Source organism: Equus przewalskii, chromosome 30 (genome assembly GCF_037783145.1).
Source record: "Equus przewalskii isolate Varuska chromosome 30, EquPr2, whole genome shotgun sequence".
NCBI lineage: Eukaryota > Metazoa > Chordata > Mammalia > Perissodactyla > Equidae > Equus > Equus przewalskii.
Window position 1 is genome coordinate 26,405,082 of NC_091860.1, and position 123,692 is coordinate 26,528,773.

The 123,692-nt window shown below is 43.1% G+C and overlaps 3 long non-coding RNA genes across 3 annotated transcripts; all 3 read right to left on the reverse strand.

Moving 5' to 3' along the window:
- Positions 1-21,064: 21,064 nt before the first annotated feature.
- On the reverse strand, positions 21,065-42,035 carry LOC103548903 (uncharacterized). Its single transcript, XR_011534976.1, has 3 exons — positions 41,183-42,035; positions 40,961-41,062; positions 21,065-21,229 (listed from the first exon to the last, which is right to left on the reverse strand). It is a non-coding gene; the product is annotated as an uncharacterized lncRNA (long non-coding RNA).
- Positions 42,036-42,048: 13 nt separating this feature from the next.
- LOC139080452 (uncharacterized) lies at positions 42,049-48,091 on the reverse strand. The gene is made up of 3 exons (XR_011534977.1): positions 47,951-48,091; positions 47,260-47,372; positions 42,049-42,186 (listed from the first exon to the last, which is right to left on the reverse strand). It is a non-coding gene; the product is annotated as an uncharacterized lncRNA (long non-coding RNA).
- Positions 48,092-59,189: 11,098 nt separating this feature from the next.
- LOC103548902 (uncharacterized) lies at positions 59,190-89,543 on the reverse strand. Its single transcript, XR_544385.2, has 3 exons — positions 89,423-89,543; positions 83,657-83,736; positions 59,190-59,323 (listed from the first exon to the last, which is right to left on the reverse strand). It is a non-coding gene; the product is annotated as an uncharacterized lncRNA (long non-coding RNA).
- Positions 89,544-123,692: the final 34,149 nt, after the last annotated feature.

The window sequence follows — 123,692 nt, forward strand, 5'->3', positions numbered from 1 at the left end:
ATGAAATATGACTACACACCTCTTAGAGTAGCCAAAATCTGGAACACTGACAACACCAAATGCTGACAAGAAATGGAGCAAAAGGAACTCTCAGTCATTGCTAGTGAGAATGCAAAATGGTACAGCCTCTCTGGAAGATAGTTTGGCCATTTCTTACAAAACTAAACATCCTTTTACCATACAGTCTGGCAGTGTGCTCCTTGGTATTTATCCAGATGAGCTGAAAACACACAAAAATCTTCACACAGATATTTATAGCAGCTTTATTCATAATTGCCAAAACTTGGAAGCTACTAAGGTGCCCCTCAGTAGGTGATTGGATAAATAAGCTGTGGTACATCCAGACAATGGAATATTATTCAGCACTAAAAAGAAATGCATTATCAAGCCATGAAAAGACTTGAGGAAGCTTAAATGCATATTACTAAGTGATGGGAGCCAATCTGAAAAGGCTCTATACATATGCATGATTCCAACTATATGACATTCTAGAAAAGGCAAAACTATGGAGAAAATATAAAGATTAGTGGTTGCCAGAGGTTCAGAGGAAGACAAGGATGAATAGGTGGAGCACAGAGGATTTTTAGGGCGGTGAAACTACTCTGCATGACACTATAATAGTGGATACATGTTGTTATACATTTGTCCAAACCCATAGAATATACAACACCAAGAGTGAACTCTAGTGTGAACTATGGACTTTGGGTGACAATGACGTGTCAGTGCAGGTTCATCAATTGTAACAAATGTCCCACTCTGGTCAGGGATGCTGATGAGGGAAGCTGTGTATGTGTGGGGGCAGGGTTATACAGGACATCTCTGGGCCTTCTGCTCAATTTTACTATGAACCTAAAACCTCTCTAAAAAATAAAGTCTATTTAAGAAAACATACATTAAAAAGGCATATAACCCTCTCTACATATGCCAGTAAAGCATCTGAAAATGTTCAAAATCCATTCTGAATGGAGAGAGAAAATTAATAAACTAAGATAGAAGGAAACTTCCTTTATTTAACAAAGTACATCTATTTTAAAAACTTTTTTAAAAATCATATTAATGTAGGAACATAAAGCATTTCTATCAGAATCAGAAATAATATGTTTACTCACTATCATAGCTACAATTCTGTATTATGATACTTATCCAAAAAATAAGAGAAAGAAATAGCATATATAAATATTAGAAAATGAGAGACAAAAATCATTATCTTCGGATGATATAATTATCTAAAACATCCAAGAAATATTGACAAACTACTAGATATAATTTTTTAAAGTCTAATAAGGTCCAGAGACATTTTATTATAAATTCAGTAGCTTTCCTAGAAACAAGAAATAACCAATTCAAAAAATGTAACAGAAAAATATCCCAAATATCACATTCATAATAGCAATGGAAAGTAAAATATAACAAGGAATAAAGTTCTTTGGGGGGGGGGGAAATTATAAAGCTTAACAGAATAACACAAGGAAGATCTGAATGAATAGAGATGTGTCCTGTTTATGGATAGGGGACTCAAGATTTTAAAATTATCAAATACCTCTACATAATCCATAAATTCAGGGCAATCCCAACCATAATCCCAACAGAATTTTTTAATGAAATTAAAACAAGTTGATTTTAAAACTCATCTGGAAGACAAAATGCTTCAGAAGAGCCAAGGAATTTTTCAAAAGAAAAATGATGATGGAAGAATATCTTATCAGCTATCAGACTGTACAGTAAAGATGTAGGGTTTTAAACAGTGCAGAAGTAAACAGGTGGAATGAACTGCACATATGAGACTTTAGGAAATGATAAACCATAAAATTCTGAATCATGATAAAACAGGAGCTATCCAATAAATGACTGTTTAGGGGAGAGATGAATTTATATTCTTACCTCAGATTTTATACAAAAATAGATTTCAGATGAGATGCAAAGTTAAATATAAAATAAAACAATCATGTAAAATATTAGACTACTTGTGATGGTGGAGTAGAAATCCTTGTAGAAAAAAAATAAGGGAAAAATTCAAAATCCAGAAGTGAAGAGGTAAATTTGGCTATATAAAAATGAGTGTCTTTTAACAAAGTACACCAAAATTTCATGAGAGCTAAGAGAAAGAGTGAATGAAAATAGTTATAATTTACATAATAGATGATAGATTATTACACAGTATATATAAAGTGCTACAGAAAGAAAAACAGAAAAGCAAGCAAAGAATATAAATGGGAAGTTTTGTTTTCTTTAGTTTTGTTTCATTTTTTAAATATTTTATTTTCTCCTTTTTCTCCCAAAGCCCCCCAGCACATAGTTGTGTATTTTTAGTTGTGGGTTCCTCTAGTTGTGGCATGTGGGACGTCACCTCAGTGTGGCCTGATGAGCATTGCCATGTCCGCACCCAGGATCCGAACTGGGGAAACCCTGGGCCACCGAAGCAGGAGCGTGAGAACTTAACCACTCAGCCATGGGGCCGGCCTCTAAATGGGAAGTTTTTACTTAAAAAAATACACAGGCCAATTCAATTAAGATGTTCTAATTCAATATTAGCCAGATAATTGCAAATTGAAACAATATATATTTTTCAACTCCATGGAGGGAAATATTTAAAATACTGTTAATACCAAGCATCAGTGAAGGTCTGGGAAAATGGGCGATCTCCATGTATGGTTGAAGGACATATAAATTTGTAAAGCTTTTGGACAGACCAATTTTTCAGTATCCTTTAAATTTTTCAATACAAGTATTCTTCAATCCAAAAATTTCACTTTTAGGTCCTGAAAAAATACATGCATGCAACAAGAGACATGTGAAGAATGTTCACTGCAATATTATTTATTGGACAATTGGAAACAGTATGTATACAGTTATATAAATAATTGGTGTTTTTCAAATTTTTTTTTTTTACTGGAACAAGGGAGAAATACATTTTTCAATGAGTAGTGGTTTTCTAGGAATGCCACAACAACGTACCACAAACTGGATGTCTTAGAACAGAAATTTATTGCCTCTCAGTTCTGGAAGCTGGACGTCTGACATCAAGGTGTTGGCAGGGTCCCACTCTCCCTGACACCTGTTGGGAAGGATCTTTCCTGGCCTCTTCCAGCCTCTGGTGTGCCCCAATGTTCCTTGGCTTGTGGCAGCATCACTCCAATCTCTGTCTCCATTTACACATGGCATTCTCTCTGTGTCTTCATATTGTCTTCTCTCTGTGCACATCTGTCTCTGTGTCCAAACTTCCCTTTCCCATAAGCATACCAGTCATATTGGATTACAGCCTGCCCTAATGGCGTCATTTTCACTGGATGACCTCTGTAAAGACTCTATTTGAAATAAGGTCACATTCTGAAGTACTGGGGTTAGGACTCCAACATATCTTGTGGGGGGCATACAATTTAATTCATAACTCAATGCTAATTAGTGCCCACATACATTTATACAACTGAAACAAAAATTTCATGAAGTGACACCCATATTACCTGCAATATGATACTTTCTATTCTAGTCTATTTATTCTAATCTATTTTTTTTAATGCTGGCAGCAAGCCTTGAAACATTTTATGACCCACAAATGGCTGGTAAGTCAAATTTTGAAACACTGAACTATACAGTGGTTTAAAAAGTAGACACACATTCAAATATTTCTGGAAAAACGGGGTTTTGAGTGACATCAGCATCATAGCAGAGTGAGTTGCTCCCTTTCTCTCTCCCCTCTAAGTTACAATTAAATGGACATTTATTAACCAGCAGAGGATTCCCTGCACAGCATGACAGGATGCCTGAGAGATCCACACAGCCGTGCATCTGAAGGGGGGTGGACTTGATCCCCAGGAGGCAGTGGACCTAGGTGAGTGCACCCTTCCCACTCCCCAGCAGCAGTGAGCAGTGAGCAGTGTGGATCCTCACACAGTAGCCAATGTGACTATAGGAGGAGGTGGGGGCAGCCCAGCCTGTCTGAATGCTTTTGGAGTTGTCGCCCAGCCCACAAGAGCACCCACTGTGCCACGATGACCCCAGCAGTGGGAACACTCTATGTGGAGTGGTGGTGACTCAGCCCCCCTGAAGGTGTCTGCCCACCAAGTACAGTGCAGGTGAAGAAGCACTCCACCCACTCAGAAGGCACCCCACCTGCAGAGCACAGCAGCCCACAGGACCCACTGAATGATGGCTCATCCCCCACATAGGTGCCCCTCCCACCTAGCACAGCAGCTCAGCTGGTCCTTTGCTGAGTGCAGCAGCCACACCCATGTGAAATTCACCCATCCACCAAGCACAGAGCCCCCACCTTGGGTGCACGATCTGCCTGCCCAGTGCAGAGGCCATGCCCAAGTTAGCACAACCTGTAGAGTGGCTACAGCCAGCGCGCACAATCACAGAGCAGCCCTACACCACAACTTCCAGCAGACTGGGTAGGATCACAAAACACAGCTCCTGCTCCTCCTGGTGGTAGCTGGTGGGATCTTTGAAGTCATACTACCACAAATGCACCAGCAAAGGATCAATTCATCAAACACCAAGAAGAACTGCAATAACACTTCAGAGCAGAAGAAAAATTACAAGTCTCCAAAAACCAGTCCCAAAGTCACAGAAATTTACACTCTAAATGACAGAGAATTCAAAATAGTTGTCATAAAGAAACTCATCAGTTACAAGAAATTCAGAAAGACAGTTCAATGAGCTCAGGAATAAAATTAATGAGCAGCAGGAATACTTCGCCAAAGAGACTGGAACTCTAAAAATACCAAACAGAAATTCTGGATAGGAAGAACATGATTAATGAGATAAAAAAATAATCTAGAAAACATAAAAAATAGAGCTGATATTATGGAGGACAGAATTAGTGAATTAGAGGACAGAAATATGGAAATGCTATAGGCAGATGAGCAGAGAGAACTAAGATTTTTTTTCAAATGAAGAAATTCTTTGAGAAATATCTGACTCAATTAGGAAAAGCAATATAAGGATTATAGGTATTCCAGAGGGAGAAGATAGAGAGAAAGGGGCAGAGAGGTTTTTCAAATAAATAATAGCTGAGAACTTCTCAAATCTGGGGAAAGAACTGGACTTATAAGTACATGAAGTCAATAGAACTCCTAATTACATCAATGCAAAAAGCCTTCTCCAAGGCATATAATGTTAAAACTGGCAAAATCGATGACAAAGAAAAATATTTAGGGCAGCAAGGCAGAAGAAAATAACCTACAGGAATCTCTATCAGACTTTCAGCAGACTTCTCAGCAGAAACTCTACAGGCTAGGAGAGAATGGAATTATATATTCAAAATACTGAAAGACAAAAACTTTCAACCAAGAATACTCTATCCAGCAAAACTATCCTTCAGATATGATGGAGAAATAAAACTTTCCCAGATGAACAAAAGCTGAGGGAGTTCATCACTACTAGTCCTCCCTTAAAAGAAATGATGAAGGCAGCCCTCCTACCTGTAACAAAAAGGCAGAAGTTTACAAAGCTTTGAGCAAGATAATAAATAGGCAGACAAAATCAGAAAATTGCAGCTCTCTATCAGAAAGGTTAGCAAACAATTATAACATAAAAGATAAAGGAAAGGAAAGAATAAAAAATAATTATAAACACTTCAATTTAGTCACAAACTCACAATACAGAAAAGAATAATTTGTGACAATAACTCAAAGGGGGAAGAGGAAAGGGATGGAACCTGCTTAAACTAATGGAGATATGGCACTATCAGAAAATGTACTATCTCTTCTATGATCTTTTATACAAACACCATGGTAACTGCTAAACGAAAAATCAGAGCAGAGCTACAAATGATAAATAATGAGAAAACCATCACTGAAAACCACCAAACTAAAATGGCAGTCAGAAATACAAGGGAAAAGAAACAATGGAAATATAGAACAACTGGAAAACAAGAGGTAAAATGGCAATATTAGGCCCTCATATATTAACAATCACTCTAAATATAAATGGATTGAATTTTTCAATCAAAAGACACAGAGTAGCTGGATGGATTAAAAAACAAGACCCAACAATATGCTGCCTCGAGGAAACACATCTCAGCTCTAAAAATGAACATTGGCTCAGAGTGAAGGGATGGAAAATGATACTTCAAGCAAATGGCAAGCAAAAGAAAGCAGGTGTTGCCATACTTATATCAGACAGAGCAGACTTTGAGATAAAAAAGGCAATGAGAGACAAAGACGGGCAGTATATAATGATAAAAGGGACATTCTACCAAGAAGACATAACACTTATGGATATATATGCACCTAACACAGGAGCACCAAAGTATATAAAGCAACTACTAACAGACCTAAAGGGAGAAACTGACAGCAACACAATAATAGAAGGAGACCTCAACACCTAACTTACATCAATGGATAGATCATCCAGATGGAAAGTCAACAAGGAAACAGTGGCCTTAAATGAAATACTAGACCAGATGGACTTAATAGATATATATAAAACATTCCATCCAGGGGCCGGCCCTGTGGTGCAGTGGTTAAGTTCACATGTTCCACTTCTCGGCAGCCCGGGGTTCACTGGTTTGGATCCCAGGTGCAGACATGGCACCCCTGGGCAAGCCACACTGTGGCAGGCTTCCCACATATAAAGTAGAGGAAGATGGGCACAGATGTTAGCTCAGGGCCAGGCTTCCTCAGCACAAAGAGGAGAACTGGCAGTAGTTAGCTCAGGGTTAATCCTCCTCAAAAAAAAGTTAAAAAAAACAAAACATTCCATCCAAAAACAGCAGAATACACATTCTTCTCAAGTGCACATGCAACATTCTCAAAAATAGACCCTACATTGGGAAACAAGGCAAGTGTCAATAAATTTAATAAAACTGGAATCATATCAAGCATCTTTTCTGATCACAATTCTGTGAAACTAGAAATAAACTACAAGAAAAAAGCTGGGAAGGCGACAAGTATTTGGGGTCTAAACAATATACCACTGACCAACAATTGGATCAATGAAGAAATCAAAAAATATCTGAAGACAAATGAAAATCAAAATACAACATACTAACTCTTATAGGATGCAGCAAAAGTGATTCTAAAAGGGAAATTCATTGTAATACATGCCCACATTAACAAATAAAAAAATCTCAAATAAGTAATCTTAAACTACACTTAGCAGAACTAGAAAAAGAAGAACAAAGCCCAAAGTCAGCAGAAGGAGGGAAATAAAATTAGAGCAGAAATAAATGAAATAGAGACTTAAAAAACAATAGAAAACATCAATGAAACTCACAGCTGGTTCTTTGAGAAGACAAAATTGACAGACCTTTAGCCAGACTCACTAAGAAAAGAAGAGAGAATCATAATCCCAATGACATTCTTCACAGGAATAGAACAAAGAATCCTAAAATTTATACGGAACAACAAAAGACCCAGAATAGCCAAAGCAATCCTGAGAAAAAAGAACAAAGCTGGAGGCATCACAATCCCTGACTTCAAAATATACTACAAAGCTACAGTAATCAAAACAGCATGGTACTGGCACAAAAACAGACATAAATCAATGGAAAAGAACTGAAAGCCCAGAAATAAAACCACACATCAGTGGGCAGCTAATCTTCAACAAAGGAGCCAAGAAGATACAATGGAGAAAGGAAAGTCTCTTCAATAAATGGTATTGGGAAAACTGGACAGCCACATGCAGAAGAATGAAAGCAGACCATTATCTTACACCATACGCAAAAATTAACTCAAAATGGATTAAACACTTGAACGTAAGACCTGAAACCATAAAACTCCTAGAAGAAAACATAAGCAGTACACTCTTTAACATTGGTCTTAGCAGCATCTTTTTGAATACCACATCTACTCAGGCAAGGGAAACGAGAAAAAATAAACAAATGGGACTACATCAGACTAAAAAGCTTCTGCAAGGCAAAGGAAATGGTGCACAAAACAAAAAGACAACCCATCAACTGAGAGAAAATATTTGCAAATCTTATATCCGACAAGGGGCTAATTTCCAAAATACATAAAGAACTCATAGAATTCAACAACAACAAAAAAACCCAATCAAAAAATGGGCAGAGGATATGAACAGATATTTTTCCAAAGAAGACATACAGATGGCCGATAGGCACATGAAAAGATGTTCAACATCACTAATTATTAGGGAAATACAAATCAAAACTACAATGAGATACATTACACTTGTCTGAATGACTATAATTAACAAGACAAAAGTAACAAATGTTGAAGAGGATGTGGAGAAAAGGAAACCCTCATACACTGCTGGTGGAAATGCAAACTGGTAGAGACACTATGGAAGACAGTATGGACATTTCTCAAAAAATTAAAAATAGAAATACCATATGCTTCAGCTATCCCAGTACTAGATATTTATCCAAAGAACACAAAATCAGCAATACAAAGAGATCTATGCACTCCTATGTTCATTGCAGCACTATTCACAATAGCCAAGATGTGGAAGCAACTTAGGAGCCCATCAACTGAGGATTGGATAAATAAGATGTGGTGTATACATATATATGGTGGAATACTACTCAGCCACAAAAAAGACAAAACCGTTCCATTTGCAACAACATGGATGGATCTTGAGGGTATTATGTTGAGCAAAATAAGCCAGACAGAGAAAGACAAATACCATATGATTTCACTCATATGTGGAAGATAAACACACACATGGACAAAGAGAACAGATTAGTGATTACCAGGGGAAAGGAGGTTGTGGGGGAGGTAGGCAAAAGGGGTAAAGGGGCACATATGTGTGGTGACGGATAAAAACTAGATTATTGGTGGTGAGTACGATGCTGTCTATACAGATACTGATAAACAATAATGTACACCTGAAATTATACAATGTTATAAACCATTATGATCTGAATAAAATTACTTGAGGGAAAAAAAAAGAATTAAACTCCCTGAGCTATATTGGCTAATCCCTTTAAAAGTTTCCAGAGTCAAAGGGGACACTGAAAAACTTTTCCTTATTATTGACACTGGCTCCAAAATTTCAATAGGGTAGCTGCCACAGTACTTCGGCTCCTGCAATAATTGGAATGAAGAAAATGAAGTTGTACCAATCTAAAACAATTGTCAGGGGACTGTGTTGGCGGTGGATCTTGAAGAAAGAAGTGTACAGGAATAACTTAAAATACTCTCTTTCTAGAAGCTAAATGGCCTGGGGTTGGGTGGCAGGTGGGGCGAGGCTGCTGGAGCATCTCGGTCTGTTCTTTGGTAAACAGGTTTAGTCTCCCGGCCTTCAAGTAGAATCCACAAAGGGACCTCTGAGCACTGGGAGGAGATGCTGCCCTGGGGCCACCTGGCAACCATGGGCCACCCTATGAAATGTGGGGGGCACTTGCTCCTTGGCTCCAAACATCCTCTAGGCTACTTCTCTGAAAATGTTTAAGAACAGGGCACGAGGGAAGCCCCGTCTTCTCTCCCTAAAACAAGAAACTCAGTAAGACAACCATCAATGAGCCGTTGGAGCAAAACTCTCCAGGGCCAGGACTGATCGATAATACTGTTAAAAACCAGGAATACCGTTCTTTTAAAGCCAGTTTTGCTGTTGTTCCCTTTTACCTAATCACATGCCCACAGATGGCTCTGGGCAGCGTCTGAGTCCAATGAGTCACCTTTGTCACGTCTCTTTTGGATTTTTTACACCCAAGCGTGTCTATGACAGAAGGGAGCTCCTCACCCTGTGTGTGGGGATGATTTTCAGTGGATAAATACCAATATATCCGTGTGGGCTCTTTGCAAACTGGCATCTGTTCTGATGGGTCAGTGACCATGCTATCAGGGTATCTAGATATTTTGAACATCAATCATAAATGTGGGTTAATGGGATGGAGAAATGAGACCTGGTTGTCGACAAAGGCCTGTAAGTTCTCTTTCTTCTACCATTAAAATTCAGAATCTAGCAAACCATATAATAGTAGATTGCATAGCTGTTTTTCAAAACAAGCACAGAACCAGCAGCCCTATAACTACCAGCCGTGTTTTCAGTCTACTCCACCACTGCCGCCCAAACGACTGTGCTATGCCGTTCAGAGTACCCCCACACCCCATACGCCACCCAGACACAGGCCGCATCAAAATGGCAACATATGAACCAAGAACCCTTTGGCATATTTATCAACAGAGGGTGAAATCAACGTTATTGTCTTAAGATGTTTTAAAAATATCTCATATTATTCAATCCCACACCTTTAAAAAAAATCTTTGTAGCAAAGCAATAAAAAAAAAATCTATGCTGCAAAATTATCAATTAAAAGTATAGGGTGGAGTCGGGGCTGGACCGGTGGTGTAGTGGTTAAGTTTGTATGCTCTGCTTCAGTGGCCCAGGGTTCATGGGTTCAGATCCCAGGTGCAGACCTACACACCACTCATCAAGCCATGCTGTGGCAGCATCCCACATACAAAATATAGGAAGATTGCCACAGATGTTAGTTCAGTGACTTCAAGAACTTCAATCAGTGACAGTGACTTCAATCTTCTTCAACCAAAAAGAGGAAGATTGGCAACAGATGTTAGCTCAGGGCCAATCTTCCTCACCAAAAAAAAAAAGTTTGGGTGGAGGTCTATGCATTGTTTTCACTCTGACTCAGATTTTACCACTAGAAGCCCCCACTCAATTTCTCTATATCTTATTACACTATTCTTTTTCCTATCAAGTCTCTATTCCCTGTCACCTGTGATGTCTTAGGGTGTGAAGTGTGTCCAGATATGTGCTAGGGTTTTGCGATGCGAGATTCGTAGTGAGTACCCTCACATATCATGCAACTGGACATTCTCCTGACACTATATTAAAATAAGGCCCAGAATGCTGCACTGCTAAATGAGACCAGTCTTGAATATGGTGAAACAAAGAAGGAAATAAACTTCTTAAAGGGAAAATAACTTGCCAAGACGAAGGAAGAGACCCTCAAACTGGAGGACATGAGGAAGTCTGTATGGAGGTGGGTTATTTATCTATGGATTCATTTCTGCATAGCAAAGAGGACACCAACACACACTTGTTTACCCCTGGCTTAGCTGCTGCTGCCCTCTTCTCGGCCAGGAAGAGAGACAGGAAGTTGTGTGCCATACGTCTGAGCTGGGGCTGGGGGAGAAAAGTGAAGAAAGCCGTGTTGACTTTGCTGGGGAGGTCACCACCTGACAAGGTGATTAGAAGAATCAGGCGGAGTTAGTGTCTCAAATCTCACATGAAACACGAGCGTAAAGCTAGACCTGTGGTGGGGCTGCTCTGTCGGCTTGGTTTTTTCTTTTTCATATTTGGTACCACCTGACCTATATGAAGAGCAACATACCAGTGCACGTGAAACTGAACTGTTCCACACCTGCAAAGCCTGAGGAGGAAAATAAAATATGGCAGGACGCCCAAGGGCTGGGGATTCATACTACTTTAAGGCAATAATAAAAGTCTGATGTGCGTGCTGTGAAATGATCCTAGATTGAGACTATTGTGATGTTTTTAAAAAATAAACATCCAGGGGCCAGCACCATGGCGCAGTGGTTAAGTTTGCACGTTCCATTTCTTGGCTGCCCAGGGTTCACCAGTTCAGATCCCGGGTGCAGATGTGGCACCGCTTGGCAAAGGCCATGCTGTGGTAGGCATCCCATGTATAAAGTAGAGGAATATGGGCACGGATGTTAGCTCAGGGCCAGTCTTCCTCAGCAAAAAGAGGAGGATTGGCAGTAGTAGCTCAGGGCTGATCTTCCTTAAAAAATAAAAAATAAAAAAATAAACATCCTGCTGCAATGAACACTGAGAACCTTGTCAAATGCGATGGACATAGGAGCCTATTTTTGAAGGCATCCGTTCAGATGTTTGGGTCCCTTGTTCTGAAAATAACGTCAAGACTACAGACTTCCAGTTATACGGAAGGTAATAGTTCCCCTTCCCTTGCTGCAGATGGCAATGCTCACAGGTGTTTATCAAACGTACCCCCTGAAGGAGGAAGAGAACGGACAAGGGCCGAGAGGGAGCACTGAGTGAGGGAGAAGGCCGCAGACACAGGGTGGGAGACGCTCGGGTCTCTGTTCTGGAACAACTCTGCTGCTCGTTCACAGTGAAACCCTGAACAAGTCATTTCATCTTTTGGGGCCTCAAAATTAAGGGGTCAGTGAAGATAATATCTAAGGTCCCTTCCAGCTCGAACATCTTCTGGTTCTAATCTGAATCAAAATCCTGAGAAGCTGCAAAGGTCGATGAACAATAGTTTCCACACACACAGACACTCATTCATTCCACTCCTTGCAGCCCTGAGGCCAGCCTCAGGCCTTTCCTCCCTCTCCCCCTCCTCTGCCTCATTCTGGGTCCCCACACACCCCCTGCCGGGCACCCAGTGTTCTCATGCTGCCCAGAGACCCACACAGGGAGCCTCAGCAGGAGACATTTTAAGAGTTGCCTCTTAGAAATAATAACATCCAAATTTGTGTCTCCTCCACAATACCCCAAATAATGTTTAATCCATAATTGGGTTTTAATAAGTGTTGCCTATGTAAACTTGTTGGATGACTAATGATATTAATATTTGCTTCATATTTTGGAGTGTACAAAGGACTTGCACCTATCATTCATTCTTACAGGAGCCCTCTGGGAGTGCATATTAATATCCCTATTTGAACCCTATTCAAGAAGACGGTGATTTATCCAAGGTCACACGAGAAAGCTGCCAAGTGGAGACTTGAACCCAGATCTCTTAACATCAGACCCTGCTTCATTCCGGACGACACACCATTCCTGCTGCACCTGTCCCTCAGCGTAATACCCCTGTTACTTACCAGAAAGAGTTTTATATTGACTCCCCTGGTGCAGGTCACACCTGGCCTTACCTGTTCCCTCCCAGCATGGAAGCCTGGCCCTCTCACCACCATCCCCGATTCTCTCCCATGGTGTACTTCTGCCTAGACTCAATCTGGCCAAAAGACGTGAGAACTATTCATGGGGGCCCAGTCAAAGGTATTGGAAAAAAGGAAATCACTGTTTCTTTAAGGAAGATATCGACTGAGAGTTTGGCCGTTCTACTGGACCCATTGCTGCACACGCGGACAACTGAGGAGGCATGAGTACTTCCCGGGTACCAGATCTGCACCACTGAGCGCAGCTACCCAGGGTTTTCTCAGAGCCCGTTAGCAAGACCATCAGGTGCAGCCGCTCTACTGGGGCTCTGCCCACCACTGCGCAAGTGCCCAGGAAGGAGTCGTACACTAGCAGCCGGAGGAGAGACGCCTTTGCGCATGCCCAGAAAGTGCCGCCGGGGATCTCAATGTTCAGAACATCCATCTGGGACAGACCAAGCCAGCTGCTCTCCCACGTGAGAAAGCATCAGCTTTAATCACCCACCAGGACCAGAAAATGCCAGAATCCATTCACAACGGTGCAAATCAAGGAAGACTTCTCCTGCCACCCCTTACTCTTTACCTCTTCTCTCCCAACTTGGGAGACAGGGCAGGGGCATAGAAACCATGGTTATGGAGCTAGGAAAGCAGTGGGGAGTGAGGAAGCGCACGGAAGCTGACCTCCTCTCCTTTCCCACGCATGCAGCCAGCCCGCAGCCCGCCTGAACGGGAGGAGGGGAGAAGAGGTCCTTCAAGCCGATTTTGGATCATTCCATGGCACCGCCCGTGTAAGTCGCTGAAATGGGACTTGAGAGAAGACCGGAAGCGACTGAGGATATTTTCAGTCACCTGACAATAACCAGAAAAGTCATGAGACCTATGAAATTTCAAAGGTCAGAAGAATTAGCCCCACAGAGCAGGTCTGAATGGACAGTAGGCAAAAATAATAAAGACTTTTCTTTGGTTTCATTTTATCCTAAGAGTTCTGCTGGTTTACACACAAACGTGGATTGGAGCCAAGACTATGTCGCTCCTGACGCCACAACATTCCTGAAAGATTTTGGATGTGTACACCCGCCCTTCGTCACCAATCCTCCCACCCAGGCAGGTGCTCCCTAAATACTTGTCCATGAATGGATCGGACTGTGGGGGAGCACTGAACCGGATCATCTATCAATGGATGGGGCTGGTTGGCGAGGAGGCCTAAGGGTAGGCGCTTTGTCCAACAGTGATTACGTGAACTTTGGTACCAGCTTCTCTCTCTTGGGGAATTTTAGGAAGCGGCAGAAACCAGTTGACCAAGAGAAGGCATCAAGGCAGAGATCACAAGGTGGCAAAAGAGATGAACAGCAGAAGCTGGGAGGTAGAGAGCAATCACAAAAGCAGCGACAGAGAGCACAGTCTGTCACCACGATGGGGGAAGGGCTAGAATCGTGAGCAGAGACTAAGCCATTCTGGGGACCCCTAGGTTGCTCTGTGGTCCTGGAGGGACTAAGGGTCCATAAAGTTGCTGGGGATGTGGTGTGTAGGCCACCCTCAAGTCAGACCTGTGTCGGTCCTCCAAGTTACCGAACTCACCCCAACTCACTCAGGGAGCCATCCTGACAGAGGTGGGAGCCTCTCCCAATCAGAAAGCTGGCCAGGGAGCTGACGTTGCTGGATGTATCCATTCCCTCAGGGACACCGTCCAATCTCCATGTGAGGGGAGAGGGCTGACTGCCTTGTTTCTCCATGGATACTTGGAAGCCCTGAGCCCAGAATCCTGAGTGTGTCTCCTGTGTGTGTGTGTGTGTGAGAGAGAGAGAGATTAACTAAACTATGACAAAACATACCACACAGTCATTAGAATCAGACTGGTTGACTCATTGTGTTCCCCTACATACCTGAGGTGTATTCCTATCCCAGAACTTTGACTCATTTTCTCCGACCAGCCTGAAAGGTCCTTCCACATCTTGTAAACAACCCAAAAACCAACCCACTCCCCAAGGCCCAGCTGAAGCTCCCACCTCCTGCATGAGGCCTTGGCTGACACTAGTTGGTGATGCCTTTCCCTCCTCATTTTGTCTTTTAAAAGGACAATAGTTAAGAGCAGGCCCAAAGGCCCAAAGCCCAAAACTATTTGGGGATGGAGCAGGCACCCCCAACGTTGTTTTTGTATAGCTCTCAACTCACTGTCAGGAAAGCACCCTCAGAGGGTGGGAGCAACGCCTCCACAAGGGGCCTGTCAGGAGGGGGAGTGATGTCCCACCAGGGAGACTGGAAAGGAATGCCCCAGGCAGGGAATCTACTTTCTGCCTTTCAGTTCTCTGCCTTCTATGTCAGTTCTACTGCTGATGAAGCTTTGGCAATAAAATACATCATTATATACAAAATGATGTGCACGGGGAAGGGTAAAGGCAGTTAGCTCCAAGAATACTCCCAATGAGGCCAACACTATTATGTGCCTCCCCATAGCCATCACCCCCCCAGGGTTCTGCTAAGAAAACCCTGATTTTGTTCCAGAATCATGTAGGTAGCAACATGTCCAGGGAAAATGGATGCTTCGCTAAGGGATGAAAAGAAAGTCATCTAAACCAGGGTGAGTCAACTTTTTCTGTAAATGGCCAAGAGTAAATATTTTAGGCTTTGGGGGCTATGTTGGTTTCAGTCACAACCACTCAACTCCGCTGTTGTAACAGGAAATAAATGATACACAATATGTAAGTGAGTGAACCTAACTGTGTTCCAATAAAACTTTATTTATGCACACTGAAAAAATACATCATTAGAATGCATTCACTTCATTGACTGAAGTGGTTATTGGACCAGCCTCTAGTGGGCAAGTGGGGAGTAAAAGATTTCCTCATGGAAAAATCTCGCCAAGTACCAGGCACTCTGCGAGGTGCTTTGCGTGTATTATTCCAGTTATTCCTCAGAACAACCCTGTGAGGACAGCATAATTGCCCCCCTCTTACAAATAAGAACACTGAGGTTTGGAAAGGTTAGATATCTTGCCCAGAGTCTTAAAAAAAGAGCTGTTTCATTACAATGCCTGTGTTCTCTATCACTATAAGGGTGTGCCCAAACAGCATCATGACTGAGCAAGTGGGTTCTGGAGTCAGACTGCCGGATTCACATCCCAGCTTCACCACTACACGATGCATAACCCTGGACAAGTCACTTAAACACTCGGTGCCTTGGTCCCCTCATTTCTAGAATGAGGACAATGATAGTGCCGACCTCACAGGAGCGTCATGAGAAGTGAATGAGACAATACACGCGAAGTATTTAGAAGACCATCTAATGTATGAGAGGCACCCACTCATCTATCAGTATTGTTACTATACTGCTGTATCCCACCAGAAATCATGCAGAGACCTCTTTTACAGGAAAAAAAAATTCTATCTCATCCCCAAAGGAGAGGATCAAACTTAAATATGGGCAATATGTACATGAACTCTGCCTTATTGCTCTTATATAGCTAAAAAAAACAAAGAAAAGGTATGGTTTGAAAAAGTTAATGCAAATAAAATAACATTGAAATTAACAATATTAATTTTAAGTGATGATGACATTGGGAGACTGAAGCCAAACCACCACTCCCAATATAAATGCGTCCTGGCTACCATAGAGCAAATTCTTTTGAGTTCAAGCATGGTTGGATGACCACGTATGGTGTGGTGACTCAATTCATTCACTGCTTTTCTCTACTGGAACTATCAAAGAAGAATCAGCTATGTGTCTCCATGCACTTCACCTTCGTTTGTCATTAATGCTTAAGTGCACCTCAGCTCTTTTCTCATAGCACATGACAAAGTAACTCCATTGGTGCCAACACAGTCATGGACAAGATGCACTAAAAGCCCTGGATTTCAACACTATCTAACAGAAATTTCTGCAGTGATGGAAATGTACTATATCTGTGCTGTACAAAATAGTAGCCAATAGCCACGTGTAGCTATTGCCCACTTGAAATGTGGCTGAGACTGAGAAACTGAATTTAAATTTTTTTTCATATTAGTTACTTTATTTTAAATTTAAACAGTCACATGTGTCTAGTAGCTACCATGTTGGATAGCGCAGCTCTGCAATCTCATGGTAGTACTTGGTTATCAGGCTTTCATCTGTAAGATCTATAATGTATGTATGTATATATATCAGAAACCAAATAACAGACACACATATGTGTGTATAGACACACATAACTTTCAAATGTGTAGCAAGAACCTTCAGAACACTGGTATTCTCCCAATTTGAGGAATGCTATATTACAGTAGACTGTATCTTTCTATTGGGATGATTTCTTCAGTTCCAGCCTTGCACGCCAAGGCCTCTACTCCCCCAGAGCAGACCTAATAGTGGATTAAAGGCAGAGTAAGGAATCTAGGAACAACAACAATGCCATATTCTGAAATCATCAGGCCGTGCCAAGAGTTTGGGTGTTACATCTTAAGACGGACCTCAAAAAACTGAAGCTCATTGAGAGGAAGGTTGTCAAAAAGATAAAAGTAAGCCAAACCATGGCACACTGGAAGAGCCAAAAGGACTGGAGTCGTTTGGCTTGGAGAAGAGAAGCTGTGGTCCTGTGGGAAAATATTTGAAGGCCACAGTTATGTGAAAGAAGGACTGCTCTTGCTTCATTTGGCTTGACGTTAGAGAAGACAGAACATTGGCACAAGTAAAAATGATATCAACTGTAAGTCATATAAGAGACATGTGAATTAGATCTCAGCTAAAACAAGAAAGAAGGACTCCGAGCCGCCATGTTGTCTGAGGGATAAAGAAGCACAGTGCACCGCACACAGCATTGCATCCACCTCTTTCCCAACCTCACTTCACGTTTTTAAGAAAGATGTATTATTTAAAAGGACAAAGTGAACAAGGAAAAGGGCCACAGAAATGAGAGATGTTAACCAAATTTTGGAAGCTGGAAAGAAGTTGAAGAAGACTTGGTACAGTAGAGTGAGAAATCCTAAGCCTGAGGCCTGTTTGTTTCATAGAATCTCAGAAAGGAGCAGAAATGTGAATCGTGCAGAAGATCCTGGCGGGCAGTGGTGCAAGATGGAGCTGAAGATGGGGGATAGGTGGAAACCCTTTAAAGGCTGCAGTTGGAGCTTTTGGAGCTACTGTCTCCATTCAGCCAAGATACCACTGAACCAAGCCGCCAGCAGAAGACTAGAGATCTGCTCTCCAGAAAAGGTGACCTTGAGAAGATCCACGCTCAGGGACCCTCAGTGGAGGGTGGAGATAAGTCATCATACTGAAAGGTGGGAGATTAAGTTAAAGTCCACATATTGAATGGGGAGACTTCCACTGGCTCCAGTCCCCTTCCCTCACTTCATTTCCGGAATAATTGTTTCTCCCATGGCTGGGAATTATTGGACTCCTTTCTGAGGAAACTGGTCAGCCCAAGAGAAAAAGCCAACAGACGCAGCCATTTGGGGAACCCCATGGAAATGGCTGGGTTCCTGCCTCCTGGCCCTGAAGTGAGTCCCACTAATCTATGAGCCTATCTCAGGCACTTTTCCCAATCGTCATTTTAGGGTCTCTTTCCAAAATATAAACAGATAACCAAGAATCGCCAAGCACTTGAAGAAAAGTTCTAACCTAAAAGACGGAAAACAAAATAACAAGGAAAAAAAACTGAAAGAAAACAAAGACAACAGAGAACATATGGGGAACAGGAGAAAACTAAATAACAATGATAGCAATAATTATTAACTTCAGAGACACAAAAGGCAGCATCACATCCATATTACCTCCATGAAAAAGACCTGAGTGCTATAAAAATTCAGAGAACATTCAGAGAAGAAAAAAATTGGGAAATTTAAAAATTCATAAGAGAAATAAAAACAACAACAAATAGGTTGGAAATAAAGTTAAAGAAATCCCATAGAAAATAGATCAAAAGGAGAGCTAGAGGGGCCAGCCCAGAGGCATAGTGGTTAAGTTCACATGCTCTGCTTCAGCGGCCCAGGGTTCACAGGTTCAGATCCCAAGTGCAGACCTACACATTGCTCATCAAGCCATGCTGTGGCGGCATCCCACATACAAAGTAGAGAAAGATGGGCACAGATGTTAGCTCAGGGCCAATCTTCCTCAAGGAAAAAGAGGAAGATTGGCAACAGATGTTAGCTCAGGGCCAATCTTCTTCACCAAAAAAAAAGGAGAGTTAGAAAATGTTAAGAAAAAGATGAATAAATTAAAGTTTCAGTCCTGAGGTTCAATGTCCAAATAACAGGAGTTACAGAAAGAGAAACAAAGGGATCACAGGGGAGGAAGTCATGAAAGAAACAGTACAAGAAAACAACTCAGAACTGAAATGCTGTTTTCAGATTGAACAGGCTGTTTTGACGCCCGTAAAATGAATGAAAAGAAGATCCCCACCAAAGCACGTAATAAAGAAATTTCAGAACACGGGTGACTTAGAGAGATGCAGAAACCTTCCAGAGAGAAAAAGGAGGCCACATGCAGTGGATCAGGGCACACAAAGATATGTGACTATTCATCGTAACACTGAAAGATACAAGACAATGAAACAATGTCTTTAAAATGGAGAGAAAACAAATTTGAACATAAAATTCCAAAACGAATCAAACTATCATTCAGACGTGAGGCTATAATAAAGACCTTTTCAGACAAGCAAATACTTAAAAATTTATCTTCCATGCACCCTTTATCAAGAGGTTATATTTTACCCAAAAGAAATTGGGGGGGAGGTCTGGTGGGGGGGTGCTTACTCCAAGGAGGGGAAATTAAGCAAGAAAGACAAAGACAAAGGAGCTTGGGAACAGTGGACTCCATTGAAGTCTGCGTGAAGGAAGGAGAATTCCCAGGGTGAGTACAGAAAGAAGTAGTGATGCTGAAGTGTAGGCCTGGAGAGCAAGCAGTTCAGACCACAGCAGGATGGCAGAGAGCTACAAGAAGGTTGTCCCTGAGGGACAGCAAACATACAGGTGGGAATATCTGGTTGCTAAAGAGTTTGAAAAGAGATTGCAGTTCTCTCAGAGATTTGAGGGCGAATAGATACACAGAAAACCAAGCTTATTAATAAATGAGGCAATTATTAATTCTAGACAATAATAAAAATTTGTTCAAAAATGCAAAGGTAATCACAATACATTCAATAGCTCCAATGTGAGTAATACTCACATGCCAATAATTATGTAAATGCAAAATTAATCAAACTGAGAGTTATAATGTAATTGGGAGAATAGGGGGAGAGCGGAGGGTATGTGTATGGGAGAGGAGGTGAAACAAATTCTCATCTTTATTAGTAGGAAGCCAAAAAATAATCGCAAGATTTAAAAATCAAGAAGAGCAGTACACAAATCTATTTGAGATATATTGAAGAGAAACAGCTAAATTATATGCATTTATTACTTTGAACACACATCTAACATATATATACACACACAGATACATAGGTAGAGGGAGAGAGGTGATGGATAGATAGATAAGGTAGGAGAGAGATAAGAACGATAGGAGATGGTGGTGATAGGAGAGAGAGAAGACAGGAGGTAGACTAGATACATAGATAGATGATGGATAGATGGATAGCTGATAGCTGGATGGGTAGGTAGATGACGGATAAGATAGAGAGAGATAAGACAGGAGATAGATTAGAGAGAGAGAGATGACAGATAGGCAGGCTCTTGGGAGGTAGGAAGTTCCCTGGAGCTGGGAACTTCTTCAAGCACAGAATATATAACCACCTTTCAGAGTTTTCAAGCATTAGATTCTAGTTATAATGGAACCAGTCGCCAAGACTCCCTCTAAGCTCTATGATTCCGTAAGTAGCCATTGGAGTTTAGATGGAGAGGGTCATTAACAGCCCCTGAATCAAGTCCCAAGAGTGGGGTGAGGGTTGGGGTGCATCCCGTCCCATGAGGAGTAGCACACAGGCTTCCTTCCCCCTTACCGTAGTAGCCCTCCAGGGCTGGAGAGAGAAGGGAAGGAAAGGATGGTAACAGAGGAGGACCCAGGCTTAGCTTTGCTTCCTGCCTCTTTGAGGAAGTCAGAGAAGGTCCGACTGACCTCTGATGCGAAGGTGTGCATGGGGATTTACACCAGATGGTGTTCTAACCCTTCCCGTCAGTGCTCACTAGTTCATCGCATCCTCTGGCGAGAGGCAAACATCAAGAAATATTATCAATCTAAGAATTTTTCATACTCAAAGACTGACCCTGCCTCACAGATTTGAGAGATGCATCTTTTCCTTTCTTTCTAATAATCCCAAAGGTTCTCTGAATTCACATGTGGATCTTTAAAATGTAAACAGCAACATGTAATTAATTTAAAAACAAGAGATGTTGTTATTTGGAAAAAGTCAGTTTAAAATCCAAAGGGGAAGAGAATTTCTCCACAAGTCTTTGTAGTAATGACCACACAGTTATTGGTTTTTTCCAGTGCTGCAGGCTTTAAGAAGCTTTGGGTGTCCAACCAAAGATAGACATCTGAAAAACAAGTGGAAAATCTAAGTCCAGCAAAGCCTACTCAAATTTCAGTCAGTATTTCAAAACACCAACAGATGACGTCCACTCAAGAGAAAGTAGAAACTACCCATTTGAACTGCCCCCACCAACACACAGATTACCAGCTCCTCAACCCCACCGCCCAGCCCCTCCTACCCCCCAGGGACAAGACACCCACACCTTGTTGCCGTGGAAATTGTGCTTTTAAGGTTTTCCTCTGAGATGTCTTTGTTGATGGAAAGGTGGAGACCTCTAGTGTCCCAAAATTGTACTTCCTCCGAGAATCAATTATACCGTTGGTGTTTATGAGGGTGAATTTATCAAGAGGAAAACGGAGCCTACTAGCTGGATTTGGTCCTAAAATGGCCGAACCCCAGAGTGGAATAAAAATAAGAATCTTTTGTATTTAGTGCCCATTATAGGTGTGGTCAACCATATCGAGAATCCAAATTGCCTTATCATGGTGAATGTTTGACTCCCCGAGAAAGCATTATTTGCTAAGCAGCCTATAAACAGATCCAGTCCTTTTTCAAAAGAGAAAAACGTTAGGCAATTCTCAACAATGGAGCTCCACTCATACCATGACCCCACGAATCCCAGAATAACACATGGAACAAACGGCCCCTGGATCCTCAGCATGAAGGGAATTTTATGGATGGCAGTAACCAAGCTTGACCCCAGGTTTCCAGTGTGATTTGTTACCTCTCCTTTACCACGAGCTTGTCCTCATGCCTTCACCTTCTTGATCTAAATTAGAGAGTTCTTACCCCGGGGTTCGTGCATGAGCCGAAATTTCCTGCAAATTTTGACTATGTGTGTATATATGTGTTTTCCTGGGTTTAAGATTTTCTCTTTATCACTGGTTTTAAGAAATTTGATGATATGTCTTCGTGTAGCTTTCTTCATGTTTCTTGTGCTTGGGATTCATTGAACTTATTGCATCTGTGGGTCTACAGTTTTCATCGTATTTGGAAAATTGGGGGGCCATTATTTCTTCCAACAATTTTTCTGTCTCCTCCCTTCCTTTGGGAACTCAAATTGCATATATAGTTGGCCATTTAAAGTTATCCCAGGGGCCGGCCCGGTGGCGCAGCTGTTAAGTTCACACGTTCTGCTTCAGTGGCCCAGGGTTGGCCGATTCGGATGCTGGGTGCAGACACGGCACCACTTGACAAGCCATGCTGTGGCAGGCATCCCACATATAAAGTAGAGGAAAATGGGCACAGATGTTAGCTCAGGGCCAGTCTTCCTCAGCAAAAAGAGGAGGATTGGCAGCAGATGTTAGGTCAGGGCTAATCTTCCTCAAAAAAAAACTATCCCATAGTTCACCGATGTCCTCTTGTTATTTATTTATTTACTTATTTATTTTTTTGGTCATTTTTCTCTCAGAGTTTTATCTTAGATGGTTTGTATTGCTACATCTTCAGGTTTACAAGTATTTTCTTCTGCCATTAACCCCAATTGGTGTATTGTCCATCTCAGACATTGTACTTTCCACCTCTAGAAGTTTAATTTGTTTTTTTAAACACCTTCCATGTCTGTACTTAACACATTCAGTATTTCTTCTAGCTTGTCAAACTGCTGAAATGCAGTTATGATCATACATTTAACGTCTTTGCCTATTAATTTTATTATTATCTAAGTCATTTCTGAATCAGCTTTAATTAATTGATTTTTTTCCTCCTCCTTAAAGGATTTATTTTCCTGTTTCTTTGTCTGCCTGGAATTTTTTTTATTGAAGTCAGACATTGCGAAGTTTTCTCTGCTGGGCACTAGATATTTTTTTTAAAGAACTTTATTTTTTTTAGAGCAGTTTTAGGTTCTTAGCAAACCTGAGAGAAAAGTACAGAGCCTTGCCGTATATATGGCCTGCCCCTGCATATGCATCACCTCCCCCACTATCAGCATCCCCGACCAGAGTGGTATGTTTGTTGCAATTAATGAATCCACCCTGACACATCATGATCACCCAAAGTCTATAGTTCACATTAGGGTTCACCTTTGGTGTTGTACATTCTGTGGGTTTGGTCAAATGTATAATTACATGTATCCATCATCATATTGTACAGAGTATTTTCATGCCCTAAGAATCCTCTGTGGACACTAGATATTTTTGTACTCCTAAAAATATTTTTGACCTTTATTCTATGATGTTGTAAAGTTACTTGAAAACTGTTTGATCCTTTCAGATCTTGCTTTAAGCCCTGATAGACAAGACTAGAACAATGTTTAGTCTAAGGCTAGCTTTTCCGCACTGATGAGGCGAGATTCTTGTTCATACTTCAGGCACTTTTAGGTATGAGGTTTCACACTCTGGCTGTTGGAAACAGACAGTCTCTTGGGCTCTTCGGGAGCTCTGGGCATCATTCTCTCTAGTCCTTTTTGGTGGTTTCTCCCCAGCCATGGGCAGTTTCCTCATGTGCTCTCGATGAACAGTACTCAACTGAATACATGAGTGGGATCCTCTGCAGATCTCAGGAGTTCTCTCTCTGTGCTACCCTCTCCTCTCTGATACACCGTCCTGTGAAGTCTACCTGCCTTGGATTCTCTGGACTCCCAGTTCCATCTACTCAACTCAGGGAAACTGCCAGAGTCTGCTTGGGGTCCCCCTCCACTCACCATGACCTTGAAGCTTTCTCCAGGTGGTAAGCTGGTACAATCCTGAGGCTTCCCATCTCTTAGGGATCACTGTCCTTTCTTATCTGATGTCCAATGTCTTGAGAGCTATTATTCCATTTATCTTGTTGGGTTGTAGTTGTTTCAGGCAGGAAGGTAAATCTAGTCCCTGTTCCTCCATTTTAGCCAGAAGTGGAATGCTCAAACATCTTTAATATATTTTCACTCAGATATTTAATTCAGCGCTTCCTAATCTTGTGTGTGTGTGATAATTTTTGATCTTCCCATGTCTGTACCTACCTGAGGATTAAAAATATTAGGTTGAAGAGATAGCTTGTTGCAGAAGGGCCTGAGGAATACAGGGTAGTTCATTTTCTTATTTGTGACACTGATAGGACTTTTTAATATTTATAGTTCATGTTTTTGTTTGTTTTTAAAAGTAAGCCTGGGGCTGGCCCCATGGCTGAGTGGCTAAGTTCGCACACTCCACTTCTGCAGTCCAGGGTTTCGCTGGTTCAGATCCTGGGTGCAGACATGGCACGACTCGTCAGGCCATGCTGAGGTGGTGTCCCACATAGCACAACCAGAAGGACCTACAACTGGAACATATACATATACAACTATGTATTGGGGGCTTTGGGGAGAAGAAGAAGATAAATAAATAAATAAATAAATAAATAAATAAATAAATAAAAGTAAGCCTAACCTTTTTAGAGTTGTTGAAACACATAGAAAATTACAATCTTTTTACAGAAATCTAGGGTACATGAGCAATTATGCTCATGAATGATTGTAGGAGACAGCAAAAACCTAGGCATTCTGACAATACCAGTTGTGCCAGCTGCCCTAACTGCTGAAGGGATCAATAACTCAAGCCACTTGTAACTGACATACTCTACCAGTATGCAGAAGCACATTAGTCAGGAAGCACTGATCTAATCAATTAAGAATTGCTTGGGGCTGGCCCCATTGCCGAGTGGTTAAGTTCACACACTCCACTTCAGCAGCCCAGGGTTTCGCTGGTTTGGATCCTGGGTGCGGACATGGTGCTGCTCATCAGGCCATGTTGAGGCAGCGTCCCACATGCCACAACTAGAAGAACCCACAACTAAAGTATACAACTATGTACTGGGAGGATGGGGGAGAAAAAGCAATAAAAAAAAAAAGAAGATTGGCAACAGTTGTTAGCTCAGGTGCCAATCTTAAAAAAAAAAAAATTTCTTTAATATATGGTGTGAGGTAGGGATCTAACCTTATTGATTTTTCAAATGGATAACCAAGCAACTCAATACTGCTCACTGAATGGATAATTTGTCCTTTCCTCACTGATTTAAAATTCTATCTTTGTCGTGTATAATGTTTACTATATCAATCTTTGAATATTCTCTGTTATGATCTATTGAGCTATTTATTCTTTCACCAAGAATCAACTGTTTTGATTACTATCATTTTATAACATGCTTTGCAAGACAATGGCTCTTTTTCAAAAACTTCTTGTCTGCTCTTGAACAATTACTATTACAAATAAACTTTAAAATTGGCTTAAATTTCACTTTTAAAACTCCCACTTGATATTTTTACTGGGATTGCATTGAATTTATAAACAGATTTGAGGATAATGAATTTCTTTTACACCTTAAAGTGAATTCCAAGATAACTAAACTCTCCTTTGCTTAAATATGGCTTCCTAGATTCTTCTCACCATAAATTTATCACATTTAAAAGCCTCTCCTCAACATCCAGCCATTGCCTTGGTTCATAGGCTGATTTTGCCAGTTACAAACTGAATAAACTTGAGGAAGGTACTGAGACGTCACGCATCATTGTAGGTGTTTATTTAAAGGAGTTAATAGCTTTAAAGTATTTAGAAGCACGTCTTGCCCTACTAAACAAATACATGTTAGCTGTTATCATCAGCATTACCACTATATAAACCTTCTGTTTTTATCTTTTTGAGCGATGTTGAGAAATGGCCACCAGGTGACAGTGACAAGCTGCCATATCATAAGGTAAATTATGTGCTAGACCAGAGGTCAGCACACTTTGTCTGTAAAGGACTGGATAGTAAATGTTTTAGGCTCTGCAGGCCACACAGTCTTGGTTGCAACTGCTCAACTCTGCTGTAGGAAAGCAGTCATAGTCAATATGGAAACAAATGAGTGTTCCAACATAATTTTGTTTACAAAATAGAATCTCGTCTAAGGACTTGAATTTGCCAATCCTTAGACAAAATCGGGAAGTCAGTTATATTTGTTTATGATGTCCCTCTATGGTCTTATAATGATCCCCTTTGTCTTTTCTGCAGTAACTTAGTGCCATAGGAATTTGTCTCATCCTAGGGAAAATAGCATTGGACTCTTTTGGAGATTTCTCACATCAGAGCGATGTTTCTGCAATAACTGCTGGCAATGGCAAGTTTTCCCATTCCAGGAGAATGAGGAAAAGAATAATCATGGCTAACACTTGCTGAGTGTTTGCTGTGTGCTTTACATGCATTCATTCATTTAATCTTCATAACATAACGATCCCCCCTTAACTAATGAGGAATTGAAGTACAGAAAAGCTAAGTAACTAGACCAAGGTTACATCACGATTAGAGAATTGAGTTGGGCTATGAACTCCAGACTCCTCTCTCATTATAAGCAAGAGGCTAAGATAATTACTCACCGCCTAAAAACCTTTGGCTTTTCTGTAAAACCCAAAGACCAAAGCACTCACTCCCTCTAATAAGTCTGCACCGTTTCTCAACAGGAATTACTGGCATTTGGGGAAGAACCATTATTTGCTGGGTGGAACTGCTTAACCCCTGTAAGACATTCTGCCCCCCTGACCGTAAAGCGCTAACTGCCAGTAATGCCCACTACCACCACCCCCGGGGCCATTTAAAAAGCCAAAACTGCCCCTATGCATTTCTGAACACCACTGCTACTGAAAGTCCTGGGTCGTGAAGCTGTTTGGAGTCAACGTTGGCAGCTATTGACCTAGAAATAAGGCTCCACCCTCTGTCCTAGATTTCCTCCAAGACGGCAGCAGGCTTTGAAGGAAAGGTATTTTCTTGTCAGCCTCACTCAGCCAGTATGATGAGGATTCCCAAACAGAAAACCAGCTGTGAAATCTGGCTCTTGAAATTCCAACCTAGGAGCTTTGTTCATTTACTTAAGGATTCACAACACTTTAAAAGCGCCTATCCTGCCAAAGCGGTAACACATCAAACAGTCCCCAAAACATCCCTTAATAAGAACAAATTGCAAATCACCTCAAAATCGACCAATCAATTAATGGAAACGTTTATTGAGGAGTGAGTACCTAAAAAGTGGTGAAGGGGTGGTTTGTGCTCTGTGCCCACAAGCTTTGCCCACATACTTAATGAGCTACCGCCAGACTTCTAATGGAGGGCGTTCCAAAGTTAAACCAGGTCCCTTAAATTTTGTGTTTGTCATGGCTTCAGCCAGCTTTTTAACACATTTCACCAAAGGCATAATGAACTAACCTTTCTACATTATAAGACTTGTAATTTTGCTGTTGGCGTAATTGCATGAACAAAGAAACTTCATCTTGGTTTGCTACCTTAATCCTAGCTATTTTTCCCCTTCCATGAAAATGATAGCTTTTCCATATATCAACAATCTTCCTATAATATATTCTCTGTGCTACAAAACTGGAGATACCCTTCTGTAGGTTTACTCACTTTAACGTAAATGGAGGAAAATATATGACTGTTATCCAAACTGCAGTGCCCGAAAAGTTCTTTCAGGAATAGCTAAAATGGCATTTCAACTAAAAATTACAGAAAGCATATGTAAAATGAAAGAGAAATAAAGGCTCCAACTTTGGGAATGGGGGAAGGCCAGTGTTAAGTCCCGTATTATGAGGTTATGCGAGGAAGCAAACATCTGGATTTAATTCTTTCTTCCATAAATCCTCTTTAAGCCAACTCGGATTGGATGGTGAGAAATGTCCTTGGTCACATAAAACCTTTAAACTAAATTTCCTTCTACCCCTCTCGATTAATGTGACGATGAAAACCACAATGAAATACCATGACACATCCACCAGATGGACAAAACTTGAGTTGGACAAGGAAGTGAACCTGCAAGAACTCACCCACTGCTGCTGAAAGTGTAAATTAGAATAACTGCTTTCGAAAACAGTTTGGCACTGACCAGTAAAGTTAAACCTGAAAACACCCTACAACTCAGCCATTCCCTTTCTGGAGAAATTCTTGTTCAAGTTATTAACTAGAAGGCAGTATAAGAATATGTATAACAACATTATTCATAACAGCAAAAACCTGTAAACAACCCCAATGCCCACCAACATTTGAATGGATAAATAGTAACACCTAAAGAATTAGCAGGTCTAGGTGTTAAGCATCAACAGCTTTAACATCTCCAAAAGATAGACAATCAGATTTTGTTTTGTGAAAGAACAGAACACTGTCGATGAAGTAGTCTTGCCAAAAAAAAAATCAATCAATCCAATCTGAATCTAGTCAAACCTGTATATCCAAGTACTAACACATAGGGAATAGAGAACACAGAATAATATGTCAAAGTACAGTTCGGGTATGTAGTCAGCAAGATCCCAAATGGGCAGTTTTATAAGACAAAGGTTTTCTTCAATAAATAAATTGCGAAGAAAAAGTGGGGAGAAATAAAACTATAGATTTAAGAAGACTTAAAAGACATCAGTTAACCATAGTGCGTGGACCTTATCTGGATTCTGATTCAAAAAAAAGCTGAAAAATACAAACAAAAATGACACGAGCCATTGAAAATTTGAACCCTGAAGAGCTGAAGGTATTAAGAATTATTGTTAATCTTCTTGGTATGATACTGGTATTGTAGTTATGTTTTTTAAGAAATTCTTTGGAGGAATTTAGAAATACATATACAATATTTTATGTATTTAGACATATATATGAGATTTGCTTCAAAACAATGCTGGTGAGAATGGGTCAGGTGGGGACATGGATGAAACAAGATTGGCCATGAGCTGGTAATTGTTGAACCTACAGGATGGGTACGTGGAGATTCCTTATACTATTTTATATATTTGTGCATTGTTGGGATTCTCCATGTAATAAAAAGTTGTTTAAAATAGACAAGTATGTATAATATATTCATTAAATGAAATATAAATACAATAGTTAAAATTAACGATGTACTGTTCATGCATCAAGATGTTTGAATCACAAAGACATAAAGTTGAATGAAAGAACTGAGTCACAGGTGAATATATACACTTCAATTCCATATATGTAAAGGTTATAAACAAAAGAAAAAAGAAGCAAAACATTGATTAAAAAAATAAAGGAAAGGAAAGAAATTAAAACAAAATTCATATAGTGTCACTGCTAGAGAGGGACTCAGAGGATTCCTGAGGTAGAGTTATATTCTACTTATTGGCCTTTTTGGTGACTATATGGATATGTATTTTATTATTTTTCCTTAATCTGCACATGTGCCTTTTCCTATAGTCTTTGTTATGCATACTATATTTTTAAGAATTTTTAAAGAAACCAAAATATGTTACCATCAACACAACACCAATGCTAGGAACCTTATAACATCCTATGTTCGTTAGGAACCAGATGTGTAGTTTGCCAAATTTAAATAAGGCCACCTAAAGATTAGCATGCTTAGTGGTTTTTTTCAATGTTTTACAATTCATATCCTATTCAGAATCCTCAGGGAACAATTCGCTACAGAAAACAGAGTCCTACTGATTCCTGAGAGTTAATTATTCAAGTACCAGGTGGCGTTAGAATTGTTTTTGATAGAAATGCAGTCCCCTGAATGAAAGAAAGTTCAGTTTGTCTTACTGACTCCGGGGAAGCATCAGAGCAAAGGTATTTCCAAGGGAATCATAAGGTATGTCTACACTGAGGATCAAGGACTGTAAGGCTACCACCTCCAACAGTAGTTCTCAAATTTATTTAACAAACAGAAGAAGAAAAAGAAATTCATGTTTATGTGTGAAGTTCTGATTACTAATTCATCCAACAAAAATGTCGTGAGTGTGATGGCACAGATTGGCCATCTCTTCTCCAATATCCTTTTTCCTCTTATTCCTGAACACACAATTAGGCTAGATTTCACAGCTCCCCTTGCAGTCAGATGACGCATGCGCCTAAGTTCTAGCCAACAAAATGTGGGAGAAGATCATGCAAGCTACTTGCAGGCCTGGCCCACAAAAACCTCTATAGCACTTCTCCACTTGCTCTTTTTTCTATCTACCAAAGGGTATTTACATCTAGAGATACTATGGAAGCCACATGTTGAGTATGGCAGTGCCTCTATCAACCTGGTTCCTTGGAGAACGTGGAGCAGAATCCTCCATCCTCCCAACTGTCCATCAAGAACATCCATTTTGAACTTAACAGGAGTAAAAAATGAAGTTCTATTGTATTGGTGTTAGGAGTCCAGAGTTCTCTCGCGTTGACTGACTAATACATGAGCCCATATTGAGGCATTATGCTAGGGACACACCTTAAACAAAACAGACATTGGTTCCTGTCCTCATGGAGCTTACAGTCTGGTAAAGTAAACAGCCGAATGTATAGTCAGTGCTCATGTTCAGTGCTTTGTAAACAAAGAAGGAGGAGGAGGAGGAGGGGAGGAGAAGCAAGAGGGATTATGAGAAAGAACAGCAAGAGGAAAAGATTTTTAGATAGGCGGTCAGGGAAAGTTTCTCCAAGGAAGTGACATTTAAACTGAGACTTGATGAACAAGTAGGCATTCATTAGATCGAAAAAAGAAGGGAAGAGCTTATCCAGCAGAAGAAATAGTGCATTTGAAAGTACTGAAGTAGGAAAGAGGTTGGTACATTGAAGAATCTGGAAGAAGGCCAGTGGGGCTGGAGCTTGAGTTAGAGATGTAGCTAGGGCATATCATGTAGAGGTTGTAGGCGATATTAAGCTAATATTGTTTCTCATTGCAGTGGGAAGCTCCTGAAAGTTTTAAACGTGGGAGTAACATGATCAGATTTGCGTATATAATAAGAGATCACTCCATGTGATAGATGGAGAACAGTTTTGAGGGGAGAGGAAAACCAGACAGGAAGCCGCTACAAGCATCAGACAAGAGGGGAGGCAACTGTAGAGGCAGAGAAAAAGAAAAAAATCCAGATTGTATTTTAGAGATAGAATCCACAGAATTTGCTTACAGATGACATGTGAAGGCAGAAAAGAGAGGTGTCAAGAACAATCCCCAAGTTTCTGGCATGAGCAACTGTTTGGGTGGTCTTAACGAGGGAAGAAAGAAGACTGGGGAGAAAAGGAAGATGACCAGGTGGTGATGGTAACAGATAGTTAGCTTATGCTCCTGGAGATCAAAGGTTTGGGGAGGGAATTTAAAAATTGGGAGTCTTAGCATATGGAAACTGTTTAAAGCCATCAGGAAGGATAACATCACCCACAGAGAAAGCGTTAGAGAGAAGAGGACCCAAGACTGAACGCAGGGTGACTGAATTTGGAGATCAAGAAAATGGAGAAGGACCCCCAGAGAAGAAGGACAAAAGCCAGGAGCATGCGGTATCGCCAAGATTAAAAGAACAGGACACTCCATGGAGCAGGCTGTGGTCAACCTTGCCACATGCTGCTGAGAGATCTAGGAAGATGAGAACTAAAATGTGACAATTAGATTTGGCACCTTTGAGAGGATCCTCCGAATCTGGCAAGAGCAGTTTTCATGGTGTGATGGAACTGGAAACAAAATTGGACCAGGTAGAAGAATAAATAGAGACGCAGGAGAATAAAACTTACAGGGACAGAAGCTTCAGGATGCTTGATGTTTTTTCTCTTTGTTTTATAAAAATGAAATCATTATACACACTTTAATGCGTGTATTTCTCACTCAACAGTTTCTCCCTGAAATCCTTCCAAGTCATGGTAAATTTCTAATTCACTCATTTTAATGGCTGCATCATATTCTATGGTAAGTATTCATAATTTTGCCAACCATTTCTCCATTACATGGCCATTGTTTGTTTCCAGTTGGCGGCTGCTACTGACCATGTAGTAATAAATAGCCTTGTATATTTGCTTTTATTTCCATGAGATATATTTAGCAGAGGTAGTGCCAGGTTTAATGTCTCTTGCCACTTTGCAATTCCAACAATGATGATTGAGAACTTTCTCCCTCACGTTTCCACAAGCAACATAGTTCTTTTTAATTTTGCCAGTCTGATGGGTATAAAGTGACATGTCATTGCTGCTGGTACAATTTGCATTTCCCTAATCGTGTGTAAACTGCAACATCTTCATACATCTCTTGCCCATTTAGATTTGATTGCCTATGACATTTTCTATTCATATCATTTGTCCATTTTTCTACAGGTCACATTATCTGGTCTGTTTTGTTTTAGTCAATTTATGAGAAGCTTTTGTTTATGCTTTCTTTTGCCAAGCAAAAGTTTTAATTTTTTGCATTAAAGATGTCTCTTTTTCTTTTATAAGTTCTAGGTTTCCAGTTTTGGTTGGAAAAACTGTAATAAATGTATATTCATTTATAGGTCTAGTTAGGATGATATGAGTATGGGAAAAATGTGAGATACATATTTAATTGTTAACACAGGGAATGAGGGGTCCTGATATGAAGAGGAAAAGGATAGTCAAGAAAAAAATTAAACTTCTACATTAAGGAACAAACATGTATATGACCACTTGGACACATCCATACATATTTTATTCTTATATGTATATAAGTATATATATAAATATATATGTATAGAAGTACAAGTTCAGGCAATGTGCTTGTCAGGCAGTTTCTATCAAAACTAGAATAGAACTCAGATTTTCAGGACGTGACGTATTTTTGTCCCATCACTGGTGATGTTAACTCTGATCAGTTGGTTAAGTGGGTGATCTGCCAGCTTTCTCTGCTATAAATTTTCTTTCCTTTCTCCTTTATTTATTAGATTTATCTGAGCGTTTTTTGATGCATTCATTTATATCAGTATGTACTTCCTGGATTCTTATTTTATTTTATAGATTATAATCTTTTACTATAACTATTTATACTGATGCTCAAACTGCCCCAGACTTGGTCAGGGGGAGCTCCTTTAAGCTGGCTTCTGTTTTTTTCTGACATGTCCCCATCATTCTTTGAGCACTTCCTTACTTCCTGGTAAACGGGATGTTCCAGGCTCCTCATATACTCTCCCTGCTCTAGACCAGGAACCAGCCATTTCTCCAAAGAGCCCTGGTTCCTATTAGTGGAAAATGGCACTTGGAATCCAAGATCTAGGAACTGTGTACGCCTGTACATTGTTACTGGGGTGTCATTGTTTTTAGAATTTCTCAGAGGACAGACATAGGAAATATGTAATTTAAGTGAAAGTATGTGCAAATATATATTTCACTATCTTCCTATCTGTGTATTTATGTCTACATCTGCATATCAAAAACCATAAGCTTATAATGCCTCCCATTCTAGCCCAACACCGTAGCATTCATTCTGTCCGTCCTCCTTTCCAAATGTGTAATCACCTTCTCCAAAAGTGAAAAACATCATTCCTGTTATCCACAATATATTTACTTATATCTGCCATTCTAGAATACAGAGAAAGTGGTTTTATCTTGCCTCTGTGATATAAAGACTACTATGAGTAATTCATTACTTATTTAGAGTTCTCAATATTTTTAGCCTGAGAGCATATAGATCAAGCAACTGATTTTTTTATTTCATTTTCCAACTGTTTGGTACAAGCACATTTGAAATATAATTGATTTTTTGCATTAACTTTGTATACTGCTACTTTGCTTAATTTACATATTAGATCTGATATCTTTTGGTAGATTTTTAGGGTTTCCTGTCTAAACAACATGTTATGTGCTGATGAAAAAAATTGTACTTCTTTCTTTACGATCTTTGTGCCTTTAATTGTTTTCTCTTGCTTCATTGCACACTGGCTAGAGCCACGCAATACTATGATGTTGACTAGAAATGGTGAGCACAAATGTTCTTTTCTTGTTCCCAATTTTACTGTGAAAAAGATGAATGTTTCACCGTAAAGTATGATGTTAGCAATAGAAGTTTTGTAGCTGCCTTTTGTCAGGATGAAGAATTTTCCTCCTATTCCTGGTTTATGAGATTTTTTCATAAATTGGATTTTAATTATGCCCCACACTTTTACCGCCTCTACTAATGAGATGAGTGTACACTTTTCCTCCCCTTTTTTCTGTTACTGTGGTGACTGACACTGATTGGTTTTCAAATTTTAAACTAACCTTGAACTCCTTGAATCAACCCCACTGGTCATGATGGATTCTCTTGTTATATATGGCGGGATCTATTTTTATAAATTCTGGTGCAAGATGATGATGGCTCCTTATGTTCTTTCTCCCCTCCAGCCCTGTGTTTCAGTTTCCTGTGGCTGCAGTAACAAATTTCCACAAACTGGTTGGCTTAAAACAACAGAGATTTATTCTCTCGTGGTTCTGGAGGCCAAAAGTCTACAAATGGCACCACTGGGCCAAAGTCAAGATGTCAGCAGGTCCGCGCTCCCTCTAGGGGCTCCAGGAAAGAACTCACTCCTTGCCTCTCCCAGTTGCTTAGCTGCCAGCATTCCTTGGCTTGTGGCTGCATCACTCCAATCTCTTCCTCTATGACCGTGTTGCTTTCTCCTCTTCTGTATGTGTCAACCTCCCTCTGCCTCCCTCTTATAAGGATACACGTGATTGCTTCAGGACCCACCTGGACAATCCATCTCAAGATCCTTAAGTTAGTCTCATCTGCAAAGACCCGTTTTCTGCCATGTAAGGTCACAGTTCCAGGGATGAGGATCTGGTTATCTTTTGGGGGCCACCTTTCAGCCTGCCACACCTACTTTAATGTTGTGGGGTTTTTAGTGTTCTAAAGACATCGTTCTATTGTCTTCTAGCTTACAATGTTTCAGATGAGAAGTCAGCTGTAATCATTATTGTTTTCCCCCTGTACATAATCTGCTTTCGTTTTTGTTTTTTTCTGGCTGCATTTAAGACTTTATCTTTGGCTTTCAGCAATTTTACCTGTGCCTTCGTATGATTTTATTTGTATTTATCCTTCTTGGGATTTGTGGAATTTCTTCAATCTGTAATTCGATATTTTTCACCATGTTGGGAAACTGTTGTGGTCAGTATTTCTTCAATTACTGTGTGCCTCATTTGGATGTGGTTTCCTCATTTTAATGCTATTACCATGAAAGTTTGATTGCATGGGCAGTAGAATGGGCAAGGACTCCTTATATGTTCTTGTTTACTTTCATTTTTGTGGCTTGAAGTAAATACGTCATTCCATCCTCCTGTCTATTTTCTGTCATTGTTTTAAACAGTTCCACAGTTTCTAGTGTCAGCATATGGGTGCCTTTCCTTATTCCCATGCAATAGATTCTCCCATCTGAATCCCCCCTCTGTTCAATATCTCTGATGCAATGCCCATGTCAAATACATGCTACAAACATTATCCACTACCTTATAACTCACCTTTTAAATTTGTCTTGTCTCTTTTGTTTAGGAAAATCTTTAATTTTAATGTAGTCAAATTTACCAGTCTTTTTCCTTTATGGCTGAGGATACAAGGATATGCTCCTGTATTTTCTTTTGACTTCAAAATGTTTATCCAACTGAAATTTACTTTGTGTGACATAAGTAGTAATATAATTTTATTCATTTTCTTCTATTTGGACAACCAGTTGAACTGGCACCATTTATCGAATGGAAGATCCTTTCCCTACAGCTTTATAATGCCATTCCATCCTTCACCAGCTTTCCATACATGCACAGGTCTGTCCTAGCTCTTAACTTTGTTCTTTTCTCTCTCTCTCTCTTTGAACCAATAGCACACTTTTATAAATGTGGCTTGATGTCTAATCTCACAAATATTATCCCTTGTCCAATCTTGGTTTTTTTCCTTTTTTTTTTTTTTGAGGAAGATTAGCCTTGAGCTAACTACTGCCAGTCCTCCTCTTTTTTGCTGAGGAAGCCTGGCCCTGAGCTAACATCCGAGCCCATCTTCCTCTACGTTATATGTGGGACACCTACCACAGCATGGCGTGCCAAGCGGTGCCATGTCTGCACCCGGGATCCGAACCGGCGAACCCCGGGCCGCCGAGACACAGAATGTGCAAACTTAACCACTGCGCCACTGGGCCGGCCCCTGTCTTGTTTTTTTATTAAAAATATTTCTTGATATTCTTGACCTCATATATGCATATGCATTTTGGGATAAATTTGTCAAATATTATTTTTAAAAACATCCTACAGTGTTACTGTAATGGAATTTATGGATTATGTGGAAAGAAATACCATCTTTATGAGTCTCTCCATCCACAATCATGGCATCGTTGTTTTATTTGTTGAGGTCTTATTTTTTGTCCATCAATAACATTTTATACTTTTTCCATAAAGATACCCTACAGCTTTGGTTAAATTTATTACTAGGTACCGTTCATTTACTATAAATGGTGTCTTTTCTTCCTCATACATTTTATAAATGGTAATTGCTAACCTATAGAAAAGCTATTGATATTTATACATTGAGCTTGGGTCCAGAAATATTACTAAAATTTCCTATTAGTTCAAACAGCTTTTCTGTAGTTTTCTTGGATTTTCTATGTAGGTAATCAAAGTATCTCAAAATAATGACGTTTGTCTCCTTTGCTTTTTCTAATTCTTATAAGTTTTTCTTCTTTTCCTTGATTTTTAGCATAGGCCAGCACCTCTGGAACAATATTGAGTAATGGTAATGATAAAGCCTTTTTATTTCTAAATTTAAAGGAAATTCTTTTAAAGTTTCATCATCAAATATGATGTTTGCTGTAGGTTTTTATTGGATTAAGGAAATTCCCTTCTACTCTGGTTTGCTAAAAACTTTTTGTTTTGGTTTGGTTTATCATGAATGCTGAATTTCAACAAAAACTTTCTTTGCATTCATTATGTTGATCAAATGGGTTTTCCCCTTTAATCTGTAAGTGAGGAACACAACATTGACGAATTTTTCTGAAGTGGAGCCATCCTCACATTTCTGGATAAATGTGGACTGTACATTTTAATACAATGCAAAACTTGATTTGCTGATTTTTTCGTTTCTAACTTCATCAATAAGATTATTGTGTAAATTTCTCTTCTCATATTTTGTACATCTTGTTTTAAGACAATGTTATACTAGTCTCAGAAAATGAGTTGGGTATCATTTGCTGTCTTTCTAGTCTCTGAAAAAAACTTGATAAGATAAGGATTGCATGTTCCTTGAAGGCCAAGAAACCATCTAGACATTTGTCTAATAGTTAAATTCATTAATGATTATTGATGAATACAGAATTATTATTCATTAATTTTATTAATTTTTATTTTTCTCAGAAATGTTTTATTTAAGCTTTGTTTTTAAAGCCACAGGTATGAAATTTTTCAAAGCATATGAAACTCTGCTCCTTCAGGATATTTGGGACTGAAAGTACTCCATGCAAGAGAGAGGGCTGGAGCCTGGTACCCTGTTTGGAACTAAAGTTTGACTGAGGTTTCTCAGCTCAAGAAAATAACCTATAACTATGGAACCAGCTATCCTCTAGGGAACATTATTTTCCCGTGATGCAGGATGCTCTGACGGATGACTGAAGGATGGACACACGCATGGGAAAGTTCTTTGCCACTGGGGAAAGTGTTTTGTGCCACCTACCCATCCCACCATCACTTCTTTCTGCTTTCACTGCTGCCTCTGCTAATGTCCACTCTTATTTTTCTATTTTGTTACCCCATTTTCTTTTATTTTTTCCTCTTTCACTCTCAAGCTTATGATCTTTCTAGTGCAAAGACTGACCTTCCAGAGTACAGGCCATCAGGAGCACACTACATTCCTCCTGAACAGTGAGCCAGCTCATCCCAGTATATTGGGTATAAATTCAGATATTGACTATTTTCCCAATCTATCACTTTTTTCTAGATTCTTAGACACTTCCTCCATATTGAAAAAAAAAAAAAAAAAACGGAGGAGGGTCTTTGGGGTTTTGTTTCTTTATTTCTCTCTTTTTTATCTTTCTTTGTCTCGAGGGAAAAGATGTAGAATGCTTGGAAATGAAAGGAACATGGAGAGGTGAGGATAACGGTATTAGATTAGTTCAGTTAAAAATCTGAAATATCCAGAAGGCTTTTGGAGAGCCAAAATTTAAAAGCTTATTGTTTGGTTTTGTAATGTTGAAGGTTTGTACATTTTATTGATCAGCTTAGACAAAGTAATCTTATTTATTAAAGAAAGACTAATTTGTTACAAAGAAGTGGATACTATTTGGGGCCTGGCCCCGTGGCCTAGTGGTTAAGTTCAGCACGCTCCACTTTGGTGACCCAGGTTTGGATCCCAGGCGCGGACCTACACTACTTGTCAGCAGCCATGCTATGGCAGCAACTCATACACAAAACAGAGGAAGATTGGCAACAGAGTTAGCTCAGGGCAAATCTTCCTGAGCAAAAAAAAAAATAGAAGTGGATACTATTTGGTTTTCCAAATTTATTGTCCTTCATAAATCTATCCAGAGAGACTAGACAACTTCTTTGCCATTGAGTGAGTTACTTGGTGGCTCCAACTTATTTTAGAACTGGAATCACGGGAACGCCAGAAGGTGCTCTTGGGCATGTGTGCAGAAAACAATTTCTTGTAGCACATTGAAACTAAGTCCCAGATCAAAATTTCAAAGGGGATGTAAATTGGCCCTGATTTATCATCCTAATCTAGCCATGCTTGTGAGCTTCCCCAAACTCCTTTCCTTAGTTCTTTTCTTGCCTATCTACATCACACACATTTATACACTGGCACAGGGACACACATAGAGGCACAAAGTCCTACCCATTAACCTAGCCTCTGAATCATTTCTAGGGCTAGGAAACCTAGATGCCTGGGCAGGGCTGGGTCTGACCTAGAGACAGCTGAACTGGCTTTACTCAGCAGTCCTCACACCCACAAATCCCTGAGTCTACGGATAATCTGGAAGCTGCCATGATGGCCATCAGGTGAGTAGTCAAAGAAAAGCGTACTAGATGCAAAACGTAGGGAACAAAGAGGAAAGGATGAGGGGTAGCTGGTACTGTAGTTAGAAAGAGACCACCTAGAAAGGTCATTCACCGAGGCATCCAGGAACTCACGTTACACCCCACAAGGGACCAGCCAACTCCCAGGGTCTAGCCTTCAGTAGATTTCAGAGCAAAGAAGATTACCAGGGACAAAGAGGGGCATTTCATAGTGATAAAGGAATCAATTCATTAAAAGGACTCAATCATTCTAAACATTGAAGTAGTGGATTATAATTATATATATGAGCTTCAAAATGTATAAAGCAAAATCTATGGGGCTTCAAGGAGAAAGACAAATCCTCAATTTTCATCGGAAACTTCAACACATTGCTGGAAGGTTGTGAAATTGGAGTTTCTAGTGATCAGGAGCCCTAGACTCCATATGCAGTAGGAAACAGTGAGCCCAAAACACAAAGCAGAGTTGAGAAAATGAGCCTTAAAAACAGTGCTTGGGTCCTGGATGGAGTTACATCTGAATATCCTCTCCTGACCTTCCCAGTTAGGAAAACTAATAAATTTCTCTTTCATTCAAGTTAGTTTGAGTTGGATTTTGGTCAATGACAAATGGATGATTCATCAGTAGTGTAACATGCAAAGTTCATTATCTTCCGCTGTGCCTGTCCACCTCATCCTGCAGCACAATTCTTCTGTGTTCCTGCCCCCTCCACTTCATATTTCACACACACACACACACACAAACACTCAAAAAAACTTCATTCACGTAGCTCTCCAAACATCCCAGATGCTTTGTGCTTTCTTACTTCCAGGCCCTGTGCCATGGTCTGAATGTTTGTTCCCTCCCAAAATTCATATGTTGAATCCTAACCCCCAGTGTGATGGTGTTAGGAGGTGGGGGCTTTGGGAGGTGAATTAAGTCATGAGGGTAGAGACCTCATGAATGGGATGAGTCTCCTTATAAAAGCAGCCCAGAAAAGAGCCCACATGCCATCTGCCACGTGAGGTTTCAGCAAAAAGACCATGATCTTGGACTTCTCAGCCTCCAGAATGGTGACAAATAAATGCCTGTTGTTTATGAGCCATCCAGTCTGTAGTATTCCTGTTACAGCAGCCCAAACGGATGAAGGCACCACAACACAAGCTGCTGCCTGGAAACTTCGCTACACACTTGAACTTCTACTCCTCCTTCCGATTTCTGCTGAGGTATCACCTCATCCACATGCCTTTTATGCCCCCACTTAGTCCCTTCATGCATATCCACCTCCCCTTGCGCTGTGTGCACACCCTCACCACTGCATTCAAAGTTACTTTCTTACTTGTCTGTAAGCTCAGCCAGCAATGGAATTTTCTCTCACTTCTCTTGTATCTCCAGTCCATTACAGAATGCCTGATACAATGTAGGCACTAAGGGAATATTTATGGAATGAATGGTTGGATGGATGCATTATTATATCCTTTAGAGTGATCTATTTGAACTTACAACTCTTTTTGGACTTGTGAAATCAAGAAAATGGTGCCTATGGTTTTTCAACTTAGCTCATTTATCTTCTCAAAGGGCTTTTACCAAGGAAATAAAAGTTACGCTATTTTTTTTTAAAGATTTTATTTTTTTTCTTTTTCTCCCCAAAGCCCCCTGGTACATAGTCGTAAATTCTTCGTTGTGGGTCCTTCTGGTTGTGGCATGTGGGACGCTGCCTCAGCGTGGTTTGATGAGCAGTGCTGTGTCCGCGCCCAGGATTTGAACCAATGAAACACTGGGCAGCCTGCAGCGGAGCGTGCGAACTTAACCACTTGACCACAGGGCCAGCCCCAAAAGTTACACTATTTTGCGTGTTCAATGTGTATTAGTTCACTTCAACTTTATGATTGTCATCTCATCAAAACAATTATTCCAGTTTCTTGTTCATTCCGCTTTTTAATTGCATCAGGATTTTACATGTTAATTATGTAATTAACTGTGATTAAATCATCAAGCCTAAAATGAATGTCTCCCCACTCACATGAGACTTCTTAATTAATCTTGTACGAAGTCAACCAACCATTTGCATGTTGTAGTTGAAAAGTGCCGTTAAAAAGTGGCTAGAACTCTAGTTTCTCACCTGCCTTAGCAGCGATGCAGGAATAGCCATTCTAATAATGATGCATGAATTCCTTAGTGCCTCACAGAGTTGGCCTTCAGGATGAACATATCACCATTAGACCTGCACAGAGATATATATTAGTGTCACAGTATCTGCATTAGCCAGGTTTCTCCAGAGAAACAGACCCAATCGGACATATACAGATATATAGAAAGAGATTATTATGAAGGATTGACTCACGAGATTGTGGAAGCTGAGAAGTTCCAGGATCCGCCATGTGCAAGAGACCCAGTGGTGTAGTTTCAGTCCAAGCTTGAAGCCCTGAGGACCAGAGGAGCTGATGGCATAAGCACTAGTCCAAGTCCAAAGGTCCAAGAACAAGGAGTGCGGATGTCCCAGGGCAGGAGAAGATGGACAGCCCAGCTCAAGCAGAGAGAGTGCAAACTCGCCCTTCCTCTGCCTGTGGAGTGGATGATGCCGCCTACAATGCTGAGGGAGATCTTCTTCACTCAGTTTACCAATTCAAACGCTCAGCAGACCAATAGTTTATTGGATATATAAGAGAAATGGAAAAATTATCTTTCAATGCTTGACCAATCATTTTAAACATGTAGGGGGAAATAGCAATATGGACGGAGAAAACATAAGCAAATGAAACACGAAACAATTATTAACTGGAGGAAAATCCCAAACAAGAAGTTGTTTGAATAACTGGGCTAAACTGTAAATGATATTTGCATAGTCAGAGGAACGTAAACACTGATGGTTGATTTTGAAAAACTGGGATATGACTTTACTGAGGGGACAAGGGAGGAGGGGGCGTGGTGACACAAAAGAGCTAAATTTCTAACTATCAATAAGAGAAAGTCCATAAAGATTGTCAAATATTGGTAAATTAAGAAACGGCAATGTTAGCACATAGTTTACAATGGAAGTTAGAAATAGTTAACATTTATTGAGTGTTCATTACATGCTAGACTCTGTACTAAGAGCTTTACTCATTTGATCCTCACAAAAATCCTATGAAATTATTGAAATTATGAAATCCTGTAAAGTTATTCTCACCTTAGAGACAAGAAAACTGAAGCACGGCCGGAGAAAATGAACTCAGTACACAGCAGTAAGTCACAGAGCCAGGATATTAATCCAAACAGTCTTCCCCAGAAGCTGTGCTCTACACAATACTGTCTATTGTGCTGGAAAAACTCCTCCGAGAGTTTCAACAGTTGCCTCTGAGCAGCGACCTGGAGGTTGGGGAAGGTGGGAGGAAGTAAGGAAGGTTGAGGCAGGAAATTACTCTCGTTGAAGAACTTTTTTGAGGACTATGACATTTTTAACTTTATCCATGTTTGCACCAGTTATCAATCTATTGTCTCTCAGCTCCAAATTCACCCTTCTTCACCAAGCTTGGTGATCCTGCAGCTGGTCCCAATATGCATTTCTCCGTTGAAAGCTGCTGCAAATATTAAGCTTTGTCCATAGAGGGCAGTAGAGGGACAGAGTGGGAGGCATGTGGGGATGGGCTAGTCTTGGTGGTTCTGGTGTACATTCTTTCTTTCTATGGAGCAGCTGACAAGCTGACAGAGTACATGAGAGGGCTACTGGTGGTCACCCTCCTGAGAGATTCCCCAGCCCCTTAGTGGGCCAGTTCCTTAGGATCATCACTGATACGTCCACCATCCATCATATGATATGTCCAAAGCAAAGATCTCTGTCAAGCAGTGCGCCACTTCCCACAGACTGGCCTACACCCTCAACAAGTTTCTCCACCATGAGCAAGTGCACTTTTCTGGGGCAGCCACACCCTCTCCCGCTAGCTCTCAGCCTCGGCTTTGGGGTCTGCCTTCCAAGTTCTTGTTCCTTCCTTGTCTTCGCTCCCTCTTGTGGTTGGGGTAGCAGCTGCTTCCTGCATCTGGGATTCCCATATTCCTCAGAGTTCAGTTTCACTCTTTCATAACATTCTTTTATTAGTTAATAACTTCTTCATATTAAATTTTCCATGTTCCCAGAGAGGAAAAAAAGATGGCAGATCTCCACAAATCAACCAGCAGATTAAACGCAATTTCATTCAAACTCTCAGCAGGGTTGACGTGTGTGTTGGGGGGCAGCGGGAGATTTTTGCTTGGGGAACTATAGTTAATTGATCTTAAAATCAATATGGAAGAGTAAAGGGCAAACACTAGTCGGGATAATTCTGAAGAAGAAGAACATGGCGGAGAGACATGCCCTATTAGATAAGGTACTAATTACGCAGCTGTAATAATTTATACCATGTGGCCCAGGTGCAGAAAACTAGACCAACAGAAAAGAAGAGCGAATCAAGATCTGGACCTGGACACGTGAAAAGTTCATGTACAACAGAGGCAGCACAATAAATCTGCAATAAAAATAATAACAGCTAACATTTATTGAGTCTTAACTTGTGACAGGAACTAAGTCTTTTAGATTTAACTCATTTAATTCCCCCAACAATCCCATAACACAGCTACTACTATTATTATTATTCCCACTTTACAGATAAAGAAATCAAACCCAGAGAGACTGAGTAACTTTCTCAAGGTCACACCACGAATGAAAAGTGAGGCTGGAGTTCAAGCAACCTGATCCCTTAACCCATTGCTTTAGAAGGGGAAGAATTTATTATTCAATAAATGGAGGTAGGACAACTGATTATCCATATGAAAGTGTAACTCGTTCCCTACTTCACACCATGCACAAAAATCAATTGCAGGTGAATTAAAGATAAGGACGAAAAAATTTTTTCAACTTTCTGAAGAGTATATAATAGAATATTTGCATATCTTACGAGTAGAAAAATGGGGCCAGCCCAGTGGCTACCCGGGTAAGTTTGCACATTCCACTTCAGCGGCCCTGGGTTCGCAGGTTTGGATCCAGGGTGTGGACCTACGCACCACTTGTCAAGCCATGCTGTGGCAGGCATCCCACATATAAAGTAGAGGAAGATGGGCACAGATGTTAACTCAGGGCCGGTCTTCCTCAGCAAAAAGAGGAGGGTTGGCAGCAGATTTTAACTCAGGGCTAATCTTCCTCAAAAGAAAAACAAGGAGTAGAAAAGGATTACATGAACACAACACAGACAAGATAAAACAAGCCATGAAGAAAACAAATTATAAATTTGATTGCATTAAAATATAAAACTTCTGTATGAAAAAATAAGTCATTTTAAAAGTGAAAACAAGCCATACACTGGAAGAAAAGTGTATATCCACTGAAAATTTCTTATCTGTAAATAACTCATGCAAATAAACAAGAAAAAGACTCCAAAATCAATAGAAAAACAGACCAAGGACTTGAACAAGGCTATTCACAGAGAGGAAAATCAAATGACAAAAGTGTGAAAACACGCTTAACCTCTCTAGTAATGAAGAGAAAACTTATTTTAAAAAAATAAAGTAGAATTTCACATCAGATTGTCAAAAAAAAATCTAAATCAGACAGTTGCAAGTGTTGGTGAGTATAAGAGGAAATGGGAACCCTCATACACTGTTAGAAAGAGTATAATGGGTCAAACTACCTAGAAGGGTAATTTGCATTTAAGATGCCCAACAATTCTGCTCCTAGGTTGATGGATGTAACCCTCAATGACTGATTTTCACTGGTGTATAGTATTTCATTTGGGCAAACTTGCTATTATCCTACTGATAGACATGTGAGCTGTTTCCAATGTTTTACTGCTACAATATTGCAGTCAACACACTTGTCAAGGTTTCTTTTTACGCTTAGGTGAAAGTTCCTCTGGATTGCTGTGAGGACAAGCTGTCCATGGAAACAATTCCCACCATTTACTGAGGGCTTGCGTGCCAAGTGTTGTACCTGCACTCTTTCATTTAAAAGAGTAATCCCTGTGTTACTGTAGAATTTAGGTCTCTTCCTGCGACCAGAAATTCCGCGTTGGTATAATCTGCAATTATAATTTTAGCCACTGGAGGGCGACTCAAGTTAACATTATTTCACAGCCAAATTCTGGAACCACAGGTTAGAGCTCAAAAGAAAACCAGGCCCCACCGTGCAAACTTATCCTTTTAGGGATGCAAAAAAAATCAACCTGGTTAGTAGGTGGTGGAGACTTGTCTAGAACACAATTCTCAGTTTTAAAAGAATCATCTCAGGATGCTATTAGGTATAGGTATGTTCTAAGATATCTCCAGTTCTAACAAATTAATTCTAAACCAAGGATTTTAAAAAATATCATAGATTTTAAATCTACACCATGCTTTAGACTTTGCTGTTTTACAAACCGATCTCAATTTCAAAGGGCATAGCTATCATTATGCTTTTTCTCCACTTTAGTAAAATATGAAAAGTGTTGGTTACTATAAAGTCCAAAAAAAACAAATGGCCACATTGCCCTGGAGGATGCATGCTTCGAGTGTGGAGGCTGTAGATATTCATCATGCCTGACTTGAAACTCCACCAAGTTGAACCAAACTGAAATCATTGTTCCAACCAGAGGGTCTCATTGGCAACAGACGCCTTAGGTCTTGGAGCTGTCACTGTTTCCACGGATACAGTGGGGAACACGGGCAGTTTCATGAAGCAGCCAGTTCTCCGGCATCCCCAGTTCAAAGCCCGGTGCCTCCCCTACATCCAGAATCACGTGAACGTCCATTTGGAAGGAGCGGGTGAAGAACTGGGTCAGCTACCAGGAGTGGTTGGAAAACATCAGGCGAATGCCTTCTTCCAAAATTTCTGCCTTCCCACCCACCCACCTTAACATTTTACTATTAAAAATCTTATTTGCTTGTATTTTTACTGAGATGTAATCTACAGATAACATTGTATCCGTCTTAGTTGTACAACATAATGATTTGATATATGTACAGATGGTCAAATGATGACCACACTGAGTTTAGTCAACATCCTGGATCAGAAAGATCCTCAAGGCGTGGGAGTTCCCTGGTTAAAAGGCCAGCTGCACGGGGTAATTAACACTTAAGGTATTGTCAGTATGTGATTTGAGGACCTGCCAGAAGGGGAGCAGTGAAGCCTTGGGTGGGGGGATGGCCAGGACACAAACAAGGAGAACAGCTCAAAAGAGTGCAAGTGAGAGACGGCCAAACACAGAGTTGCCTAAATGCACAGATTTGCCAGAAAGAAAACTACTTCCAGGACAAGCAAATCTGCACCTTATTCAGCAATCAGTATGGAAAAAAGTCCACCGGCAAAGAATTTGGCACTGCAGAGAATTTTTTATCTGACCTTTGGGACAATTTGAGCAAGGCCTCTAGCTGTTGCCCGCCTCAGTTTCCGTCCAGTATCACACTCTCTCCCTCACAATGGTAAAGATTTTGCCTTCAACCTTGGCAAGGAAAGGGAAGAAGTCTGTACTTTTTATTCTTACTATTAAAACTGTGACCATCGTGGCTGGATTATCAGAATCTGTGGGTACTTTTTACTAGACAGTCTGCTTTTTTGGTTTTTTTTGGGAGGGAGAGGGGTTTATTTGGGGGTTTGGTGTGTGTGTGTTTTTTTTTTTCGGCTTTTGGCTTTTGTAGCCTGGTGTCTTCTCTTTCCTTCATGTGTACCTTTGTGTCTTATCTCTCACCATGAAGACTATAAAATCATGAAGACTCTTCTCAGAAGCCTTCTTATCACACATCTCTGTTGGCCTAGAAACTGTACTTTAGAAAAAATAAATATTTGTGTGTCTCATTTTAAGAACAAAGTATTGCTGAGGCTAATCATTACTCATTTATTCATTCAAGCAGTTACTGAACACCAATCATGTCCCAGGCACTGAGGACACAAAAATAAATTTGCATAATTCAAGCCCTATAGCTGTTTCCATTCCACTCGGGGAGATAAACACTGGATTGCAATACAGTGCGCTGGGTGCAATAATAAGATGTCCACAGATAAAAATCGCCGGTATTCTATATGAAATATCCATATATTACCTCTCCCAGCTTCGCTCAAGCCACTAGCGTGGTGAGAAGCCTTTTCTGTGGCTATCAAAGGTCCCATCTGAGACTCCCCCTAATGTCAGCAGTGAGCTGGGTGGTCCAGTGACCCTGGGCAGCTCTGAGGGCAGCAGAGCAGTGATGGAGAACTGGATGCTAAGCCAGACTCAGGGTATCAGATGGTACACTCAAGCCGCTTGGATCCTTCTGTAAAGAGAACATGCTAGAACCCCTTGCCTCCTGTCCTGGTTTCCAAGTAGAAGGCATCGCCCAGGAGGCAGCCTTGTCTGGTTTTGACGAAGTGGCTGGCAGCAAATTCCTCAGTGTGGGTTTGATTACAGTGTCCTGGAGAAGCTGAGCCCCCCCTCCGCCCCGGCTCTGCCTCTGGGTGTTTACCGTCTGCAAATTGCTGGAAACTAGATGTTCCGGCACGGAGGTGAGTGATCACTTTAGGTATGAGAGCCACCCTCGGGGCTGCACAGTGCTCACGATGTCCCTGGCTTCCTCGCCTGGAATATTGATGGGCAGAGGAGATAAAACAGATAATAAAAAAGCATTAGTGAAGGAACAGAAGATTAGGATGAGAGGGGGGAGGGGAGGAGAGGTGGGAGAGGAACAGAAAGGAGGGAAGAAAAGAAAGACGAAAATGGTGGGGCTCTAAGGTGCAGACACAAAATTAAAAAGTGGTCCTATCCCCTTAACAGAAGTCTCAGGGCAACATTGTTAACATCTTAACCTCACATCAGAAAGACTGCAAACAGAAAGAGCGGTGTCTTTGACATTTTAAATTCCCTTCCTTTCTTTTGGTACAAAGAGGGACTGCCCAAGTGTCCCAAGTGGGGAAACGCTGGGTCAGGCTTTCATCTTTGTGTCCTTGGTATTTAGTACAATGTTTCACATATATTAGGTGTGAGGGAGGAAAGGAAGGAAGGGGTAGATAAGGCTTGGCTTTTCTTTGTAGCTTCTGTGTTCTTACAACAACTCCCTGCTGTAATATGTATATACATATTGACATTACTATTAGATTACATATTTATACATACACACACACCACATATCCATATCTATATAGTAATTCTGGACTTACGTCACTAGAGGGAGGCAGAGGAACGTGAGAAAACTGTAGGTACTGCCACCCGTGGAACAGGACTGCCTGAGACTTGATCCGAGAAAGGATGCACTCCATTGACCAGCAGTGATTAGAAATCAGAAGAAGTCGATTCTTCTGTTTTGCCCTCAATTCCAAATGTGTATCCTACCTTTAATCAGTGTAAGCTGCACATTTCTTAAGAACTGATACGAAAAAAGCTGCTTATCGTCCAGCAATGCAGAATAGAGTCCAAGTCCTAAAGGGGCTGTCAGGTCCTCTGGTGACGTCTCAGCAGCCGGTGTGACTCAGCAGGAAAACGTGTAGGAATCAGAGCTTTGGGACCGCTGCTCCCCAGGCTTCACCGAGCTATTTGTCCTCCTAGAACCCCAGTTTTTCTTCATCAGTAAAACAGTGATGGTAGTGGTTTCCACCTTGTTGGGTTGCTGTATAAACCGATAAATGAAAAACTTCTTCATAAAACAGCAAACACCTACATGGATGTAAATCCAGTCATTATTATTAACCATGTGCTCAAGTCATGAGGTTGTCAACTTAGTCATGTTCTTAAAGCTCTCCAGTGAAAGAGTTCACAGACGGTAAGTTCTGGAAGGGAAGGAACTATGGCCACTGCTCTGAGCATCTAACATGGTACCTGGTAAACAGGTCATTTTTTTTTAAGTTTCTTAAATGAATGAGTAAAAACACTTACAGGTAGGAAACCATATAATTTAACATCTAAAACAAGGCTTTTTCTTTTTTTCTGAAAGGGAGTACTATTAGTAATTACTTCAGGAAAAGGGGCAAAAGCAAGACTGTCCCACTTACTATGCAGTGAGCACTGCCCTGAACAAATTATAGTATTAACTCATTTAATCTTCACAACAATCCAGTTGAAGTTGGTAGTATTATTAACCACATTCAACAAATATTTATTGAGCACCCACTACGTGTCCCAAGTCTTCTAGATTCTTAGGATACATCAAAAAACAACAACCACAAAAGCAGAGATTTCTGTCCTTTTTGTTTTTGAGGAAGATTAGCCCTGAGCTAACATCTGCTGCCAATCCTCCTCTTTTTGCTGAGGAAGACTGGCCCTGAGCTAACATCCGTGCCCATCTTCCTCTACTTTATATGTGGGATGCCTTCCACAGCATGGCTTGCCAAGTGGTGCCATGTCCGAACCCGGGATCCGAACCGGTGAATCCCGGGCCGCCGAAATAGAACGTGTGCACTTAATCGCTGCGCCATGGGGCTGGCCCCAAGATTTCTGTCCTTTAAGGGCAGGGAATAAGAAAGACAGACAGTAAACAATAAACACAATAAGTGAAAAAATTACATAGCATACTAAAAGGTAATCGTGTTGTGGATGACAGAAAGAGAGATTGGGAGTGCTGAATGAGAAAATTCAGGTACACAAATATGTAATTTGCCCATCCTCTCCCGCTGGTTGTAACAGAGCCCCAATTCCAGCTGGGGCGATCTGACTCCAGTTTCCTTTAACCTCAGTGCTGTTTCCTCTTTCAGGTCTGATATGCACCTAACCTTGCTCCGTATTCCAAATTCATCTCCTCCGGAAGTGGCAGAGAGGAGCACACAAAGTCTGGTGATCCTTTCTTGAACTCAACTCGGCATCCTCCCTCTAGGCCAGATGTTTGCCACCACTGATGACTTGATTTGGGTTACAGCTGAGCCCACCCTGGACGCTGGGCCCCTGGAATTGCTTGCCTACCAAGCAGGAATGAAGGCTCCGCCTAGAGAACTCTGTGTTGCTGAGTTTGGAGAAATGGCCAGACAAGCCCACCAGACAGGAGGAAACAAACGACTGCAAGGGGAAGGGCCGGACTTTCCAAAAGTCGAAATTGCTTGAACTAACACTGGCAACTAAGCAAACTTGAGCCACTGAAAGCACGCGATGGTGAACTTCCCCTGCTCTCCCCACACCCCGGCCTCCCCACCCTGCTCTCTGTCTCCTGTGGTGCTTCTGGCCCTTCCGCATCTTGTGACTCTGGCAGAACTCCAGGGTGGTTATTCAAACTGTCTCAAGACACCGAGGACCAAAAGAAAAACAAAGGGTAAGTGCAGCTACAGGGCAGAGCAGACTGCCAAGAGCGCTGTCAATAGCCCAGGCTGGGCACAGAGCACAAAGGGATCTTTAAATGGGAAGATCAGCGCCCAGAAAGAGACCGCGCCTGTTCTCAGCCTCTAAGTCTGCACTGTGTAGTGAGACGCCCCAGCCACTAGCCTTCACATCATCTAGTAAGTAAATCACAGAAAATATTTTTTGAGGACCTACTGTGTGCGAGGCACTGCACTCACAATTATTTACTGATGTGGACACTATAGCTTTCACAGAAATATCCGTCTTTCTCTAGGCTTCCTTTGCATATCTCTTAGGTTGACAATCTCTAGAAAGTCCGCAATGAAATTCTAGCTGGTTCCTTGCTAGACTGTGAGCATTCTTAAAGCAGAGAGGGTGCCCCCTTTATCTTTCTCTCCCCAGTTTCTAGTACAGACCAAGGCAGTTGGGAATGCTGGGTAAATGTCTGTTGAGCAAATCAAACTTCTGAATGAAGGTTCTTCAAGAAGGTCTCCACAACCAGCCAAAGGCTGGCTCACATGCCCACTTCAAACGTGTGAGAAAACATATTATACAATATTCTCACCGTTGGAAAGCTGGGTATGTAAAGCTTTTGACCTCCACAAAAGAGTATCAACGTATTTCTGCAAACCTTTCAAAATCTAAAAGTATCTACAAAGGCACAAACTGTATGACAAACCCTGCATTTAAAAATAGGCACCATTTTTTTGAAGAACTACTAAGTTAGAGGACTTAGATTCCTTGATTTCAAAACTTACTACAAAGCTACAGTAATCAAACAATGTACTAGCCTAAGGATAGACATGGAGGTCAATGGAATGGCAGAGAGAATTCAGAAATAAGCTTTTACACTAGTGGTCATTGACATTCCACAAAGGTGTCAAAGCAATTCAGTGGAGAAAGAACAATGTTTTCAACAAAGGGTGTTGGGAACTACTGGATAGTCACATGCAAAAGAAAGAATCTGGACCCCTACCTCACACTATACACAAAAATGAATTCAAAATGGATCATAGACCTAAATGAAAGAAATAAAACTATAAGACCTAGAAAAAAATACGGGAGTAAATCTTCATGACCTGGAGGTAGGCGATGATTTCTTAGATATAACACCAAAAAGACAGACGATAAAAGAAAAAACTGATAAATTGGACTTCATCAAAATTAAAAATGTTTGTGCTTCAAATATCATTGAGAAAGTGAAAAGACAACCAACAAACCAAAATTTGCAAATCATATATCCAATAAAAGCCCAGTATCAAGAATATATAAATAACTCTTATGACTCAACAAGAAAAAGTAAATAATCCAATTTAAAAATGGACAAAGGGTTTGAATAGACAATTATCTAAAGAATATACACAAATAGTCAATAAGCACATGAAAAGACGCTCAATCATTAGGGAAATGCAAATAAAACCACCATGAGATGCTGCTTCACACCCACTGGGATAGCTGAAATTAAAGAGATGGACAATCACAAGTGTTGACAAGGATGGTGAGAAATTAGAACCACCATATGTTGCTGATAAGAATTTAAGATGGGGCAATGACTTTGGAAAACAGTTTAGCAGTTAAATGTTAAACATACAGTTAGCATATGACTCAATTCCTCTCATGGGTATCTATCCAAGAGAAATGAAGATGTATGTCCACACAAAGATCCGTACACGAAGCTTTATTGCAGCATTATTCATAATAGACAAAAAGTGGGAACAATCCAAACGTCCATCAATTGATGAATGGATACACAAATGTGTTATCCATACAATGGAATACCTTTCAGCAATAAAAAGGCATGAAGTGCTGATACATGCGACAACATGGATGAAACTCAAGACCACCAAGCTAAGTGAAAGAAGCGAGTCACAAAAGACCACTTATGGTATGATTCCAGGCTCCAGCCTAACGTCCAGCCTAAGCAAATCTATAGAGACAGATAGTAGATAGCGGTTGCCTAGGGCTAGGAATTGGGGCAAAGGGAAGTCACTGCAAATGGATACAGAAATTCTTTTGAGGGTGATGGAAATGTCCTAAAATTAGATTATGGTGGTAGTTGCACAACTCTGTAAATATACAAGAAACATTGAATGTATACACTAAAGGGGTAGATTTTGTGGTACGTGAATTATAGCTCAATAAATTCTGTTTAAAAAATATCAACTTTTGAGGAGAAAAAGACCTGCTTTTAGCTAAGGTGTTAAAGTCTAGCAAATAAGTGGAATTAATCTGAGGGCTACAGTACTTATAGATGGTTTTTTAAATGTAGTATTCATTTAAGTGTGATCATACTAGCAGTTATGTTCCCAGAGCAGAAATGATACCACTATCAATAGCTATTTGACATTGGGCAGTTTTAGTATTTGGTAAGTTTTTGTTCCTTGAGCTGGAACGTCTTACTACTTGGGGAGTCCATTAAGTCTTCATGCATCTTACCAATAGAGAAAATTAAAAAAATATTACAGTGTCATGTTTAGCTATGAAAAGTGGGAGGAGGGGAAGCAAAGGATAACTTATGAAGAATATACTGAGCATAGTTCATTGACAGACAGGGTCTCAGTGACACTGATAATAATGACAGCAGCACTGTCCTGGCACACAGAAGACCTTCAGGAAATATTCATGAAAAGAAGGCATGAAAAATGCATTTCTGGAGAAAAAAATTCCCAAGTGTTCAACCAATCTGACATACTCCTCCTTTGTTTCGAGAAAACAGATTATAAAATTTCCTGTGTTCTTGGAAGCGACGTGGATTTTCTTTCTCCTCTTGGGCTTTCAGTTGCAACTTCCTTTTTTCATCAGTTGTTGAGCTAAATTCATTTAATTCAACAGATTGTCCAGTGCGTATTCCTGTTGCAACGATTTGGCGCATATATTTACAACGAGTGTCTGAGAAAGCAGGTTCCCTGGTCCATAACACCGCCAGTCCCCAAGCTGTGCTCACAGTCAGGAACGAGGCTGCTCAGTGAGGCTGACAGCCAGAAAGCTGATGACTTGGTAGGTCTCTCCTGCATTTTTAGATATTTGCATTATAATTCTTCCCACCTGTACTCCAAAAGAGAAAATTAGAGAAATGACGGATCTAGTTCAAGGCCCCAAGCCATCAATGGTATGTTGTCTGACCTTTGCGTCAGCAGGCGGACTGTGGAGACACCACACATCTCATCTGGAGACAAGGCCTCCCAACCTCAGGTGTGAGGCAGATGGGGGAAGGCCTAAAGAGTGTCAAAGTGAAACTCACTCAGGTCTGTGATAAACCCCACTTACCACCAAAGATAAGGAATAGACTGAAGGACAGCTTCACAGGTAAACTAATCAGGTGGTAAGAGTCCCATATAAATGGCAGGAGCAGCTGCCTCTTCACATGCATTCCAAGAAATCATTTCTCCATGTTAGTATGTGGGGGATACTAGAGGTGTGGATGAGAGGAATTATGTGGAAATATACATATGCTGAGACCTGACCCCAGCCCTCTTTCCCTATTTAGCTCTCAGAAGTCTGAGTCAGGCCTTTACTCCTGGCAAGAGATGGGTTGAGTATTCTGTGGACGCTGATCCAGCCAAGAAGACAGAAGAGCAGGACAGCCAAGGGAGTTCCCAAACTGGACAGCTCACCAGACAGCCCTTCTGGAAAGTTCTGTAAACACACGCCATCCACATGCACAAAGCTCTACCAACGTGATGCCCTCCCACTCTAAAATATCAGTCACGGGTGACCAGACAACCGAAGAAAATCTCTAGCAAGGAAGATAGAGGCAAATCTAATAAATAGAAAAAAGAAAACAATTTAGAGAAAACAGAGCCTATGTGTGAAGGACGAAATCAACTTCCAAAAGAGAAGCTCTCACTAACAGCTTTAGAGAGAGAACAAGAAACAAGAACATGTACTACATAAAAGTGAAGCTTGAACAAAAAAAAAACCAGAATTTTCGAAAATTAAAAATTTAATCATAGAAATGGAAAAAATAAATTAGAACACAAATTGCAGAAATATCCTATAAAGTAGAGCAAATAAAATAAAGAGATGGATAATAGGAAAGAAAAGATATAAAAAATCAGAGGATCAGTCCTGTAGGTCTGGTATCTGAGGAACAGGAGCACAGAGAGCAACAACAGAGAAAACGAGGAGAGGCAATCGCCGGGGAAGTAATTCTAGGAAGCAGATCGGAATTGAAGGACACGAATTTGAAGATTAAAAGCTATCACTGAATATCCAGGAGGATGAAAGAACATAGTCCCCGACCAAGGCATATTGTCACACAATTTCAGAACCCCAGGAACAAGAGAAGGTCCTACAAGCTTCCGAGTGGGATGGGGAACAGGTTATTTTCAAAGGCTCAAGAATCAGAATGGCATCAGGTCTCTCAATCACATCCCTGGAAGTTAGGAGCCGCAGAGCAACGTGTTCAAAATTCTGATGGAGAAGGATTCCCAACCCAGACTAGTATATCCAGGTAACATCCCTCAAGAGTCAGGAAAGAATACAGACATTTTTGGACATGCAAGGTAACAAAATGAAAAAAATGCACCCCCCGGGCACCATTCTCAAGAAGGCATCAGTGCATGCTCCACCAACTTGACAGAATAAGCTGAGAAGGAGGAACTCAGGAAAAAATGGGAAACAGAGGATCCTGCATCAGGGTGAGGAAGGGAATCCCCAAGATCACGGTGCAGAGACATCCCAAGATGCCGGCTGTATCCCCAGCATGGAGCTCACCTGGTCGAGGGGTGGAGCAGATCAGAAGGTTCCAGGATAGACCCCTTTAAGAAGATGAAATAGATGGAATGCTTGAAGTTTCTAAACGTCTTAAGGGGAGATTGAGAGAAAAGAATTTGAAGTTCTGTGAGTGATAGGTACACAGAAAACCAAGAAAATGAAATATCAAGCTTGGTTTAACTTCAGAGAAAACAAAAAATGTGTCAGAAAAGAAAAATACATAAGGTTTCACATTAGAGGAAGAGTATATGTGAGCGCTCTGTACTATTTTTGCAAATTTTCTATATGTCTCAAATAATTTCAAAAGAAAAAGCAATCATACTGCATGTAGCAGACTTAAAATGCTCCCTGTGTTAGTCCATTCAGGCTGCTGTAATTCCAACAGACACTTGTCTTATCACTGTTCTTGAGGCTGGAAGCCGAACATCAAGGTGTCTTCAAGATTGCTTTCTGGTGAGACTTCTCTTCCTAGCTTGTAGATGGTGACTTCTCCCTGCATCTTCACATGGCAGAGAGAGAGAGATCTCTGGTGTCTCTTTCTTTTTTTATTTTTGCTGAGGAAGATTAGCCTTGAGTTAACCTCTATTGCCAATCTTCTTCTTTTTTGCTTAAGGGAGACTAGCCCTAAGCTAACATCACTGCTAATCTTCCTCCACTTTATATGTGGGTCACTACCACAGCATGGCTGACAAGTGGTGTAGGTCCGTGCTCAGGATCCAGGGCCATGAACCCAGGCCACCAAAGCAGAACATGCCAAACTCAACCACTACACCACCGGGCTGGCCCTCTCTTCCTCTTCTAATAAGGACATCCGTTCTACCTGATTAGAGCCCCACCCTTGTGAACTCATTTAATCTTACTTATCTCCTTAAAGGCCCCATCTCCAAACAGAGTCACATTGGGGTTAGGGCTTCAACATGAATTTTGAGGAGACACACTTCAGTCCACAACAGCCCCCAATAATCCCTACCTATAGCTATTCACACCTTTGTGTGATCCTGTGGTAAACCGAGTCATGAGGTGGCCCTATGATCCCCACCTCCTGGTTCACTCCCTGTGAGATCTCCTCCCCTTGAGTGCAGGTGGGATGTGTGACTTGCTTCCAGCCAACAGAATGCAGCAAAGTTGACAACAGAATGTGTGTGATTACATCCCGGAAGGCTGTCGTGTTGGTCTTGCTGGAGTCCCTCTCCTTTGTTGGCTTTGCGGGAGCAAGCAGCCATGTGAGGGAGCCCCACATGACAAGGAAGTGTGGGTGTCCTCAAGGAGCTAAGAGCAGTCTCTGACAGAAAGCCAGCAAGAAACTGAAGACTTCAGTCCTGCAACCACAAGGTTGCAGCCTCATTGCAGCTTTGTGAGACCCTCAACAGAGGGCACAGCTCAGCCGTGGCCAGACTCCTGACCCACGGAAATCATGAGATAATAAATGTGTGCTGTCTTAAGTCACTAAATGTGTGATAATAGTGTCATGCAACAGTAGATAACTAACACAAACCCCATCCTATTAAATGTGGTCGGACCTAGTGACTCACTTCTAAAGCCTAGAATAGAAAAGTGATGGAGTGTCACTTCTGAGATATGGTGACAAAGACTGACCTGTCTTGCTCTCTCCTTCTTTTGCTCATAGGGAAGGCAGCTGCCATGTTGTGAGCTGCCTTATGGAAAGGTCCAGGTGGTGGAGTTGATGTCTCTTGGCCAACAGCCAGCAGGGACCTGAGGCCTGCCAACAGCCATGTGAGTGAGCTTGGAAACAATACCCCTTGGGTTTATCCTTGAGATGACCCCAGCCCCGGCCAGCAGCCTTCATGACAGCCTGTGAGAGACCAAGAGCCAAAGGTCCCAGCTAAGGCATACCTGGACTCTTGACTACAGAAATGTTGAGATGATAAATGTTTCTTGTTTTAAGCTGCTGAGTTTTAGGGTAAATGGTTAGGCATAAGTCAAAACTAATACAGTATACTACATGGCTCAGCATGTAGATGGTCCTAGTAAAGTAAACACTAAAAATTCAACTGACCGAAACTTGAGACAACACGGGATGAGGAAGATGTGAATGCACAGTGGGAGGTGGTGGGAAAGAGTTAAAGGGGGAAGAAAAAAATGGTGTTGAGGAATAAAAAACAAGGAAGTAGAAATAAATGGTAAAAGCAGTAAAAGTGACAGCCTCTGCAAAGAAGATAAGAGAAGGGGAGGATAGGGAAATGTTGTTTTTATTATGAACCTAATACAACTATTTGACTCTTTAAACACAGTGTGTGTATAACTTTGACAAAAATTTAAGCTTAAAAAGATTTCTCACCACACAATTCAGATGTGATTCCTTTTTTTCATCTTGTCTCATTGAAATTGCTTTTTCTGTCTTTCACGGAGTGGAAAGACTTGGGCAGTGTTTCTCTGAGAAACTTTCCTTTCTATTATGTTTCAACCCTTGAGTCCGCACGCAATCTTTTCTAATGTTTACAACCTCAAACTTTTTCATTCTGTATCAAAGCTTCTATTTTCCTAAATCCCTAATCCTTTTGTCCATTTTTTTCTTTTCTTTGGCTTCGTGGATGTGTGTGTGTTTGTGTGTGTGTGCATGCTCCACACTGGGTCCTTTCCATTTCTTCTTTCTTCCTAATGAAGAAGGATTTGTAGAGTCTTAACATCCCCCCTAGTGCCTGGCACAGAGAAGGGAATCAATGTCTGTTATATACGTGAATGAGCCTCTGAATGGAGCACCACAGAGGCCTACGAAGTTCAAGAATTGGTGGAGCTGAAGGAGAAAGGGTGAGAAAACGCCCTTGGCTAAGGAGCCCACTTAAGCCCTTGTGAGCAACTGTGGTTGTTTGGCTTCCTGGCAAACTCCATGAGGCAGCACCAGGAGGCAACAAGTTGATAGCCAAAAGGAACAGAAAAGAGGCCAGGACTACAGCCAAAGAGATGTTATGTTCAACACAGGCCAGCGATCAGCTCTGCAGTGTCATGGAGGAAGAAGTACTTGTCACTAAAGATGGCATCCTCCCCTCCAAAACAAACAAATAACAAACCAGGGCAAGGGAGGGAGGCCAGGGACGGGAAGCAAGGAGCCTCCAGAACAACAGGACTTGACTTCTGCATGGGGTGGTACTGTTGACCAAAGCCAAGTCAAGGAAACTCTCCCCAGCCAGCTAGGCAAATTCCTGTTAATCTGGGTCCTTGGACTGCCAGGAATTGATGACTCTCCTCTTTAGGAGTTATGAGGTTCAGAGACTGAAGAGAACTATTTACTTCTCGAGAGCCACCTGGGACCTTAGACATCATCTATCTAATCCAGAGCCTTTCAGATTCTTTGATTGGTGTCTGCCTGTCTCTCTGAGCCACCAGCTCGAGGGGTGCAGTGTCTTCGTCTGTTTTTGTTCCTCATTGATTTTCCAGCATCACACTCAGTGCCCGGAACATAACAGACACCCAATAAATATTGGACGAATGAATGAATGAATGAGATCCCTGAGAGCTTGTGATGGTTAATCTTGTGAATCAACTTGACGGGCCACAGGGTCCCAGATTAAACATTATTTCTGGGTGTGTCTTTGAGGGTGTTTCCAGATGAGACGAGCATTGAATCCGCAGATTCAGTAAAGCAGGTTGCCCTCCTCAATGTAAGTGGGCATCATCCAATCTTTTGAGTGCCTGAATAGAACAAAAGGCAGAGGAAGCAGGCATTCACCCTTTTTCCTGCCTCATTGTTTGATGGAACATCTCATCTCCTCTTCTCTGGCCCTCGGACTTGGGTTTGCGCCATCAACTCCCTGGTCACCGGATCTCCAGATTCGGAATGAATTACACCACCGGCTGGCTCCCCTAGGCCTCCAGTTCGCAGACTGGCTGGTCATGGGACTTCTCAGCCTCTCCAGTTGCATGAGCCAATTCCTCATAATCGATCAATCAATCTATCCCCCTCTTTCTCCCTCTCCCTCTCTCTCTCTCGCTCTCTGGTGATGTGACTGAAAACGAGCTGCTCAACCTCCCCCACGCCTACCTTGATCGTTCTACCTCCTCAGAGAGCTGCTCCTGGGATGGAGTGAGATAATACCTTAACAGCACTTAGAAGAATGTCTCAGGTAAAGTCAATTCTCCACAAATGTTAACTATCATTGTTAAAACATAGTGCTGCTCCTTTAACACACACACACACACACACACACACACACACACACACACACTCACACACACACACGCGCGCGCACAGTTAACACTATTCATGGTTCATCCATAGAGAGCAATCAGCCCTTCATTAACACAAGGGCTGAGCTAATCTGATCAGTATCCATGACCAAGTCTAGCAGTTAAACAAATGAATGCTTTATGCCTTAAAACAGTTGCGCAACTAACATTGCTGCTCTTAGAAATAGTACTAAAAATAACAAAACCTACCATTTACTGGAGACACAAGCTTCTTTTCACACATCCCTCCTTGACTGTCCAGCATAGGCTGTGTGACGTGCCGACGTTTCCTGCCTCAGTAGCACGTTTTACTTCCCCTTAGCTGCGCTCTAGTTATTTGCACAGGATCCAGCTTTCTCTCCAGACCAGTGCTATTCAATAGAAATATAATGAGAGCCATATATGCAATCTTAAATTTTCTAGTAGCCACATTCAAAAAACTGAAAGAACAAGTGATATTAATTTCAATAATACATTCTATTTAACCCATTATGTGCAGTATATAATTGGTCCAACATGTAATCAATATAAAAAATTATTACTGAGATATTTTACCTTTTTTTGTACTAAGTCTTTGAAATCGGTGTATATTTTATGCTTCCAGTACATCTTCATAGGAACCAGCCACATATCAAGGACTCCATAGTCAGAAGTTGCTAGTGACTACTAGGGCACATCTCAAAGGGCCCACAAGGGTAGGAACCTTGTCTTTTCTGTTCACTTTGTAAACTCGGGGCCCAGCACAAGGTCATTATATAACATAGTATACAGAAGGAGCTCAATAAGTGTGTGTTGGATGATTGGATGGATGGACGAATGAATGGGATTCTAAATGCATAGTTGATATAAAACATTGACCCTCTGGTCGTAATTGTGAAACAGATCTGCATTGATCAGCAGTGTCACCATGATCCAGCAAGTGGGCAGTGTCATTCTGTTGTCACTTGTGTTTCTAAACAGAAAGATAACAGGCTTCAGTAGAGAGTAAAAAATAAAAATGTTTACCAAAACCATGTTCTATAGTGACCTGGAGTTCTTTTCAAGATATGTCGAGTTTTCCCATCTTTGAAGGTTTGGGAGGGGAGGGGGGTGGTACAGCACGAGAAAGTTTGAATCCTCACCCTGTCTCCCTCCAGCTGTGGGAACTTAGGCAAATCACTTCACCCTTTTATATCTCAGTTTCCTCATCTGTAAAACCTCATTACGTTGCTATTGTGAGGGAGCAGAATTGGCCACCCCAAAACACGTCTCTTTGGCTTGATTATTTTTAAGAACCAAAGACTCTGAAAGAAACTTTGACCATCCCATTAACTTCCTGAAAGAACTGAATATAGAAGGGCTGTTCCCGGAAGGAGCTAACACTGTAAGATAACTATAGGATGATACAAACCAGATGCGATAGACAAGGAGGAACCTAACAAGGGCTTTTTAATCAAAGTCCTCTCCATCTCTCATTTTCTTTGCAAGGCATGGTCAATTTTTGTTTATCAAACACTTGTTTTTCCATCTCCACGTAAATTGCCTCCCTCCCCTTTGAAATCCCAAACCACTATCCCCAACATCCTCCTTTGTCCTGAGCTGAAGATGATATTTAAGGTAGTGGCTTCTGCCACTTTGGTGAGCTACTCAGTTTTCCTGGGTTTCTTCCATGCATACACGTTATTAAACTTTGTTTGATTTTCTCCTGTTAATCTGTCTCATGTCAATTTAATCCTTAGACCAGCCAGAAGGACCTACAAGGTAGAAGAACAGTCCTTCCTCCCCTACCCATGATGGTCAAATAAAATAATCCAGATAACATCCTTAGAGTAAGGCTTCAATGAGGGTGAGAAGATCTTCTTCTTATTTCGCATCCTCCAAGGCCCTACATTGGCTTTTCTTTTCCCACTGCTGCAAATTAGAACTCAGGGCCAATGTAGCCACCAGGGCCTCTCACCTATCCAGTTTCCTTGGCACTCACTTCCTCTTTTCTTCATCCTCTTTCATCGTTCAGTCTGCCAATATTTGATCTTTTCTATTTGTCTTTTCTACTTACCTTCCTAGTTCCAGGACAACTCATTCACTAGCCAGGTAACTCTCCCAAACTACCTCCATGTCGCCATCCTCCTTAAGATACCTTGGGTAATCAGTCAGAGAAGGTAGGTTTTCCCTCAATTTGCTATCATATTCTTGAGGAACAGGACGGATGAAATTCTCACCTGTGTCTTTATTCCCCTCTACTCAACAGCGCACCTTAGCTATCACTTGAGTGCAGAACCAGTCTCTGTCCAAGAGCCGAAATGATCCCTGAGAATGCGAGGTCGAACTGCATCCAGGACTATGGCCAAGAGGCAGCTATGGGAGAGGCCAGAGTAGCTAAGGACAAATGTCACTGGCCTGTGAAAGACACCCAGAGAGCCTGTCTATGAGAGCCGAAAACCCACCTCCTTTGTTCCGTTGGAATTTCCACTAAACAAGCCATCCCCAACTTCTCCTTCTAGCTGACTCCGTCCTTCTAATAGATTCTCACCTAAGGAAGGAAGGCTAGCTATTCTTTGAGCCTGAGAGGGCCACAAATCCACAAGTCACGTATCTGTAAGCTGGCTAGCAAGCCGTAAAGTAACTTGACTCAGTGCAAAATATATGCCCAATAAGTGTGACAGTCATTGGTTAAACCGACTAGTTCGTCTCCTGATGAGATTTGGTGTAAATAATTGGCTCATCAGGAAGAGGAAGCCAAAGCAAAGACATGTGGAGAAGCAGCTCCACCATGATAAAGAAAACCAGGGTCTTCACTCTCCATGCCACCGCAGCTCTTAGGAGGCAAACTGAGTGAGAAAGGAGAACGGGGTGAGTTTGTTCATAGCTCCTGGTTACACTTCCAAACCTTCTGCAACTTTACAATAAACCCCTTCATAGCCTGTGCTCCCTAGAAAACAAATCCTGAGGCAAATGTGAGATGCTGATGCTTTATGGACAGGTGGGTGCCATCCCAGGGCAGCAGGAGCGGGAGGGAGGGAAGGGAAGGGAAGTGAGAATGTGGGAAGAGCAAATACAGGTGTATGCCCCCCACTGTCATGGCCTCAAAAGAAAACACAGCTGGTTGTGCAGTCATGTGGGACATTTCGGGGAAAGTCTGACGGCATCACTGCACAGCACCCATCAGGGGTGGGGGTAGGAGGGAGGCGGGGAGGGGAGGAAGAGGAATTTGCATGCCAGCTGCTTCCGATCTCCGGTCTCACTGGTCAGGGCTCAGGGCAGGGGCATTCAGTCTCACTACTCTCCACCTCATACCTTCAGATTGTTTTCCCCTCCTGGCATGTGAACCCACCTGCACTTCCAGGTGGAGTCCCTGCAGTCAGCAACTGGGCGCCTGGATCCCAATGCCCACAGCGCCGCACCTCCCCTCAGTCTGGATGTGCAGGGAGTAGCCGGGGCCACCCTGAGACCATCAGGTTGGGACTGCGGATTAGACACCAGAGCCGCCCCATCTGCCACCACTGAGAGAGCAGATGAGGGCTGGAGAGGGAAGGCAGGTGGGCCGGGTGAAACCAGGAGATGCCTGCATCCACGCAGCCCAACGTACCCCTTTTTAGTGAGGTGAGGTGAGTTGTACTTTCTTACCATTCAAAAAGCCTAACTCAAATTTGACAATGTTATTATCACCCTCGTCATCTCATCATGCCCCCTCACCTCAGTGCCAGCTACGATGACTTCCAAAATCAACTCAAGAAGAAGGCTATTATAGCTTCACACATTCCAGATTCAAGTCATCTTATTAGATAGCAGCACCATGAACCATCAAAACTTCCCTGAATGCAACATTTCCAAATGCAGAGACTCCCTCTTCCATCCAGAGACAAAGCATTCCTGGTCAGACGATGGGCCCGATAACTTTATTTGGAAAACATGATTGCTGTCATCACAGCACTGTGGGATGCCAAAGGCAGCGGGTTCCCCAGTCCCAGAGGCTTTACCTTCTTGTTGGAAGATGTCTACAAAAACTTTACAAAGCTTTTCTTTTTTGATATTTCAAAGGACACAGCCTGGACAAGGATATGTAGAATTCAGTAGGTTTCATTACATCAAGTTGCATGAGGATGTGGATATAAGGGACGCTGTGTGACGCAGCGGGGAAATTTATACGAGAAATCAGGATGACTGGCTTCAGGTCCCTGCTCGGGCACTAACAGTGTGTGATGCAGGATATACCAGTGAACCCCTTGGAGGTCTCAGTGTCCTCCTGCAGAAAGGGAGGCAGTTAGCACAGATCTCCAGAGGGCTAGCATCCTGTGATTCTGTCTCACAGTGACTGAGCAAAAGAAAGCTCTCTCCTTTCAAAGGCTCTCACTCCAGCTTTCAAAAATCTGGAATTCCCTGAGTTCAAAATTGAGAGGCACAGCGCTTGCCTTCCGCTCTTCTTTCCGATGGAGCACACAACATTCTAACCAGGCCACAGATGGCATGGCAATGCTAATGGTTCACTGAGTTTCCTTTGATTCTAAAGGTTCCCTGGACTGGCTTCTCCCACAGGAACCCAGGAAGCCTCCCTCCTGGGTGTCAGGTTGTCTGTCTATACAGCAGGCTGAGTAGTGCCTACTGAAACCCCACAGGAGAACCCTACTTTGGGGATGCTACCCCTCAAAAGTGTATACATAGAGGGTTCATCTTAAAATACCTGGAATTCTGCTAGTTCTGCCCATCAGTTCACCATAAGAAAAACATAACCACCAAAAAGGCAGAATCAAAGATCAAATAAAACAAGAAAGAGAAGATTGGGCTCCACAGACCCGAGGCACAAAAGTAGGCTCGTGAGCCATGTGGGAGGGATGGGATAGGACTCGCATACCGTACAAAGAGCGTGGAAATGAAGCTCACCCATCTCTTAGACTCAGGAGTTGTCAGTGAGGGTCAGAAAGCGAAGTCTGAGAGCTGCAAACCCATCAACGTCTTTTTGAAATCCCATTTGGGAAATGTTGACTTGGAGGGTGGGTCATGAAAATGTCATTCACTTCCACGTAGGGTTATGTCAGCTTTAGCAAGTATTAAATATAGTACCAGCTATGAATGGCTTACCCAGCCTTGAAGGAAACAGACACTAACTCTGGATAGAGCTTAGAGTTTCTTACAGGTACATGTGGAAAGCTTTCTCATTGTTCTCTATGGTTCTTCAAATCAAAAGAATACTCAGCAGTCTCTACAGATGACATAAAACTTAGGAATTTGTGTTATAAAGTAACATGAGACATGGCAAGGGTTTGGATCTCATTAAATAATGTTAGATTCTCAATGATGCATAGATATGCAAAGTGTGTGTCACTACGTTATAGAAAGTTCCTCGTGTGGTTCTGCTTTTCTGAACTATAGCACGTGTGTTCTATTAAGAGCCTCTTAAGGCAGATGGATAATTGTTTGTGTTCAAATTTTAAGCACTTCCTTATATTTTCTTTACAAAGGGCGGGATTCTGGGGTGAGAAATATTTCCTAAATCCCTCACCCACAAGCTTATAGGCATTATTGCCAATGAGGAGAGAAACAACAGCCAGAGGCCAGAAATGATGGGCATCTTCCGGGCCAGGAATCAGATGTGATTAGCCAGGAATCACTAAGACCTGTGCATCTACGGTGGACTAAGGGATGATGCTGAACAATTGAAAAACAATGTAACACTTATGCTAGTGGAAATATCGCTGGACTGCAGCCTTGTCTCTACCACCTTCCTGTGCATGACCTTAGTCATGGATTCACTTTTCTAGACGTTAGTTTCTTTCTATGTAAAACGAGAGGATTAGATCATACGGCCTCTACGCTCTCTTCCAGCTTTGAACTTCTATTCTCTAGAACAACTTGGCCTTCCCTGGACATAAACTGACACGTTTTCAGATAGCCAAAGGCAAGATTTAGCAAAAATTAGTCACGGGGATTAATGCAACCTTAGAAGTAGGATAATGCACCTTCTAGAATAATGTCCAGACTTAGGTACCCCATTCATCAATAGGCTGTGTAAATATCATTTTCCAAACTTTTTTTTTATAGATTAATGATGTCATAAGAAAACAGTGTGTGTGACTCGATGGAAAATGGTTTACTACCTGTGACTATATCAGGGAAAAGGCCATAATGCAGGAGAGGAAACCTTTCCACGAGACTCCACAATGGCCAGCCTTTCCAGCAGCTCTGTCTCCTTCTTTGTCTCACAACTTGAGATGGACATGGGAGTTTGGGGTCCAGAGGACCACGGCACACACATGTCAACCACGGCAAAGGGGACCTGGAATGAATAGTGATATTTGAGGAGGGAGAAGCCAGTGAGTGCCTTACTGACAGTAAGGCGCTGCTCTCCTGTCTACGCAGCAGGAGCCCTTGCTGTGGTTCTCCACCACTGCCCATGCTCCCCACGGCCACTGACCACACATGGGAATCTCCAGGAGAGCTTGTTAATACAGACACCTGAACCCTAGAAACTGACGGGTCAGTCCGATGAGGTGACAGCCTCAGGAACGGGAGCTGGCTGTGGTTGTTCGGTCTGGGTGGTTGGCCAGGGTTTCCCACTTATTCTTCACACTTTGCCCAATCTGAAACATAAAATGCTTTCTGAGACTGAGTCAGGTGTTCTGGAAGGCAAGGGCTTCTCAGTGATCTGCAGATCTGAGAGGCTCTCAGGGCGGCTTCCAGAGTAACGACAACACCTCGCGCCATTGCTGGTGAGTTGGACTCGCACACTTGCTAAGACAATTGTGGGCAGGAGTTCTGCATCCTTTTTCTTTTCTTTTATCTTGGCCCTCTTCCTCAGTTCTGCTATCTCAGGCAAGCCTGTATCTCAGAGTTTTTACCAACTCCCCTGTGGACTGGGAGCTCCTTGAATGGCAAGATGATGTCCCCATCCTCCTGCTGTGCATGTGAGCAGGTGCTGGGCCACTGTGCGTGTCTGCTCACTGCCTGTGGAGAACCCAGGGCCCAGGGAGGCAGTAGGCAGTGACAGAGGATGGCAAAGCTGCAGCTGTCGCTCTCTCCATCATTCCAGCCAGAGGATCAGCACTGGAGACAAACAGAGGTAGTTTCCACTTCTTTGGGTGGGGAAAGTTCCTTCCTTCTTAGGCTCCAAATTGAAAGCAATCTCCCCAAACCCCGGCACGCTCATGCTGCCAGGCCCCCATGTACCCTCTGCCTCCTAAACCCGAGCGGTCCAGTACCCACTCCATCTCTTAAAGCCTCTGTCAGACCCCTCCAGGCTCTGCACACTCAGCCAGTCCTTAGCTCACCCTGTAGTGGAGCAGCAAGACGATCAACGAGGTCCTTCAAAGGTAGTCATTTAGAAGTGGCGGGGAGTTGCCTCTCAAATCCTGAAGCGGTGAGAGGCATGGGAAGGGAGAAAAGCTGGCCCAAGGCCTCCCACACACAAGACTCTTAGTAGAGAAGGCAGCCATAGGATTGGAGGGGCCTCCAAAAGGCTCCTTGGCCGAAAACATCTCCTTCCCATCAGGCTTATTATTCCCGATATAACAGCCAATTTTGTCACTGCGTAAGTCGCTAGGCACTGTTTCGAGCTCTATCCTTACAGTGTGTTTTCAAAGGTGCTCTATTTGGTTAGCTGACACAATGGCGAGGATCCATCTAACTGCTTAATTAATGACAACATATTGCAAGTGCGACCTGGAGCAGGATCTGAGGCCATGGGACAGAGGAGAGGCAAACCAGTGGGGCTGTTGGAGGCCGTCTGCCTGGTAGGGCCATGGGGCCACAGACAGGGCAGGAGGGTGCTGGGCATCTGAGAGGCAGCAGGCTCTGGAAGCAGGCCTCGAGGGCCACAAGAGAAATCCTTGTAAACCTTCACAACTGCCCAGGAGGACTCTGTCCCATGGGGACATTCCGGCTCCCCGCACTGAACGCAAAGCCCTGGAGAATGAATGGGTTCTGTTTGGCTTTTCTGAGATGCATCTTAATTCAAGTCCTTTAGCCTGAGTGAGTCAGAGGCAGGAAAGTCTCCAGCTTCACACCAGCTGGTACTTTTCCATCCCTTCCCCTGGATTATATAACATGGCACATTTTCAGAAACTTGGTTCTAGCTACAGAGAACTCTGCGCTAAAATTTTAACTCCCCAGTCTTCATACTCAAAAAGTTTCAAGAAAGGAGATGCTAGTATTTTTTGAGCTATGAGGAGTAGGAGCTGGTGAATCATATAATCTTCCTCTATGTAAAAGGAATAAGGAGTTTCATATAGCCTTCTTGAAATAGCTCCTTCCTCTGCCTCATGTTTATACAGGACAGAGGAGAGAAACTGCAGATGGCTGGGTTTTATCTTGTTGCACATGGGAAAGACCCCAGCTTGGAGATTTGAAGTATAGGGTCATATATATGGAGGTAGAACATTAGCTTTAATTCATACTAACATGTAGATGATTGATAGAGCATCCAGAGTAGATTTCTATAGCAAGGAGTTTTCAGGAGGACATCTTGAAAGAACTGGGCTCCTGAAATAAGGAGAGGTTGAAGCCAGAGGAGAGAGATGGAGGAAACAGAGATGGAGGAAAAGGGGCTCATGGTGAAAAGGGAAACTGAGGCAGAGACTGTGTCAATGACTGTGAAGTTCATAGTGCAAGACAACAAGTTACAAGGACCAGGTTCCAGGTCTCTCGTTTCCCACCTCACTTCTTAGAATGCCCAGCCTCATCCTCTTTGAGCCCTTTGTCCAAAGCAACCCCTCGTCCCAAGTGACCGACTGTGACCAAGTCCTCAATAGTCTAAGTGCCCAGAATGAAAAAAGCCACAGCCCATTGCCAACTTCTCCTCCTCAACGGAGCTCCAGGCACAGCCGTGTGCACAGGGAGAAGCGTCCCCTTGTTGAATGTCTGCTTAGCTGCCAAAGCTCACGAAACCTTAGTCACAGCCCAAAACATGGAGCCAAAGCCAGCCAGGAAGGGAAAGCAGCAGAGGCGAGGGCAGAACGAAATGGGCTGCAGCTGTGCAGACATCCCCTGCTGGGCCCCCGTCGGCTCACCTCCCTCCTCATGCCCACGAGCACCGATATCTGGTGTCCAGGCCATTCCCCGAGGGCCTTCAAATTTAAAAAGCCATAATTTTCAGCTGCCCTGCAGGGAAATGATGTCACATAAACTACGCGGAGAGCTAGAGCTTGGTTCTGGCCTACAACGTTCTAAGGCACCTCATTTGTGCAGCAAGTGGCCACCGCGTTCCTGCCCCCTGCTCTTGTACAACCTTCCACGGTGCCAGTGCGACATCCCTGTGCCCACACTTTCAGCTGTAGCTACGTTTTAGATTAATGTTAATCTTAGAGGCTGAGAAGCAAACAGTAAGGAGGCAGAAGAGTCTTGATAGACAAGTCTTCAGACCGCTCTCCCTGCGTCTAATCCTTGTCCTTCATCACGTTGGCGAAAGCGGCTTTCTTTAGAGCGCCCTCTACTGGACAACCACAGTTACCCCTCCAAAGACTCATCCAGCCAGCTGGCCGGTGGAGCAATGTGGTGCTCCCCTAGTCGTTCGCATCACAAATATCGAGGAACAGCTACACACTGAGTGCTTGCTCTATGCCGAACACAGGACTAGTCACCAAAGATAAACAAGAACTGGTCCCTGTCTCCATGTCCTGAGTCCTTTGGCAGTCTGTGTGAGGACTGCACGCCTCTCTTCCCAGCTCGCATTCAGAAACGTCATGCTGGTAGTTTGAAACCAGCCAGGGTGGGGATATTTACACGATGGAAATTGGCAACCACTACAGATCAGGGTTTTGTCGTCGTCGTTTTGGTTTCTGTTGCATGGGCGGTTTCTTTGTGAGGGGGTTTACCAGCACACCACTGGCTGGAATGGTGGTGTGACTGAAGGGCGACAGCAGAGAGCACATTTTTCTGCTTTTAAGGGATGGGGTAAGGCTTTACAGAAGAGATGACATACTGGTTGTGTATTTAAAGCTGAGTAAGACTTCACCGAGCCGCCAAAGAGGAACTAAGAATTCCAGACAAAATAACAAAAGTAGAGGCGCAGAAGTTTCCAATTTAAAAAGCTCCAGGGAGTCAGAGAAGGAAAACAATACAACTAGCTGTGCTGCCCAGGGAAGGGCTCCTGGCCTTAAAGAATGGGTAAGTCTTTGGCAGGTGGCTTGGAGGGGCATGGAGGAAGGAGCTGAGAGGGGCAGGCAGACACTGCCATCAGCACGAACAGCACAGAGCCAAGCTGGTCAACGGAGCTGGGGCGGAAAAGACTGACATGACAAAAGGCAGCATCCTCTTTCTTCTCTTCTTCCCACCCCAGGAGGGCTCAGCCCTACCATGAAACGGAGCCCCCGTGGGAGATTTCACGTGTAGGGAGGAACACTGAATGAAGTTGCACAGAAAAATCACAGCTTCCACGTGTCTGCAAACTGCGAGGATAGAGAAGGAGGATCTGTCTTCAGTTCAGATCCTCAGCAGAATTTCAATTTCCCCAAATTTGGCACAAGGTCACAGTAGCTCCCCCAGGTGAGAAATTCCTTCTTTGAAAAGCAACGCTCATTCCCTTCCTTCTCCCCAGTAACATAAATAGTGAGAGGAGGAATCCTGTGTTTTTGTGGTTTAAAAATTAGCACAAAGACCACTATACACGTATTAGAACGGCCAAAATCCAGAACACTGACAACACCAAATGCCAGCGAGGAAGTGAAGCAGCAGGAACTATGGTTTCCATAGCGTCCTTGCTGGCGGGAATGCAAAATGGCGCAGCCACCTTGGGAGACAGTTTGGCAGTTTCTTACAAAACTAAACATACTCTTACCATACAATCCAGCAATCAGGCTTCTGGGTATTTACTCAAACGAGCTGAAAACTTAGGTCCACACAGAAACCGGCACATGGATGTTTATAGAAGATTTATTCATAACTGCCAAAACCTGGAAGCAGCCAAGATGCCCTTCGGTAGGTGAATGGATAAATAAACTGTGGTCCATCCAGACATTGGAATATTATTCAGTCTAAAAAGAAATGAGCTATCCAGCCATGAAAAGACATGGAGGAACCTTAAGAAGTCAGTCTGAGAAGTCCCGATACTGCATGATTCCAACCACGTGACCTTCTGGAGAAGGCAAAATATGGAGACAGGGAAACGATCAGTGGTTGCCAGAAGTTGACGGGGAGAGAAATGAACAGGTGGAGCACAGAGGATTCTCAGGGCGGTGAAACTCTTCTGTACGATACTATAATGGTGGATACACGTCATCGGACATTTGTCCAAACCCATAGAATGTACAACACCAAGAGTGAACCCTAATGTCAACCAAGAACTCTGGGTGATGATGACGTGTCCATGCAGCTTCATCAGTTGTAACCAACGTACCATCTGGTGAGGGTCGTTGTGTGGGGGGAGGTTGTACACGTGTGGGGTCAGGGGGCATATGGGAAATCCCTATACTCTCCCCTCAGTTTTGCTGTGAACCTAAAACGGCTCTAAAAAATAAAGTGTACTTTTTTTTAAAAAAAAAAGACAAAAACAACTTAGCACAAGGGAAGAAGCCTGAGCTTTTAAATGGGCCCTGCTCCTCCAGGTCATCCGCTCCTGTCTCCTGGGGAGGGTTTGTCCCCTCAGTGGTGCCTGGCAGCCACCAGATGGCACTGTGGCAGCCATAAGTGCTCCCTTGTCTTGGAGACCAAGTTGACCACCAGCCTGGGTTCAGGCAGCAACGTGTCTTAAGGATTCAAGTCAGCAGCGATGGACAGATTCCTCAGGATTGCTGAGACCTGAAACTGGGAGAGTGAGGCGGAAGTGGAGAAAGCAGGAAAGAGAAGTCCCATGTGGGAAGGAAAGCGATGGTCACCTGTGACAGCCAAAGGTTAGCTCAAAACGTGCGAAGCCATTTCATTGCTAAGACTTCTCTGCAGACATTTTTACTTAAAAGAGTGGAAAGAACAGCACATTGCAGGGGTGCATTTCCATCCAGTTTGTGAGTGACTTTTGAGGACGCTTTAAGAATCCCCACTGGACTGTGAGAAGAAGTGAACACAGCTCCAGAGAAACCAGTTCAGCTCCAGAAAAACGGTTTTACGGGGCAAACAGTGCTCGGCCCCGGGCCATCATCTCCAGGCTGCAGCCTTCCGCCTCAGCCCTCACAGCCCAGGGGTTTGGGTACTGCCTCTGCCACATCCTTCCCCTGGCCTTGCCAAGCCTCAAATGACTCATTTGTAAAATGGGGACAACATACAACCACCTTCTAATAGTCATTCTGAGCTAATTTACATAAAAGTGCATAGTGACCTGGAAAGTACTTTGTAATCATTATTTTAATCGTTATGCCTTCTACTCCCTGGCCCCAACAGCTGCTCCCACACCCACAGAAGCAGTCGCATTCACCATGGCTGGGCTTGTAGGGGCCTGAAAGGCCCTCATTATTTCCCGGCTGGGTCACTGCAATAACGTCCTGACCAGCCTCCCATTTAGCATCTCTCCAAATCCATCCTAGGAAAGGCGGCCAGAATTTTAAGGCATGGCTCAAATCAGGCTGCCCCTTGCTGGGATGCCTTCATTAGTTCTCCCATCGTCTTGCATACGCAAGAAAGACTCCTTGTCTTGGCTTTCGTCCTCCACCCGTGTCCCCAGCAGGTGCCCTCCACTCTTGGACAGCTCACTGTCCTGTTAGTCCAGCCTTTTACCTCTTGCTCAGGTCTGCCATTGTTAATTTGCTTCTCCTGCCCTCCAGCTTCTCCTGGCAAAACCGTACTCATCCTCTCTCTTCTACAATGACCTTTCTTTAAAGAGGACTTTCATAAGCCCCGTTCCCTGATCCTGCCTGCCATTGAATCCCCCCAAATCATACAGGTTTCATTTCTATCCTGGCATTATCTAGCACAGTTTGCAGTGATAAAGCCTTAATTGAACTGATTTGAGTCCATGTGCTTCACTTATCTCCCTACCAAAGTAGAAGTTCTCCTGAGAAAGCATGCTGGGCTGGTTTTCCCGATGTGCCTACAGCATCCAATACAATGCTTTGCACTTAATAAGAGATCAATTAATATTTGCGGAATCGACTTGAAGAAGTAGCCTAGGGCTGGGGTCTCAGAGGACTTGAGCGAGACTGGTGAAGATCTTAAGGCTAATTGTTAAGAATTTGAATTCGATGTGAGGTGATTACAAACCACTTTTTTAAATGGTTCAGGAGACACAGTATTTGTGCAGGGGTGTTTTTTCCACCTGACACTTACCTTTTCTTCATTTTAATTGCCAGGACTGACTCCGTCATTTCTATGTTGCAGTGTCTCATCCACATAATCGATAGAAATCTAAGATGCTGCATTTCTGAGCCTCCATTTCTACAAGCTACTTTTGCTTCTCTCCAGATGTTTTCAGGATTTGATGAAAGATTTTTCTAGAACAATGTTTCTCAAAGAGCGATTCCTAGACCCACAGCATGAGCATCACCGGGGAACTTATTAGAAATGCAAATTATCAGGCCTGCCCCAGACCTACTTAATCAGAAAACCACGGGCAGGGGTGGAGAGGAGAGCAATGGGTGTTTTAATAAGCTTTCTAGGTGACTCAGATACAAACTAAAGTCTGAAGAAGCTGCTCAGAAGAGTGTCCTTGGATCAGCAGCATCAGCGCCACCTGGGAGCTTGTGAGAAATGCAAAATCTCAAGCGTCACTCCTACACTGCAGCAGTATTTGCATTTATAACAAGACCATGGGTGACTCCTCTGCACACAAAAACGTGAGAAGCGCTATTCCAGAACGCTTTGAAAAAAACATGCCTTCCATTAGGAAACTGTCATCCAGGAGTGTGGCTGATTAAAAATGGCCCCGCATTTCTGCCACTTCTTCCACTAAGAGATGGTATCTCTCTCCCAGCCCCTTGAATCTGTGAGTGCCTGTGACCGGTTTCGATCAACAGATATGGCTAGAGTGATGCTGTGTACCCTCCAAGGCTAGGTTTTAAGAGATCTGAAGTGTCTGCCTTCATCTCTTAGGCCACTTTCTCCTGGGACCCAGCCAATACACCGTGAGAAGCCCTGGGAGATGCCATGAGGAGGAGAACTAAGGCACTCTGGTCCCGCCCCAGCTCAGCTCTCCGCTAACAGCCAACTGGCAGCCCTGTGAGTGAGCCATGGAAGAAGCTCCAGCCCAGGTGAGCCCACATGGAGCAGAGAACATCCCAGCTGAACCCAGTCAAGCCACAGACTTGTGTAGGTAATAAATGGTTATTGTTTTAAGTCACGACATTTGGGGTGGTTTGCTATACATACAGCAATAGAAAAAGGAAAGAGTAAGCCAATGAGTGAGCCAGTCATGTGCCTTGTGAAGGCATCTCTTTGTCCAAAGTCACTACTAAATTATAAAGTTAGGAGCATTACAACTTTCATGAATTTTCCCTGAAATTCTCAGAAGTAGATAGTTGTAGCTACTTGCAAGATGAATAAGCCCATGAATTGAGGACTGCGCCAAGGAAAACTGAATTTCTGATACAGCACAATTCACATGATTTGACAAGGGACATTCACAGACTGGGTGAGCGCAGCCAGCCAAGAGTTGTATTCCTTTGGCCGGAGACATCTACAATATATCTAAGAAGTTCCTCGAGAATATAAATTGTTCACTTGAAAATATCTTACAATGTCAGCACTTCTGGCCAGGAAAAAGTTTATATTCTAGAAAAATAAATTCAGGAAGCACACTATTTTGTAACTCTGGATTTACTGATAGTTAAATTTGAGTCAATCAATTTGTGTGGAGCCCCAAGTATATGCAAAGCTTAGACCAGGTAGCGAAAGTTATACCAAGTAAACTAGTGTTGGCTGTCAGAACCTTTAAACCCTAGGAGCATAGGAGACCTAGTGAAATACAGTGGAAAGAACATAAGCTGCGTTAGGAGACCTAGTGGCTAGTCCTGGCTTTGTCACTGGTCCAATCAGCCTCTGCCAGGAGCATGGAAGAGATGCTGAAATTATCTTTAATTTAAGAAAACAGGGGGGGAGTGGTCATCACTGGATACAAATGCTCTACAGTTGGAAGCAGAATATCCGCAGGAGCCATGCAAGGCTGATTCCTGTCTGTCCTGTGGGCCACATTCCCCTTCAAGGACCTTGTTCTCACTGAATGTACTCCATTCTCCTCTCTCCTCTCTATTTATTCATAGTTTATGCTCCCTCAAAGCTCCAACTGGCATGGCTTCCCCATTGCCGTCCAGATATGGAAAAATTATGACATTGGAATTTTCGGCTCCCACTTCTGGGCTCATATTCCTAAGGAAGACCATCTGATTGGCCACGCTCATGGCTCAGAGGTTGTGGGAAAACCAAGAGATTGGCTGGGCATGGGTCAGGTGACCATCCCAGCTCAACTGACGATCACAGGGAATCAGGGTCACAAAAGATGACCCCTTCAGGCTGCAGGTGAGGCAGTTCCCTTAGAAGGAGCAGTAATTAGAGTCCCTTCACAGCCACTGACCAGCTGGGAGATTTGAGGCAAACACTCAGCCTCTTGGAGTTGGTGCTGCCGACTGAAAAAGGAGCGGTTGAGCTAGAAGCTCTCTGAGCCCTCTCTCTTGCGGGACTAATCCTGTCCCATAGAAGCAATGCAGAATATAGTGGCAAATAGAAGGGAGCCAGTCCTCCTGCATGGATACAGGGACTGCTGGCTACCCAGGACTCAAAACCAGCAAAGAACCAGAGCAAGGGGTATTTGCGGGAGCACCTGTGAAAACCCAGGCACCAGCTACAGGCCTGTGCTTCTGAGTGTTCACATTCCTTGGACTATATGCCTCCGGGACAACATGACTTTAGCTAAACAGAGTTGGCTGTTAGCATAGCTATGAAAATGGTGACAGAAACTCGGGACCCCCAGCTTCCCAATCCTGCACCCCTCCCCTCTCCCTGAATCACGGCCTTCTCTTATGGGATCCCCAGCACAGTGCCTGCACGTATGAAGAATTCAGTGGTCAAAGTGTCACTTTGAACAAGTTACTTTTTTCTGATCTTTCGGTTTCCTAATGCCTCATTCTCCCATTCGTAGTTATTGATCGAAACTAGAATATGAAACATATCTTTTACACTTTAGTGTGAATTTAAATCAATGCATTCCCTCTCCCAAGGTATTTTTGCCTTTAGCCACATTTATGGAAGGGAAGGGGTTAATTTTAGGCAGGTAGGTAAGCAGTAAAGAAGTCTTTCTCTTTCTTATGAAAAGGGTCTTTCTTAGTGGCATCTCTGCAGAGACTAGTGGGACCCCCGAACTCTATGCTGTACATATAAGAAGCATATGAAGTGTAGGCAGAGACAGCATTCAATCAACAAACAAAGGATGAAGTCAGCCTCATGTATGTCACCTTGGACCCTATGCAGAACGCCAGCACTGAGAGACATCTTGTCTTCATGTAATAATGTGTCACCCAAAGAGAGATGATAGGTGTCAAGTCATCAGAAAAGCAGTTCAGGGACTGGCCTGGTGGCGTAGCAGTTAAGTTCGCAAGGTCTGCTTCAGCAGCCAAAGGTTCGCCAGTTCAGATCCCGGGCGCGGATCTATGCACCGCTTATCAAGCCATGCTGTGGCAGGTGTCCCACATATAAAGTAGAGGAAGATGGGCATAGATATTAGCTCAGGGCCAGTCTTCCTCAGCAACAAGAGGAGGATTGGCAGCGGATGTTAGCTCAGGGCTAATCTTCCACAAAAAAAAAAAAGAAGAAGAAGAAAAGAAAAGCAATCAAAGCTGTTCAGGGCAGAACAGTGTGAAATCTGGGGAGAAGTTTATTCCCGTCACTGGTCTTTCCTGGGCTCCCACTGCGGCCAGCAGGAACACCCATCAAGGCCACCACGTGGCTTTGTTCTGGTTCTACAGTCAGCCAAAACACGGCTGACCAGCTGACCCAGGCGTGTGAACTAAATGGTTATTGTTAAATAGCCTCTGAGGTTTTAGAGCTGTTTGTTATACGGCATAATCACAGCAAAAGCCTAACAGGAAAAAAAATCAAACTTTTCTGCAAAAACTTCAGCATCTTCAGGATGTCGGGCACATACACATCAGACTCCAACGCAGAGGAACTGCTCCTTAGAGAAGCATTCATTGCAAAGCCATGTACGGATCTGAGGATCGTGCGGTCTACGGAGCGCAGTGCTGTATTTCAGCAGAAAGTCTCTCGACAGGCCTCTGCTCCACAGACTCAAAGGTTAACCGCAGTTCATACCGGGAGACTCGGCACAGAGGCACGTGCTGGAGTGGGGTCCTTACCAGAGTCAATTATGGTCCTTCTCAACCCTATTCATGCCATTATAATAAAACGTTACATCACAGGAGGAAATACGAGCACAAAAGAGAGCGTTGATTCCACAAAAACCAAGTTGAATGCTTTGTAAAGACTCAGTGATGCAAACTGATTCTTTTTTTGACTTTAGAAAACAACTTGGCAGTTTCTTTTTTTTTTAACTATAGTAAAATACATCTAACTTAAAATTTACCATCTGTTATGCACTGAATGTTTGTGGCCCCTCCAAATGTGTCTTTGAAGCCCTAACCCCTCAGTGAGGCTGTATTTGGAGATGCGGCCTCAAAGGAAGTAATTAGGGTTAAATGAGGTCATAACAGGGGGGTCCTGTCCGAGAGGAATAGTGTCCTTGAAGAGACACCAGAGAGCTGGTTTTCCCTCTCTGCCCAGTCACACGGAAAGGCCGTGTGAGGACACGGAGACAAGGTGACCGTCTCCAGGCCAGGAAGAGTCCTTACCAGAAACGGAATTCCCCAGCGCCTTGATCATGGACTACCAGCCTCCAGAACTGTGAGAAAATAAATGTCTGTTGCGTAAGCCACACAAACTGGGGTTTTTCACAGCAGCCCCAGCAGACCAATACACCATCTTAACCACATTTATGTGTACGGTTCAGCGGCATTAGGTACAATGAGCAAAGCTGTTTTTTTTTTTTAATGCTGTTTAATTAGGAATGAGGCAACTGTAAAAAACTGGGGATAAAATCATAAAATTCTAGAAGAACTCTGCATTCAGACTGCTTTTCAACCACCTTTAAATTCTCACTCCTTTATAAGGACTCAAACTGGAAGACAAAGCTTTCTGACTGCGGTTTATGAAGAAAGACAATGAGAACTTTAATCAGTGAAACCATACTTAAAAAGCCTTACCCCAAAGAGTCAATAAGTGAGTGTTCCTGATATGCTTAAGTGAGAATGTTTAAGTGGGTTGGTTTTATTTTTTAAATTTCCTTCTTTGACTCTTTCAATTGATCAGCCATTGCGGGAGTCGATCACGTTCGATAAGGGAGTTTTGTACAGATTCCATTCCACTTGGCTGCGTCTTTAAGGATGGATGGGTTTCCACCAGGTGAAGGAGGGAGAGAATAATAATCCATGTGGCGGAAACAGGTTGAGCAAAGTCACAGAAGCATGAATGCACCTGACATATTAGGAAATTGGTGAGATATGAGGTGCGACTGGGACATTGGGTCACAAGGAGGAAAAGTCAGAAAGGGATGCTGGTCCCAGATTGCTCAAGGCTTTGAAAATCATGCTCAGACATTTAGGCTTGATCCTGTGGGCAGCCACTGTGGATTTTCCTTGGGTTTGGTTCAGGCGCAAGCCCTGATTAAATACAGCACATGAACTAAAGGAAGAGATGACTGGGACCAAGTGTTTCCTGCAAGAGTCCCTCTCAGAGATAACAAAGGTCTGAAATAAATAGTAGTCACAAAAATGGAAATGTGGAAACAGGCAGGCATTTTTTTCAAATAAAATTGACACTTTGTGAAGAAAAAGACAGAAGATGTTTTCAAGGCTGGTGCAGAGGTTTCTGGTTTGTTTCAATAATGGTTAAGGTCAAACTGGCAGGAAATTGGCCTGTAGCTTTCCCCCAAGCCAGTATCTTTTTCATGTGGATAAGTTCATTCTAACTGACTGCTACATACTCCTCTGATATTCTCACTTTGAGCAGAAAGTGAAAAAAGGCTTGAAGTGGGAGAGTTCAACACCCCTTCTGGTTCACGGCAACCTGAAACATCGAGCAGAGTAACAGCCAAGATTCTGAATAATCCTGGAACCAGTTGAGTAGCCAGGCAAGAGGCGAGGAGCTTCCTCTGTTGTTCCTGTAGCATGACTTATTGAGAACATCGAATGTGTACCAAAACACCATGCCCTCAAAAATCTTCTTCCAATAGAGTTGGACAAAAATGCCATCTTTCCTTGCACATAAGTCTATTGTTAGGTTGAAATCAGTTGACTTCCGTTGCCTTGTATGAAATCCAATACTCCAAGATAAACCTCATCCACTTGGATTCCTTTTCCATACAGGGGTCCTTGGAGACATTTCCAAGAGAGTTTGAGTCCTAAGCCCTTTTTCATGCCTCCAAGTATTCAACGGTGGTTCCTTCACCATGAATATTAGCAAGCGTATCTGTCGGCTACATCTTTTAATAATTGGCAGCATGAAGTTAACACTATAATTACATTGATCTTGCCTGTGAGGTGCTGATAGAATCCATTAAGAGAGATAGGCTGATAGATAAATAATTATAATATAAATAAAGAGTTAAAAATAGCATAAGGAGGGGCCAGCCTGGTGGTGCAGCGGTTAAGTTCGCACATTCCGCTTTGGTGGCCCAGCGTTCGCCAGTTTGGATCCCAGGCCTGGACATACACACCGCTTGGCAAGCCATGCTGTGGCAGGCGTCCCACATATAAACTAGAGGAAGATGGGCACAGATCTTAGCTCAAGGCCAGTCTTCCTCAGCAAAAAGCGGAGAATTGGTGGCAGATATTAGCTCAGGGCTAATCTTCCTCAAAAACAAAAATAGCATAAATAGGGAAGAGGTGAAGTGCTCCTGTAATTAAGAGGAACCAAAATTTTATCATCTTAACCTCGTGAAAATATTAGTATTGCTTTACTCCACACGTCCTCCTCTTTCTTTCTAATTCATCTGATTCTCCTCGCTGGCCACTCCAAATGCCATTTCCTAAAATGGCCTTCGTGTCTTGTGTAAAGGTCTTCCGTTCTCTCTACCCCAGCACACAGTCTGAGATAGGCCGTCTCTGAAGGTCTGGAATGGATGTGCATGCGAGGACTGGTTGAGCCCATTGAGGGAGGTCAAGTCTCATTCAAGTCATGGTCCAGATGGGATTTTACTGGAAATGGTCTGTATTCTATTGGGCGCCAACTTCCTAAAGGTGGCTAGAAAGAATACATGTTATGGGAAAATCCAAGAATGTCTACTAGACGTGCTAAAAATACTAATGTTCCTCTGGCATGCACATCCAGACTCTCGTCCTGGAATAGGATGTTGATCTGTTTAGCCTGAAGGCAAGGAGAGCTGAGTTCCTCTGAAGCATCAATTTCACATTCCTTACGTCCTTCTTGAAAGCTTCCATTAGAAATATCTTTGTTACCTTTTCAGGATAGCTTCTTGGTCTGCCAGCAGTGAAATGTACTGAAGTCAGAGCAGTTAAGGTAAATTCTAGATCAAGGTGCTGAAAGTCCTCTGAAATTGGGCCTACAAACTAAATGTTTTGGGTTAGTTTAGAGGCAGTTTTTGCCTGAGACCAGGCTCTTTTGATCTTTTCCAATCCTAGAATTCTGTAATCTTGCACTTAAAGATCAATGAAAGGGCTACAATCTATTAAATGCTTAATATGCACCAAGTTCTTTACAGACGGCCTTGTATTTAATCCCCACCTCACCCCTATGAGAAGGCACGAATAACCCCAATTTAGAGTAAAGGATCCAAGACTCAGAGAAGTAAGGTGGTCTGGGAAAGCCACACAGTGAGAAAGTATCAGATCAGAAATCAGAACCCAGATCTGTGTGATGCCAAAATCTTTACATTTCTATTAGAGACAAGATCAGTTCTTGGTGTGATGCCAGCAAATTGAAGTGTTTGAACACTAACTGATAAAAATCTAGGATCAGAAGGGAGTTTGCATAATAAAATGAAAACATCTCCATTGCCGGGAACTTATAATCTATAAAGCAAACACAGGGCATGCCACCCGGTAAGAAGGAGCCGAAACGGAACGTCTTTACTCATCTCCTTCCTGTTCCCGTCCTGAGGGAGGGAAGTCAGGAGGTCACGGGCTTCTGGGGTCTTCTCAACCTTTTCCCCCTAGAGTTGTCCTTACGCGACTATCATAAAGAGGTAATACGGCTCCAGGTTTCAGCTATAGGGCACACTAGATATGCCCACCAGTTCTCCCACTGAAGATGAGTAAAAAGTGCTGGCAAAACAGCTCTTCCAAAGCATTGATAAGCCGGCAAAAAAGCAAAGAACACGGAGGCCAATGGTAAGAAACTCAAGGAGACAAATCTGCTCTCACCTTGATTTTCTATACCCAGTGGATTCGAGCTGGGGCGTGCACAAGTTCCCAGGGTACATACAGTACAGGGGATGGGGACAAAGCCCAGAGCCAGCTCATGGTGGCAAGGACTCTTCCAGAAAACAGCCCCAATCACATTCACTGTAAGGTGAAAAAGAAAGAAGCTCACGTCGGGCTCCGAGAGCCCGTTATGAGAGGGAGGTAGAAGCACTGTTCTAGTCAAAGGACATCTTCACAGTGACAGAGTGATCAACACTAACCAGTTCCTGCCCTTCCAGACCACACAGAGCCGGGCTCTTCAACAGCGCATACCTTCTACCACGGCCAGGCTACAGCAGCACTTCTAGAACTAGAAAGAGCAGAGAAAGCGCTTGGAGCTCTTGTTGAAACGCAGATTCTGGTTCAGGAGGCCTGGGGTGGGGCCCGAGGCTCAGCATCTCTCCTGAAGCCGCAGGAGCTGCTGATGCTGCTGGTGCACAGACCACACGCTGAGCAGGGAGGTGCTAACATAGACATAACCTCTTCTTTACACCATCTCCAGCGACAGAAACAGTCCAGCTCTTCTCTCACTTCCCCTTCCTTTAGATCCAGGTCTTCACCTCTACCACATCCGCTTCTTCCCAACCCCGGCCCCACGGCTCAGCCTTAATAACGAATAAGGTCCAGGTTGAGACATTGATTTATCTACAAGGACACTCAATGGGAAGTCCTGTCAAAGATATTATATTCCATTACACCTGTCGACGTTCTGCACATGTTGTCTGTTATTCTGTCACTGTTCCTCTAACACCCCAGAGCCCCCAGACGCATAGCTCTCAACAGCTTGGATCTGTTTTGTCATTGCTGTTGTTTCTGTGGCATCTTCCAGGTTTAATTATCTTATTTCCCCCAAAGTACTATAAGCCTTCAAAGGCAAGGACAACAATGCCGCCACCAGCAATAATAATAATCAACATACACCAGAACAGTTCTGCAATATGTATATGGACATACTTTCAAACCGCCACCTGACACACATCTGTTTTTTCTTTTTTAAATAGTTTGCATGTGTTGACAGTGGTTACGTTATTTTACTATTTTTTTTTAAGATTGACCTTGAGCTAACATCTCTTGCCAATCTTTTTTTTTTTCTTCTATCCCCGAAGCCCCCCAGTACTTAGTTGTATATTCTAGTTGTAGGTTCCTCTAGCTCTGCTATGTGGGACAGCACCTCAGCGTGGCTTGATGAGCGGTGCCATGTCTGCACCCAGGATCCAAACCAGCAAAACCCTGGGCCACTGAAGCGGAGCGTGTGAACTTAATCACTCGGCCACAGGGCCGGCCCCTGACACACATCTTTAGAGCGCCAGCTTAAGCTTCACCTGCTCTGAAAACTCTTCTCCAGGCAGACGAGGAGAGCCCTACGAGGCTGCGATGTTTTGCTTATTTATAGATCTTATTTCCCGCTATAAAATCCTCGAAGATGGAAACTGTCTCACGCACTGCAGGTTTGTGCCGCTCAGAATATCATCTCAAGTGAATGAGTGAACTGTACACTGACAACACTCATGACCACCCTGTGGACTAGCTCACTTTTTCCTGTCCCTGTTTCGCTGATGAGGAAACCAAGGCTGAGAAAATAAGCACACTGCCCAAGGTCACACTAGTTGTTTCTTCCCCTTCTGCCACATTATCTGCTCCCCCGTAACTGCCTGTGTCTTTACGTGATCCCCCAAGGCAGGTTTTGCTGGATTTGCTCTTCAGTTGAAATAGTTTGACACGTCCTGTCCCGCAGGTGACGACCTGGTCACACACAGAAGTGTCATGAGTCACCTGAGCTCCCAGAGCTGGCCACCGGCAGGTAGTGAAATGACTCCCAGCCTGAGTTCCCATGCGTTGCCAGCATTCGCCTGACATCTCCACCCTCACTGGGGCCCAGTTTACGCATAGGGAGGGTCCAGTCCTGGTGCGGTTAGAGAGCTTAATTCTCATGGTGACTATCCAGGGTCAACTGTCAATTTCGGACTTGGAATTTTTAAAAGTGACTCTTCCTGGCTTTCAAGTGGTTTGAGTTTGGCAGAAAAACACTTAAAAATGTGTCCCATGTAATATTTTTTCCCTTCTTTGGCATTTTAAATTTTCATGTATTTAAGTGAAATTCCACATGTGAGTAAGCAGAAATTAACTCATCAAAATGAAAGCAGGAAGAGAAGCCAGTTATTTCACAGACGTTTTGGCAAGCCTCTCTCTCCTCTCTCCGGAGAGGCAGAACTGGCTGTCTGTTGATATTTAGCACTCAGGTGACGACATTTTACAAACCCTGCATCCATTTTTAGTGAATTATTGCACATAAAAGCCCAAAAGAGGTGAGACACTCCATATTCTTCTTTACTGTTTAATTTTTGCCTAAAACATGCGTTGGTTTTATAATTTTTTTTTAGAAACTGAAGTAAATAAAAGAGTTCTAAAAATAAAGTTTTCTGTTAACACGCCAAGTGACCTGAATCCATCCAGTCATTCAAAATTCACAGACTCTTTGCACATCCAATAACTAAAGGCGAGTGAGATCGACAGGTCTCATCTATGACCGGGCTGCTAGGAGAAGTGGGATTCAGACAGCAAACGCCAGCCCAAATTCTGCCACAAATCGAAATATTCATTCACGAGTAGGCAGAAAAACAGCCAATTCCTGTAAGCCCAACGAAGCACCAGGGCTCGGACCCTTCCGTGAAATATTAACTCAAAACAGATGTCACCAGATTCTAGCAGTAGTGTTCAGTGACTGTGCAAGTGGACCCAAGCTGCTAGAACCCTCTGTAAATACCAGGACACAGGACAAATTGGTGTACCTGGCTTAGACATCACTCCAAAGTTTATAATTTGCTAGCATTACCGGCTTCCTAAACTCTATTCATGCAAGGACAAGAACGTCTTTAAATAGTTCTAGCCAATTTACGTGTCTTGAAGACTGCTCAATCCTCCAATGAAAAAATAGCCCCATGTATTTATTAGCCTCTTTAGGGAGCCCTTCAGGACCGACCAGAGATAAAGATCACAACGCCAACAGTAGTCCCTCAATGCCACCAAGCACTCCTAAAGGGTGTGTCCAGTTAAGGTATCTCAAATGTTAGCTAACAACCCCATACAGGATTAAGAACACACACACATGCACACACACACCATCGTCTCTACTGAAATATTTCAAAGTAAACTTTAAAAGTAAAACATTTAAAAGTCAATTTTATGGACAATATTGCAGCTAGGTAAAATAAAAGAAGTCGACAATGATAGACGGATTTCATAAAGGCACATAAGAGTATAAGGATGGAGTCTCCGGGCTCCTTCCATAAAAATGAGCACATTTTTTTTTAAATCTTAGTTCGGTTCTTAATTATACAAAGAATCACAGCTTGGTCTCTTCCTTTTAAATCCAAACAAACCGAGGCACAGGTAAGTGACATGACTTACTCGAGGTTGTCCTGAATGAATTAACGGCAGAGCCAAAACTGGCGCCAAACTTCAGTCTTTCCATGGCTGCTGTGCAGCTTCTGAAATACATATATAAAAGTCATCCATAACTTTTTGTAGAAAATGTGTAAGAAAAAATCAAAATATGAAGATTTAATGAAAGGTCTCCATACTTTCCGTGCTCAGAGCCACTGTTGGTGCAGCTCCTTCTAGATGCTAACACAGCATATTTCCACACCTGCTAATTCTAATTTACAAAATTTACGTGACACTGTATGGATGGTGTTGTGGACTGCTTTTATTTAATTTGGTTTTATATTTGAAACTATGTCCCATAACATGTAATAGCCTTCAAAAACGCGATTTCTGTAATGGTCTCATGACAGTTCATTCTATTATCACTTATTTATCCATTGTTGGGCATAAAGGTTATCTCTAAGGGCTTGTTATAATCATTCTAAGATTAAAAATTTGCCCCTAGAACATAAACACTCTGAAGGTAGGGAGTTTGTCTTATTCATCACAGAACACTCAGCCCCCAAAGAGTGTCCAGCACATAGTAGAAGCTCAATAAGAATGAAGGGATGGATGGATGGATGGATGGGTGGGTGGATGGATGGATGGGTGGGTGGATGGATGGATGGGTGGGTGGATGGATGGGTGGATGGATGGGTGGATGGATAGGTGGGTGGTAGGAAAGAAGGAAGGATGGACATGGATGGGTGGATGGAAGGATGAATGGATGGGCATGAATGGGTAGATACGGATGGATAGATGGATGGACATGGATGAATGGATATCAAAGGATGAATTGATATGGATGGATATTTGTATGCTTCTCTGATAACTTCTCGAAACTTTTAAGTTTGAGCATTTTCTGGCTAAGGTTGCCACACAAATTATAAGATACTAATGTACCTGAAATGCTTCATTGTCCAATATTATATTAAAAGCATTCGTGCTTTATCTGAAATTATTTATTTACCTGAAATTCAAATTTAACTTGACATACCATGTTTAGATTTGCTAAATCTGACAAACATAATTCTTGATGTACCACCTTCATAGAACAGGCTGCCTAGAATACTCTACTGGTCCCTGAGCAAAAACTCAGTCCTAAAGAGTCTGAACCTGTTGGCCTAAGACAACCAAAGAGTGAGTGATGTAAACAGCCACTATATTTTGAGCCCTGATCTTCATTAGTCAAGACAAATGAGAAAAACAATAGGAAAGAGAACACCCCATAACGACAATGCAAAGAGCCAGAGCAGGATCTTTCCAAACACAAATAGTACGAGCACCTTCTCAGCATTGCTCTCTCCTCTCTCCTCACCTCTCCTCCTTGACTTCTGACATCAGTCACTCCTATGCCTTCCTTCTGCTCTTGTCATGGCCCAAAAGTAACTACATGGTCTGGTCCCTGCCTCGCTCTTCAACCATTTGCCTCTCCCTACTCATTCTGGGCACTCCAGTTACCCTGGACTTGTTTCAGTTCCTCCCACATACCAGGCTCCTTCCTACCACAGGATCTTTGCATATGCTCATGCTTCTGCCTAGAAAGCCCACCCTTTCTCCGCCTCCCTTTTCCTGTTACTTAGTTAACTCTTGGTCACCCTTCATCTCAGCTCCAAAGTCACTTCCCCAGGGAAGCTGTCCCTGACTGACTTTGCAGACTAGGTCAGTTTTCTTGGTTCTAAGCTGTTAAAAGTACTGTGTACTTTTCCTTCCCAGCACTTACCACAGTTGACATTTTATTGACATTTTATTTTTGGTTTTGTGATTATTTAATATGTTTATCTACTAGAATCAACACTCCATGAGGGCCAGAACACCATGTCTCTTCTTGTTATCAGTCTGTTCCCTGCACCTGGCAGTTTCTTCCAAAATAAAAACAACTGGACACCCAATAAATCTGTACCAAATGGTGAAGGAAATCCTCTGGGCTTGCAAACATCCTACCACACACAGAGGAGCACAACAGCCACTCCTGACTTGGAAGATTGACTCAGTCTAGGCGGGCAAGCGGAGGGAGACCAAAATCCACCTTCTTCTCTGCGTGAATGTCTACGGAGCTGTATACAATCCCCACCCGCCACAGATGACATGACAGGGCATATGACTACAACGTTTGTGTGGTACAATGTGATATGTTCAGAGGCATATAAGCACTGTAATTTAGGAAATATAGGAAAATATGGAGGGAAAATTAAGATCTCTGTCCTGCCATTCAAGCTCACTTTTCTTCCAGCTGAGAATTTTCAAACTTACAGGTCTGTGGGGATTGTCACTCCTCCGCGTGCCTCCGTGGCACCATTTTATCCCGGTTTTTCTCCTAGCTTATGCCCTGCACTGGATCCTCTCCCTCTAGCAGGCGTAAGCCTCTATTCTCCTCAATCTAAATTATTACAGAAATGTTCGAATGTGCGTGAAAGTAAAAAAGACCAGCACCCATCATCCAGCTTCAACAAAGACCAACACATGTCCAGCTTTGTTTCATCTTATACCCCACCGACTTTCCCTCCCACCACCACTGGATTATTTTGAAGCAAATCCCAGATACCACATTATTTCATCCATAAATATTTCAGTATATATTGCGAAAAGATAAACATTTCCCTGAGTGTCCTATAAATTTTTTACATAATTGGCTTGCTCAATTTCGGATCCAGACAAGGGCTGCCCATTGCTTTGACTGTTATGTCTCTTAAGTCTCGAATCTGCAGGTTCACCCTCCCTGTTCTCCTAGCACTTCATTTATTGAAGAAGCAGGATCATTTGTCCTATAGAATGTCCCACATCCTAGATTTTATGAATTGCATCCCCCAAGGTAACATTTAGCATGTTCCCCACCCACTCCCAGCCTCATGGTTCCTGCTTGTAAACCGGCATTTAGATCCAGAGGTCTGATCAGATTTGGGTTTCACCTTTTGGCAACTATATTTCACAGGCAGCTCTGTGTACTTCCAATTATATCACACCAGGAAGTGCAAGGTGTCTGGCTCGCTCTTGTCTGATGTTAAAAATTAATCAGTGGGTTCAGGTGGTGCCAGCTTGATGCATCCATTATAAAGTCCCCAGCAGCTTTTTCACCCATTGGCTTTAGCATTTCACCACTGATGGTAATTACCCAGCTCTAGTGCATCATTAAAGCTTTCAAAATGGTGGTGTTCTATCATTCCACTATATTTATTAGCTGCATTTTCCCATAAAGAAGACATTTCCCTGATCAACACGTTGCTTACCATGAGCACAATTCATACAGGAAAATAGAATAAATGCTTGATATTTTGCCCCTTTATTTTACTAGTTTTCAGAATAATCAAAGGTGTTAGACTCCTTTGAAGGAAACAAGTGAGTTTAGTTTCGTTGTTCTGAGTATCATTATGAATTCACAGATTTATACATGTTTATGTGTTTCAATCCATTGACGTCATTCTTTGTGATGCTCACATTGTCCCATCTTTGGCCAGTGGCAGCTTCTGTGCCGTTTTGATAGGACCCCAGCAGTCATTAATGGCTTCCTTGCTGCTATGACAAGGTGTTCTTGGCTCCTCTTGTCCACTTCCTGACCCAAATCTGGGTCAGCTATTTCTCCAAGGGTGCCTCGTCCCTTGTACATTCTTATTCGCCTCTGGTTTCAGTTTCCCCATTCGATAATCAGAAACACTGCAGTGGAACACTCCTGTCGAAGGGTCCAGAATAAGCCACTGTAGCATAAAAATTATTTTAAGCTGAAGGCATCTGAGTTCCTGTAATCCCTTATCTGCCTGAAAGAACTCAACTGTCATAAATCCCGTCTTTGAGAGCAGCTCTAATCCTCTTGGAGACCAGTCAACACCACATTCAAACAGACATTGTCACAAAATTGTCCTATCTCCCATCCATTTATCTTTCCAAGTTTTTCCTCTCCAACACTGTTCTGATTTTCCTCCTGTACTACAGATCTATATACATAACGAGTGACTGAGTATTGCCATCTCTACATCCACTAGACATGTTTCAAATTCATCTTGTTCAGATATCAACTCATCCTCTTTCCCCCACCTCTACCCTTTATTATGCACTTCATCAGTACTTGGGTATCAGTACTGGGAGCGAGGTCGGAGCAAGACTCTGCTAGAAACATACGGATTTTGCCCACACCCTCGTGAAGCGGTCCCCTGCGTGTTCTGGCGAAACCAACCTTCTAAGACACAGCATGATCCCGGGCTCTGCAACATTCGTGCAATGTTTGAGGATTCTGAAACATGATGAGGACTCTCAACCAGCCACATCCGTTAATTTGCATGAGGCTGTGAGAAAAAATCTTTGAAGAAGTCTGGCTGTCGGGCAGGCCAGTGTAGAAAATGGCGAGAACACGGTTTCCTGGAGCATGAAGCTGTGTCTGAGCATCTTTTGACACCGTCCCAGGAAGAAGAGGCTCAGTCAGCTCTGAGAAGCCCCTCTGAAAAAGCTGGTGTAGGAGGGAGAGAAGTACTAACGGGTACAGGACTGTCCAGGTGAGCCCAGCATGGACACAGCACAGACATTAACCTGGGGCAGGAAAGGTACCAAGGGAAGAGGGCAAAGCTGTGGGCAACAGAGCAGGACAGCAACAGCCCCGAACTGAAGGACAAACCAAGGGGGATGACTGAGTTGGGTAGGGTTCCAGAAAAAGATTGGACATCCTGCCAGACACTCAAATGGGGCCTCGGAGCACTGAGATTTTGATAAATGTGAATTCGTACTCACTCATAACTGACATCTGGGACAGCCTGGGCACAAAAGCAACACCATCCCCTCACTGCCCAAGCCACACCCCGGCGCTCAGCACCTCCACTTCCCAGACCTCACATCCTATGGGTGACCCTGACTCCTTCTCCTTCTCTATAACACAGGTCTCTCCAGGATTACTGTGCCGCCTCCCAGCTGAGCTTTCTGAATTCAGTCGCACCCCTGCAAGTCCTCCTCTATTGCAGAGTACTCCAAACACATTTTATTTTGCCCTCCTAAATAAAGTGCAAAGATTTGAGCCCAGCCCCGAACACATTTATATTTATCCACAAATGCCCTCCTGAACCAAAATTTAGTTATATTTTAGAACATGCACAAAAGAGAAATTAGAAGAGAATGAGAAAAATAAACAGAGGGGTGCTAACATTTTCTTTGATTCCTCCCAATTAATTGTCTTACCAACCTCACCTGAAAACCACCTGCAAAGTAACCGAAGGAGCTCTGGGCTGGATGTGGGGTTGATGTCTTGCCTAGACTGGACTAGACTACTGATCCCTGAGAGTGAGTCTCAATTATCCAAAAAGAGATTATTCTTAGGGCTAAAAGTGACAGGAAACGGATGAATTAATAAATCTGTCCAAGAGGCCAGCCTCGTGGCCGAGTGGTTAAGTTCTCGCGCTCCACTTTGGCGGCCCTGGGTTTTGCTGGTTAAGATCCTGGGCGCGGACATGGCACTGCTCATCAAGCCATGCTGAGGTGGCGTCCCAAGTAGCACAACCAGAGGGACCTACAACTAGAATATACAGCTAGTTACTGGGGGGCTTTGGGGAAAGGAAGGAAACAAAAAGAAGATTGGCAACAGATGTTAGCTCAGGTGCCAATCTTAAAAAAAAAAAAAAGAAAAAGCAATCTGTGCAAGATGTCGTTTGACAGCAGAGACTGAAGATAAATAAATTCATTTCCTGGTCCTACCATCATTAAATCCAGTCTATTTAATATACTCTTTGCCCAAAGCTAAACTAAGTCTTTCTGGCTGGATTTCAAATTTCTTACCTGGCTCTGGGAAATACACAGAATTGGGTGGCTACACAATCTTCAGGTTTGCTTGGGTGGTGATTCTGCAAAGCAAACATGGGTATTAGAGGCACAAAAGCAAAGGACAGGGCTACCCCTCCTTGTGATGGGGACCCTGCTCCCTGGCAGCGGTCCCACCAGCCTACAGGCATTAAAAGGCAACAACAGTTCCTGCAAAATCAAACAGCAACTTAGCTGATCTCCAGCCTGGCTCTTAAACAGATCTACAGGCATTGTTTAAGACTTAGGTTTGCTTTTCCTGTTTTCCCATCAAAGGAAAATAGCCTAAAAAAAATAGCGTTCCAAGTGACCAAAGGTTAGAAAAATTGTCATGCAAGTGTTTTAAATTCTTTGTCATCCCTGATTTCTTTCACAACTGAGTCCAGTTCATCAGAGAGGTTACTGGCATAGGGCTTGACAGCTTAAATGGCAAAACAGGATGTGTCCCCACCAACGCCCCCGCTTTGCTGCAATCTACTGGAATTAATTGGTCTTGGGGTTTTTTGGTTAGTGGTGACAGTGGGTTTTTTTTTTTCCTTCTTTCTTTTTTACTTAAAGGCCTCAGACGGGCAGACATGTAAATAGCATCTCATTTGCATAGAGCTTGGCTGGGCAAGGTGAGATGAGGACACGCTGAGCTGCCTTCTTGGCAAGGGCAGGAAGTCAGCTGCAAGAAGCTACCACTTTTCAACCCTGGGTGGCTGTTTCTTTTTTCTCTCTCTGTCATTCACTTTGGAAGAAAACATAAGTCTAATTTCAAACAGAGCACAAAAACTTGGAAGGGGGGGAAAGGAAGGCAGCCAAATGCTTCAGGCGGGCCCCATCATTCTTGCCACCAATTTTTTTTTCTTACTTAATTAGAGATGCCAAGCCGTCAAATTGGAAATGTCAGAGGCTAGTTGAAAAGGACTGGGCTAGGAGTCCTCGGCCATGCCAACGATGGGTGGCAACGATTAACCGTGACAGACGGTGTCCCCTTTGCACACGCTGGGGAGTTAGCACCACGGGTGCGGTACCCTCTCCAGCCACCTGGGCAAGTCCAAATCTGAGTTTCTTTGTCATTCCACCTCAGAGAAGCCCCTTATTTCAAGGACCACTTCTGCATGAGTGGGTGAGAGGTTTGAGCAGAATGAGCCAACACTGAGAGAAGGGCTACACCATCTCAAAGCAAACTCGCTCTTTCTCACCAATTTTCAGATGTAGTTGAGTTCTCCCCAATTTTTTCTCTCGATTTGAATCTCTTTCACAGATAACTGCCTCCTTTCGGCTGACCCAGTAATTTGCAGCTCTGCTTTCTGGTCCCTGACACTTCAGCTAAGATGTGCCCAGAGACACAAATGAACAGCCTTGCTCTGATACAAGTGGCACAAGGGTAGGCAGGCACATATCCAAGGAAATCATATTTCTGTGGGTGGTATCTGACCAAGATTCATGTCATCTCTCTCAGATAAAACAGTGGATCCTTCTCCAACAGAAATGTATAACACAGTACATTAATATGTTGGCCTGTGACAAGGAACAAAAACTAGTGGGAAATTCCAATGCAGTAATAAAGTATGTGGTCATATTTAGACATGCATATAAACTTCATTTTTCTGAGAGCATTTCATCGTTTTTATAACAATCCTGAATTATCTTGTTCTCACGTCAGAGTGCGATGGACCTGGTACACTGGTAAAGGAAGCATTTCGAGACCTTTAGAGTGCTCCAAATGATGGAATCGAGATGTTTCTGCGGGTTCCTGACTTCCTCAACAGTCACATGCCCACTGAGTCACAGTTCTAGAAATAGCCACACCCCGCAAGTTGTCTTTTCAACTTACATTAATATTCTCTCTTGTATCAGATGTTTCTAACCAGAAAGAAATACTTTATGACCTGAAAAGCTTCATAGGATCTGCCGGTCCCCTCAACCCCTCACTAGCTAAATGTGTAATCCCAGATATCAGATGGACACTGTGTGACAGAGCACATAAAACTGTACCTCCAGAAAACTAAAACAAACTACATATTATGGACTTTCAGAATTGATTTGAAGATCAACACCAAAATACAACGCCCTTCAAAGGGCCAAGGGTACATGCTAACCTATGTAGTAGAATGAATTTGTAACTAAGATATCCAGCAAAGGACTAGCATCTAAGACGGAGTTCAGCTGGCTTTCTTCTACGTGGCTGTATCTGAGGAAGACAAGATTTGGCAGGTGCATATATTGGAACTGATAGAACAAGTCATAATCTAGCAGGGTTCCATTCTATTGACCATGGAGATGTGCATTTCATGAATCTTTGCTACTAAAAGGATTTCCGCTCATCCAATTTATCCAACAACTTTTAACATCACACCATTTTTCTGGGCTTCTTATGGAGGTTATTAGAGGACAGAGTAAATAAAGATAGGTTTGCACAAGGCTTTTTACATCAAAGGCCATCAAATAATGCTTTTATAAAATCCGCCTTGCGTCTGGACAATCAACGCACGTTGGCTGGGATGAGTTCTCTGTCTGCTTGTCATGCACACATATAAGCCACTGCAAGCCAACCTTGGAAAGTGTTCCAGGATGTAGGGTTCTTTAGAACTAGACAGACACATCCAAATCTTATTCTGCATTTAGCTCTTTGACCTTAGGCAAATCACTTAACTATTTTTAACCTTATTTCTTAATTTTTGGAATGGAGATAATAGCATTGACCTCATGGGGTTCTTGTGAGGATTACGTATAAAGTGTTTAGCACAGTGGCTGAAACACTCAATAAGTAGATGATGGATGGATAGCTAACTGGATGGATGCATGGATGGATGGATGGATGGATACAGAGAGAGAGAGAGAGATATTCAAATTTTTGGAGGAAAAGGTAAGCTTATTTCTTAGAAACTCTTCCTGCGTCAAATCATCCAATTACCCAAATGATAAGATAAATAGTTCTCAGTGTTTCACACTCTGAAGTATTATTAATCTTCAGCTCCAACCTGATAATCTCCATTTCTTTACGGGAATTGAACTCATAATTTTCTCTCATTATTCTTGATTATCTCCTCCCCCATCCACAACTCAATTCTGCATGGGGAAATAACACTCAGAGGAGACAACAGGAGGACCTAAATTTTATTCCTTTCTTTGCTATCCAATTTCACCATGTCATAGTTATCCAACCTCATTTAGTCGCTGTCTATGAAAAAGGTAGTATTTTTCTAGTTCATTGGGACAACGATAGAGAGAAATTTGACCATTTTTGCACAGAGCTATTGACTCCTTAAAATAAAAGAATATATTCATTTTGACATATTGTCATCAACTACCGTTTGTATCTTACACTACTTGCACAAGTCTATCCTCCCCCAGTCTTCTCCCATCCCCTCCAAGCCTCCTTCATCTTTATCCTTAAATCAAACTCTACCTGCCTTTCTTTCATTGGCATCGGTGAAGAAGGAGTCACCACTTCTGGGATCTGATGCTAAATGACTGAGGCCAATTTCATAGGGCAGTATGGTGATGAATAAGAAAAGAGGGGAGTGGGAGCTAAACAAATTAGATGGCATTTAAGGTCATTTTCAACCCCCTGATTCTGAGATTAAGATGGATATTGAATAAGCAAGTAACAGCCTCTGACACAGTTCCTTCCCCGAACGATCTTATGAAGGCCTACGAGACAGTGGGGGCTTCTCCATCTGGCTCCACAGGCACCCTGCACCCCTGCCCACCTTCATGCCCTTTCCTTGTCTCCTCTCTGGTACTTAGAAGCATTCCTAGTCTCTGGAGGCAGCCCTCTAGCAAGCTTCTGTTGCTAAGGCTTGACTTCAGATGTGGCCAAGCTCCACTTTCCCTGAATGAGACATCATCTCAAAACTCTCGAACTCCACTTCCTACTCCCATAGGGACAAACGGACAGAAGGGGAGACAGACAGGGAGCCAGGCAAGGAAAGGGAGAAGGGAATCTTTGATCTTGCTCCTAGTGTGGCATTCCTACCACTGAATTTTAATCAAAACAGACTTCTGGTAGCAATGTCCTTTCCTTTGACCAACCTCAGAGCACGGCAAGCCCTTGCTGCCCTTTATAATTAGGAGGAAAAAAAATATTACAACGCAAGAGCAAGAAAGACACCCCCCCCCCCGCCCCCACCACCAGTTACTTCTTCCTTGCTTAGCCCTGAGATCACAGTGAGATAAAGCAGACCCAACCCTCGCCCAGCAGTGAGTCAGACTGTCTCCTACGTCCTTTGTTTATCAAAAATTCAAATGAGCAAACTGGCTACAGTCCTCCTCCTCCCCAGGGGCCTGGAGCCCAACACGGACCTGATGGAGCCAGGCTGGGCGGAGACAGAGCAAAGACCCTGTTGGGCTGACCCTGGAGCCAGTGACTCCACGTCTGAGAGATTCTGCTGTTTCAGACTTCAAGCAGCACTCACTTTGTCGCCAGAGCGCTCTTTGCAGACTCACGGGGTCATATTATAAGACCAGACTGGCACCGACAGAGCCCCTAGTTCAGCTCCAGCCTCCAGGTGAACCTGCTTCTAGATGCACCGGCATCACTGAAAGCAACACGTACACGCGCATGCTCACACACATGCATGTGCGCGCACCCGCATGCGCACATCCTTCACTCCCCTCAATGGGTCCTGTCTGTCTTCACCCTGCGTGAGTCCTGCCTACACTCTGGCCTCGGAGCCAGGGCCGGGCAGCAAGCAGAGGGGAGGGGGCTAGCATCGGGACAGTCTGCTTCCCCACTGCTTTCTCACGCCCGGGAGCTCTCAGGGTGCAGCCCCCAGAATCTGCCACCTCCCTCCATCACTGAACTCCTAGCACCCTTAGCCTAGTTGTAGCGACCGCCACCTCCACCTGTCCACCTCCTCGCCCACAGTGCTGGCCCTCTTCTTTCTCTTGTCTTCTTTTAGACTCGGGTCCTAGGACCTTCTGTGCCCTCCAGCCTGGTCTAAATCCCTGGGCTATACAGCCTGTCTGCCCATATTCACAGCCTCACTGACGCAGGCAGCTGAGCTCTTTCTCCATCCGGGCGGGGTCCCCGCTTCCATCACTCCCACCGGCAGACGCCGAGTCCTCAGTTTAGACAGGTCATAGATTGTTACAGGCGCTATCCTAGTCCAGGTTTCTGAGTGGTACCTTCTCCTCAACTGGAAATACCAATTTTTAGTAGCATTTTTCTTTAGAAAGTTCTTACATATTTAGAAAAATCATGATTATTTATTCCCAAACTAACTCCTCTCTGATACCCATTTCTGGGCCAACTGGAGCGCATCCGGGAAACACAAACTAATTGTAAGCTCCAAAATAAGTCTCCTGTAATGAGAGAGAGAAGGAAGTCCTGTAAATATACGTGCGTGGTAAAGTAGCTGACGTTTTTATGACTGTTATAATATGAGACTGGTATTACATCTCACTTAAAGATGAGAATGTTTGCCGTCTGGGTTAGTTCACTGTTTCGCCTGCTAATATCTAAGCTTCAGACAGACTAGTTGCAGGAAAAGGCCGGCGGGGGGTGGGGGGGGGGGGGGGGGGGAGGGTTACAATTCAAACAAGTAGAAGGGAATAGGAAAAGCCTTCATAGTTTGAGGTATGTGGTGGATCTAGCTACTCTGCTCCCCTTTCCTGGCCATCGTGGTTGGTTCTTTTTCTGTCTCTTTCTCATGTTCAGTTTCCCCAAGCAGAGTGGAAGTGCTAGGACAGTTAAGAAGGCTTGATCCTCAGAGCGCCCCTGGGCTCAAGCCCTGACCTCTTCTCCAGGCACCCAGACAGCTGGTAGTCTCCATTTTGCAACTGGGAGAATCAGGAGTCCGTGTGACTGGCAGGCACTATCAGGCTTCAGGGTCTGCCCTGTGCACTTGGTTTCCATGCATTTTTTTATATCTAGGCACTGGGGACTCTCATTCAAGTGCTCACGTCTCTGGTTAAAGAGAAAAGTAAGCTGATTCACTGGAATTCAAGGTCAACCTGTCCGATCTGGTGTAGGCATGTTGCATTTCTTGAGCTGCATTTCTTCTCACTGGTTGACACTCTTTGCTTGGGCAGCCTCATCTGATTCTACGGTTTTCAATAGTATCTCTCTTCTGTCGTCTTCCAGTGCCTACCTCTTATGTCGTTCTGAGCTCCAGTCCTGTATATCTAATCCTTATCGGACAGCCACACTTGGATCTTTCATAGCGACCTCAAACGTAATGTATCCAAACCTGATCACCTGAACCCCCAACTCCCAGCCTCCCTCCGGTTCCAATTAAGTTCCTCCTCCAGTGTTCAACGTTTATAAATGGTATTTTTAGTTTCTCACTGCTCATGCCAGAAACCATGGTGATGTGGTCCCCGACACCTCCCTCTCCATCTCTCTCACCACTACCCCCATCTAGTCCAGCAGAGTCACCCTCACAAGTGAATTAGAGATCCGTCCACTTCTCCTGGTCTCTGCTGCTCCATCCTGATCCGAGCCATCCTGCTCTCTTTCTGGGGCCACACAAGAGCCTGGAGGCAGGTCTCTCCTGCCCCCTATTTTGCTTCCCACCCCCACGCCCCATCCCCAACTTCCTGTGCAGCAACCATAACAAACCTTTTTTTGTGGTGGTAAAATATACATAAAATTTACCATTTTAACCATTTTTAAGTGTATGGTTCAGTGGCATAAGCACATTGTTGTGGAACCAGCATCACCGTCCATCTCCAGAACCTTTCATCTTTCCCAGCTGAAACTCTGTACTCATTAAATAACAACAACACCCCATTCTCCCCACTCACCCACCCTCCAGCCCCTGGTAACCACCATTCTGCTTTCTGTCTCTACGAATTTCACTACTCCAGGAACCTCACGTAAGGGGAATCTTCCAGTATTTGTCCCCTTGTATCTGCCTTGGTTTATTTAGCAGAATGTTTTGAAGCCTCATCCGTGTTGCAGCTTGTGTCAGAATTCATTTCTTTTTAAGGCCAAATAATATTCCATTGTACGTATAGACCACATTTTGCTTATCCATCCATCTGTTGACAAATATGTGGGTTGTTTCCACCTTTTGACTACTGAGAATAATGCTGCCATGAACATGGGTGTACAAATATCTGCTTGAGTCTCTGCTTTCACTTCTTTTGGGTATATAACCAGGAGTAGAATTGCTGGAACAAATGGCAATTTTACATTTAATTTTTTGAGAAACCATTACAAACTTATAAAAACAGTTGGATTATGTCTTTTCTTTCCTTAAAGTCCTTTGAGGACTTCCCATTGCACCTGGTAAGCAGGTCAAATGGATGTTTGAATTTCACCTGATCTGCCCTGGGCTTTCCCGCCTTTCCCCATTTCTCTCAGCCCCTTTCTCACCTTGTTCCAGCCTCACGGGTCTGCTTCCCATCCCTCCAGGACACAAAGCTCTTTCCTAGGTCACATCCTCACACAGTCTTTCCCTAGGCCTGGAATTTCCTTCCTTCCTCTCTTCCAGTCTCCTCTGGGTCTCAGTTAAACTATCACATACTCAGCACTGTCGTCCCTGAGCTGGTCCTGGGCCTCCCGCATCCAACCCCGATGCTCTGATACAACCTGTATCTCCCAGTTGACTGCGCAGGGTCATGAGGTCCGGGGTCCTAACTCCCCCTTTCTCATTCTTATCCACAGCATCGAGCACATGGTTGAATGCAGGAAGAGTCCTGTTACGTTGTACGTATTGTTGTTGTTGTTACTTTCCTTGCTATTGTTTTGGAGCAGAGCTAGATCTTATCATCATGACAGCAAGACGCACTTGTCTTCATAAAATGCTGGTTGAGCTTCTCCTATTGGTGTTTGTGCCCTTTTTATATACCACGCCATCTGTTATGGACTGAATGTTGTGTCCCCCAAAATTCATGTGTTGATGCCCTAATCTTCCATGTGTTGGTATCTGGAGGTGAGCCTTTGGGAGGTGATTAGGTCATGAGGTCAGGGCCCTGGTCTGATGGCATTAGTGCCCTTATAAAAAGAGAAAGCAGAGAGCTTGATCTCTCTCTCTTTCTCTCCCTCCGTCTCTCTCTCCGTCTCTCTCTCTCTCCCTCTCTCTCTCTCTCTGTCTCTCTCTCTCTCTGTCTCTCTCTCTGTCTCTCTCTGTCTCTCTGTCTCTCTCTGTCTCTCTGTCTCTCTGTCTCTCTCTCTCTCTCTCTCTCTCTCTCTCTCTCTCTCGTTGAGTGCACTAAGTAAGGAAAGGCCATGTGAGGACACAGTCAGAAGGCAGACATCTGTAAGCCAGGAAGAGGGCTCTCACCAGAAACCAACCATGCTGGCCCCTAATCTTAGACTTCTAACCTCCAGAACTGTGAGAAAGTAAATATCAGTTGTTTGAGCCGCCCAGTCTATGGTATTTTTTATGGCAGCTGGAGCTGACTAATATCCCCTCTACCTCAAACCCGTCACGTTACACTCAACTGGCGTAACCTGAGCATGTCCCCTCAGCTCCCCTTTGAGACTGCTGTCCCCCCATCTTGTAATATAATTAGTTGTTCACGTGCCTGTTTCTGGGACCGGACTTTAATTGGGGTGGGAACCTCATGGGATTTATTTTTTTGATCTCGCCTGTTGTTAACCCAATCCGGAGACGTACACTTAGCAGGCATGCTTTTAAAAGTTGGCTGAAATGGTTCGGCGCCTTGCTTTGAATACGTCTCTAGAAATTTTACCATTTATGAACATATTCTCTTTCCAAAAACAGTTTCAAGTTGACTTGGTTTCTCAAATGTTAGGTAATTGTCAAATGTTTTAAGTTGCTATCTAGCCTTCCTGGATTAGAGCCAATATATAAAGCATCAGTTACGCTGACGGGTGAGCAGTTTAAGTTATCACGTTTCTCTCTACGTGTGTGAATGTCTTACCGGCATCTAGACTGTGTGCCTAAGTTATCTCAGTGCCTCTATGTATGTATACATGAATGTTCATAATAACTACCTTTCGTTGAGGTCTTACATCTCGTAAGCCCATAGTGTTGGCTCTTACGCTATGCTAAGTGCTTTATATGTATGATATAATTTAATCTTCACATGATCCTGTAATATAGGTATTCTTATCCCAGGTTTATGGAAAGGAAAATGGGCTTCCACAAAGATTGATTAGCTCCCTAAGGGTATCCAGCAGAGGACCGCTAGCACCAGGATTTGAACTCAGGGCCGTTGGATCCCAAAGCCTGCGCGCTTGCATTTTTCCATGGATAATGAGAGTCGGCTTTATTTTCACTGAAATCCGTTTCCTTCTCTGCATCCTCAGTGCGATGGAAAGCACCAGTATCTTTGAGGTGGTCTTATTTCTCAAGCTGGGGAGGCCTCCCTGAGGACAGAAGTTACAATTTAGGGAAAATATCAGGCGGTATAGCAGTCAGGGCAGGCTAGGTCATGCCGCAGTGAGAAATAACCTCGAAATCCCAAAGGCAACAACAACAAACAGTTTATTTCTAGCTCACTCTATGTCCGTTGCGGGTCAGTTGAGGCTCAACTCCGCATCAGGAACCCAAGCTGGTGACAGTCTCTATCTGAAGCATTGCCTATCTTCAGGCAGAAGGAAAGGGGGACAGTGAGAACCCACAGTGACTTCGCTGGCCAAACTCACATGGCCAAGCCTGGTGTCTTGGGTAGGAATTATAGTCCTTGCCTAGAAAGGAGCAGCAACTACTTTGAACAGTATTACAATCTATTATAGAATTCTTTTCTACTGCAGAAGAAACAGATTATTTCAATCTGGCAAGAACATTTTTGTTCTTTATTTCACAAATCCACGGCGCTGTGCTATTCTTGCCAGAACACTATGGTAATTACTTTGTTTTTTTAATTTAAAAAAACAACATTTCTTCTAAGAATTTAGAATTCAGAGTATACTTATTTTAAGGGGTATGAAACAGAGGCCTGTTTAATAAATACAACCACATGAATATAATAAAATTAATTTTCTAAAACTCAATTACAGACTCTTCTATAGATGTGTACATTATATTTCCTGAATAAAAGTCATGAATTCCAAAATTAGAGATATTTTCACCACTAAGTTTTGGCCTTATAGCTTCACTAATTCAGTATTCGGAGTGTTCTTTTATTTCTCACGGTTCTGGAGGCAGGAAGTCCGAGATCAGAGTCCAGCTGAGTCAGCGTCTGTGAGGACCTGCTCTTCGGCTCATGGATGGCTGTCTTTCCAATGTAACGTCATATGGCAGAAGGGGCTCAGGAGCTCTCTGGGGTCTCTCTTATAAGGGCACTGATCCCATTCATGGTGCCTCCACCCTCATGACCTCATCACCTCCCAAAGGCCCCACCTCCTAATACCATCCCATTGGGGGTTAGGTTTCAACATAGGAATCCTGGGGGACACAAATATTCACTCTCTAGCACTGGATGAGATTAACATTTGAATTGATAGACTGAGGAAAGTGGTTGCTCAATCTCCCGCCATGGGTGGGCCTCATCCAATCCACAGGAAGCCTGACCACAACAAAAGGCTGAGTCAGGGACAATTTGCTGGCGAGCCCACTCTCTCCCCTCCCTCATCTCTCTTCCTGCCACCCCTCTCCTCTCTCTCTCTCCCCCCTCTTTCTCCCTCTCTCTTCTCTCTCTCTCTTCTTTCCCCCTCTCCCCACCCCCGCCCCATCTCCCTCTCCCCTCTCCTCTCTCTCCTCCTCTCTCTCCTCCCTTCTCTCTCCTCCCCCTTTCTCTTCCTTCTCTCTCTATCTCTTCCTCCCTCTCTCTCCTCCCTTACTCTCTCTGTTCTCTCTCTCTCTCTCTCTCTCCTGTCTCTCTCTCTCTCCCCCCTCCTCTCCTTCTGTCTCCCCTCTCTCTCTCCCGTCTCTCTCTCTGTCTTTCTGTCTCTCTCTCTCCTCTCTCTCCCCCTTCCTCTCTCTCTGTCTCCCCTCTTTCTCTCCCCTCTCTCTGTCTCTGTCTCTGTCTCTGAGCCTCACTGCCTTCAAGCTCACACATGGGTCTTCTCCTGCCTTGGGACTTGGACTGGTACTGGGATTACATCATCCACTCTCCTGGGTCTCCAGCTGTCAACTGCAGCTCTTGAGACTTCTCAGCCTCCATAATTGGCATGAGCTAATTTCAACAATTTTTATATATATATGAGTTATAAATAAAATATCCCTTATAGTTAATATGTGTTCCTTATAACTTATATATATTTATATGTGTATATGTATGTATGATATATATGACTCCAGACTCCAGATACCCAGCCTGGACCAAGCCAGCAGCAGGGCAGAAGCCTTGCCACGCAATCTAAAACTGGCCAGCACCCCCTTCCACCCCAAGCCCCCGGGGCACAGGCCAGCCTGAGGGCTGTGTCAGAGGCCTGCCTGGCCATCACCAAGCGCAGGGGAGGGGCCCTGCCTCCCAGTTAGGCTGCGGCAGGCACGAGGCAGCAGGCAGCGAGCTTCCGGGGGTTTGGCTCTTAGGAGGGGATTTTCAAGGACAAGGTCAGAGATTAGTCTGGTTGGCTTTCTCTGTTCCAGCCAAAATATTCTTAACTATAATTAAAACAAAAATGAAAAGAGCCAAATAAAATGTGCAAGGGCCGGGCTTTCCATGCCTTAAACCTGATAACCTGTTTAAGACCAAGGAATCAAATAAGGTCAAGGAAATTATTTCGTTTGGCTGAAGTGACCCCGCACAACTTTCTGCTGCATGGAGGGGTCTAATCTAAGCGGCAGCATGTGGGAAATGTCCTGGTCGCCCTTCCCGCTCCGGTTCTACATGAAGCTAGCCTCCAGTTAGTGAGCAGGACGTGCAGATGGCCACAGCACGTGAAAGGGAGCTCATATCACCAATCATCAGGAAAATGCAAATCAAAACCATTATGCGTTCACATATTTTTCAAATGTGAAGAATTTACATGTGCATATGCATATTTTAGTCCATATCTATTTGTTTCTGAAAGCATTGTATACTCATACATCAGCAAATGTATAGGGAGTCATTTATTTGTATAAATTTGTCATCATATTTACACCTTTCTGCACTTGGAGGAAAATATTCAATGACTTATCACCTCACTTCTGTTAGGATGGCTTTTATCAAAAAGACAAGAGATAACATGGTACTAGTACAAAAACAGGCACACAAAACAGAATTGAAAGCCCAGAAATAAAACCACACATCTACAGACAGCTAATCTTTGACAAAGGTGCCAAGAACATACAATGGAGAAAAGATAGTCTCTTCAATAAATGGTGTTGGGAAAACTGGACAGTCACATGCAAAAGAATGAAAGTATACCGTTCTCTTATGCCATTCACAAAAATAAACTCAAAATGGATCAAAGACTTGAGGCTAAGACCTGAAACCATAAAACTTCTAGAAAAAAATATAGGCAGTACACTCTTTGACATCGGTCTTTAAAGGATCTTTTTAGACCTTAGTGTACAGCATGGTGACTCTAGTTGACAATATTTATTAAAAACGTGAAATTTGTGAAGAGAGTAGATCTTCAGTGATCTCACCACAAAAATAAAAAGAAGATAACTATGTGAGGTGATGGATGTGTTAATTAGCTTGATTTGGTAACCATTTCACAACTCAAGAGCAAAAAATCAAACAACCTGAACAAAAAATGGGCAGAAGAAATGAACAGACATTTCTCCAAAGGAGATATACAGATGGCCAATAGCCACATGAAAAGATGCTCAACATCACTGATCATCAAGGAAATGCAAATCAAAACTCACTTAGATATCACCTTATACACGTTATAATGGTTATAATCACCAAGACAAAAAATAACAAATGTTGGAGAGGTTGTGGAGAAAAGGGAACCCTCATACACTGCTGGTAGGAATGCAAACTGGTGCAGCCACTATGGAAAACAGTATGATGATTTCTCAAAAAACTAAAAATAGAAATACCATATGACCCAGCCATCCCACTACTGGGTATCTAGCCAAGGAACTTGAAATCAGCAATTCAAAGAGACTTATACACCCCTATGTTCCTCGCAGCATTATTCACAATAGCCAAGATGTGGAAGCAACCCAAGTGCCCACCGACTGATGAATGAATAAAGAAGATATGTTGTATATGTAGAATGGAATACAACTCAGCCGTAAGAAATTATGAAATCATCCCATTCACAACAACATAGGTGGACCTTGAGGGTATGATGTTAAGCAAAATAAGCCAGACAAAGAAAGACAAACACTGTACGATTTCGCTCATATGTGGAAGATAAATAAACACACGGACATAGGAACCATTTAGTGGTTACCAGGGGAGCGGGGGTTGGGGGATGGGCACAAAGGGTGAAGGGGCCACCTATATGGTGCCTGACAAATAATAACGTACAACTGAAATTTCACAATGTTGTAAACTATCATAACCTCAATAAAAAATTAGTTAATTAATATTTTGAAAAAGACGAAAGATAGCAAACATTGGCAAGGATGTGGAAAAAAGGGAAGCGCTATGCACTATTTCTGGGAACGTAAATTGGTGCAGCCACTCTGGAAAACAGTAGGAGGTTCCTCAAAAAATTAAAAATAGATCTATCTTATGATCCTGCAATCCCTCTTGTGGGTATTTATCGAAAGGAACTGAAATCAGTATCTTGACAAGATATCTGTACCCCATGTTCATTGCAACGTTATTCACAGTAGCCAAGACGTGGAAATCCTGCCATTTGCAACAGCATGGATGAAGCTGGAGAATATTATGCTCATTGAAATAAGACAAACACATAAAGACAAACACTATATGATCTTACCTATATGTGGAACCTAAAAACATCAATCTCATAGAAGCAGAGAGTGACATGGTGGTCGCTAGGGCCTGGGAGGTGGGGCAAATGGGGAGGTGTTGGTCAGAGGGTACAAAGTTTCAGTTCTGCAGGATGAAAAAATTCTGCAGATCTAGTGTACAGCATGGTATCTCTAGTTAACATATTTATTATATACTTGAAATTTGCGAAGAGAATAGATCTTCAGTGATCTCCCCACAAAAATAAAAAGAAGGTAACTGTGTGAGGTGACGGATGTATTAATTAGCTTGATTTGGTAACCATTTCACAATATATACATATATTAAAACATCACATGGTACACCTTAGAGATAGACGATTTCTATTTTGGATTCCACCTCAATAAAGCCGCAGGGGGAAAAACAAATTAAAAAACCCCAGCTTAGCATGAGATGCTTGGTTTTGTGGTTTACGACCTTGAATGAGTAATTCATCATCCCCGACCCTCGGGACCTTATTGGTAAAGGAAATGTAATGATATCTAACTCATGCAGTCATTGCAAAAATTCCAAAATCTTAGAGATCCTGTGTATCAGAGTTTCTCCACCTCAGCACTATTGACGTTTAGGGCAGATAGTCTTTGGCTGTGGGGCTGTCCTGTGCATTGTAGGATGTTTAGCAGCATCCCTGGCCTCTCCCTGTTAGGGTAACACTCTCTCCAGCAGGGACGACCAACAGTGTTTCCCGAAACTGCTAAATGTCTCCTGATGGGGACGGGGGAGGTCGTCCCTGGTTAGAACCACTGCTGTATATGAAGGCATTTTGTAAAATCATAAAGCATTGCCCAATTATTGATTATTATTAACATGTGATGGTTTTAAAGTAACCACTTCCCAATCTTGACTGGTTATATTAGTATACGGAAGAGCAGTGGCATCAAAAATGTAAAAGCCACTGAGATTCTCTCTGGGCATGTCTCATGGTTGTTGTGTGGCAGGCTGAAGTCCTGGTTGTTTTGTGTTTCTACAGTTTGAGCACTTGGTGACTGTTAACAGAGTAGACAGTCAAGGGGTGCCCAAGCATGGGAGCAGCATGGGAGAGCCAGTGACCAAATGCACAGGGCTCTCCTCCATCTTTGGCTGCGTAGCCCCCAGCCTGTGTCCCCTTCAAGCACTGGGACCATTTCTTCATCTTTCTATGCTCACCTTCTGTCTTAGTTCATCTGAGCTGCTTTAACAAAAATGCCACAGACTGGGGGCCTTAAACAACAGACATTTGTTTCTCACCTATTGGAGGCTGGAAGTCCAAGACCCAGGTGCCAGCAGATCCAGAGTCTGGTGAGAGCCGCGTCCTGATTTGCAGATGGCCCTCGTCTGTCTTGTTGTGTCTTCACGTGGTGGAGAGTAGAGAGAAGAAGCAAGCTTCTAGTATCTCTTCTTACCAGGGCGCTAATCCCAACATGGGGGCTCCACCCTCATGACCTACTCACCTCCCACAGATCCCACCTCCAAATTCCATCACCAAAACCTTCATTGGGGGTTAAGATTCCAACATATGAATTTGGGGGCAACATAAATGTTCAGTCCATAACAGCATCTGACACAGTACCGGACACGTGCCTGACACATGAGAGGTGCTTAATAAATTATGAATTTTCATCAAGGAGTTCTCAACCTTGCCAGCATATTGGAATTACCTGGGCAGCTTAAAATACACATGCTGATACACGGCCGTACCCAGAGACTCTGCTATGGGGCATTTAAGCTCCACTGATGATTCTAACATGTGGTCAAAGTGAGAACCCCTGGCTTAGAAAGAATATAACAGAGCTGTTGCTGTTTGCCGCACAGATGAACGTAATCCACAGGAGGCCTCTGGGCTGGGCAGCTGCTTCCCATTTGTCCAGTGTTTAAGCTGTCAGGGGTGCATGCCAACCAGCCTGATCTTGTCAGTAGGTACAGTCTCCAGTGCGCACTTTCCTCCTCTTCTGTTTTAAATTCTCCTGAATGAGTTTCTGTGTCGTTGGTCTTCTCTCGAGCTAGATGCTCTTAGTTTTTTGAAAACTTTCAGCACATACCAGTTATTAGCTGAGTTTTTCGAACTTCAGATTATTGAACATTTGGTGATAAATAGCCTGAGTAGATGTATTCACTTATACTTTTCACATATGTAGATCTATGACCTGCTTTGTGCTCAGTGTCTATCTGAATTAACGCCTTCCAGAAAAACCAGATGGAAAATGGAGATAATTTTATCAAATTCTGTCAAAGTTATTTCTCAATTACCTTGGAGAAGGATTTTTTCACCCCTTCTTCTTTGATGAATGTGTTGTTGGTTTTAGCCAAGTGCGAGAAGAAGAGGCATGTGTGAATAGATCTGTAAAAAGTTTACCCACCATGGAGATCTTTGTTAAACCCGTTGGCAAGATAGCGATCAGACACCACATTCTTGGTGGAAAGCCTCTTTCACGGAGAGAGTGCATTCAAGAAGAAAATAAAACTTGAATTGCTATTTATAAAGCAGAGTTTGAAAGACAGATGGAAGGAGTTGTTCCATGGGAAAGGAAAGAGGGAAAGAAAGGGGATGGAATGACTTGCCAGGGTAAAGCTGGCTGTGGCTTAGAGTTCTTTCAAAAATGCCGGGAACCTTGGGAGTCAAACGCTTTTCTCTCCTGGGAGGAGACCCAGGGCAAAACGATGGTTCAATAACTGGAAATGCACTTCTCCAAGGCAGAGCCCCAGTTGGAAAGCACTAAAAGGGTTAGCTGGAGGCCTTCTCTCCTTTAGCGAATCCATTGTGGAAGGAGTAAGAAGTGCATAAAAATCTTAGCCTGAACTCTGTGACCCTCTAGAAGGAACCTCTAGAATGAGCTCTAGGGGGTCTGTGAAAGCTCCAGAATTTGGGCTACAGCTGAGTTCAGAGTTCAGAAGTGGTCTGTGCCACAGTAGTCCTATTTAGAAGACATCTTCACCCTATAACCCTTGTTCTGCATGCCCATTTTATTCTTCACTAAGGCACATGGAGTTGACCACAACAAGTACTTTTTTGAGATATCTGATCTTTCCTGATGCTCTAAAGTACCTGAAAAATGTGAAAAGCACAGCAGTAAAGTGACACATTTTCTAAATGTCTTTTTGTTAAGATTCATTAGAAGCAGTGTCCTTAGGAAATGGAATGGCCTCTTTGGACAGGGCACATTGCCTTTGTGTCCCGGTTTGAGAGAAGACAGATGAGAGGGAAGAGCAGAGGGCTCTGTGCCAACGTGTCTGTCGTGAGGCGAGCTTGACCACTGTCCCGTGGGTCTGCATTTCGTTTTCCTTTGCTGTGCATATAGTTTATATCAGGGACAAGTGAGTCCTAATTTTATAATACCCAGTCTTTCTAGATGTTAAAGGGGTTGCCAGTGCCTACAAAAGTAGAGTTAGTAAGCTGGTTTGTACATTTTGTGTTAAAATTCATAGGAAAAACAGTCTTCCAAAAAGTGACTTGTGGAAATTGTTCAAATTCCCTCTAAACGTCACAGATGCATATATTTACTTGCCCACTCGGCTGACAGCAGTGAGAAGAGGAAGGTTCTGGGCCAGAATGTTCCTGCTGAGAAGACAGGTTCAGACCACAGCCTTCGTTCCATTGCACGTATGCCGCCTGTTTGATGTTGCTGTGGTCCCCATCTTAGGTCTGTATCTGAAACATCTGAAATACCCAGTCTTTTTAGATGTGCAGAATTGCATAACCTATGTTAAAAGCAGAGAATGTAAAATAACACCCTTCAGCATTTTTTTTCTGTCAATTCATAGGCACGATTATCTTTTGAGAATGGAACTGTCGAACTGTTGAATGGAACTTGATCTCCTGAAGCAATAAACTGACTGTCACAAGGAAGGGGACGGGTCGATGCCCATGAGACTAATTCAGACTGTCTAACCACGGTTCTGCATGTGCATATGAGTTCATATTCGTGTCCACGTCAGGGACAAACAAGCCCTAAGTGCCCATAGTATATTCAAAGCCGAGGCAGCAAAGAAACCCCTGTATAAATGCCCTTTTGTTAGTCTATAGGAGGGACCCTTGTTAATCTCCCTCTCAGATGGAGTCTTTTTTTTTTTAAAGATTTTATTTTTTCCTTTTTCTCCCCAAAGCCCCCCAGTACATAGCTGTATATTCTTCGTTGTGGGTCCTTCTAGTTGTGGCATGTGGGACGCTACCTCAGCGTGGTTTGATGAGCAGAGCCATGTCCGCGCCCAGGATTCGAACCAACGAAACACTGGGCCGCCTGGAGGGGAGCGCACAAACTTAACCACTCGGCCACGGGGCCAGCCCCTGGAGTCTTTTTATTATAATTAACAGAAAAGAAGCCCCGTAGATATGGCATCGTTAACCCACTTTTCAGCAGCATATCTCAGGACCACTCCATTGGGTTGGTGGTAGAGGGGCAGAAGGACGTTCAAGGAAGGAATGAGGCGGATGTGGTCGTATTTACGTCGTGATGATAACCCTGGATGAACACGTGCATCTCTATGGTCAGTGCTATAAAACACACTGTTCAATAAATCAATGCAAACGCACCTTCTGGCTCCTGTTTCCACAGGATGATCTGATCACGCCTTAGCAGCCTTACACTTACTGCACCCTGCTGCTCTATGTCTCACTTTAAATTGCTCACTAAGGGGAGGTGGTATTTTCCTTTAACTCTGTCAACATCTTTATTCAGAATCCTGCTGCCATTTCTGTCTTTTAAGCCATTTTTGTCTCTATAAAAAGGCAGGATTAGCTTTTTTCCTGAGGGAGTTGGTGTGGTGTGTTCTTGGTTATCAAAATACTCATGGCTTGTCCTGGGCTCGCACTGCTATCTGAGAGGTCAACACCCAAGGCACCACTTCTACTTGCTGTGCTGTCCTCACCCGGGGGTTTCTTCCCTTCTCTGGTATATGTCAAACCTCTCCCTGAATTTTCTGGAAGGATTTATGATCCTGCAGGTCCCAGGGTAACTGGAAAACCTTATGTAATGCTCCCTTGAAGGGTGACCTTCCAGGTAAGTCACACTGAGGTCCCTTGTGTCACACTCTGAAGTAATGGAACTCCATCCAGGTCACACACACACCCACACACACAAACTCACAGCGTTGGGACTTTGGTAAATACTCACGATGTGTGGAAAAGCGTGATCCGTGCTACGTGATCTCAACTACACAAGAATATGTGTTCAAGCGTGTGTGTCCACGTGTGGAAGAACTCAGCAGGGCAGGGTCAGTGTAAACTGCTTGTGCTAACGGCTGATTTCCGTGTTCTTCGCTCTTTGTGTTTTTCATTTTCAATCATGCACATATCGTTCATTTTTGAAAGTTTAGAAACAATACATTTTATTTTTGAAAAACGATACGCTGAAGCTTTTATGTATATGTGCATATCTGCAGGAAGAGGATTCGTAGCTTTTATAGACTCAAAGAAGCTGTGAACTGCCCAAATTAAGATCAACCGTGCTTTCTCAATGCTCTTTTTTTCTTTTCTTTTTTGTAGTAAAATATAAATAACGTAAAATTTACTATTTTGACTTTTTTTTTTTTTGAGGAAGATTAGCCCTGAGCTAACATCTGCTGCCAATCCTCCTCTTTTCGCTGAGGAAGCCTGGCCCTGAGCTAACATCCGTGTCCATCTTCCTCTACTTTATATGCAGGACGCCTACCACAACATGGTGTGCCAAGCAGTGCCATGTCCACACCCGGGATCTGAACCGGTGAACCCCGGGCCGCCGAGAAGCAGAACATGCGAACTTAACCGCTGTGCCACAGGGCCAGCCCCTGACCATTTTTAAGTATACAGTTGAGTGGCGTTAAATATATTCACACTGTTGTACAAGCATCATCACCATCCATTGCCAAAACTTTTCTGATCTTCCCAAACTGACACTCTGCCCATTAAATAATGACTCCCTTTGCTGCCTCCACCCCAGCCCGTGACATATTCTGAAAGTATTCTACTTTCTGTCTCTGTAAATTGGAGGTACTCTAGGTACCTAACATAGTAGTATCATACAACATTTGTCCTTTTGTGTCTGACTTATCTCACCGAGCATAATGTCCTCAAGCTTCATCCATGTTGTAGCATCTGTCAGAATTTCATTCCTTTTTAAGTTTGGGCAATCCTGTTGTGTGTATATACTACATTGTGTTTTCGGTTGTTTCCACCTTTTGGCTCTTGTGAATAATGCTGCTGTGGACATGGGTGTACAAATACCTGTTTGAGTCTCTGTTTTCAATTCTTTGGGGAATATACCCAGAAGTGGAATTTCTGGATTATATAATAATTCTATGTTTAATTTTTTGAGAGACCGCCATACCGTTTTCCACAGCAGCTGCACCATTTTACGTTCCCAGCAGCGAGGCACAAGAGTTCCAATTTCCCCACATTCTCACCACCACTTGTCAGTTTCTGTTTTTTTGATAATAGTCGTCCAAATGGCTGTGAAGTGGCACCCATTCTCTTTTAATTGTATTGCGTACCTTTCTTCCTTCTTTGCTTCATTCTTAGTCACTAGACCTACATGTACTCATAAACGTTATCTTACACAGTCCTCACAACAATGAAACTATAAGTATTATTCTAATTATTTTTATAATTTTGGAAACTGAGGCTCAGAGACGTTAAATAACTTGCCCAGTGTGACACAGCAGAGCCAGAATTCAAACCCAGGACTAAAAGACTCCAAGATCCATGATCAGTCCATTTTATCAGTTTATTTCAGATATATATATTTTTTTTTTAAGTCATTGTTGAAAATCAGTAATGTCTTCTGGGGGTTATTAAAAGTTAATTTTAAAGTGAATAAAAAAGAAGAAAACACTTTGAAAAATATAAGATAAATGAAGAAGACAGCATATCTTTACAGCCCTGAGCAAAAGATAGCACAGAGGAAAAGAGAACTGAGCAAGGATGAAACGTTTCTTCAGGACTGTTCTTGATGTGTTATAAAAATTCATTATGTGTCCTTAAGAGTCATAGTAGAATTACCTGTGAGAAGAAGTCAGGAAGCAGGAGAGTAGTCAGCAAAAGAGAATGAGCAGGAGCAGGGTGGATGTCCCGGATGGTGGAAAGCCTGTAGGGAAGAAGAATGTCTATGTGGAGCTGAGCTCTCACTTAAGGTTTACAATTTATTGTGAGGCCAGTCAGTGAGTTTCTCCAATGATATTCAGTAAGTTCGGTTCAAGTACAAAGGAAGTAGATCACTGGCTTCAATCAGGGTTGAGATTTTGCCAGAATAGTGCAAAGGAGAGAAAGATAGCTTCTTTTTTACCTTTCTTTCTTTCTTTCTTTTTTTTTTTTTTTGCTGAGGAAGATATGCCCTGAACTAACATCCTCTGCCACTCTTCCTCTTTTTGTATGTAAGCCACTGCCACAGCATGGCCACTGACAGATGAGTGGTGTAGGTCTGTGCCCGGAACCAAACTCAGGCTGCTGAAGTAGAATGTGCTGAACTTAACCACTAGGCCACCAGGCCTGGCCCGAAGACAGATTCTGAATATATGGTTATTTACCTGAACAAGAATGGTCCCTCTATAGGGTATTTTAGGTTTTCTTTTTTTTTTTTTTTTCCTTGAAGGGGAAGAAAACCAAATTAATTGATGTAAATACAGAAAGATTATAGAGTATACCAGAGAAGAAGAAAATATGTCAAGAGAGGTCATTTATCAGGAATCATCAGAATGAGCAACTTTTGTCCATTTTGTTCACTACTGAATCCTCAGCATCTAGAAGGTATAAGGAGCTCAATAAATATTTGTTGAAAGGCTTCCTGCCATGAGTATCCATTGAATACCTGTTGTCAGGCATCGTGCTAGACACAGTGGGAAATATGGGTCTCAGATGGCAAAAGGCCGGGCGGTGGACCACACCTGCAGTGGAGTGACGACCAAGCACATGGAGGCAGCCTTGGAAAATCTCCCTCGGCCTCCACACCTTCGCCGGTCTTGGTCGTGCTTGTGCATGACACATCCCCGTTTCACCGCAAAGCCGCAAAGCCGGAGCTCCGTGCAATGGCCCGAGTCCACAGCCCCAGGATGGACTGCCTGCTGTGAGTAATGTTTTTCCCCTCTACACAAACTGTCAGTGGCCTCTGCTTTCCTTTCGGCCCTTGATCTTTGAGGCTCCTGAGATTTTTCCACAGTGGAAGAAGTGACATCAATCATTCTGAAGCCACAGCAGACGGAACCTAGTGGTCAGGCATGAGCATGGAATGAGCATCAAGTCAAAACATCACAGGGACTGTCGGCAGGAATGTGGCCTGCCACGGTCTGCTAGCGGAGGCTGAAGCATGGCTCTGGAGACAGGCAGGAGAACTCACGTCCTTCTGACTTTTTGCTCCTATCTGAGCTTCCAAGAGACAAAACTGTCAGCCAATTGGGCTGTTGTCGAACCTCAGGGCCATCATGGCATGCCTACCATGAAAAGGAAAGAAGGCAGGCAGTGTGATCTCCAAACTCCTCACTCTGCCATTAGGGGGTTCCTTCACAGAGGAATCCTTGGGGCGACTGCAAGACACACCTGCCCACCGGGCCAGGCTTGAAAGGGGCAGGTGGCCCAGTGAGGACATGGATGGGGGGGTCCTCCAGACGCCCTCAGGGATCCTCCCCGCTGAAGGAGCCCTGCACCCATCCCATCCCCCAGAGTGAGATGGCACAGAAACTCCAGGAGGACGCACCCCTGTCCACAGCGCTGATTCTTCAGGAAGTGGATTTAGGGTGAAGGGCCCACGGTGCTGTCCTATAGCTAGGAAAAATATCTTTCACTTACCACATGCCCTAGAAATTGTGCTCCTGGGCATTTATTGCAGAGGAATGAAAATTTATGTCCACACACAAAAAATGTACACAAACATTCATAGAAATAGCCACCTACCGTGGGATGATCAAATAGCGATACTACCTGATGCTCTGCGAGAACACAGGCAAACCTGTCCCTGCAGTATGTGTCTATTCCTATCAGGCAAACCTCCAGCCCTCCTGTGATGGAAGGGGCCCAAAGTAGTAAACTTGCCACCAAGCGGCCAGTTGGTCTCCTCAAGGTGTAACACCTAATCAGGGGCTGGGCGTTGGTCTCCGTTGCTGGCAGGTTGAACATTTGAGAGTCACAGTAGCTACAACAGCCCTGGTAAGAGGGAGTCTGTAATTATGAGTCCATGCATAGCCTCCCTCTCTGCCACATGGCTACCCTGTCCATGTGCCAATTGTGGTTGACCTGCACTGAGGTTGACCAGTGTCAACTGGCCAAATCACTGATGGCTGTTCCATGGTGGACGTTCCCTGTTGGGTGCTAACATGTGAGAAAATTATCTTCACACTTTGTTCCACTCTCACATGTGCATCCTCATGCCTCTACCCCAAAATTCTGGTCCCCAGTCTTCCGGTCTCTCTCTCTCTTCTTCTCCTGACTAGCTAGTCATGCCATTTGCCACTTCGAGTCCACACGTACTTTAACCTCGGGCCACTTCTCCTTCAGCACAAAGTAGGCAAACAGGTTTAACACCCAAAGTTCTGCCCATGGGGAGGATCGTCCCTCACTGCTGTCTTTCAAGGCCACTCCTCACATGCTACAGCACAGCTACAGGCCACTTGGGCTTTGCACCCACACACCGCACTGATACGTCCATAGACCAAGCTCAAAGGTTTTCCTCTTCCATTTTTCTACTGATTCTACGGACTTCTGTCAAATCCTGTTAGTCAGTTCACGAGGCCTTCAGCCTTTCAATTCCAGAAAGCCGTGTCTCTGTCAGCCGCCCATCTTCATCATCAAAACTGTCAAAATTTGTGAAGATATTTGAGATTTTACCCCTGCTAGCTAACAAGTCAGCCAGATGTAGCTCCATAGATGCCAGCACAAAACTCCTAGGTCAGAGAAAAATGGCAGTTTATCACTCACGGTCATAGTGGTAGCCAGAGTACCAGCATTTCCACCCATCCCCCACACCCGAGTTCCCAGGAGGCCACAAAGTGATAGCCAGGTGACGTGTGCACGCACATTAGGTTTCATCGCAGGAAATGAATCCTGAGTTTAGGGAACCCAATTCTTTTATAATAGGCAGGAAGACCACCTGACCATCATTCCACTGTCTTTATTATACTGGACAGTAATCAATCTGGCCTTTGCTCCAGAAGGGGATATTGTGTCTGTCTCCCAAGGCCATGTACTACACGAACATCCTTGAAAAGATAATCTGGAGCAAAAGCTGTCTGTGCCTCTGCTCACAAGACAAGTAAAAATGTGAGAGGCCCACAGGGAATTGTCTCCCAACACAACCCAGTAATTCTATTTTCAGGATTTATCTTACAGACATCATTGCACGTGTGCAAAAAGATGTACGCACAGGGATGTTGATTAACGCACTGTTTCTGATAGCAAAAGATCACAAACCACAGACTTGACAATCCATAGAGCACTGATTAGATAAATGATGGTGCATCCAAACAGTGGAAGGGAATACTATGCAGTCACTAAAAAGAAAGAAAGAAAAAAAACGGAGGGCCGGCCCCATGGCCAAGTGGTTAAGTTCATGCACTCCACTTCTGCAGCCCTGGGCTCACTGGCTTGGATCCTGGGTGTGGACCTACACACTGCTCATCAAGCTATGCTGTGGCGGTGTCGCACAGAGAACTGGAATGACTTACAATCAGGATATACAACTATGTATTGTGGCTTTGAGGAGAAAAAAAAAAAGAGAAAGATTGGCAACAGATGTTACCTCAGGGCCAATCTTCAAATAAACAAATAAATAAATAATTGGTGCTATTTGAAAAAGAAAGAAAAAGAAAAAAATAGCTCTATTTGTGCACATATGGAACAACTCACAGTATATTAAGCAAAACAAAACACAAAAAAACAAGATATAGAGAAGGATGCATAGGAAACTATATTTATATATAAATGTTAAGAAAGTATGTTGTAGATATTTGCATGTACAGAAAACATCTCTGAAAAGGTACATGAAAAACTAGTAACTGTGGCTGCAGCCGGGGAAAGACGTTGAGAGGGGTTGGAAGAAGGCTTATTTTATATTATAAGCTCTTTTGTACATTTTAAACTTTTGAACATTTGCCCATGTTCATTATTCAAGATGATTATGTTTTTTTAAAGTAAACTGGAATTTCAAATCTGATGGCTCTACACGTTACTGTGGATGGAGTGTTGGAATTAAGGGCTTTTCGGCTAAGGGCAGTCACCTGGATGGGCTATTTTGATTGAAAAAAGTAAAAACCCCCTGATAATGGCCTAGAAGGGAAAGATGGCTCTGCGTGATAAAGCAACATGAATATTTTATTCTTCTAGTGAGAATTTCAAGTTTTCCGGGAGAGAGGTAAAAGGAGGGGCTCTCAGAGCTTTTGAACTGAGAAAAAATAAAAGGTTCATAGTCATCCAATGTGGCGATAATGGTATCTAAGGAGACAGGATGCCAATGAGGATGTCCCTGTGACATTTTGAAGCCGTCTTCCATTGAGTTGTAAACTCTTTACTTTTCTGTTTTCTGCTCTAATCCATTCTATTATTCCCAAATTTTTAGGATTATAGTCCATTACATGTGATTATAGATAGTCCATTATTTATGCATATAAACTCCATTACATATAAACAGACTTGTATTGATGGTTCTTTGTAGAATGGAGTAGAAAGAAACTGTTCTGGGCTCTATTCTCGCAGTATCAAATTTAACAAATCTGTCGTTACTAATAGTAGGACAACCTGATGTCTTGAGCCACCTGGTACAACACAATATGAGCACAATAACACCAATTCTTGCCAAAAATGTTTAACGTGAATCTAATCAGTTTACAGAAAACACTGGGGATAGAGAAACAGGTTAAATGACACTTCAGAGAATAATCAGGCAGCGCAGATCTAGAATGTGGAACGCTCTGTGAGACAACTGGCCTGGTCTCTTCAAAAGGTTACTGTCAGGGGAAAAAAGTGGGGAGACTATTCTGGCCTAAAAGAAATTAAAGAGGGGCTACCCCGGTAGCATAGCAGTTAAGTTCGTGCACTCTACTTCGGCGGCCTGGGGTTTGCTGGTTCGGATCCTGGGTGTAGACCCAGCACCGCTCATCAAGCCATGCTGTGGCAGCTTCCCACATAGAGGAACTAGAAGGACCTGCAAGTAGAATATACAACTACGGACTGGGGCCTCAGGGAGAGAAAAAAAAGAGGAAGATTGGCAACAGATGTTAGCTCAGGGCCAATCTTCCTCACACACACGAAAAAAGAGAGAGATTAAAGAGACACCAAAATACAGTGCCATGCATGGATCCTGGTTCAAAAAATATATAAAAGACATTCAGGGGCTGAGTGAAGAAATCTGAATATGGGCTGAATCTCAGAAGATAGTAAAGAATTGTTCATTGTTTTAGACGACATCATGGTTTTGCAGTTATGTAGGACAACATCAATATTTTCAGGAGATGTATGTAAAGTAGTTAGGAGGGTAATGTCATGTGTAAATATTCTATACATACATGGACAAAGCAGATATGGCAAAATATAAACAATTATTGAATTCAAAGGTACATAAGAAGTGGTCCTATTAGTCTTTCAATTTTTTAGCACATTTGAAATTTTTCACCATAAATCGTTGAGGGTAGAAATCAGATTTGAGCAGGAATTCAGTGCGGGAGGCTATAGGAGAAGCTGAGCACAAACTCAGGAATCTTTGGAACTTCCCAGAAACTCTGGGGTGAGCTCTTGAGCCGTTCTTTTGAGTATTTTTTTAAAAGGTGCCCCGAGAAGGACTCCATTCAACGAAGACTTCATTAGGCATCTGCTCCAGGCAAGCGCTCTGTTAGACCCTGAGTGCGCAGGTCAACGAGAAGGCAGACAGAGAGAACTGAGGAAGCTTCCAGCTGGGGAACATCGGGCTTTATGCACACTCCCTAATGGCATGCCCCATGGGGAGCTGGCAGCCCATCCTCCTGCCCCGTTTGTTTAAAGACCCTGAGTTGGTTCAGGCGGTTTGTGCCAAGACCTGGAGACCTGTCATGCTTGAAGAACATCAGTCAGGGCAATTCCATTCCCCTCCACCACTGCCCGCTCCAGGCGTGAGCAGGTGAGCCGGGTCTGGCTAACGCGATGCAAGAGAACGTCTCGTAGGTCAGCCTTTCCTCCTTCATAACACAGGGAACAATGTAAAGGAAAGTCCTTTGCCCCGGCCCTTTCCGTCCTGCTTCGGCTCTGCCATGTGAGTACATAATGCCTTGGCATCTGTCCTTACCTGGGACAGGAGACATCGACAACACACGAAAGATGGCAGAGCCGGAAGAAGGGAGAGCCTGGTCCTTCGTGACTTCATTGGGGCAGGAACTGACCATGGAAGCCCCTGCTTCCAGGTCACACTTCTTCTTATGTGATGGTGACTAACCCACGTGAGCCCTTTCAGCCAGGCAGTCTAGTCCTGCAGCTTAACAACGCTTAACCTTTGATCCAGCAATTCCACTTCCGGGAATTTATCTTCAGGATATGATGAAGCATTTGTTCAATGATTCACCTATGATTGTAAAGAATATAGGTGTTGTTCTTACCCGTAAAAATGTTTAAAACAAACTTAAATATCCATTAATGGAATATGGATTGAAGAAATTATAATATAATTTTACAGGGCAATACTAGTCAGATATTAAACATAATACTGTGAAGAGCACGTAACACCATGGAAAGATGCTGATGATGTAGCATTAGGTGGGAAAAAATCAAGTCACGAAACAGGATGTATGTTACGGTTCCCTTGTGTAGAATACACACACATGCACAGAGACCCAGAGAGAAAAAGACAAATAAAAGATATAAACTAGGGGCCGGCCCGGTGGCACAGCAGTTGGGTGCACACATTCTGCTTCGGCGGCCCGGGGTTCGCCAGTTTGGATCCCCGGGTGCGGACATGGCACTGCTTGGCAAGCCATGCTGTGGTAGGCGTCCCACATATAAAGTAGAGGAAGATGGCATGGATGTTAGCTCGGAGCCCATCTTCCTCAGCAAAAAGAAGAGGACTGGCAGTAGATGTTAGGCCAGGACTAATCTTCCTCAAAAAAAAAAAAAAGAAGAAGATATAAACCAAAGTCCTAATGGCAATTATCTGTGGATGAGGGGACTATGGATTTTTTTTTCTTATTTTCACCTATTTGTCTTTTCTAATTTTTCTGCAGTGACCATATGCTTCTTTCCTTGTATTTTCCATAGCACCTAGAAGGGTGTTGGACCTTAGTATGTATTCAACTCATACAAAGTTCACGAGTGGGGTTACTAAGGGAGAGCCTTCTGCCCTTTTTCCTTTCACTTTATTCCTATTCCTTCACTCAAGGGTCTCAAAAAAGAGAGATTGGGCCTCACCCAGAGTTTTTAGGGATTCTGTATAATTTCTAGAAGTTTGGATCACAGAATCCCATGCCTGTTCTGCCTGTCCCACCTACCCACCACCTCACGATGGTGTGTGTGTGGCTGTGGTCGGGGGAGGAACTGGGGGGCACGGGGCGGGGGAGTGTGTTGAGCTGTTGACCTCACGGGACAGAAAAAACTTGTGTAAAGAATGCAGTCTCCAAGCCAAGCCCAATTCAACAGCTACCAAGAGCTACATCATTCTTCTTTCCCGTCCTTCTCTCCTTCATTCCAAGTCATTATTTAGCACCTATAATACGCCAAGGATTAGGCCAGGCACTGGGGATATTAAGATGAATGAGCTCTAGCCTCTGCTCTTAATTAGCTCCCCATCTAGTAGCAGAGAAATGTACAAATACATCATTAAAATTCAGTACTTTCAATGCAAGAATAAACTGGGGTACAAAGAATGGTAAAGGCAAAAAAAGAGGGAATAATTTGATATTTGGGTGCGATTGAATCAGAGAATTTCCACAGAGAAGCTCATGTGTGAACTGGGTTCGCATGTCTGCATTCCACTCAGAGGAACAGCCAGGAGGCATAAGACAGTGCCCAGGGGCACTGGGGACTCATAGACGGCGCTACGCCTCGAGTATTCAGAATCTGGGGCGGAACATTTTTTAACATCCCCTCATACACTTATTTTTAGCAATAATCAGGGAATTGAATGAGTAATAAGAAAGGCCAGAGCAGAAATGCAGAACGTGACATTTTCCTTGTATTGAATTTTGTGTGTATAATCATACTGCTATATAAACCATCAGTAAATTTTAATAAAATCAAAACATTCACAAAGGGTATCATTTAGGCCATTACTAAATCATACTACTAACATTTAATTTCTTGATTCATTCTCCAGTTTTTTTTTTTAATTTTTTAATTTTTTTCCTTTTTCTCCCCAAAGCCCCCCAGTACATAGTTGTGTATTCTTCGTTGTGGGTCCTTCTAGTTGTGGCATGTGGGACGCTGCCTCAGCGTGGTTTGATGAGCAGTGCCGTGTCCGCACCCAGGATCCAAACTAACAAAACACTGGGCTGCCTGCAGTGGAGCGCGCGAACTTAACCACTCGGCCACAGGGCCAGCCCGAATTCTCCAGTTTTTAAACAAACCTTAACAATTAAAAAGAAGTTTTCATTTTAAAGATATTATCAAATTCGGTACAATATTTCAGGCACGAGCTAAAACTTGCTCTCGCCAAACAAAAATATTATACTTCCCAGTTCACACCTCTTTACTGGCTAAAATTTTAAACACCAATTAACAACTCCAAAGGCCAGCCTGGTGGCATAGTGGTTAAGTCTGTGTCCTCCGCTTCTGTGGCCTAGGATTCGTGGGTTCGGATTCTGGGGCTGGACCTACACACCGCTCGTCAGGCCACGCTGTGGCAGCATCCCACATACAAAATAGAGGAAGATTGGTACAGATGTTAGCTCAGCAACAATCCTCCTCAAGCAAAAAGAGGAAGATCAGCAACAGAAGTTAGCCCAGGGCCAATCTTCCTCTCCAAAAAAAAAAAAAAAAAAAAATTCTGCTGGTCACATAGAATGCCAAAAGTGAAATAATTCAAGTTCTGTTTCTCTGCCTTTCCAATCAGACTATTTCTGTTTATTTGAGTGTACTACTTAAATATAAAAATATATAGTACCATACAGGTTGGAGACAGTAACCGTGACCACAATGAACCAAAACGCTTCTGAATCACTTAGAATTTCCTCCTGAAACAAAGGCAGGTAGCTAAGTCCACATGCGTTGAGACTGACCACATAATTGGGAGTTCTCTGAATTAACTTCCATGTGTAAAACAATATTTATCAACAAACAAGTAATAGAAATCTGCTCATCTGAAACTTACATTATTAAAACCCAACCATAACAGTAACCATTGTTTAGAACTTATATTAACAAATGCTCTTTTTCTGGGAGGTATAGTTTATCACAGACATTGTTTAGAATTGCCAGTACCCGGTGATAATCAGTAGCAGGTGCAATTGTAGTCTGTTCTAGTATAGTTTTAAAAATTCTCTGCAGACATCGTACCCGTTATTGCTTGTGCCTGGGGCAGATGCCTGCACTGCGCCATCCTTGGCATGAGTATGTCATTCCAGCTGCAAGCCCGGGTTAGAGATGAGTGGAGACAGAGGGGCCCCCGTCCCTTAGTATCACGTGAGCGATGATGACGATGACAGGTGGACAGGTAGATAGAGCCAGGAAAAAAAACAGCTTGGAAAGAATTTGCGTTTTATTCCCCTGAGAGATCATCACCCCGACAGATGGAGAGGAGGGAGCCTTCCACCTCACTCTGCTCTTTACGGAAAGTTTGGCTAATGCTTCCCAGCCCCACGGAAGGCACAAGCCTTTGTCTGCATCAGCATGACCCTCCGGGACATGACAACAGACGGCAAACACGAGAGACCAGAAGGACGCAGATGCCACCTCCAGCACTCAGGATCAATCCACGTGGGCTTTCCCGCAACCTGGTACTTGGCAACTTGGTCGTCTTCTTTCATTGTTCCGGATTGTTCCTGCCCCCTTTTCTTGCAGACAAGGCCTTGCTTAAATGGAGTCCGCGCCTCTGCTTGCGGGTTAGGACGATCTGGGAGCTGTTTCAGGAACCTACTTCACACAGAAGCCCTCAGGCTTTATAGGGACAGAGCCGGAGGACAGCAGTGTGTCCCAGCAGGCATGACCTGGCTTCAACCCTTCCAGGGGACTCTGATGACATCACCGCTGCCCACCGCACTGTGTCCACACCCAGCCAAGCATTCCCACGACCATCATCTCTAACAGCTCCCCCGGGGGCTTCCTTGGGGAACATTCGTGAGACAAGAGGAATCAAAGGAACCACGCTCTGCATCAGGGAGAAGCAAAAGGCCGCAGGTGACAGGAGCAGAACAGTGGGACACTACGTAGACAAGAGGTCAATTTATAGTGATTTTCCATAGTGGCCGGCGCAGGCAGACCAGTGAGCGTGGACAACGGGAAAAAACAAAGTCAACTCAGGCTCCCTGTTGAGAGGGTCTCCTCCACATCTGAAAAAGAGATGTATGCTTTCCTCTTCCACCAAGGGAAGGACAAAAAGAGGTTTCGATGTAACAGAGAGGCTGCGAAGTCACAGACGTGTGCTTGCACTCACTCCGTTATTTCCCAGCTGTGTGGTGTTAGGCAGAAAACAACCTTTTTGATTCTTAATTTCAACATCTGTTTTTAAGAAGATGCAATTAAAGGATGTACGTGAAAAAACCTGATGCCTGGCACACTGAAGCCGTTCAGAATATATTAGTTTACTTCTACTCACGTGAATGAAGCCATATAGAATAATTAATTCACTTCACGCATCAGTGGATCATGAGAATTGGCCAACATGTTTTTAATGTTTTATTAAGGAAGGTTTTGAAGATGCGTAAAAACAGAATAGTACACGGAGTCCTCAGATACCCATCGCTGAGTTTCAACAGCTATCATCTCCTGACTAATCTTGCTTCATTTACACTCTCTCCGCTTCCCTCTTCCAAATTATTTTGGAAGCAAATGACGCCAGACATCATATCATTTGATCCATAAATATTTCAGCATATCTCTAAAAATAATTCTTTATAAAATAATTGTAAAACCTTTATTATATCTTTAAAACTACCGTAATTCCTTCACATCATCAAAAATCCAATTGGTGGGGCCGGCCCGGTGGTGTAGTGGTTAAGTTTGTGCACTATGCTTAGGGGCCCAGGGTTCGCCGGTTCAGATCCCAGATGCGGACCCACACGCCACTCATCAAGCCACACTGTGCTGCATCCCAAATACCAAATAGAGAAAGACTGGCACAGATATTAGCTCACCAACAATCTTCCTCAAGCAAAAAGAGGAAGATTGGCAACAGATGTTAGCTTAGGCACAATCTTCCTCACCAAAAGAAAAAAAACATACAATTGGTGATCAAATTTCTAAGTTTCTCATAAATGTCATAAATGTATTAGGGTTTCTTTTTTTACAATTTGTTTGTGTTCAAATAAGTTTGACACATTGTGGTTGAGGATCTGTGTCCTAAAATCTCTCTGTAGATTCTATACCCCATCTTCCCTCACCATATTTTGTTGAAGAAGTTAGGCGGTTTGCCCTGTAGGGTTTCCCATGGTCTATATTTTCCTGGTGTCTTCCCATATGTCTTTAACTTGTCCCTCTGTTCTCTGTGCATCTTGTGAACGGGGGGTTTGGTTTTGACAAGACCCCTTCACAAAGGTCGTTGACCAACATTTTTAAAATGATGTTTATAAAATGATTTTCTAGGAGATTCCAGAAAAATGAAAGATTTATGTTGATCAGGAACACAAAGACATAGTCGTGGCCAGATGTCCAGTGGTGATTAAATGACACAGCTGACTCTCGTGGGTAAGTGTTAACAGACGAACTTACAACACAGTTAGTAGGAAGTATAGAACTGAGTCTAATTGTAGGCAGCAAATTTTTTTAAAAAGGTGATCATACCTGTCGGACCTGTTTTTAGTACCTAAATAAATTAAAGAAGTATAAATTACCTTAGCTGATCTTTTCTTAATTGCAATGAGGTTTATTCACAGGTGCTTTCTTTTCTGAAAGTTTTGGTGGGGGGGGGGGGGGCGGTGTGAAGGATGTTGAGAAGGCTGGCTGTGAAGTCAGTGGGATCCAAAGCAAACAGTGACGCCGTCTCCTCAGGGGCTTTTCCACCAAGAAGCTAGTGAAGGATTTCGTCACCTGTCAGGCTGCGGCACCAGACTGTGGACCCGCAGATTCCCAAGCTGGGTTATGCGAACTTCCGTCATGACCAAGGTGGTACAAGTATGTAATTGTGATGGGAGGGAGGGAGGAAGGGAGGGAGGATGAAAGGAAGGAAGGAAGGTAGGAGGCACGGAAGGAAGCTGTTTTAAGCCAGTCTATTCTCAGGGCATTGAAATTATCATTTGTCTAGGGCGACCCTTGGTAGCCATCTACACCCTGGCTATATTAGTCAGGATTCTCCAGAAAACAGAACCAATAGGATGCACATATAAAAAGAGATTCACCATAAAGAATTGCCTCGTGTAATTATGGAGGCTGGCAAGTCCAAAATCTAGAGGGTGGGCAGGGAGGCTGGAGGGCCCAGGAGAGCCGATGTTCCCAGTGGAAGTCCGCTAGCCATCTGCCGTAGAACCAGGAAGAGTGGATGGTGCAGAGGTAGTCTGCTGGAGAATTCCCTCATGCTCCAAGGAGGTCATTTCTTTTCTTAATAATCAGGCCCTCGACTGATTAGATGAGACCCACCCACATTATGCGGGACAATCTGCTTTACTCTGAATCCACCGATTTAAATGTCAATCTCATCCACGAACACCCTCACAGACATGCCCAGAGTAATGTTTGCCCAAATATCTGGGCACGCAGTGGCCCAGCCACGTTGACACATAAAACGAACCATCGCTCTGAGGAGCTGAGAACATTGCCCTGCTTCCGGTCTGTGACCCCCCAGCTTAGTTACCCACATCCTGTTGGAAGAGCCTCATGAGAAAACTGTGAGTGTGTCCCCATGTGTGGCCAGTCCCTGAGACCTGCTCTGCTCTGCGGAGCCTAGACAGGGCCTTCCTGTGGAAAGTCCTGAAAAATAATTATTACATCCCCGACATCATCGCCCCTGGCCTGGCCCACGAAGCCACAGAGAAGCTGCGGGAACAGTCCATTTTCAGCTGTCTACAGGACTTGACACCCCCAAAGACACTCCCAGTGGAAAGAACCAAAATGCTAGGCTGATTCAACAAGTGGTTTTAAATGTCCCTCTGAGACATGAGACAAAGCCACAGCCAGCTCATCTGCTGAGTTTCTGCTTTGGGGGATGCACGGGGCCCGGGGACAGGAGACAAAGCCCAGGGCATGCTCAGGGTAGGGAGTCTACCAAAAAACTGGGACCTCCCCCAAAGGGCAGATCACCAGAATAAGAGGAATGAGAAATTGACCCAATACATGCCTGAAAAAAAGGGCACAGAACTTGCTTATCTTGATCTTGGCACTGTGTCGAGAGGGGGAAAAAAAATAATCTGCCCTTAGAAGTTATTAACAGAAACCAGATTTCAGGCAGATTTTGAATTCACGTTACCTGTGTGCTCTGAAAAGTCTCATTTGGATCTTTAATTTAAAGCGGTCAGGGTTGGTAGCACTCCCGGGCAGCTGGCAGAAGCAGATGTTCTC